Below are 144,179 nucleotides of genomic sequence, written 5' to 3' on the forward strand. Positions count from 1 at the left end.
CTCTCTCTCTCTCTCTTTCTCTCTCTCACACACACACACACACACACTGCTCTCAGTCTCATTATTTTTTTACGGCATTTCACCATTCTCTGAAATTTCACTTATTTCTTTACATGTTACACAGAATCACGACGAACATGAAAGTTACAAATCTAAACCAATCTTGGTATGTTGTCTTGCTCAATTGACTCAAATATCACAGGCACTGTTGCCACTTCAGATGTGGTTTTCTGAAATGGAAACCACTCTTGGTGAAGCTCCAAACAAAACAAACTACAAGGGTCTCTCCATTCCACACAGTTCATTCTAGGAAAATTAATGGCAACACCTTATACAAAGTATTTTGTGTTTCAATGCAAATGGGTTAGTTTAGCATGGAGTGTTTATAAACAAATCTCTCACCAACATGAATATCCAGTGCGATATTTGAATGTGGTATGGGATGCAGGACAACTTTTTATTGTGCAGGACTGTCCCAGAATGCACTGCAGGACACCCAGCATCACTGCCTCTGGACATTACATGTTGATAGGGCCCTGCATTCGTCATCACAGCAAAACCGCTCTGAAAACATTAACACTTCCTAGTGGATGGTGCACAGTACTGCACACTATGAGAATCACGTGTCTGTAGAAAGGGTGTAGGACTATATACCTGAGTCTCTGATCAAAAATGAAATAATCTAAAAGGCTCTGCATTGTGTCCAGCATATAACTGCTCAGTGAATGTGAATTTAATTCATCTCTCCTTCTGACCATAGGTTTTCAGTCTAACCAAGGGAACACCTGTTGTCACTCTGGCAACAGTAAGGAAGGTGAGCTGAGTATTTCAGGGAGTGAGGTGGGTAAATTAGGCAACACCAAACATACATCACCCCCGCTCCCAGAAAGGTTGGTAGAACAGCATGACAATTACACAAATAATTAAAACTCTTCAGATACTGTAAAGCAGTTTGACTTTAAGAGACCTGAATTTACTTTTTGCTATTAACTCTGTGCCCTCCTTGCTGTGGAATAAATTCTTAAGACTAAGAGAACCAGGGTCAGGCTAGGGAATTATTTCTGGATAAGGGTGGGCTACACAGAGGCAGGACCCTGCCGGTCCCCTCTGAATGCTGGGCCATGCCTGGCCTGGCTTCATGCCACAACAGAGAAGGAGGGGGCATTCCAAGGCGACCCTACACCCAGGATCTCCCACCAGACCCTTTCCAGGCTGGTGCTCCGCCCAGGACGTCTTCCCTCCCTCACTTCTTAGTCACCAGTTCAGGACCTGGGCATCTTTTCCTCATTTTTTAAAGTCCAGGATATATTACCTCCTCCAGAAAAGCTTCGTGGACACCCCAGCAGAACTGATTGTCATTCCCTCCAAGTACACGTGTCCATGTACTTCCTTTTACCAGAGTATTTGTGGTGGTGTGTGCTTGAACGACCCCCAAGCTGGTGCATCTTTATATACCTCTGTATACATTTACTTACATCTATATACAACTAGCTCACTACCTGCACACAGGTGTCCGACAGAAGTTTACTCCCTACTTACCTACCCCTTCCCTGGCTTTGTCTAGAACAGAGTCAGCGTCCCTAAGGTTCACAATTATACCACTACCCAGGCTACAGATGAACTTATTTTTAAAAAGAGGGTAGTCTGTGGTCCAAAGGACGTTTATTTAAAACAAAGGTGACAAGGTGTAGGAAGCAGGAAGAAGGGAGAACAACAATTTTAACATAAAAGCACATAGGAAGCATCTAAAAAAAAAAATGCAGTGGAGGAAGCTATATTTCATACATATACAAACTGCTGACCTCTATGGATTATTTACACCAAAACTTTATAAAATAGCATTTCAAGTCAGCACTTAAGCCAGTGTTACTAATTTTTGTTACAAAAAGTTAAAGCTACAAACTTCACATTTTTAAGTTGTACATTTACAACAGCATTTAAGCTTATTTTTTTCTAAGTTGGTCCAAGTGCAAGCTGGTGGGAGAGATTTTTTTTCCAGACACAAAAAAGAACATGGATTCCAAATATAATGACCATTCCTGATGAAGACATAAACACAGTGCTTAAGAAAGGATGGAATGGGAGGGTGTGGACAGGGGAGGAACAATTTTCCAGTATGTAAGGAGCTTCAGTCTTTAGAGGCAACATGGTATGCTAGAAAGGGCACTGGAATAAGAATCAGAAGACCTGGATTTGAATCCTAGCTCTGCCATATTCTAGCTACACAATCTTAAGCAACAAACTTTACCTCTCTGAGCCTCAGTTTCCTTATCTGTAAAATGAAGACAATAATACCTGTATCTCCCAGAGTGATTGAGTTTTAATAGATAGAGGGCTATGTGGAGTATCTATTTCTTTTTGCGTGAGCTTTGGTAGTTTGTATCTTTCAGGGAATTCGTCCATTTTACTTAAGTTGTTGAATTTATTTGCAAAAAGTTGTTCACAATATTGTAACTAGCCTTTTAACATCTGTAGGATCTATAATGATGTCACTTCCCTCATTCCTGATATTGGTAAAAACTATGGAATTTTAAATCCACAGCAGATGGTGTGGGGGAATGCATGCTCTACGTTTTGGTCTTTAATAAAGTTTCTGACATCTGGTAGGTGCAAATAAGTGTTTCCTACATGAAAATCTACAGTTTCAAGGAGTCAAGGCTATTTTTAAGTTGTTAAAGAGTTCTGTCTGTCTATCCATCCATCTATTCATCTAGCAAGCCAAACATTCATTCATCCATTCATCCAATTGGTAGTTGGGAGAAGGAACAAAGGAAAAAGAAATATTGAAATTTGCTTCCAAATTGCTGATGAGAAAGCATTTAAGATATTCCTAGAGAATTTGAGATTTTTTAAAAGATTTTAAAATTATGTGTGGATCATTGTTTCTCAGTTGGAAAAAACAAGTGAGAGCCTCAGAGTTCCCTGGAAGCTTGAGTCAAAAATCCTCAAGCAACGACTGAACCTCAGGGCTTAATGAAAGCAAGCTGATCTTTCTTGAACTTATTAGTATTCAGTGAAAAAAATGACCAGGACTTGCTTATCTACCTACCTTTCTGGAACTGGAAAACAAATCCAACAAATGCAGGAAATTTATCTGATTCAAAAGAAACTGACTTCTGGTCAAAGGGCTCTGACTAGCTAGACTGGTGAGCGATGTACTTTGTTGGCCCAGCATGGAGGGTGCACACATGCTTAAAACAAAATAAACTCCAGATCAAGATTCATGACCCAAGAATATTTATGGGGAAAAACGGAACCTTCCTTTACTTGGATCTAGTTTAGGAAGGGAGAAAATGGGCATTCCCCCTCTGTCTGGCCAAGTGCAACATCCCTTTTAAAAAAGAAAGAGATGGAGGCAGGTCTGTGAATTAGCAGAGCAGATGGTGTGGGGGAATGCATGCTCTATGTTTTGGTCTTTAAAACTCGCTTGACTGTTAGACTTAACTACTAATTCAGTTGGTTCCCAACCTAAAAATACCAGTTAGAATTATTTAGTCTATACAAGAAAAGGTGGTAACTTCATTTTAAGACTTGTGACTTTGCTTTTTCCTGTAAATACTGGTCCCATATGGTGATGCTAAGAATCCTGATTCTACCACTTACTGTTGTATTGCCTTGGGAAAGAACTTTTCTCTTTGAACCTGTTCCTTCATCTATGAATTGGAGAAAAGTACTTAACTCATGGAGTTATTGTGGACTTTGGAGCTGACATATATAAAGAGCCCACCTAGCTCAATGCCTGGCTATAGTAAATGGTCAACAAATGCTAGCTGCCATTTATTATTCTAGCAGGATTCTCAAACTGTCCTCCATTCTCTGTGTCTGCCACATAGCTGCACAACTGGCCAAGCCAAACTGCCTCTTGCATTTAAAAAAAAACTTGCTTTAATTGCAAAGGACAGAACTTGGCCACGGAAGGGGATTATTCCCTGCCTTTCCACTGATTCCCAGGTTTGGGAAGAAAAGGCAATTATGGAGTCAAATTACAGTATCCTTAGGTGCCCCCTAAGTCATAGCTCCCCTGTCTAAGGGGAAGAAATATTAGAAAATAAAAAGATATTTGCATTTCCCAACTGCCTACTCTTTGCTGTGTAGGCAATGACATGTGGCCTTGGGCCAGCCCTGAAGACAAATGGCTCGGTGCTGTGTTGTGGAAAGCCTCTAATATGCTTGTGGCCCTAAATCTGTGGGCATGATGCTTGTCAGCTATCTGGCGGACAATGCAGAACTCCTGGCATGGCTGATATGGAATGATCTGGCTCCCTTTGGGAATCCCTTCGTAGGCAGTCACCCAATGAAGAGACAAAGCAAGAGCAGGCTTCCATCAGCAGGGTTCCCTGGAACAACTTAACAAAAACAGACACAAGTTTCTTCCCTTGATGAAGCGGCTGCCTGATTCAGTGGCCTGGGAGTAAGGAGCCCTGAGGTCTAGCTCCAGCTCTGAATAACTTGCTCCGTGATTTTGGCCATGTCACTTCCCCTTCTAAGCCTCAGTCAGACCAGATGATGCTGATGGTCCCTTCTACCTCTGACGGTCTGTGTGTCTGGGCTGAGCCTCCTGGAGAACAAACCTTAGTCTGATATTCACATATCCTTTCCAGACCCCTTCACAGTAAAATAAAAACAAAACAGTTACATATTTGAATGTGGATCACAAAAGAAATGCCCTCTTCCCCCTCTCTGTAAGGAAAGGGGAGCAAAATGCCGCAGGTGTGATCTTCACATGAACAAGGAGAACTTGGAAAACCCTTTCCCTTTTGTGCACCACATACAGCCCCATGTTTGCTGAGAGTTCTTGGTGGGCCCGCCCCTCACTGGATCACGTCTCCTCTTAAGGCACTAGGCAGTATCTGTGCTGGGACTGTAGGCGGTTGGGAGAGTGGACAAGGATGGAAGGCATTGAAACCACAAAGGCCAATTTGCAGAGAGGGTGCCAGGCTTCTCCTGGGACTCAAAAAGTAAACACAAGCTCTCACCACTTTCCCTTGGATATCACAGTAGCTCTAGAAGCCGGGAATGACCCACTCAAAGCTGAAACCATGGTCAAAGAACTGGCCCACCCCTCATCTTCGAATGCAGCCCTGTGAAAGGGTGAGGCTGGCTCCTGGGAGTACAGGGCCACCAACAGTGTCACCGTGGCTCCTGCCCTCGTGTTCCACAGTACCGTAATCTTACAGAAAAGAGGCAAACCGTTTAAAACTGTACCTGTACAGAGATGCCACCACACTGAGTGGCGTATCTCATTATAATTTATATATATATGTGCATATTTATATATTTTTAAAAAGTCTCTCAGAAAGAACAATTGAAAGCTATTGGGAGAAGGAAAACAAAAGACATTATATAAAACTTTCCAAGCTGTCACTCAAGGAGGAGTCTCTGTTCCTGGGGTTTAAAACTCTGGGTTTAACAGAGCCAATATAAATCTTTTGAAATAATATACCTGGCCAATTTAAATACATCAAGATGGCACACTGACTGTCAAGGCAGCCCTTCCCGCTGGTGCGTGTTCCTGAGTTCACAAAGGTGCTGTGGAGAAAAGAGGGGCAGGAGCGGTGGCTGCCGAACTTGAGTGGCAAGCAATCTGCAGTCCACCGGAGGCCTGGTGCGGAGGCAGGGCCCCCCACAGCCTTGCTCAGAAGTTCTGCTGACGCCGCTTCTTGGCCTCAATGGCGTCCAGGATGGGCTGCCGCTTCGACTGGTACTTCTGCCGGATCTCTTCAATCTCCTGCTCCATCATGGGGTCGAGGGCCAAGAGCCTCTTCTGAAGGTCTTCCACTGTCCAGCTCTTCAGCTAGAACAGAAGTGGAAAGTCCAGTCACGACAAAGCCCAGATCAGCAAGATTCGCAGCAAAGCGGCGGCAAAGCCCCGCCTCTCCAGACACCCGCAGAGAGGGAGAAGCCGAGGGCACTGTGCTCAGACCATGTTTGGTTGGAAAGTGACGTTCATTCAAATGAATGACATACCACACCAAGCTTTTCTGAGAAAATTTATCCTTGGAAGAGTTCTAAGTACTAATCTTTTTTATTTACTGTGCCTCAATCAGGTACTTAATAAATGATACTTCCATCTCCCTTATCTTTTAAAATAATTACACATGGATTCACTGTTAGGGCATTAAAAGAACAGTAATTTGGTCTATGCAAAATAATGGTTGCCTCCTAGTTCCTGTCCTGCCCATCAGACGGGCACTTAGATGGTGACCATGTCCCCTTCTAGAAACCACACTGGGGAAGATGGGTGCTGACTGAGTATCAGATGCTGCCCCAACCCTGCCTTCCAACCCCCAATGTCTTGGCAACGTCACACTAATCATGACTAACACTGGGGGATAAGCATATGCCATGCACCACTCTAAGTACTTTATATGGAGTATCTACATAAATATCTTGGGAATATAGATACAACCCTTGGGTGGGGCGGGGGAGAGTTGGAGAAACCTTGAAAATTAGGAGATTAAGTTTCATCATCTAGAGAAAAAAACAGAACTTCGTATAAAAATTAATAATAATGGCTAGCACTTACATAGTGCTTTCGATGCACAGACACTAAGTGCTTTATTCCTCGAAACGACTCTATTATTTGAGTATGTTATCCCCATGTTACAGATGAACAGGCCAAGGAAGAGGGTGGCTAAGTAATTTGCCCACTGCCTCCCAGCCAGTAAGGGCTGTCAAGATTCAAACCTGGGCAGTGTGGCTCCAGTCCGTGCTCTTAACCACTGTCACAAAGAGCAGACCAGAGAAGCACAGGTTTTACAACCAACTCATCCTGTGTTTAAAACATGGCTCTGCCTCTTGCAAATGCTTTGAGACTCAGGCGAGTTGCCATCTCTGGGCCTTCCTCACTACAGAAGTGGGACAGCAATTCCTCATCATGATCATTTTAAGAATTAAATGAGATCATGGCGTTGTTTATCATCGTGCCAGGTGCACCGTGTGCTTGAAGATGGCAGTGCGAGTTACAACCCTCTCTCTACCAGAGCCCAGCAGTGTGCTGGTGTCCAACCTGTGCCTGCAGCTGTCAGGCAAGTGGCCTTGTTGCTGTATGTATGGAGTGTTCGCTCAGTCAAACCCAGGCCATCCTAGCTAGCAGGAGTGGGAATGACTGCTGACATTACCCACAGCAGGTGGTGATCAATTCTGTGAGCTCACAACTAGTTTAATAGGTACAGTGTTTCAGGAACTCAAGGGCTCTCTCAAGTTTCAGGAGAGATTTATAGAATCATCATCTCTCCCTCAGCCCCTTCCTGAGGCCCCAACAGGGAAGTGGTACAGGAAGGGGGCTGCAGGAGCCTCTTTCTGTCCACCCTTCCTTTAAGGAATGGGGTGTGAGTGCAAAGTGCTACAGTGCCTCCCCAGAAATGGTTTAGTGGCCTGTCACCACAGGAATTTTCCTTGGCCAGCTTCAGGGTAGTGGTCTGAGAAGTGAGAAAAGCCTCACCCAGCAGCTCAAGATGAAGGGTTCTTTGTTAAGTGAGAATCGAAAGACTGGAGGCTGTGTGTGATGCTGTAAAGCTGGGCTGAAAAAAATGCATCGTTTCCCTGTCTGTGGTTTTATACTAGGCAGGAGGTTGGTGTTCTTGGCCTAGGACACCCCAAACAGTGATGCTCGTCTCATCTTTCACTTTTTCTATTTCTTCTCCAAAGACAGAACACCCCAAACCTAATACTGAATTGTTACTGATAGTTAAGAATTTGATCTTTAGAATCTTTAGGATCCTAAATCTTTACTGTTTATGCAACTCTGGACAAACAGCTTACCTCTTTAAGTCTCGTTTCCTCCTCTGGAAAACAGACAATACTAGTTCCTTCATTCTTGGGATGGGATGAGAATTTGAGGAATTAATGGGTGTGACATTCTTAGCTCGGAACATCATGTAGTAGGTATGTGGCAGATAGTCAGCATTCCAGAAGTGGTAGTTATCACAGTTGTTATTAATAACTTACTGTTTTTCATATTACCATTATTAGTATTATTGGGAATTCTCTAATTAATTAATCTCCATAAATAAGCTGTTCCTATAACCTCCAATTCAAGCCAGAGTCAAACAAGTGAAAAAGAAAATATTCTACTCTATTTCAGGTTAACAATGCCTAAGGGCTGGCACTTCCTGAAAATGCCTATTAACTCATGTATAGTTTAACAAAATATTTCTCATTCATCTATCCATCCATCCATTTATCAAATAGTCACTGAACACCTACTGCAGGCCAGATACTGTCCAAGACACATAGGATATATCAGTGAAAAAACCCCAAAAAAACCAAAACCAAAAATCATTGCCCTTGTGAAGCTTACATTTTAGTGAGGCAAGACAGACAACTGACAATTAACACAGTAATTTAGTAAATTATTCTTACATTAGATGATGATATGAAAAGAAAAGAAACACCACCGAGAAGGAAGGGGAGTCGGGAATTGGGAGGGGAGACTCACTTTCCCACATCCAGTAGGATTAAGAGTCAACTGCAAAATGAAGGAAGGAAAGTCAGTGGACCTGCACTGGCTTTCCAACTTGTTCTACAACTTCGGGCAAGCCCTGTCTCCACCCTGAGCCTGTTTCCCTATTTTTGGGAAAGGGCTGCCTAGATGATCTCAGAGGTTGATTTTTAAAATCAGTGTTTCTCAAATGACAAGGGTCACCTGCATCAGAATCACATATTAAAAATAGAGTATTGGGCTCCAACTTAGAGCTACTAGATCAGATCCCCAGGAGGCAAGGCACAGGACTGTGCATGCTACAGAAGCCACTCAGGTGTTTCTTAAAAGTCCTCAAGTTTGATCATTCTTCACCTTCCTTCTTGTTTTCCTGGCAGCAAAATTCTCACCATAATTGCTGATCTCTGGTCAAAGCTTCTTCTAGGTTTCCAATTTCTGTGTGGCTTTTTTGCCCTTGACTCCAATCTGGGGGCAGGAACAAGCACCCTTGCTTTACCTCTGCCACCTTCAGACTAACCAAGGGCTCTGGGGCTAAGTTACACCTGACCTATGAGAACACAGCCTGCCGCTCACTGCTAATGACTGCTCACACCGTCCAGATATGGATTTTCTGAAAACAAGCTCAGAGAATGGTTTTATGGCGCCAAGCATAGCATTTCACCTTCCTGGCCCTTGGCGGCATGAATAAATTTCAGATGGAGATCTTGCAGTAAAATAACTGCACTTCTACAGTTGTGCTCCAACCAGCATTCTGAAGGAGCAAAGCAGGGTAATCACCGTTTAGTATCACCTCTACTTTCTATACTGTGACTCCCACACTTCCATTTCCAGAGCAGAATTCTCCTCTGAACCCCAGACTCACACATCCACACCACATCCAACAGGGTATCTTGAAGAAATATGCGACATAACACATCCCAAACAGGACCCTTGTGGCCCACCCCTCCCTCATCCCCAAACCTCTTCTCCTTACTTCCCATCTTCCCATCTCCGGAATGGCACCACCATCCTCCCTGGTGTCCCAAATCATCCCCGATGCTTCTCCTTCCCTCACCACCCCCTGCCCACATGGCATCCTTCCATCTAGTCTCTGGAATACTGATGTAACTGAAATCCAAGCACTTTTTTCTATCTCCGCCTCCAACCCCTCAGTTCAGACCACCATCACCTCACAGTGACAAATATAATTAAAAATACAGAAATGAATTGACCTTCTACTATCTACAACACCCAGAATACAGTCCAACAACTCACCCGGGCTATAGAGGCCCTACACCTCTGGCCCCACTGTCCCCTCCAACTTCATTACTTACTGCTTTCCTCTCTCTCAGGACCCTCTAGCCATGATTTCCTCAAACAGGTCACGCTTATTCTGGTCTCAAGTGTGTGATTTCTGATCCTTCTGCCTGGATGGCTTGTCCCCAGTTCAGGCCTTAGTGCAGCGGTCACCTCCTCAGAGAATTTGAGCAAGCCTTCTCTATCTTACCTAGAATGGTCACCTCCTCTCCATTATTCTCTATCTCAGCACCTAGTTTATTTCCCTCAAAATCCAATCCCCTGTCACAGTTACCCTGTAACCCATCCTTACTAGGATGGAAGTTCTAGTGGGGCAGGGACTTTGTCTTGTTCACTATGCCAAGCATAATACTGGCTGATGGAACGAATAAACTGCCCTTCATTTCCAGTCAAACAATAATGGAGGCCACTGAAATCCAGGGGGATGGGGCGGCAAGCTTCCCCTGAGCACCACTGCATGTAAAGGGCTCTGGGTGATGTGCTGGAATGACTCAGTGTGGAGTAAAGAGTGAGTCCTGCCCTCAGTTCTAAGGGAGCTTATTTTCCTCTCTACAGTCTTTTGAAATTGAAGGTTGGCTCTGCTCACTTGATTAAAGTTTCTATGTCTTATATTGACGGATAAACAGCAGGTCTCCAGTTCTGGCTTAGTCATCTCTAAAGGGCATGTCCATTTTCATTTTTTTATTCAGACAAAGAAGACCTTCCACTACAAGAAATACACTTTGGGAAGAATGAGATAGTCAAAAGAACACGACATGATCCTTCCGAACAAGACACAATGAATGCTAAGGCCAGAGGGTGGGTTATGCTGAAGAGAACAGCCTGAGCAGGGATTTTTGGCTGTCTTCCTGGGAGAGGTCACAGCAGGAAAGGAAAAGGAAAATGAGCCTCTTGATTATGGTTGTTCAGAATTCCCTGACCACTTGGATGCTAATCAACACGTCAGTCTTGGGTAAATGGAAAAGGACAGGCTCCTTCAGAGTCTGACAGACGGTACCGATGCTGTGCAGCTGCACTCACTCGCTAGTGTCTAATGAGCACCCGGACTTCATTCTCCACTGCCTTTAACCCACTCGGATGGTGGACGCCTGTCAAAGGATGTCTGAGCAAGTAGAGGCAACCATGTACATACAGATGAGAGTTCTCTTAAAAGATGTGGTCTCTGGGAATGTGTTGTACCCTAAAGTAGGCAATTTTTGTGCAAAATTCAGCCTCACCCTGTTTCTGTAGAATACAATGCTGTCTTATTTACTGCTGGATTCCATACACAGACACAGAAAAGATATGTTAAATATTTGAGCACATGCCATATGTTCAGCACTGAGTTAAGCATTTTGTCTGCACTTTTTCACTTAATCCATGTAAAGTAGGTATTATTATTGTCCTCCTTTTATAAATGTGGTCAACAGGGATATGAGTGGGCAAGTAATTTGCCCAAAGTGATACAGCAAGGAATTGGAGGAGATTGTAACCACTACCTGAAGGGTTTCTGGAAATAGGCCTGTGTTTGTGAAAAATGCGGTAAGACTGGAAGAAATGTGAATTTAGTTGATACTAAATATGTCAGATGGTCCTCACATTCAAAAATCCCACTGCCAGTGGTGATGGGCTTAGGCGGGTTACTTGCCCTCTCTGGGATTTGGTCTCCTCGCCTGTGAAATGGGGATGCTGCAGCTTACCTCGCTGCCTGCCCTCCTGTACAGACACCAGTGCCTACTCTGCCCATGCTGCTGCTGAGGGGCAGTGGTGCAATTCAAGGTTGCAGAACATGATTCAGACAGAATCAGCCAACTTGATGGCAGCTCTACTAGGCCAGGAACACTCACGGGCAACAGGAATATAAAAGGTAGTATCTGCTGAGGAAGCAGCCAGGCTTAGGGGCAGGGGCACCAGCTTTGAGTTGGATGCACCTGAATTTTGTGGGAGCTCTGCTCTTGGGAGCTGGATGCCCCTGGGCAAGTCCTCTCATCTGCACCTCACTTTCTGCATTTTCCAATGGGGGACAACAGTATTTACCCTACAAGGGAAGTTGTGGGGTTGACAAAGTATATAACACAGTATCTGGTGGACACAAAGTATAGTAGGTGAGAGCTACCACCTTAAATCCTTTTTTTGGAAAATGGAGGAAATCCGTGAGTAGTATAAATAGTAGCTGCTGTTGCTATAAGAACTGAGCTTGAGGAGCTCACAATATGGTGCAGAAAACACACACACACACACACACACACACACATCCTCGTGAACTCTGTGAGAAACCCCAAATCTGGCATGTTTCCTCTGGGCAAGACCATAGCAAAATCCTAAGGTTCCCAGCGTTAATATGAATACAGAAGGCTGACGGGAATTGATTTATTCTCCAATAGCCCAGCAACTCTGATATTCTCAATTACACCATGTCAGTGTCAGTTGCACAACTGGCCTGAAGAACAATTGAGGACATCCGGCTGATGTTTCACCCCAAGTGACAAGCAGTCTATCTTGAATCAGCAGAGTCAAACAAAACTAAACACACTGCAACGTATAGCAGAGCTTCATCCTGCCTTGGCAACAAGGCCCTCAGTGGACAGTGAATACCCAAGGTACAGGTTTAGATACAGGTTGTATTTCCAAGTTCTGCTCCTCTGCTCCTAGAAACTCTTACCTCTGCAGTCTATTGTGCAGATAGCGTCATGATATGTCCTTAAAAAAACATCAAAGGGAGACTTGCCAAAGCTCTTAAGGACAGGCTCCATTCTGTGCATACTGTACTTGGGCACTCACAATTCTACATCATCCCTTCTTCTGGACAGCTGAGTCAAGCTGATGCCCTGTCATATGCGATGTTTTATTGTGGCCAAGAATGAGGAAAGAACACACCTTTGGAATTTAGCAAGATGAAAAGGGAGCTTGATCAAAGCTTCAAAGTCTAATGAAGCCACCAGTATGCCATTCCATGCCTTCAACAGCAGCCGCTAGAAGGTTAGCTGATGTGCAACAGAGAAAAGATACAGAAGTCAGTCAAAAGACTTCTAGGGACCTAAGTGTCCATCAGTAGATGAATGGATAAAGAAGATGTGGTACATATACACAATGGAATATTATTCAGCCATAAGAAGAAAACAAATCCTACTATTTGCAACAACATGGATGGAGCTAGAGGGTATTATGCTTAGTGAAATAAGCTGGGTGGAGAAGGACAAGTATCAAATGATTTCACTCATCTGTGGAGTATAAGAACAAAGGAAAAACTGAAGGAACCAAACAGCAGCAGACTCACAGAACCCAAGAATGGACTAACAGTTACCAAAGGGAAAGGGACTGGGAAGGATAGGTAGGAAGGCAGGGAGAAGGGGAAAAAGGGGCATTACGAATAGCACACATAATGTAGGGGGGTGGGCACGGGGAAGGCAGTATAGCCCAGAGAAGACAAGTAGTGATTCTATGGCATCTTATTACACTGATGGACAGTGACTAATGGGGTATGTGGTGGGGACTTGATAATGGTGGGAATGTAGTAACCACAATGTTGCTCATATAACTAATGATATCAAAAAATAAAATAAAATAAAATAAAATGGAAAAAACAAAAAAGACATCTAGGATATTGACTTAGGTGCACCAAAGATTCTTCCTCTTTCTCGATGTGAACTTGTCTGAATCAAGGAGTGGATTCTAGACTAAGGCGAGGTGACTCTGGAAGGTAAGATTCTCAGGTGATGCGGTACTAGCTCAGCAGGTAAGTGAGAAGACAGGCAGAGAAGCAAGGAAGCTGACAATCAAATTGTTACTTGTGTGGATTCGGTAAGCACGGGGCCACTCAATTCAAAAAGATCTTGTTCCTTAAGTGGATCTTGTAAGAATTTTAATGAGAGATTTCTTCCGACTCAAATTATGGTCATTCCAATTTTGCTTCCATCATTTCTTTAAAAAAATCTTCCTAAAGCTTCTCCAGTAGGGAAGAAAAGCTGCAAAACTGTTAGCAATTAACAATTACTTGAATCCCATTTTGAGCTTATTACTTCAAATCAATACATGGAACTTTATCAGAATTTCAACCAAAGAAAACATGAATGCATATATATAAAATATTTACTGAGCAGACTGGAATGAATGCAGATCTTAAGCCTGGGTAAGACAAAGAAATCTGGCTTCAAGCAGGCATGGTGATGTAATGACGAGAGCTCTGAAGATTGGCCTCAAACCACCCCAAGACTGCATCCAGAGAGCCTGCCACCCAGAAAGGGGGCTCAGCACATAGTGTGTGTGTGCATGTGTGCATATGAAGGAGATGATTTGATGAATGTTATAAACAAAAAGACAAAAATAAGGTTCTTTTTCTTTAAATAATGGGGATTTATTAATATAAAGTATATGACTTGTAGATTGTTAGTTTTTTGTGATTTATTGAAAATCACCCTTAAATTTGCATGACAAAATTAATTTGCTAAGTAATACTTCTGCATGCTTAGAATTTACTCCAGGTCTGCTAAGCAGGAACTTTTGCAACTTAACTGAAAATCACAATGCACCTGCTTTTTGTTGTTGTTTTGTTTTAATTCTGTGAGCTTTATAATAGTTTTTGGCCAAAGGTAATAAGATTCTGACCAAACCCAGATTTTTTTCCTACCACCATTGACTCTGGCTTTCCACAGCAAGAACCCAAAGGAACTTCCATACTCCAAACACAAAAAAATAATGGATCTCAAGGCAGCCTGCATTGCTCCTATTTGGCACTGTATGTTTATTTTAATTATAAAGATGTAGTGAGTACTGTGCTGTGTGTCAGACACTTGTGCTAGGCTTGGACTGGGCAGGAATAGGGATGATGGGGGTGCGTGAATAAGTAAGGGTGTGTATGGGACAGGAAGCACAGGGTAGGACCCCTTCACACTGTAAGTGGAGGTAAATGAGGTTAGATAAGTCCGAAAACAAGCTACATCCGAGGCATTGCTAAGTGCCTAATGACTGCTAACAGTAATGACAGCAACTTTAAACTGAGTGCCATGTGCTAGGCATTGTGCTCAGCACTTCACATGTATTACCTTGTGTAATCCTCAGAACAGTCCATGAAATAAGTAGTAGTATCCTATTTTACAGAGGTGGGAACTGAGGCTTAAAGAGTTTCAGGAATTTATACATGGCCCCACAGTCATTAAGTATATAAGAGGATATAAACCCTAGCCTGTCTGATCGCAAAGCCCGAGACAAGCCAATTCCACATTAAGGCATCATGTGCTACAAGAGTCAAGAGACGGAAGAAACCCTGTGGTCACAGACTCTGAGAGAAAGACCTTATCTTTTCATACATTCATAGTACAAACAAGGGGAGTTCACTCTTATTCAGGGAAAAATCTGAATTGCTGAATTTTAAAAAACGAAATGCAAACTTTGCTATTTTGACTATCACACTTGAGATGTAGAGAATTAATAAAATTAGGTTAAATAAATGAAAGGACCTAGGAGTTCACCTGTCAATATTACTAAGAGCTACTCAAAGTTCCTGCTGAATATAATCCTGTCTTCAGTTTAGGCAATGCCCATTCAACCTTCTAGCCCAGCTCCGGCTGCTACTCATCTCTCTCCCCAGCTACCTTTTCTTTTCACCAAAGTGGGAGTTATTTACGAGGAGGAATTAAATCTGTTTTCAGGAGTCAAGCCAGCAGAAAAGAGTTTTCAATAAATATTTAATAAAGAAATATATCCTTAATATTTAAGCCTTTATTTGAAAATGATACTTTGTATTGGGTTCCCTCCATTACTAGTAAGACACTGGGCTTTTCAGAAGCTTTGAAAAAAATGTAATCAATAAATAAGCCTAAAACATCTATTTGTTATATAAAGTTATGTCAGTTACTCCAGCTTGACTCATGCATACCAAAATCAAAATGGACAGCTAATCCAGTGTCATGATTGCAGTAAAGTTACAAGGGAAAATGGACATAAAAATTCATTCTAGTCTTCGTTGCTTAGGATTGCTCTTTAAGAAAACTTCCATTTTAAGTGTAGCTCTAAATTGGTTTATAAATTTCACATTTAAGGAAGCCAAACAATGAGAGGAAAACTTTTGGGAAGTTAGCAAATACAAAATCTCCTAGAACAATTCAACCTCCTAGAGAATTGTAGATGTTTAACAAAGGTAGAATACAAGAATAGAGCAGAATATGATGCTCCTGATATCTGAAGCACTAAAGGGGGACCTCAAAAGTATCCTCATTCTCAAGGGGATATTAATCTTTCAGAGGATATGAAAACCTAAAACACCAGCTGCATCAAGCTACTGTTTTAATGTAGTTTAATAATTCAGGGAAAGAGCTAGCTAACCACATAAGAATCCCGGCAAGCTTTCCCTCTGTATAATTTCTTGGGTTGGAAATTTCCAAGATGACAAAAAGGTCAGTCTTTCCCTCTGTCATCTTGCCAAAAGGAAGCCCAAAGAATCCCAAGCAAAATCTGACAGTAAAATACAAGTTGATGTCACTTTCCTTGATATGTGACTACCTCTATCAAATATGTTATATCTTCAGATTAAATAGGATCCAGTTTTATCACACTAAAGAACAAAATGTTTACAAGCTACTTTGCAGGCCTACTTTTTACAATTTGGGCTTTCAAGTGGGAAAACTTGTAAGTGAATAGACTCAATTTCTGGTAAGTATATGAAACCCCTTAAGTCCTATTGTTGGACACTCCATGTCATGAACAGTCAGAGATTTGCAACCTAAATTTCCAAAAAGAATGTTGCAACAAAAGCAGACAATTCTCTCTGCAAGGCATGTCAGAATCTTTCTGTAATGGCCATCAAGTCTTAGAACCTGAACCCTCCACAGTATCAAAAACATAGTTAGGTCTAAGAGGGGTATGTGTGTGTCCACATAAGACTTTTGATTCTGCCAAAACCATACAACTGCTAAATGGGAATTTTTATCTTTTTATTTTTTGTCTGATTTAAGCCTTTCTAAAAAAGATGATTTAATTCCTTATTCTATAAAAGCATTAATATGTAAGTCCTAGGTACTTTGATACAGTCCTTTATTCTTTTCAACAAGTGTTAATGGATAATCAAATGTGATTTAATTAATTAATTTATTTATTTATTTGAGAGGACATCTCTCATATTTATTGATCAGATGGTTGTTAACAACAATAAAATTCTGTACAGGGGACTCAATGCACAATCATTAATCCACCCCAAGCCTAATTCTCAACAGTCTCCAATCTTCTAAAGCATAACAAACAAGTTCTTACATGGTGAATAGTGCAAGGGCAGTCATAAAATGTGATTTAATTTATGTATGCCATGGTAATAATTTTCAAATGTGTATAAATTCACAAACCAGAAAAAATTCTTTGTAAAGACCAGGTGCCCTGGTTTTTTGGTTTGGAGTGGATGATCATCATATTCCTAGTGGCATGCTCATCCAAGTTCAGAGTGAAAAACACTGAGCTTCTCTGGTATGAAACTGTTCTTTAAAATTTGCATCCTAAATGTTTTCTATACTGAGCAAGCATCATCAAGAAAGAAACTGCCTCCAACCTGGAGTCTTGAAAAGAACAGGGAGAGTATATCAGTTACCAAGTCATTGTCTCTCAGCTTTGAATGCACCCTTCTCTGTGATAAATGCTCTGTGCTAAACACAGGCACTTCTCCTTTAAATTGTGTGTGACCTTGAGCATCCTCAGCAGAGTTTGGAGGGACAGTGCAGGGAGGAGGAAGCTGTCCTGAGTGTCTGGCACAAGGGCCAGAAGTGTGGATGTGAGGACAGTGGGTGAAACGTAGCCCAGCCACATCCCAGAACCTGGTTTCTCTGCAGGCCTTGGCCACGCCATAATCTCTCAGCAGTCCTGTTGATTCGGACACTAGATCCTCCACATGGCTCGCAGGCTCTGAAGGTTGGCATCCAGACCCGCAGTGTACATCCATGTCACTGACTGCTGGTCACCTGCTCCTCCTCTGCACTCCAGAGGGTAGTCCATGGTTTGCCCAGAGCCTCTGGACTAGCTCCGGTCTAGCCAGATCAGCGAACTCCTCTGCTACGCCATGGGATGAATCCTACCTTCTCTCCTGAGGTCTGAAACCCCTGGTGGTTTGTCCCTCACTGGGTATGCTCTGCTCCTTCAGCCCTAGGGAAGCACATAAGCTTTTCCTAGATCTTATCATTACTCTCTTATCACAGATCATAACTCCTAGGATTAAACTCCCTGTGTTTGACCTACTGTGTGGTTTCCATCTCCTGAATGGATCCAGACTGCTACAGTGAGGAAAGGTGACCTGAGTACCCATGAGCTTGATGGAAAAACGTCCAAGATGCCAAACCCCAAATAAAAATTAAATTAAAAAAATGCCCAGTTTCAAATCCAGAATAGTCTAGTATTTTTATTTGCAGCCCAAGTGCACAATAAAAATACTCTCGTTTACTCCCACTGAAAATTATATCAGTGATGAAGAGATAAGTTGTGGCTTATTTGTACAGCTGAAACTACTCAGCTATCAAAAGGAATGATTCCATACACATTCAACAACCTGGATGAATCTCAAAACAACGTGCCGCAGTAAAGTCTATATGCTGTTAAGAGTCCATTCAGAGGATCACAGAAAAGACAAAACTATTGGGACAAAAAAGGGCATGAGGGCACTTTTGGGGGTGATGGAAATGTTTTGTTTTGATTATGGTGGTGTTTACATGACTACACATTTGTCAAAACTCATCAAACTACACTTACAAGGAGCAAATTTTATGGTATATAAGTTAAACCTTACTAAATCTGATTTTACAAAACAAAATACTACACATCAAAAATTGTGGAAGGTAGGTAAAAGTAATACAGGGAATTTATGGCCTTACATGCATATATTAGAAAAGAGAGATGACTGAAAATAAGCTCAATTGTCCACCTGAAGGAAAAACAAATACTCAGAATAAACCCATAGAAAGTAGATAAAGGTAGGGAACATAAATTCATGAATTCAGTGCTAATGGTCAATGGTAAAAGGATCAATAAAGTCAAAAGCTGTTTTTTTTCAAATAACTAAAAAACTGGAAAATCTCTGGTAAAGTTTGATTTTAAAAAAAGGAAAGAAAAGAGAAAAAAGAAACAAATACTAGGAATAAAAAGCAAACTAGAACTACAGATACTGAAAAAATTTTAAACCTAAAACTTAATGCCAAAAAAATTTTAAGCTTATGTGAAATCAAGATGTTTTAGGAGAAAAAGACAAGATTTATCTGGAATAAGACCAAAAAGACCATGTACTAAGCAATCTGGACCACCAGGATAAAGTAGGATGAGCTGAGTTGTTAAAAATGTATACTTCAATGATAGCGCCACAGAGGATGAGCCAATCTTGTAAAAATAAGATATACTCATGACATTACTGAGCAAAGGGGCTCCCCCTATAAACAGGAAAAAAAAGTTAAAAACTCCCAATTCCCAGTTCTGGCAACAAGGCAGACTACTGAGATAACTCCCAAAACATCTTTCTATGAAAGAAGAGGAACTCTCCAGGGGCCAGAAATAGTGTTGGTACACCCACCCACCTTCTTATCATGCTAACATTGCTATTCCCACTAAATCAAGGAAACATAGAAAGGCAGGACACCGGGTATGCAGAAGCCCAGCCTGTGCTGCCTTGGTGAAAGAACAGGATTTAAGGACCTCATTGCATAATAATTATTGCGGTAAGAACAATAATATTAGCCAGCATTTCTTCAACATTCATTAACCATTATTAGCTGGTCACTACATTAAGCCCTTTTCCTGTATTATTCCACTTGACTGTCATTAAATCTTACAGCTTTAATTATTAACCCGAGTCTACAGATAGGGAATTTGAGGTTTGTAGAATTACATAATTTGTCTGAGGTTACACAGCCAGACACCAAAACGGAACCTGGTTCTGTCTGACCCTGGTCTGTACTTTAAATGAAACATCACCCAACATCTACTATTGGCCAGGTGCCTTCATATTCATAAACTTCATTATGGAGAGGATAAAGTGTAAAGACACCATGAAGCACATGGCACAGAGAATACCTCAGTAGCAATGAGTTAGCATAAGGCTGCCAAGGTTTGCTCAAGTCAAGTCACCATAATACTAAGTTAAAGGCAAAAGAGACTGGCTTTCTTCATCTGTAAAATGGAAAAGCCAGACAATCCCAGTCATCTTCTGTCAAATCTGTGGGAGAAATAATCAGATTAAGCCTATACATATTAGTTCCCCTGAGGACAAATTCTGACTGAAATCAAAATATACAGTATCTTCAGGTCGAGCTTTTAAGCAATGGTACAGATGTCTTCCCCATTGCAGAATCCCCACTTCTTCTCTGAAATTACCAGAACTGGTCAAGAAAACATTGATGACGTCTCTCTGGAGATATAGGAGCTGAACACATGCCCTCTGAGGTCCTTTCTGTTTGTAAAACCCAACGTGCTCTGATGCACACAATGTAGGAATCGTGTATTGAGAAATGGCTTCTAGGAATTCAAGATATATGCCACTGGTCACCTGTACTTCCAATGAAGCCTCATGGCAGTGACTTCAGACAGCCCTGCCTAGGGCCGAAAATGCTAAGACACTATTTGCCATGTCTTAGGATCCAGGTAAATCTCTGTTCTACACCAACTAGCTCTAAATTACTTGTCACTATTCATCCTGCCACTACGAAAACTCACAAAACCCGTAATCTCGACTCTGGCTAATCATGTGGTTGAAATAAAAATAATCCTCCTATATTTTAAGAGCGGAGAGATAACTAGCTGTGCAGAATGAACATTAAAGAAGAAAGCTGCCAGGCAGCCATGGATCAGCAGTCTCAGAATTCAATTAGGAAAGGAAAGCCAGTGTCAGGCTCACATAGACTGATACTGTTTTCAGTGACCTCCCGAGGGGCAATCCACCAGCACATAGGTCTTCCTCTCAGAGCCATTTCAATGACTGAGTTAAAAACTAAGCTCAGATCACCAAGCATGATTCCCTAGCACAGCAGGCTGCTGTGGCTGAGACAAAGACGACATTCATTTGCCACGTGGTTTCTCAGAAAGCACAGCTAAACAGGAAGTTTCCCTTGCAATTTTGGATACGTATTTCTTTTTCAGACTGCTGCTCTTGGCTGGCTTTCTGAAAGTAAAAAATACAGGAGCTCTTTATATTCCCAAGTACAAATGAATTCAGCCTTAATTAACATACTTTAAACCTGGCTCTATGGAAGAATAAGAAGTCTGAAACAAAAATGGGGTACCCTTTTCGAGAACAGTTTAGGATAATCTGCTCACCAGGAACTGCTCCATATGCTTACCCCAGTAAAGATCAATTCATATGCAACTGGTGTTTGTCCTGGCCAGCTCCTGGCGTGCACATGGCTCTGTAGGGCCGGAAACAAACACACTAACCATGGCCTCCATTCATCTTTCTTCCAGCACAGGATTATGGAAAGAAATCCATCAAGAAAAGGTTAAAAAGCAAACAAGCGTGGAGACAATCCAGAAGAGAAAGGTAAGAGACTTGAGAGCACAGGGTCTGATGTTTAAAATCCTGGCATGGTTCACACTCAGCAGACAGAACAACAAAAGCAAACACGAAGCCTCAACTCCCAAACCTGCCACTGACAAGAAGAAAGCCTGGCTCACTAAGAAGCATCTACAAGCCACTTCGCTCCAGACAAAAAAGTTCCAAATACTACAGGCCAAATAAAAGGAGAATGACTAAGCCTATCAAACTAATAATACAATGTGATGGACTATTACTATGTAAACATCAAAAGGGATGACCTTAAAGATTTTCAGTGATATGAGAACATGTTTAAGATGTTAAGTGAAAACAAACCAAGATACCATATTCCATGTACAGAGTGACCTCAGCTGTGTATAACATTATGGAAGTATGAAAAAACTGAAGGCAAATATGTTAAAATGTAAACTGTGAGTATTGCTGGGGATAGTGGAACTATAGGAGAACTTTTCTTCTCTAAACTTTTCTTCAATTTCTAAATTTCTCCAACTGGTCAGGTATTCTTTTTTAAAAGGGAAAAAAATAGCATTGCAGTATCCTGGAAGAGCAAACCAACACTAAAGAAGAAAAATAACGATTAAATGCTGACTGTAGACAGGCACTGTCCTGTGTGTTTTACATGCATTATGACATGCACAAGAGCCCTATGGGTCAGGTGTGACATACCTGTATTTGGCAGGTAAAGAAGTTGACAGTTAGCTAGGTGACATAAGAGGTGTAGAAGATGGGATGGAAGCCCAACAAAATGGTTCTGGTGGTTTTAACCACGTCAGATACTGTCTATCAACCACAATGAGAGAATCTGCCTCCCTGCCTGCAAGCTTGACCTAAAAGCAAGCATCAATGGTCGGATCTACTTTAAAAGACATTATAATTATTTAGATAACTGTGACTACAAAAGAGGACTCTGCCAAGATACTAAGATATGCAAGCCGACTTTCCAACTAGAAGAAATAAAAGCACCTCTAATTAGAGCTACAAAGAGAATTTATTCGATAGACTGACACATCATTGCAGGTGAAAATACACCAGCACAACAAATTCACTACAGCTAAATTCTACAGTCCGAGAGAAAGCCAGGAGGCACTGTCAAAGAGAGACTTCTGATATCTAGTCATCAAACTGCCAAGATAAAATAAAGGCATTTTAAAGATACAATTATTATGACTTGGACAATTTGTGCCCCCTCCAAAAGTCCCCAGCAACAAGAGGCACTGACCACTGGAGGCTAGAGAATAGAAAGAGATTTATGAGAAAAATAAAAGGCCTTGTACTTGATGCCAAATTATATAATATGCTACCTGCTAGGACCCCCTGGCTCTTTTTTCATTCCAGCACTGAAAGCCTTTGGGTTTGAAGTAATTTGTCTTGGCAAAGAGGTATCAAGACATAGAAGTACTTTGGATCAAATTCTGTAGAATCAGCCTGTTTGAGATGCATTAAAGTTAATGCCAAAACCAATATGCGGTTCTGTTCACAGCTCCTTTCGAGACATTTAAAAGCAGAAAAATAATGAAACTCAGAGTTTTATGTGGAAAATTTCTATCTATAGGAACAAGCCACATTTAGATACTAGAAGCCATCAAGATTTGGTAATTCCCAATCCATCATGTATATTTAAAATGTTAGTTATTAGGAAAATTGGCTCACTGTGTAGAAAAATATAAAGCTGGACTGCCAATCTTTACACCAAGACAAATTCCAGATGGAATAAATATTGAAAAAGAAAAAAAAAACACACATTCCAAACAAAGGGTTAATATTTTCATAATTTTGAGATGTGGAAAACTTCTAAACGTGGCATAAAATTCTAGAAACCACAAAGGAAAAGCTGCTAAATCAAAATACATAAAAATCAAAATTATCTGGAGAGCTAGACAGTAGATATAGTTTTTAAAAACTGGGAAAATATCTTTAGCATACATATTAAATGTTCGTAACTTCACTTGATCTATGAAGAACTCTTTGAAATCAGTAAGGAAAATGAGAATTCCATTAATAATTAGATAAAAAACACAAACTGGCAATTCAGACACAAAAAAACAATAGGGAAATATGACAATATATATCACAATTTCAAATTTATAAACAGTTTGACCCACGCATTCTATTTGCAGGAATTAATTCTAAGGACATACACATCATGTAAAGACTTTCATTAAAACAATGTTTATTATTAAAAATCTGGAGGTGGCCTAAATTTTCCTGATTTGGAGACAAGTTAAATGAGAGGTCACAAATGCAAATGTTTTCAGGAGTTGGCACAGGCAGTAAAAATAAGCTTAACAGGAGGTGGTACGGAGAGCCCACACCCATGGCAGTAACTCAAACTGTAAAAACGGTATGTTTTTACATACCTTGGTACTTTGGCCAAACTGGCTCTCCTCCCTGGCCTCCGCATCCCCCTGGGGTGGGCTGTGTAACCCACAGCCGTGGGATAAGCCACGCTGCCCTGTCTCTCTGAGACCAGCCCGGGAGGAGTCCCTTACTGAGACAGCTGAGGGCTCATCTTTCTATCATTGGAGGAGCTCCACAAGAGCTCACTGACCAGCACCACACATTGTCGGCCTTGGACAGAGCCTTCCGAGGCATCTAACACTGGGCAGTCCTCGAGGCCACAGCCATCCAGCCCTGCTTAACAGGCCAGGTACAGACCACAGGGTGAGGGGAAGGGAATGCGGAGTCATCGGCTGGAAGGCCAGTAGTCAGGGAATAAGGACTAGGCTTTCCTGGGGGAATCTTCATTTCCATAAGAACAAAACAGTTAGGAGGACAGATGGAGAGAATGAACAAAGGCAAAGCATGAACTTTCTGTGCAACTGTACGTGAAACTCCACCTAGAGATCAAATGCTAGGACTCAAGCACTGTATTTTAAGATGCTCACGCCGACTGCTGAATTCACAGTGCCACTGTTAAACCTTCCTTTGATGATAAACTTCTGGGCAGGCATCCGTCACTAACCAAGGTGGCACAGAGGAGAGTTGCCGCAGATAATGTGGCAGATAGAATATGGTATTTTATCACAAGACCTTAATTCATCCCAGTAACTGGTTTAAATTAACCCTAGAACGTTTGTTGGAGTTTATAATTACAGCCTCACTAGCACTTCTACACTGGAAGACACCCACCCAAATCTGAAATGGTATGTTTCTTCCCAATGTCTGAAACAACTTTATGCTTGGTCTGATGGGAATAAGAGCACTTGGGAGAGGACAGCAAATTTCCTGACTTTACTTCATTTAAACACCACTCTCTCGAAAATTTTTAAACTCCAAAACAGGATAGATCAAATGAAGAGATTAGTGGTTGCCTAGAGCTGGGAAATGGGGTGGGAGGTGTGCCCATAAAAGCCAAGCAAGAGGAAGGGTCTTTGTGGGATAGAAAGGTTCTTTCTCTGATGTATGAATGCCAGCATCCTGGTTGTGATGCTTTACTACCATTTGCCAAGATGCTGCCATTGGGTAAATCAGGTAAGGAGCGCACCGGATCTGTAAGTATTATTTCTGACAACTGCATGTGAATCGACAGTGATCTCTAAAAACCTAGTTTAAAAAAAAGGAATATAAGATATATCCATATCTAAAGGCTACAAAATCCTAGAACAGTATTTAATATGATTTTGCTAAATGAAGAGCATATGGAAGCGACTGGTGGGCCTATAAAGTGGCTGAGTTTGCCCTTCCGCCAGGCTACCACCTTCTGACCCAATGTTGTGCGCAGTGCGAACTCAGCTACACCAACAGCAGCACTCGGCTCCCAGAGGTGGCTCTGTTGGTCTGTGTGTGTCTCTCTCAAACACACACGAGCTATTTTATATTAACAACATCATTATCAAGATTAAAATTGTTTTGAAAAAGAACATCAGTGTGGGAACTTTCCAGGTCTTAAAGCTTCCAAGCAGGCACAGAAGAGAAGCAATCTGATCAAAGAAAACACAAAAGTTCTGTATGAATCAGTATGATGGACAGTTAAACCCCAGGCTAAGACACACATAATGTGGGGGGCAGCATGGGGAAAGCAGTATAGCATAGCGAAGACAAGTAGTGACTTTATAGCATCTTACTATGTTGATGGACAGTGACTGTAATGGGGTATGTGGAGGGGACTTCATAATAGGGGGGGATGTAGTAACCACAATGTTGCTCATGTGATTGTGTATCAATGATACCTTAATAATAAATAAGTAAACAAACAAACAAACACACATACATTTGTATGTAAAAAAAACCCAAAAACACCCCAGGATAAGAAAGTCACAACAGAATCAAGTTCATCTTTGCTTTTAAATAAATAACTTCAAAGCAAACAATATTTAACTAAGAAGTGAGAGCTGCTGCAGCAGGGCCCTCCACAAAACTGTGAAACTAGATGCCTCCCATCTAGTTTTGGGAGCCCACCTCACTATCTTTACCTCTTTTCCTCTGGTAGCTCATCTCTGCCACCTATGTATTATACATGCAGATAAAACTTACTGAATGCCTACTATGTGTCAGGTACTCTGCTAAGCACTTTAAAAGCATTTTCTAGTTCAATCTTCTCAGTAACCCTAACATAAATGTTAGTATTTCATTCTAGGTTATACAACCTGCCTAGAATTACAGACCTCATAAACTGTGAAACCAGGACTGAATCCAGGTCCCTTTGTCTCTTGGTCAGTATGCTGTCTTCCTCCTGTGCTCACTTTGGTCTCTAGAGTGTCCAAAGCACCTCCCTTTATATTAAAAATACAGGGGAAAAACCCTTACATACATTGAGCATTTTTTATATGCTTCACACAAGCTATCTCTTTCAGGCTCAAATAACTCCCATAGTAAGTATGCATTATCTCCATTTTAAAGATTAGCAAAGAAAGATTGGGAGAGTTTGAGGGCTCTTGAGGACTTTTGAATCTCACCTTCATTTAGCAGATGAAGAAATAAGAGCCCTAGAAAGATCAGGTGGCTTGCTTAAGAACACAAAGCTAGTTACTGTCAGAGCTGAGATCTAATCTCAATCCACTACTCTCTTTAACTAGATCTAAGCTGTCACTTGGAAAGGAACCAACATATGAATAATAGAGTAGGAATGCCAGGCACTTTGCTAAATGCTTTATGTGCTGTTTCCAACTTTGATCTAGGGGATTCCCAACATTGCAGTTCCAATCAGAGTTTGCCTACTGACATTTCATGGTAGAAGGCACAAAAAATGTAAACTTCACATCAATCAGATTAATAAGCTAATGAACAAGCTCCTATGCACACAGATGAACGGCTATTACAAAAAAAAAAAAGCATTGGAAAGTTTTTCAAAGAATGCACAATGGTTTCAAACAACGTAATAAAATACGCTTTCTGAGTACCTGTGTAACTGACTAATTGCCAAAGGCTGCACACCTGAACTCGATGGATGCTCACCTGCAGTGCATTTACAGCACTTCTCACACGACAAGTGTGTGTGATGTTGAAAAAAGAATGGTCCTGACATCAGAAAATCTGGATTTGAAGCCTAACTTCATGACTTACTCATCATGTGCCATGAAAGGAACACAGAACCTAGAGTCTTTGGGCCTATCTGTCAAACAAGTGGGAATACAATTTATTGTGCAAGGATATTGCGGGAGGTAAATGGACGAAAACATTTACAGGGACCTAACGCACAAATATACTCAGTAGGTGCTCCTTTCGTCATTTTCTTCTCAAACTCTACAGCCTTGAGAGAACAAGTATTCCTGCCAGTGAAATTTACAATAAGACAAGATGAAGAGGAAACAGGGAGGTATTTGATGAAAGGGCACAAAGTTCCAGGTATACAGATGGGTAAGTCCTAGAGATCTACTCTATGCCTGGTTCCTATTGCTAACGACCCTGTATTGGATGCTTAAAGGTTTGCCAGGAGGGTAGACCTTAAGTTAAGCATTCTTATCACACATGATCTCCTCTATGAAGGAGGCAAGGTGAGGTTTCTTATCCCTTTCAGAGTTTGAGGATCTGAAGTCCAGAGACATTAATAGGCAGCCTTCCTACTTAAGTATCACCAAATTAAAGAGGAAAATATGAATGCACCTTTAACCATATTAAGTGTCATCTCAATTTAATGTGATAATAATATTACCATCACCAGCAAACAGAAGCGTACCAGAAGTCTGGGCTAAACTGCTTCTTTGGCCTTCTGGCTCGGAATCATTGTTCAAAGGTTCAAATTTTTTTACAAAGGTAAAAATTAAAAGCGAAATAATAAGTAATGATATTTAATACACAATGAACCCAAAACAAACATAAACAGTCTTACAATTCTCTGCTAGTAGAATTCTACCATAGTTCTAAAATTAAACTTGATTCAGATAATCCCAATCTACATTTCAATTTGATCCTTCCCCTAACTCAGGGGAAAAACAGGACAGGCAGTATGACACTTAATTTTTACAAACCACAAATCTGAAACTCAAATTGGAGAGTGACTCATCCAGGTTCTAACCAAAGCCAGGGCCATTCACCTCTCTGCTGACATAACTAATATTCACTCTACTGGTTGATGGTACAAGGTACCCATTTTCAAGGAAACTTGCAATGTCTAACTTCCAGGCTGATGAAGTAATTTTATCATTTACTTTACATAGCTGGTGTGAAAATTAATGAAGGGAAACCTCATTAAAATAGAGTCAGGAGGCTAGAAGGGGAAGTCATATCACTTAACATCAATAATGGGAAAAATTTCAATTACAGGCTCCAACAGGGACAAGATGTAAACTGCATCTCCTCTAAGACATCGACTACCCCTGCAACGCAGCCAATGAGAAACTGCCATCGCCTGAACTCTCGCTTTGGAAGCACTTTCCTTCAAAACAACCCCTCCCAACTTTCTCCTCCATAAAATTACATCCCTGTTCTGCTCTGTTTGTCGGACTTCTCTACGGTTTTGCTGTAGCTTGCATGTTCTGAGTTGCAATTCTCTATTATTCCCAAATAAACCCATTTTTGCTGGTAAAATAACTAATAGTTTTACTTTTAAGGTCAACACCGGCAACTTCTCTGTTACCATAAGGAAATTCCACACAGTAAATTGCACACACATGTAGCGAGAGGGTGCCATCTCTTGGCAAAAGGTGCGTACTGCAACAGAAGCAGTGAAGAGTTTCAGGATTTGAAAACTATGAAATGGCAGGGGAATAGAAAGAAAAACTACATGGAATAGAGATAGAAAGAGAACAAAACAACATCGGGAAATTCTAAAAATTACACCCATGACCATTTTGGGAGATCAGTTTTCAGCTGGTAATAGTTTTAATTCCTTTCTGTAGAGCAGTTTTAAATCAGTCTCTTTGGAAGCAAGTTTTCTTTGGGAATGTATCTCTGGTTTTATCGTAGAAATCAATGCAAGTCCCTAAGGAAAGGGGTTTAGGTCACCAAAATATACTCCATGAAATGTTGAAGGCAATTTATATGTATTACCACATTTAATTCTCATACACAAAATCTACCCTACAGGTACCAGTATTACCTCCATTTTAGAGATTAGGAAACTGAGGCACAGAGAGAAGAAATTGGCCCCAAACTGCTCAGTAGATGGTAAAGTCATGTTTGGAGCCCTAAAAGTCTGACTATAGTGATCTTTAGTGCCTCAACTAAAATAGCATTAACCTAGGCACATACAGGCATAACACGTTTCTTTACAACATAATACATTTCCTGCAATTTTATAAAACCTTCTAAATAAATGCTAAATACAACACACTTTCTGTTTAAAAACTTGGATGTATTGAACTAATAATACACACAATGAACTGTCTTATTCTCATAACACTACAGTAAATTACCGTCTCTCTGAATCTTCTGAATCACCTCTTCTTCCTCACACTGTCAGCTCAAAATCTCGGTAACATCAGCATCAAATTCCAATACTGAGAGGAACAAAGGAAGAGAGGCAGGCCTTCCATTCAGAATTATTGGGACTTAGAGTAAACATGTTGTCAAAGACAAAACACGCTCAATCAATTCTGTTGTACCTCACTTGAGCGGTGGAGCCTCAGGACTTGTAAGTAAATGTGGTCATGCTGGGAGAGGAAAATGATATAAGGGATACATCTCAAGTAAGGAGAACAGTCCCACATCTTGCCTTTTCTTTCAAAGGCACTTGGCTACAAAAGCCAATCTACTTCAGAATTCCAGAGATTCTTTCTTCAGACTGGGGTGAGAAAATTGACATAAATCTCTTCCCTGTCTTCTCAATGTTTCATGTCCCAGGAATATAGATTACTGAACTGTCAGAAGTCCATGTAAAGGACAAAAAAAAGGAGGTGAAGCTGAGAAGAAAGGCTGGATTAGTGTCTGACAGCGCAAAGGAAGAAGAGTGGGAAAAGGTACGTCTAAGTGAATAAGATCACAATTCAAAGTTATGGCTGTGGATTCAGCAATAAGAAAAACAATTTACATTCACCTTAGTTGAAAATTTAAAACTCTGCTTTCTAGATTAGTAACTGATTTACATTCTAAAATACGGTTTAGTTTTTGTAACCTTACAATTGATGAAGAGTAAATAATACTAAACTTCGAGTTTTCTTTTTCTCTCTGATTTCAGACTCTGATTTCAAAATTAAGTTAACTGAACCAAATCATGGCTTTGGTTGTAATGAGATTCAGATTCACAAAATTTCAGGTTCTAATTACAGCAGAAATTCCAGGCCTCCAGGGACTCCTTCACTTTCTAATACCAACCAGACAACATTCTGATACCCGGGGCATGTAACAATGTTTGCCAGGAGATGGATTACTCACTCTCCTGTGACACAGGTATTATGATTATATTAGCCAGTTTATATGGCTATTATTAGTCAGTTTATATAAATAGCACCACACTGCTGCAGAGAGATAACTGAATAAATTACTCACTGCTAAGAAAACAAAAAAACCACATTAACTACAAAAAAGAAATACAAGCTTACAGGCTTAAAGGATTTAAACTTGCTTCTTAAAACTGAAAGCATGAGCCTTAAAATACAAAGGCTATAAAAAGTTGCATTCTCTATTTATGAATGGGTTTATGAAGTGATCAACTTTTAAACCATTACAAACAACTTAAATGTCTATCAAGAGAGGACTGGCTGAATAAACTACAGTACACCCTCACAACAGAATATTAGTAAGAATCAGGAAAAATGGATCTCGTACACTGCTATTTATTACTGTAGCTATATACTGCTCTCTATGCTGCTATGGAGTGATTTCTAGGTTATACAGTTAAATGAAAACAAAGTTGGATTAAAGTGTATATAGTACACTAATGTTTACCTAAGAATGGTAGTACAAACATACATGTATTTGTACATATATATAACCAAAACATAACAGTAATGGAGGGAAGAAACCGAATAGAGGACATAGGGATAGAAACTAAATTTGAATAATTTTGTTTTGTAGATTTGCCTTTGTAACCATATAGTTTAATTATAATGTGAATCAATAAAAAGCAATAAATAAAACAGAAAGAACTGAAAGAAAAAAATCTGCATATTGAGTTTCTGGCATAACCACATAGGCAGAAATTATTCCAAGTGACTTTAACATACAGAATATGTACATCTAAACTAGAATATTGCCTAATTGGACAAAGAGAACTACAATACAAATCTTAAATTGTTTTCAGTAATTATTGTAGATGGAAGTGTTGTATTGTGATTCCGAGGATGATATATTTACTGTGGGACATAAAGCAAATGAATTATTTCATTGGTGCTGCTGGGAAGTGAGACATTGGCATGAAAGAAGGAGTCACAGATGCAGGATCAATGTGGTTAAGTATAAACTCGTGGTATTCAATCAGTCCTGGAGATAGCATAAGAACTCATAAGTTTGTGATAAACATACCTCCTGGTTTTGCCCATTGAAAAGACCTAGAAAAAATTATCCAATCACAGTGAGCACACCTTGTACCCAGACTATAGTATCTAAATACCATTGCCCACTAAAAGTAAGCAGAGATCCTTCAAAAAAAAAAAGGCTGTTTTTCACAAACTCAAAAAAAAAAAGAGTAGAATGGCCATGGCCAGAAGCTTGGGTGTGGGGAGGGAAAATGGGAAGATGTTGGTCAAAGGGCACAAACTTCCAGTCATAGATAAAAAAAGTTCTGGGGATCTAATGTACAACAGGGTGACTATAATTAACAACACTGTATTATATACTTTAAAGGTGTTACGAGAGTAGGTTTTAAAAGTTATCACCACACACATAAAGGTAGTTATGTGAGGGGAGGGAGGTGTTACCTAACCTTGTTGTGGTGATCATTTTGCAATATATACATGTAAGAAATCATCATGTTGTATGCCTAAAACTTACATATGTCATGAGTCAAGAATTCTCAATAAAGCTAAAGAAAAAAAGGCTCTTTTCAGGTTAATTGACAAACTGTGGTAATTCAGACTTGGGCACTTGACAGACATCCTCTGCCAACCGAACAAAGTGAGGCTTGTCAATTCAAGGAAACAACTGAAGATGTTTGCTGCCAATGATAAAATTCAAACTTTCAAACAAAAATCAGAATTTTGGAAAACTTGATTCCACCACTGTGAGCTTGATAGTGTCACTATACTTATACAATTTTCTGAGGAGACTGGTGGTAATTTCAAGAAATGTGATTTTTCTTAGTATTGTACAGTGAAATATGCTAACATTTGGAAGATCTGTGTAACTCAGTGAACCAGTGTTTTCCAAATAACCAATATAATGGTGTTATAAAATCATATGTGAGTAAAAGTTCCATTCAAAAGGCAAGAATGACCAATGAATCTGAATATTCAGAGTAGGCAAAATTCACTGATAGTTTCAGATTCCACATTGCAATTAACCTTTAGGAAAACACCAGCTACTGAGTGTCAGCGTAGTGTAAAAGAACATCCATAATTATCTGAAAAGGCTATTAAAATACTTCTCCTTTTCTAACTACATTATCTTAGGCAAGACTTCCTTCATATACTTCAACCGAAACAATATTATGATAGACTGGATGCAAAGCAGATATGAAATCTAACTGTCTTCTATTAAGCCATACAGATTTGAAAAAATTAAGCAATGCCATTCTTTCCACTCATTTCGTTTGGGGAAATACGGTTATTTTCCATTTAAAAAAAGTTATTTTATATTAATGTGTAACAGGCTTATTGTTATTTTTAAATGAACTAAGAAATTTTGAAAAATTTCTCAATTTTTATTTCTAATTCAGTAAATATCAACAGATACAACCCACGTAAATAAAAGCTCTTTGTGGTCCTCAATAATGTTTAAAAGTATGAAGGGCCTGAGATCAAACTACCAGTTTACAGGAAATTCAAGGAACATATAAACAGCACCATTTAGATGTAATCAGCAATATCCAGAATTTAGGCAACAACTGGTTTCTTCAGTAATATCAACAAGTTGGTGAGTGTGTAGGGCAGGTAAAGGGGGTACCTATATAAATTAAAAGTGATTTAAGAGACATATCAGCCAACTGTAATGTATGACTCTCATTTGGACCCTAATTCAAAAAAACTGTGAAAAAAAAGCATGAGATGACTGGGGAAAACTGCAAATGGATAACATTATTTTATAGCATTAAAGAGTTATTATTCTTAATTTTTAAACACATGATAAAGGTATTGTAGTTATGTTTTTAAGGGGATCTTTTAATCTTTTATAGATAGATGTGGAAATATTTAGAAATGAAATATGCCTAGAATTTATTTCAGAATAATCAACGGGGATGGGGAATAGTGGAAGTAGAGGATTAAATAAAACAAGTATAGTCATGAGTTGTTGATGGTTATGACTCAGTGAAGGGAGCTTCATTAGATTCTATCTTACCAATGGAGGAGGCTGGGATATTTAAGGATATGCACTGATCTTTAACAAATTTTGAAACAAATGGACAATAAATTTAAAGACAGAATGTTTTAGGAGTGTGTTTTTTTTTGTTTATATAAAATGGCAGATAAAGTTTCAAGTTGTAGTCTACCTGGGTGCCAGAAAACATCAAGATGCATCCTTGAGAGCATTAATTTAACCAAGAGTAAATAAAGCATCTTTGCTACTGTATCTATTAGATTATAAATAAGGTAGTAATAATTATCACTTCCTACCAAATTTCTCATTTCTAAAGTATATAGCCAAAAGCAGAAAGTGCAACCTAATAAAAAATGAGTAATTGACTATCTCCCAACAAATTCAGTAAAGCTTCTTTTCTAAAACCCAAAGAAATCTCTACTTAACAATCATACTTGGAGCCCTGATCTAGGAAGGAATGGTTAGGATAAAGTTTTATGAACTCAGAGGTGAAACTGTCCTCCTCCTGGGGCAAACTCATGGCTAATGTTTATCCTTCTTACCACAGAAAGCCCTCTGAGTGGCTTATAACTCCCCAGGGAATCCAAACAATCAATCTCGTTCAGGTTCTGTTACTTTTATCAAATTAATTCTGAATGAACAGTTCAATGGTTTCATATCCTGGTGGACCCATTATCACACAACTTCAGAGGGATATTAGCTTAGCTCTTTGTGCTGCATTAGGAATCTATTTTTATTTCCTCTGATACACCAAGGAAAAATCTAAAAGAGCAGTAAATATTTCCAGAAAAAGTAAGGGCATGCTGGGCATTAATTTACTTCTCCTGAAGGGCTCACCTCAGTCCCACTAATCCCTTCTGCACACCCCCACACCTTCTATGCTCCAAATACGATTCTTCAGTACTTCCTGGCCACGCCACAGCCCTCAGTGCCTCCAGACGCACCTCCCTCTGTCTGCCTAGAATGCCCTCTCCCTCCTCTAGCTGGGCAGTTCTTATTCATCTTGTAAAATACACTTCAAATGACACTTCTTAAAGCCTTCCCTAGGGTTCCTGCTGAGAGTCTTGCTCCCTCTTTGAGGCTTCTATGGCACTTTTTATATGCACTTTATGAACAGAATTTACCAGAATAGATCAGAGAGAGGCCATACAGTGTAGGTGGTTAAGAGGATGCACTCTACACCCAAACTGCTTTGATTCAAATCCCTGCTGTGCCACCTTCCTTAACTTATTATTTAGAATTACTACACAATCATACACACACAGTCTCTCTCTCTCTCTACTTCTTCCCCTCCCCTGCCAATCTGCCTTCCCTGCTTTATATTTTCTACAACACTACCACTATTTGACACACTAAATATTTTACTTCCTTATTTCCCCCCTTCTAGAATGAAACATCCATAAGGTTTATAGCAAGTAAATACAGGACTTCGCATTAATCTGTTCATTGTACCATATCCCCAGAAAAGTATCAAACACATACTGGCACTCAAACACTGAATAAGTAAATGAGTGAACGGAGAGATGACAAAACACATGAAGCTGGTTTCTAACATAGGTCCAGTGACTAATCAGTTCAATAACCTCAGGTGAGTCACTCTGGTCCTCCAAAGATCTCCATCATTAGCTGTATAATTATAACATTCCTGCTGCTCCACAACAGTAGAAATTATGTTATGGAAGAATGACATCATTTCTTCTAGGCCAGGACTGGAAAGGTCTCTCAGAATCCCAACTCAAGACTCAAGCTAAGTTCTTTTATAGACAACAACAGAATTATGACTGAATAAGAATGTAAAAATTATAAATTATAAATTTAGGAATAAAAAAATCTTCTCTAAAATTATTTGGAAAGGGAATACAGTCTGCTTGCTTTTTTCCCCAAATTTTTATTGTCTCTACTCATCAAATCTCTGTGAACATTAAAAGTATCTGTGGTTGAGGGAGAACATTCCACAAAGAGAAAGGAAAAACACACCCAGTTTTTCATACAAAACTTTTGAACAATTCAATATTTATTATCCTTGGGAAAAATTCAGAATAATCCCCTCAAAAAATTTGGGGATTTTTTTGAGAGCCTAAAATTAGGATGATGATTAGCAAAAGAACAAAGACACTATAAAATAGCATTAAATGCCCTCCAGTCTTAAATATAAAGTCACAATCCCAAATAAACTACTAATGACAGTGCATCTTCATTTGATGACTGAATATTTCTTTTTGCCATTAATAATTTCAACCTTGACAAAATTAAAAATAGCAAGTAAAGAAAGGATTTTTAAGTGAGAGAAAAATCACTATCAGGAGGAGCCCCAGAAATGCTCAAACATCAGTTAAAATGTCTTCTCAAATGCACGAGGCCCTCAGCCCAGGGGCTGCGCTCAGAGGCAAACTGGACCTGCACAAGAAATTGCTCAGGCCCTTTCAGCGAAACAACACAATTGGATGTGTGGTATTTTGAATAACTTTTCCCACAAGACATAACCAGCTACTTCTAATACTACTTACAAACTCATAGTCTCCATCCTGTGGTACTTTCCAATCAGAAGAGCTCTTCAGTGGGCCAGGTACACTCTGGCCAAAGCTGTTGATCTGATTTTCCTTTTCTTTTTGTTCAAAGTATTCAAGGAAAGATGGTCTTGCAGGTTGCATGGTTTCATCCCTTCCTGAAAACCAATTAAAAATACAGGTGAAAACTAATAACTTAGATTTCAGCTAAGTTTAATAAATAGACCTATGTCCAGATGGGCTACAGCCTCTCGGTCAGTGTCTTTCTGCTGGATAAGGACTCCTTTGAAAACTCTAATGAAAACTAGAGTAAAATTCACAAATGCTCACTCAAAATACTTCTCATAGGACTTCAGAGGATTCAGGTCCCCCAAAATACATGTGAATGTTTCCCCAGGGACCCTTAATCTAGGAGGAAAGACTTAGGTGATATAATGACTGAGTAAGCTGGAATATTTTTTGGGTTTCTTATAGCAAAGAGTTCCTATAATATCTAAACTGAAAACAGAGAAGCAAGCAAAAATATTTATCTATATATACAATATTTCCTATAGGCAATAGAGTCGAGAAGGGGGGTAATACAGTAGGGTGACTAATGAGAAAATAAGTATGAAAAAGAAAATACAAATAAATTACAATCTACCCACTCCATAAAATATTATATAAATTTAAAAATACTATTGACAAATGGTCTACAATAAAGTTGAAGGGAAAAAATAGGATATAATACTATAGATACAGTATGATCTTGACTCAAAAACCATATACTTGGGAGAAAAAAACAACTGGAAGAAAATATACCAAAATGTTAACAGAATTTGTCTCTTATACTAGGGTTATAAAAGAGATTTTATTTACTTTTTTAAAACACTTTTTTTTTAGAAAGATAGTAAAGGACAAATATTAAATAGAGCTGATTTTATAGGAATTACATGTACCCAGAAGATGGAGAGATCCTGCATGCTGGGGCACTCAGGTAAGACTGGTAGAAGGGAGCTTAGGTTGGGTCTCAATCCCTGAGAAAACAATCAGTAGCTGTGCAGGACAGCAGTCACAGAGCAAAAAAGAATCAGCAGTTATTAGCAGCAGTTACCATATCAGAGCAGATACAGCAGTTACTAGTCACAAACAGTAACAAAGACAAAAAATTTTACCTGGCATGACTTAAAAACCTAGCTAGCTGAATGCACCTATTTCACATGCTCAAGTAGCTTTGTGTATGTGATGAGCATTCTAATCTAATTCTAGGAAATACAGGTTTTTTTGCAGGTTCCCATGAAGATGGGTTTCCACAGTTACCAGGAAAAAACACCAGAAGGTTCAGAGCCTTAAGAAGTGGACGGGGAGTGGCCTTTCTCTCTAGACACCCTTGTTCCATGTAATCTTATCTCCTGACACTTGCCTCGTCCAGTTTCAAGGCAGCATCCTGCCTGCCTCTCAGACATTTATCATCTTACTTTCACAATTGCCAAGTTCAACAGCAGCCAATCCCGTATTTGCCACTTCCAGATGCTGCCAATAGCTTACTTCACTGTTGCCTCCTCATTTATTAGGGATTAAACATAATTATTTACTAAGAACAGTCAATGATCACATGGTGAATGTGTTTTGTTTGTTCTAGATACAATGTTAAATGCTTTTCATGCTTATTTTGTTTTTTAAGTTAAATTTAAGGCATTACTTGATAATATAGGTCTGAAGGAACTACAACAAAATAAAACTTGTAAAAATGGAAGTGTTTTGGATTTGCTAAAAATTCAGGAAGCTAAGTCCTTTTGATCAGTTCCATCCCCTGGGGACCCCCAGAAAAGAGAATGGCTCACAATCAACTCTGTGCAAGTTTATGCACAATCCTAAGCATACAAAAGGAGTGTTTAAGAGAGCCTCCTTGAGCCAAGCACCCGTACAGTGTTACCGAATGCTGACATACACAGTGTACTTCTACACAAAATATCCTGACTGGATACACTGACCAGTGGAACAGAATAGAAAGTCTAGGAACAAAGCAGAAAGCCCAACTGGCTCTCCAAGCAACTGGATAGCTATTTGGAAAAAGATTTAAATTGGATTTAATTTAATCCATACCTTAAACACCTCATATCTTAAACCAGCAAAACTCCCAGTGGATAAGAGCCCTAATTGTAGAAGTAGAAGAAAACATGTGTGAATGTATTTAAAATCTGGGTGTGGAAAAAGGCTTTCTGACTATTACAAAAACCCAGATGCAATAGAAAATGGATCCATAAAAAACCTTTTCTGTGAAGAATTCATCACAAATTTTAAACATTAATAAGTACACATATACCATAAGCCAAAGACAAATGAACTGAAAGAAAATATTGGTAACAAATACCATAAATTTTTTTAAAGACTTGAAAAGACAGTATATGCACAAAGATATACATTTACTCCTTAAGCATGAAAAAAGAAAAGCTGAGCTTTATTCATAACAGGAGAAATTCAAGTCACAACTACTTAGAGATGCAATTTCTTACATTTCAGATTGGCAAAAATTCAAAAACTTGACAACATCCTACCTATTAGTAGGGCTGTGGGGACACAGGCACTCTCATATGTTGCTGAATGGGAATTCAAAATAGTTCAAGCCCTACAAAAGGAATCAGGCAATATCTAAATGTCAAACTATGAAAAAGGGGAAGATACAGAAGAATCCCAGTATGTTATAATATTTGAATTGGAAGTATTAACATAAGCCCAGATTAAAGAAAAATGCCAAGCCTTTTTCATTAAAAGGTCTTGAAGCAGTGATATCCTGTTATAAATGAGCATACCTGGTACTCAGATCTTGGTTTCCAAATACCATTCCCCATTCAAAGGAACTAAGACTTCTTAAGAAAAATAGCTGATTCCAGGTCTGGGGCAGGAAAAGTACAAAGTGGGCCTGGGACATGTTTTTGTGCCTCCCCAAAATAAGCAAGTCCTTAAAAACTGACAGGGACATATCAACAGCGTACAGGAGCCACCCTGTGGTAAATTTTGGAACACTCTGAGCATCAAAAAGAATATACTGTATAAAAAAAATCCATGAATTAAGAATAATAATCTAAAAGTGCAGCGGGTTCAGGAGAAAAGGGAAAAGCTCTTTCAAAAAATCACCACTTGACAACTATATTGTGGTAACAAAATAGAATGTCTTCTTAGAAAACAGACACTCAGTGTTTGGAAGTAAGATGCATATATCATGCACCACCTCACTTCATTACTTCTGTCATTTCATGTCTGTTTATACATCCACCTTTACATCTGCAGAGAAGATGACTGAAATGAGTTCAATGAAAATGGCAACTTCTGGATGGAAATAACAGGTAATTTTAAATATATTTGCTATGGAATTGTTACAAAGACCATAAAGACATTATTATTTTTTAATACCATCATATCCAGTAATAAAACTTGTGTAATTGGCACTATATATTTCTATGATGCTTCATTAGTCCCTTTCAATTGCAAAACAGGTGAATTTTAGAAATTCAAGTCTTGTTAAAACAGGGCTGAAACACTAAATATAACACTTCTGTGGTCTACTTCTAAACCATGTCATAAAAATCAAAGGAATGTTTGTTAAACTAAAATATAATCATTTGCCTATTTTCTATCACTGTTTAGATGAGAAAATGAGAACACTTTTTTTTTCTTCATATTTGAGTTCTTCTTATTTGATGACAATAGCCCTTTCTAATTCAAAGAGTTCTAGTATTTTTGGAGTTAAATCACCAACTGTTCTTTGTCTCTTTCAACAAGGAAGGGTCACAAGCAAGAAACTATCTAAGATGTCTTTGCTCTCATCTTTTGATATCAATACCAGGGACTTGATTATACCTCATTTTTATTAGGAATCAAAGTTCCCAAGACTGCTGTGAATTTTATAAAAAGAGAGGTTTTGATCTAATCACATATTCACACATAAACTGGGAGTAAAATTCACACATTTTTATATGAAATTTAACTGTAGTGAAATGACTAGTTTAAATGGTTACATGTATCAGATTACAAAAATGCTGAGGCTGATTTTGGAGACAATACACTAAAAAAATCCCTATCCTGGGATTCAAAGATCTAGATTCTGTCCTGACTATATGATTTTGGAAAAACCATAGGTTCCAATCTATTAAAAAGGCCACTGAACCATTACTGTAATGTCCCTTTACAGCTTTGAAAATTCCATGATCCTATGATTTGGCAGGAGCTTATAGAAACATTTATGCTTAGTTACTGATAACCACTGGAAAGAAGTTCTTACCGTCAGAGGGATTATGACACTGGATAGCCTCTGATACCAAACTGAAAAATAGTTATTAGGACTCAACAAATACTTATGACAAGACTATCTCTGACTGAGTTTCTTTTTGTTGCTGTTAATGGTGTTTTGGGGTTTTTTTTTGGCTTTTTTTAAACAAGACAGAAGTGAACAAATTTTCCTTAGCCCAAATTATAATAAAGATGTCAACTAGAGATGCTAGTAATAAAAATGTCTATATAACTAATGCTGAAGAAATGACTAAATCAACTGGTAGGGGAAGCCACCTTAACTGGCAAGAAACAGCACGTACTAAATAGTTGTATTTTTGATCCCTCTATTTAGTGATTCAGGAAATTAGCTGCCTACAGCACAATGAATGATTCCTTCTTTGTACGTCAGAGAGCTTCACTGATGGATTTCATTTATACGGAGCAGAAAGCACTCCTGTGGTGACCAATATTTCCTTAGTATCACTGTAATTAAATTACAGCACCTGTTCTCAGTCTGATTTTGGAGACTGATGATAACTCTCAATAAACAAAGCTGCATTACTATTATAATTAGTATCTCAGATAGGATGTTTGAAAAATTGCTACACTAACTTCCTCCCAGAGTCCTTGGTATCCTCACCGTTTAGGACTAAGACAATGTACTAAGAGCAGATGTACCGCAAGCTAGGACTTAAAAAGTGCTTGTGTGTCCTAATACCATATAAATAAACCTGAGGGAGCCTGCAAGAATCACGTGGACAGAAGCCCTACTCAACAGATTATCTTAGCCGAGGACTCCTAAACTGCCCAGTCCCAGCCGCTATCGTACCAGCTGACCACTAAGTTTTGAGGTAGTCTGCTCTGCAGCTAAAACTAACCGATACATTGTCTGCCTGTCTGTCTATCCCTCATACACACACAACCCTGCATCTACAAAGAGTTTCATTCTTTGGGAACTCAGTTCAAATTCAACTAACATTTATTGAATCCCTTCTAAATTGCAGGCTTTTTACTAGGTGCTTTCTCATGACGTTCCCACCAAAAGTTCATGAGCACCGTGTAAATAAAGTTGGTGGAAAGGGGACCTGTACTTACGAGGTACCACATACCAAGTGCTAGACAATGTACTGCTTTACTTAATCCTCAAAATCTTTTGTGATATGTATTAATATTTCCATTTCATCAGCAAGAATTTGAATAGGATTACATTAACTAGTTACCGAGAAGGATAGGATTTGAACCCTCATCACCAGGTTCTAAGTGTGGTGAGCTGCATTTCATGAGGCAAATTCTCTAAAATCAAAATGGAAGTTCTTGACATGTCAGAACTGCCTCATGTTGAGTTTGAAAAGAGGGGGGATGGAATTTTCCCAGTAACCTTACCTTGGAACTTTTTTCAGCACTCTTGAGCTAGATGATCAAGCGTGCTGGACAACAGCTTGTCAGGACTAAGAAGTGTTAAGAAAATCATTCCAAGCTGATTAAAGGCAATGCTGTTCCCAAGGCTTCAGTTGGCTGGTGGGCTTCTTGTTGATGAACTAGGGTGTTTTTTTCAGATGAATCCCCAGAAATGAGGACTTGAGTTAAATAATACCAGAAACCTGAAGTCATAGGGAGAATGGACTGAGCAGAAAAGTCAAATTTTGAAAATAGCCACATCTTGCTCTCATTCTTCTATCTCATGCAGGAAATGCATGAATTCCTCTACTATGACTGGCCTATTTGTCTTTGTAAGCAGCATCTGGAGAGCTTAATGGATAATCTAAGTCCACAAAGAGGGGAATTCATAAGCAACTGTATTCTGTATTTAATTTCCTTTGAAAAATCCTGTGTAAAAGCAGAAGGACCTAACAACTCAAATGTCCACCAACTGATGAATGGATAAATAAAATGTGGTAGATCCACTAACAGGTATCAAAGGGAAAGGGACTGGGGAGGATGGGTGGGTAGGGAGGGGAGGGATAAGGTGGGGAAGAAGAAAGGGGGTATTAAGATTAGCATGCATAGGTGGTGGGGGGAGAAAGGGGAGGGCTGTACAACACAGAGAAGACAAGTAGTGATTCTACAACATTTTGCTATGCTGATGGACAGTGACTGTAAAGTGGTTTATGGGGGGGACCTGGTATAGGGGAGAGCCTAGTAAACATAATATTCTTCATGTAAGTGTAGATTAAAGATTAAAAAAAAAAAAAGAAAGAAAAGGGGGATTACTCCTTGATAGGATAAAACTAATGGTAAATCAACAATTAACGCATGTTTTAAATATCCTTAATTTTGATCACTTAAAGGGTGTCAGATGATCGGCTGTGGAGGTACACTTTTCTGATAATATTCCTTTCTCTTAAAAAAAAAAAAGCAGTTCCTGTGTGGTGACCTCCAATGAGTTCTACACAATGGTATAAAGGGCATATAAAGTGTGGGCAAAGGGTCTGTTTGTGCTTATACAGAGGATCAAAGCCTAATTTGGCTACCCAGAAAATGAACTAAGATATGATATGAAGAAGAACTTCCAACATCAGCACTCTCTGGAAGACTCATACCAGAAGATGATCATCAAAAAACCTCAACAAAGATCCAGGCGATGCTGCAGTTGTAGCTGCATCCATCCCACCGGTTCCTGGACTTGCCATTGGAATGAAGGAGTATCTAAGCTGGCCTGTGCATACAGTAAAACAACAAATTTGACTGGATCTGTACTGTGGGAACTCAACCAAGAATTAGGAGAAGTGCAAGTTGTAGCACTCCAAAATCTTATGACTACAGACTATCTACAGTTAAAAGAACATATGGGATGTGAACAGTTCCCAGGAATGGGTTGTTTTAATTTGTCTGATTTCTCTCAGACTGTTCAAGTACAGTTGGACAATATCCATCATATCATAGACAAATTTTTACAAATGCCTAGGGTGCCTAACTGGTTTTCTTGGCTTCACTGGAGATGGCTTGTAATTATAGATCTGCTTTGGTTATGTAACTATTCCTATTATGTTAATGTGTGTGCGCAATTTAGTTAGTAGTTTTAAACCTATACATGCTTAAGTTACTCTACAAGAAGATATGTCAAAGAAATAATCAATCTTCCCATGTTTTCTTCCATCTGCTACCTCTATAGCTTTTCTTCTTCCTTCCTAATTACAACCCTTAAATAGAATTCATGCCTCATATCGAATTTACCGAGTATCATAATTCCTCCAAGTGGTAAAGATACCTCAAGACAGATGCTGGGCATAGAAGCCACAGGGCATAAATCTGCAAAGAAGTAAAAAGCTAACCTTTTCAAACAATATGGCTTCTCTCTCACTTACCAACTTTACATCTCCCTGTATGGCCCCGGAAGATGACTGGTTAGCCAGAGACGGGTAAGATTCCTCAAGGGAGGAACAACCTAAGACAGGCACAGTCGCAGGGGGACCATCAGGCGAGAAATTGGGGATCAACAGTGGTGAGGCTTAGAACCTCACCCCCACTGTTTTGAGAGAAATCTTCTGCATCCGTGGACGTGTTAATGTCCTTGTCTAGCTTGGATTAACACATAGTCTACAGGCACACACCTGATCATCTAAAATTGCTCTCTTATAACACTAAACTATGTTTTCTACCTTTATCTTGCATCTACCTACCACTTCAGCATTTTATTAAAAATAAAAATAATAATAATAATAAAGGGAGAAATGTGGGATCCACATATAAATCAAGTATAAAAATCAAACGAATATTCATATTTGACCTGATTGTTTATAGTTCATAATGCGTGATCAAAACCGAAAGTTTCTGTGATGACTGCCCTTGTACTGTTCACCATGTAAGAACTTATTCACTATGTAAGAATTTGTTCACCATGTAAGAACTTGTTCGTTATGCTTCAGAAGATTGGAGACTGACAAGAATTAGGCTTGAGATGGATTAATGATTGTGCATTGAGCATTGACTCCCCGATACAGAATTTTACTGTTGTTAACAACCATTTGATCAATAAATATGAGAGATGCCCTCTCAAAAAAAAAAATGTGGTAGATTCATACAGTGCAATATTATTTGGCAATAAAAAGGAATGAAATACTGATACATGATACAACATGGATGAACCCTGAAAACATTATGTGGACTGAAAGGAGCCAATCATGAAAGACCATCTAGTCTATGAGTCTGTTTATATGAAATGTTCAGAACAGGAACATCTGTAGAGATGGAGAGTAGATTAATGGTTGCCTAGCCTAGGGCTGTGGAGTGAGATAGTGAGTAATTACTAATAGAAATTAAGTTTCTTTGGGGGATGTTTAAAATGTTCTAAGATTAGATTGTAAGCAAAATAGGGTATATCCATACAATGGAATATTATTCAGCCATAAAAAGGAATCAAGTACTGACAGGGGGTGGATCTTGAAAACATTAAACTAAGTGAAAGAAGACAGACACAAAGGCCATATTGTGTATGATTCCATTTATATAAAAGATCCAGAATAGGCAAATCTATATAGACAGAAAGCAGATTAATGGTTTTCTGGGAATAGGGGGTGGTAGGTAATGAGAGGTGACTGCTAACAGGACTGTGGTTTCTTTTGAGGGTGATGGAAATGTCTGGAATTCAACAGTAGTTATGGTTGCATAACATTGTTAATATACTAAAAAATCAGAATTGTAACTTTAAAATAGTGAATTTTATGATATGTGAATTATGTCTCAACTTAAAATAATAAATTTTTAAAAATTGGATTGTGGTGATGGTTGCACAACTCTGTAAATATCTGAAAGACCTTTGTATTATACTTTAGATAGATGAATTATATAGTATGTGAATTATATATCAGTAATTCAATTAAAAAAAAAAACAGAAGGACCCCCCTTTCTCTATTATTTTGCTTTTATTTCTGGATTCGTATAAGCTGTAACACAATGCAAATGGAGTCATAACTGGGAGGGAGCTTGATCCAAAACCGAAGCCCATCTTTTCCTTTGGAATGACCATCTACTAAACATTAAACTTTATGCCATTCCATTTTCAATGTTCGTTTTTAAGACTATCATTAAGTATATATACCCAATGGTCAGCCTACTCTTCCCTTACTTTCTACAACAATAACTCTTTTCTACCTTAATACTAATTAGTTCTGTTTAAACTAAAGAACTGGAGAGAGCTTGCATTTTCTTCTCTGTTTCATGCATGAATATTTGCAAGAAAAAAACTCAGAGTAATCCCTCAAATGTTTTCTTCCGGCTTGGAATAATATGCCTTATCACAGGGTTGGTATCTGACATTTATTATGTGTGTAGTTTTGTTTTTGTTTTTGTTACCAGGCACCTAAGTGCTTTACATGCATTAACTCACTTCAGTACACAAGTTATTACCCAAGTTCATATGTGTGGGCATTAATTTTCCTTTGAATGTTCTTTGAAACCATTAAGAATTTCTGTAATCTTAAGTTATAAGGTTCCTTGGAGCACAGAAGATTCCTTAAGTCCACCTGGAATAACTCTTCCAGTTAACCAGTTAGAGCAACTGCCTCTGTGTTAACTGACTCAACTTCTGGGCAGTGGTGCTCTAGTTCTTTAAGTCTGATGAGTTGCCATATATCTATTCAAAGAGATCAGCTTTCAAAGGGTTACTAACTAGAGTAATAGAGGCAGCATATCTAAAAAAGATGCAAAAGGTTCACAGGTAAGAATGGTTCATAGCTTGGTCAATGCAGTAATTTCCCAGTTGGTCTCATCTTTTCCAGTCTTTTCAAGCTCCATGTCATCCAACTGACTTTTCTAGGAAATCACTTTGTTATATCACTTTTCTGATCAAATGTCTTTATACTACCCCATTAACAAGAGAATGAAGTTCAAACTTCTTGCTCTGGCATTTAAGTTCCTCTAATATCTGGTCAACACCCACTTCAGCCAATACATATTACCTTTCTGACTTTGTACCTTTCTGCATATCTGAGTCCTTGCTTTCCTTCTCACAAAACCTTTAACACTCTTTTGTATCTCTTAGCCAGAATCTGGCCCAGTATTATATCACCTTCATATACAGAGGCCCTATCTCCTCAACTAAGTTATGTCAAATCCAATACCACTATGTGAAGCATCCAGGGTAATGCATAAATAATAAGGAATTAGCAAGAACAGTAATAGTACAGTAGGCACTCCAAAAATATTAGATAATGACAAATGTCACTTCCCTTTTTTAATCTGTAAATTCCTGGTTAGCAGTAAATGTCTCATTTGGTTTTTATACACTAGACAAAATGACATGTAGTAACTACCTAACAAATACTTCTTCACTGGCATTAAATCAAATGATTTGGAGTTGATACTTTTTAGAACATAAACCCTTAGAAGAATCATCTACTTTTTCTTTATAGACCCATTTATAGGAATCAAAATGCATTTCCATTTCTTGCTGAACAAGAATAAGCAGGTCAGAACAGCTTAGAGCACCAGAGAAATATATTCCTCGAACTGATCAAACTTGATTTATCTGTCTTATAGGCATAAGAGTCAAAGTATATATTTTGAGACCCATCTTCCTTTGTTTTTCATTACTATCATGCTACTTCTCTCTCTTGGAAAATGTATTTCCCCCATGGCTATTCTTGGCTTTCCTTTCACCAATTTAACTATAATGGAACACTTTATCTTCCCCAAAATATAGGCCTTGAGCCCTTCACCCAAGTTAGACTGAGATCTGGCACTTTCATATCCTAATATGTGGTCTGGCAGGGTGTTTTGAATGAATTTTCAGGCACTACGTGTCTGTGCTGTTTGGCTCAAGTCAAGAGAACTAAGAATGCTAATGGTTTCCAAAGATAAAAGTGAGCCCGACATCTGGACACAATTAGAAAACTGCACAAACAATTAGGATTTGGTCTCCACTCTGGCAGGATAACCTTGAATTGTTTGTGCAATTATAAGAAAAATCTAAGGACCAAGATGTCTTCTCTTCTATTGTAAATCCCACCCATCAGGGATCTTCTGATAAATGCACAGTGAACCACAGTGATTATCTTTCAGGAATAGAAAAAAATCCACAGGGTTAAGATAACATTTTGAAACTTTACAAAGGAAGGCTCATGTGGATCGAAAATCTAGCCTCCTTTAAAATCTACATCGTGTATTTTGAGCTACCTAACATATTCTCAAAAACATCCATCATCTTACAGCCAAGGAATTTGGAACAGAGGCGGTATACACTCCCTTCCTCTCTCAATCTCACTCTTCTTCTCCTCCGCACATTTTTAAAACATTGCTCAAGCTGACAAGTGACTTTAGAGCAACCATTTTCATGCCAGAGTTCAGACAGAGGTAACATGTACAAAACACCATCAATAACAAGAGTAAAAACTAAACACATTAATATAACTAGCAAGAGAAAAGGAATTAGGAGGCAAAAAGTAGCCCCGGCTGAAGGAATTTTTAGGTTCAATGAAAAAGCCACTTGCATACCTTAAAAGACTCAGATACTTCTTATAGCGCTTACATTTTCAAGTATTTATATGCCAAGCATAGATTATCTTGTATCATCTTAACCCTACCAAGTAGGAACTTTTATGCCCCATTTCTTCAGACTAGGAAACCAAAGCTCAAAAAAGGAAATAACTCCCCAAAGCTGACAAAGTTTATAAGATTCTGAGCCAAGTTTCAAACCAAAGACTGATTTCAAATATTAATGTTCTTTCCACTGTTCCTTCTTCTTCCCCTTACTCTTACAGAGATACGCTTCTAAGAAAACTAAACCTTTCAAGTTTTAGCTTTGATATGCATAGCTACACTAATGCTATCTGAAACTCTCACATCATGCTCACTGATAGTGCCACGGACACAGGGACACTTTGGTCTCCGATGATAGTTTTAACCATTCTTAGGAGATCAGAAATTGGACAGCAAAGCTAGTGCGGTAAAAAGAAGCATTAAAATACCCATGGTACTTTATATCATATTTACTGTCCTTGCAAATGCGATACTCTGAGTCAGAAAAAATGAGATAGAGAACACACAAGGGAGGCAGTGTTGTAACAATCCTCTTCAAACAACTGCAGGTGGAAAGAAAACAGGCCATGAGTCAAGAATTTCCATCTCATGCAGCTCTGAAATTAGTATCTGATGGATGGTGTTGAAATAAAATTATTTCAACAAGAGCCTGGACTTTGGTTTTAACATGAGCAACAATAGGTGCCTTCATGAGGCTTGGGACTTTCTGGGAAACTATAAATGCATAATGGTTTTACCACATAATACTATTACAGTAATTTACCCCAAACAAGCTTCAGAGTTGCCTTGACTTAATTATGTCACTATGCTTTAAAATTTTGTTTCAAAGAGATTAATGAGCCTGTTACTCTAGAATAAAAATTAGTAATATATGAATGAACTGCAAGTTTTAAACAGAAATCATACACTCCCTCCCCTCTAGTTTTTGGAGTCTATTTTGAAAGGCCTGAGTCAGTAGAAATAATCTTTTAAGTCAGTAGTCCAGATTCTGCCTCCCTTTGGCCTAATAAACCTGGCCATGGGGAGGGGAGAAACACACTGCTATGCATTTCCTGGGAATACAATAAGGAAAAAAAACCATGACATCATAGCTGATGAGTCAGGAGAGAGAACTTACATAGGTAATATTGTTAGTAGGTAGGGTACATATTATTCTAAGTGGCTATCATTTCCTTATTTGAGGCAAAAGCATTTAACTGCTAAACTACATTAGAAGAATTTTCTTTAAGGTGAGGAATAAGACAAAATTGCCCACTACCACCTCTATTATCCAATTGTATTGGAGGTCTTAGTAAGGCAGAAAAACACGTAAGTATCAAAAGGAAGAACTAAGACTATAATTTACAGACAATAAGGTTGTCTTCATTAAAAAAAAAATCTCTAGAAAACCTATTAGAACAAATAAAACAATCCATAAAAATCAATTTAACAGATGGACGGTGACTGTAATGGGGTATGTGAGGGAGATATTAGGGGTGTCTAGTGACCATAATATTGTTCAAGTAATTGTACATTAATGATACCCCTCCCCCGCAAAAAAAAAAATTCAATTTAACAAAAAGATCTAAAATATCTTTGTGGATAAATTATAAAGTCATGTAAGGACAAAGAAATAAACCAAACAGATGGAAAGATAAACTATGTTCATGAATGGGAAGAATTAAAACCATAAAGATGGCAATTCTGCCTAGTTAATCTATATATTCAAAGGCAATTCAGTCAAAATCCCAGTGGTATTTTACAAAATTTTATACATGGATGCTAAAATTTATATAGAAGAATAATGATATAAATTTCAAATAGTAATCTGTGTTGAAAGAAAAATAAGAAGGGGAAGGGTAATTTATTTAGATAAATGGGTCAAGGAAGCCCTGAGAATTTAACAGGACCAAAGACCTAAACGAAGGGAGAAAGCAAGTCTTTCAGGTGGGAAAAATAAAATTAAGGGACTGCAGCTCACATTATAAACAAAAAGAAATTCCTGATATATTATAGGAAGTCCTAAATGTGAAAAGTAAAACTTTACAACTTTCAGGAAAAAAATATAGGTGACTTTTTAAGATATCTGGGTAGCAAAGAATTTCTTAAAGAAGATACAAAGAGCATACTGTATAAGAAAATTCAGACAAATATGACTTTATAAAAATGAAAGTTGTTTTCTAAGAAATGGTCATGCAAAATTGAAGGCACAAACCACATGGTAAAATATTACAAATATTTTCAATGCACATAATTGACAAAAAATTAGCATCCAAAATATGAAGTACTGCAAATCAGTAACAAAAGCCAAAGGGGAGAGGGAAAAAAAAAGGAAAAAGGGAAAAAGCTGTTCCCAAAGAACACATTACATTTTTGTGTGTGTAGTCAACATGGAAATAAATTAGATGAAAACTAAAGAAGTTAAACAACAAAGCTATAAATTGTCAGTATTAATACTTATTTTAACACATAAAATAACTTTCCCCAAGTCAGTTCTAAACAAGAACTTCACATTTTATTTTTCAAATGTACTAAATTACTTGGTTAGGGCCATTTTAGCTGATGATAGCTTCAAAACTACATGCATGGTACCATGCTGCATAAAGAGAACATCAATTCTGGTTAAGGGCTACTGAGAAGTCTGGGAAGAGAAAGAAGTTTAAACTATTTTGAGACATTCTGGCTGACTTCAGTCTTATTTGAACTTTTCCAAGTATGAGGTATCCAATCCCCTACCTAAATAAAATAAAGACATTGCTCCAGTGTTGCTGTGGTTTCTTAAAATAGATCTAAAAATAAATAATGGTCTTGATCTAGAATAAAGCCTACCATAGAAAGGGGATTTCTGAACACAAATCTGGGCAGTTTTAACTCGTAACCTATTCCAGAGCTCCCTCTGCTGGCCCAGAGAACGTACAGTGCTCCCCACACTGAGAACCTCTCAGGTCATTTCAGGAATGCGCCCTTCAGTTCCTGGGGCAAAGTTCTTCTACAGCTCCTTTCAAAAACCAAACCAAACCAAACCGCACAAAACAAAACAAAAATATCCACTTATATAGACAAATAGAAGTCTTCCAAAATCCTCAAACTGACACTTTATCATGATAAGGGTTTTCAAAGTGGTGTGGGCCGTGGTTTACCTGCATGTGCTTACAGGTGACCTTGAGGTCTCTTAGAAAGTAACCGAATCTCACCCCACTCCAATCTCCGCCCTCCAAATACAATTTGATTCTTTACTGTAGATTCAGATATATATATATAATCAAAACATACTCCCTTAGATATAACAACACTATTAACTTATCATCAGAAGCAGGCCAGCCCCCTTTGAAAACCATCTTCCCTGCACTTCTGGAAATCTGAGGAAACATGTAGAATAGCTGGTTATTTAAACAACCAGTAAGAAAAGTTGTATCACTGCAGGCCGAGGCTTACCAACACCCGTATGCTACATGAGCTTTAGTCCTGTCCCTTAACAACCTCATAAGGGGCCTTTTCCAAGGAGAAGAATAATGTAATGGCTGAGAGCATGAGCACTGAAATCAAATTTATCCTGGTTTCAACTCTTGGCTCTTCTATTACTCATCATGTAATCACTAGAAGTTACTTAATCTCTTTGCAATTCAGTTTCTCCTGCTATAAAATGGGGAGTGGCTGTATTTACTACACAGTATGGTTGTAATGATTAAGATACAATAAATGCTTATGAAGGATTAAACACTTAATCCTTAATCATTAATGAATATATTAACAGTTACAATGTCCATACTATTGAGTATAATAAATAAATAATTTATATGTATTAAATAATTGTTTATCAAAAATAAAAGGTTATCCTTGGAATCTCCTCAGAGGCCAGCACCAGTCTTAACATGAATTTTGATGAGTTTCATATTGTGGATTTAATGCTCATCAACATAAAGGTAGGTTTCCAAAACAAATCAGAAGTTTAGTAGAAAGGAAAGAGCATAGACTCTAAGAATTCTTTCACTTTCCAGCTTCAGCACTTACTAGGCCATGTGACCACGAGCTAGTAACAACCTCTCTGAACCTGTTTCCCTTACAGATAAAATGCAGATACATCATTGCTGTAGACAAGTCGAGATAACTAAATGAGCTGAAGCACTAGAGATTTCCCACCCACTGCTTTGAACACACAGAAATTCAAGACTTATAAAATAAAACAAAGTGAAACAAAAACACTGTAGTTCTCAAAACCAGGGCAGGGAAGTCTGCAGATGGCAAAAGCAGAAAAGGAACCCAAACAATAGAGACTAGTTTTAAGGCTTATGTGGGAACAGGATCAGGAATCAGGATAAAGACAGGGGCCAAGACACATCTATAAAGAGGGAGCTAGAACTCAATTCCCAGAGCAACATAGAAGCCAAGACAAACTCTACCCACAAGCTCAAGGAAATGGCTTAAGAGTGGCGTCTGCCTTTGTAAGGGATGGAGCCACTTTGTAGAAATATAATTCCCTTGGGTGTACCACAAGCACACTACAGAAATGAGAAGTAATCTAAAGGCTGTACTGGAGAGAAATACCCTTTAGGGCCCACAAGGATACCTACGCAACCTAAGGAAAGCAAGAGACCTCCCATAAAAGATAAGCTCACAAACAAAAATTACAAAGCATAAGAAGAAATCATCATGAGGGATAGCAGGTACAATAAACAGCAGAAATTAGACCAAAGGAATTCAAGATAATGCATTGATCTAAAAGATACTGTAAAATACATTGTTAAAACTTCAGTTCTATATTAGTTATGAGTTATATGATTTTTATAAATATGTGGACCATTAGAATTTTAAGGGACAAGGAAAATAAATACGTTTAAGAATTCTTTAATTTCACTGATCAGGGTACTGAGGTCCATACAAGGAAAGTGAATTAGCCAACACAATAGATAGTATCTGAGCTAGGTTTGGTCAGTCTCTCTCAGTTGTTTAAAAATCAATTATGAAGAAATGATATTATGTCTGAGATTTGCTTTAAATTAATTCAGTTTGTCATTTTCTTTTGTGGGGCCTGAAATATAGTAGGCAGTGAGTTAATCATATTTAAAACTGGGTGATAGGTCCCTTGGGGTCATTATATTATTCTGTGAAACTCTGTATATGTTTTAAGTTTCTATAATGAAAAGTTTAAATAACTCCTAAAAAACAATAAGGGATAAAGATCTCAAAATAAGTGGAAAATCTGTCAAACTTGTGGCCCAAAAACTGAATTATAAGACTTGCAGCAGATGGTGAACTGGGTTTACTTAATGTCACTCAGCTGTGACTGTTGTGGTTTTTAAATGTTTTTTCCATCATGACTGTAATAAAAGATGCATGTTTCTCATTAGACATGCTAAAACTATCCAAGCTTAGAAACTGAACAAACAACCCATTGAATTAATTAGCGCTTTAAATATGAAAATTATATTTGGAATAAAATTAATAATTTAAAGAAAAAAATAACAGCTTTCCCATAACATGTGTATGCACAACACATAATATTGGGTCAGCCTAGTTATATTACACAGTGATTATAATCATCTGCATAATTAAAGTCCTTAAAACAAGTAGAAGATATTAACACTCAGAGTCAATGAAATGAACTACAGGTCAGCGGCTCATTACTGCAAAACAAATCACATTGCGCTACTTAAAAAAGAAACAAAGAAAACTTAATTTAGTACATAGCATTCACTGGATAACACTGGATTTATGTAACACCAAATACAATATATCTAGGGTGTTTCCATCTTGAGTTCAGGGGATGAAACACCCTAAGAACACTGAATAAGATAAGAATTTAAGAAGACTAGCAGGAAGTGACAATGTTTCTATAAACTCTTTGTAAATATACACTTTTAAGACCATAAAAAACAGTTAAGTGGCAAAAGGGAGGGGAAAAAGGGTTTGTAAGGTAATTCAGAGTTCAGAGGTCTAATTTGCAGGACACCTAGGACATCAGCAATATTTTTGGTGGGATTTTTTTTCTTGATAATAACTCCAGAAAATAATTTGGAAAATAAAGTTTTAAATACCTATAATCCCATTACCAATAACTACTTTTAATATTTATTTCCTTTCAGCCTTTTAATTGTTGTTTTTCAGTCTTTTATCTATGCATATATTAACATGTTAGTTTATCTCTTTAATTTTGTAAAACTGGGGTCATGCTATAATTCTGATTCCTGCTTTTTTAAAACCAGGACTTTGAATATTTTTGTACAGTATTCCATCCTATGAATGTATCAAAATTTATTTGACCAATTTATCTGCTACTAAACATTTAAATTAGTCCAGATTTTTTTTTTCTACAATTGTAAGCAACACGTTTAGAAAAACTCTGAATATAATTTGTCTGTATCTTCAATTACTTTCTTGGACCAGATTCCTTGAAGTGGAATTTAGGTTTCAACTTTTTAAACTCTTGATGCGTACTGCATTCCAGAGAAGTTATGCTGATTCACACATCTATCAACAGTATTACTAGTCTTTCACCATCTGTGTAATTCTGACCAGAAGCCAAACACAGATAATGAGACTTGGTTCCAAAACAGAAAAAAGAGAAAAAGAAAACCTTTCCTTTAAAAAACAAAGGGTTGATTATAAATACACAGATCTGAAAGGGAACAATTAAAGGGAACTGCCTGAGAGCCAGAGCCCCAGAACTGTTGGTTCTGCTCACAAGACTGGGAGGCAGTTCCCCGGGACTCATCTACCTCCTCCTGCCCCTAGGACTTGGCGCACACTGCTCCCCCTGCTGGACATCTTCGCCTACCCTGCTCACTGCCAACCTTCCTGCCTTTTCCCTCCAGGAAGTCTTAAGTAATCCCCAGCCTAGATTAAGTCCTCTCCCACTCTGCTTTGACAACACCCTAGATTACCTCTATTTTAGAACTCATTTCATACACTGAATTATAATTAATGATCTGTCCCCCACGCTAGACAATGAGTTCTTTCATGGCAAGGACTGTTTCTTCATTCCTTGCTGCATCCTCGGCACCTAGCAAAGTACCTGAGATGAATTCATCAGTAACAAAGCAGAGGGTCTAGAGCAGGGGTTAGGGAACCTTTTGTGTCTGTAAAGGACCAGGAAGCAAACTTTTCAGGCTTTGGGGGCCATATGGTCTCTGTCACAACTGCTCAACCATGCCTCTGCAGCACAAGAACAGTGCTAGACGGTATGTAAATGAATGTACGTGGCTGTGTTCCAAGAGAACTTTACTGCCAAAAACAGGTGGTGGCTGGATTTGGTCTGGGGGCCATAGTTTGCCAACCCTTGGTTTAAAGGGAGGATCTTTTAATTTTAAAAAAGAAGAGAAAAAAAAAGATGATGAAAAGGTCGTATGTATTTAGGTGCTTTAAAACCTATGCAAAGTTTAGGCTAAATTGTACATGTACAACTCAATTATTCCCATTTTGTATCCCCAAATTTCTTTCCTCTGTGAGTCTGTCTGTTAACACACAGAGAAAGGGCAAGGGAGAAAACTGAAGAGGAGAGGAGAGGATGGCACTCTGCCACAGGAGCTGATCACAGGCGTTAGGCCTTGTCACAGGCAAAAAGGATAAGAAAAGCAGCAGAGATGGGTTTAAACTAGAAGGGATTTGAAAGGACTTTTAAATCTGCACAGTCATCCTTAACAGATTGACTGTATATTGGTAAACTTGGGTTAGACACACAGTGTAGCATGAAAACAGATGGAAGGTAGGTACAATAAACAGCTCGGAAGTTCATTACACTTTGAATCAGTCATCAAAACAACGTTAAGTGCTTGTCCCTACAGGTGAGGGAGGAACTGAGAGAACTGAGAGAGAACAGCTGCTGGGGTTCAAAAGTAAGTCCCTCTCATTGTTGATGCTTTCTGGCTTCTACCTCCACTTGCCAGCATTCCTTCTCCCCAAAACCCCCACCCCGTCACCACCCTCTAATGTTTTTACTCCTCTGGTTGTGGACCATGAGAACATGTTTTCTCTGGAATGTGTATGGTTTGTCTGAGAAGTTACTGTATTTAATCAGTCTTACTTTTCATCGTCCCCTCCTCTCCCTCGTCCTCTGCATTAATCACCATGGTGCCCAGCTGTGACGGCAATGTGTCATCGTGCTCAATCATGGTATTGGCTCCGTCACTCATGGTGCTGGCTACTCGGACAGTGCCCATCTCATCACCTGCTGCTCGAACCATTGTGCCGGAGTCCATTTCATCCTCTTCCTGTAAATGGACAAAATCTCAAATTAGGGCTAATATGATCCAAAAATTTTTGAGTTTTCTGAATTACTCATCTTGGTGCTAATATTTCTGGGTCTGACATGTATTCAGGTCCTGAACCTACCTTACAGAACTGAGAGTACTCTAATTTAACTAAAGATCATAAATGTGCCCACACTGAGAGTAGTACATAGAATCCTACAGGGCCCTCTACCTCTCCCTCCCCTTCTTCTCTCCTTAATAATTTTGCAACACAGATCTAAGGAGCTGAGATGTGCAATCGTGGAATGTTAGGTTTCTGAGGGAATCTGGTAAGTATGAAATCTACTTAAAGGCATGGAAAACCCAAGTCTCAGACCTGAGCATTCTCTTTCCTGAATAAGAAGTTAAGCTGAATAAATACTATTGGGGCAAAAGAGTAAAACTTGGAAGTGTCTTAGGAAGCACTGTGAAAAGAACAAGCATGGATTCAGCAAGGCTTTAGCCAGGACATAATCGAGCAAGAGACTTCTGCTCCAGGCTGATCCAGTGTCTCCTACTCATCTGACCCAGCATGGCCATCGTGAAATGACAAGCATTAGTGCCCAAAGGCCACAGCAATGCTGCCACTCACCGAGTTCTCGTCATCATCCTGGTCCACCTCCCGTTGCTGGGCTTCCTGGCGTTTCAGTTTCACATCCATGGCTTCGTTAATTAAGTCCCTCAGTATCGACACTCCTTTGGCACTCTTGACAAATGGGTGCTGAAACAAGAAAAGTAGGAGACACTGGAGACAGTTTATATGGCACCCCTGCCAAAATAGTGCCAGGCACACAGTGGGTACCTGGTAACATTTGCTGAATCAATCAATGAATCTAATCTTCCTCTTTATGCTTTGGACAATAGTTAAACCACACTCACTTTATAACTGAGCAGAAGCACATTCAGGCTCTGTCTGTCTTTTCAGCCTGGCTGAATGTCTCCTCCATTTCTCTCTGCCAAATGTAGGAATTCTCAGCAGGGTGGTACCACCCCCTAGAGGAAGTTTTGTGAATGTGTTGGGAGCTTGTAGTTGTCACAACATTTGGAGAACACAGTTGACACAGGACAGAAGGCAGGACCACCAGCAATGCTGCAAAGAGTGGAACCACCCCGCACAGCAATGAGCTGTGGCCCATTCTGCCTATCTTTCAATGTTTCAGAGTGTATATACATATATACATACATGTTTTATTAAATAATACTGAAAAACATACTCAAGGGATAAGGAAAATGTTCAGTGATTTTTAGAGAGGGGGCTTAAAGGGAATAAAGATATTGTTTAGAAATCACCAAATAATTTACTCATCCTGCTTATTCTTTCTATCCAATATATATGCACACATACATATACATATGATGATACATATACATCAACTATGTACATACTTCCTAAATACGTATTAATAAGTAAGAAGGATTTTAGTTCAAAGGTATAACTGATGTAGGCCCCAAATACTATTCGATCAGCAAAGACATTTGAAGTACAGGGATATTATGGAATTTCACCTAAAAATTGCCTTGACATTTTTAATATTTATACCATCTTTCATCTTCATTGTGTGTAGCACAATGATAAGAAACCTATGCTGTGAAAGTTACATATGGAAATTCTTTTGGGGGGATTGCCTGCTGTTTCCTTCCTTATTCTTATATTATCCCCAGTGTTTATCTTTGCAGGCTACTTTTCTTCACCACCCATCAAAGGACATTGTTTTTAAGGTCTTTGTAAGTACTCAAGAGATTGAAAGTATGCCTTAACATCTGGTGGACTATAATATAGGAGACAACTTTTCCATAAAACTTCACCAGTACCAACATAAACAGGAGTAATTTTTTCCTGGACACATCTCCTCAGGTAAGGAAAACAAAATAAAAAATGAACAAGTGGGACTACATCAAACTAAAAACCTCTGTAAAGCAAAAGACACCATCAACAGAATAAAAAAGGCACCCCTCCAGTACAGGAGAATATATTCATAAACGATTTATCCATTAAGGGGTTAACCTCCAAAATATATAAAGAACTCATACAACTCAACACCCCAAAAAAAATAACCCAATTAAAAAATGGGTGGAGGACCTGAACAGATATTTCTCCAAAGAAGAAATACAGATGGTCAACAGTCACATGTAAGGATGCTCCACATCACTAACCACCATTAGGGAAATGCAAATCAAAACCACAATGAGATATCACCTCACACCAGTTAGGATGGCCACTATCCAAAAGGCAAGAAATAACAAGTGTTGGTGAGAATGCAGAGAAATGGAAACGCTTCTACACTGTTGGTGGGAATGTGAATTGGTATAGGCACTGTGGAAAGCAGTATGAAGGTTCCTCAAGAAACTACAAATAGAAATACCATAAAACCCAGTAATACCACTTCTAGTAATTTGAAAAATTCCTGATTCAAAAAGATATATACACCCCTATGTTTACTGCTGCATTATTTACAATAGCCAAGATATGGAAGCAACCTAAGTGTCCATCAATAGATGAATGCATAAAGAAGATGTGGTATATATACACAACGGAATGTTACTCAGCCATAAAAAAAAATCCTGCCATTTGCAACATGGATAGATCTAAAGGGTATTATGCTAAGTGAAGTAAGCCAGATGGAGAAAGACAAATGCCATATGGTTTCACTTATTTGTGAAATCTAAGAACAAAACAAAACAGAATGAGCAAAACAGAATGAACAAAACAGTGTAAGACTCATAGACCCTGAGAAGTGACATGGGGGAAGGGTTCAGGGTGGGGAGTGGGGAGAGGGAGGGGTATAAAGGGGCACAACAATTCTCAATGATAATATAAATTTATCATGGGGATGGTAGTACAGCAAGGAGAATATAGCCAATGGTTCTATAACATCTTCCTATGTTGACAGATAGAATATGCACTAGTAGGGGTGAGGATTTAATACTATGGGTAACTGTTGAACCACAGTGCTGTATATTTGAAACAAATAAAGGATTGTATATCAATGATACTTCAATTAAAGGAGGACAAAAAGCCTTCACCAATACCACATCCAGACAGGAAAAGATGTCTGCTACCACACTTAGAAATAAGACCCAGCTCATTTGCAAGAATATCATATTTCCTGTTCTCTCCACTTGGAAAGCCTGTGAGATCATTTCTCTCCTCTTATCATATATAAATAAGTCTGGTCTATTACTTAACATCAGTTTCATGCTAGTGTCCGCCCATTCACTTCCTTGAATGGAATGGTTTCTGTTCTTTCTGCTCTTAAATCTAAACTCCTCATGATGCCCAGTACAGTGTTTAACTACTTCATTACAGCTGCAAGCTGAGTCAAGCAGGCACATTCTTACACTGACACGTGTTTTATTATAAATTATCATCTTTATTATATCACACACATTATATATTCTTTTAAAACTATGTCTAAACTACTGTTCATTCTACAACAGTTATGAGAGTATTAAAAATATTTATGTTGGTTATAAAAAGGGGGCATTGGCTCTGACATGGTTGAGAACCACTGGCCTAGCCCAATAGCAGCAGATATTTGTCAAATCCATTTCATACCACCTTTAATATATAACAATACATTATTCAAAGTTACACATACTATTTCACTTATTCTTCATAACATATGCAGGTACTTTTCTCCATTTCATAGCTAAGAAAACAAAAGTAACAGAGAGGTTATGGTATTTGGCCAAGGCCAGAGCAGCAGGGAGCCAGGATTCAAACCTGGGCAGTCTGACTCCAGAATCTAAGTCCTAACCACTAAGCACTGCCTGTCAAACCCCACCAACCCATCCTTCAAGGTCCAGGCACAGAGGTTACCTCCTCCAGGAAAGCATTCCTTGTATCCAGTCCAAAGGGGCTTCCTCCCATCATGAGCTACACCACCGCCTACCACTAATCTCAGTTCCTTGTCAAAACTGGGTAGCCTCCATGGTACAGCTCCTTTGGAATAAAAAAAAACCCACCTAGGTTCTAATCTCAGCTCTGCTGCTTACCAGCTGAGTGACTCTAAATGAGCTCACCTAAGCCTCTAACCTCTCATTTGTAAAACTGAAATAATACTCATCTTGCACAGGCCTTATGCAATGATGAGATGGCATCACGTGCAAAGCACCCAGCACACAGTAGGCGCTCACTAAATGTCAATTCCTGTTCTCTTAGAGCCCTGTATTTTGTTACACTGTCATCTCGTTCAATGATGTAATGTTCTTTTCTATGTCTTTTCTACTCAATTGGACTCAAACCTCCCTAGAGGCCAGGAATGTCTTATGCTTCTTTACCATTTCCAAATGGGTTAACAGCATCCTTTGGGCAGCATGTGAATGAAACGGAGACAGGCCGCCTCTCAGGGCGATTCCTACCTGTAGGAGCTGAGTGGCTGTGGCTCTCTGCTCAGGGCTCTTTACAAGACACTGCTTCACAAAGTCCATGAAGTTATCTGACCACAGTTCTGGCCTTCGGAATGTAGGAGGAGGGTTGGTAGGAATCATGAAGATTGCCTAGTTAAAAAAAAGAAGTGATGCTCCAATAAAATATGACTAGGAATAAATTTGATATTTGATAAAATGTTTTTTTCCTTATCTGCCAATAAGCCCATTTAAATTGCAACAGAAATCCATTGTCCAAGAATCTCAAAGTAGGAAGCATGTCAAGTAAAGAACCTGATACAGCTCTCTCTCTTTTCCACCCCCTTTTCTTTCCCTCTCCCTCCTTCAAGTGTACTCTTGTCCCCTAAAATTCACAATATCCACCAAACTCTTTTTGTATTTTGCCAACTATAGTACATTGCCTTTCAAAGTGAAAAGGCAAGACCGAAGATCATCAACATCCTGAAGACAGCCCACAGTTGTCAAATATCCCTCCTCCCTGAAAGTTCCTACCATCACCGGATGTAAGCAGTGACTACAAGGAGATCATAAACCCAGGAATCCCCAAAATCAAAGGGTTCATTAATCTCCAAGCCAAGCCAATTCAACACACCTGAGAAAAAACTGGCTCACTACACTGCAGTTAAATTATACTGTTTTAAAATATATATATTATTTACTATGTTCCCAATGAAAGACGAGCATTAAAAAAAAAACCTCTGCAATTAGCACATTAAATTACATTTTTTAAATCTAAAAATATAACCAGTAAATCCTCCAACCCTTCCCTACTTCTGCCCCTCAAAAAAGAGAGGAGCTTATCTTTGGGCACATGAGTATTTTTTAAAAACTGTTAAGTTGTTTAATAGAAGAACTAATTAATCAGAGTAGAGGAAGGGCTAGGCTGGGAGGTTTGGAGGGGACCACGGAGCTCCTGAGGAAGGCAGGGTTGAGGTCTTCTAACAGTGCTGTGACACTTGAAGGAGACCAATTCTGTGGGCCCTTCATACTCTAGAAGTGGATGGAGACTGGAGACTACAGAGAGCCTCCAGATGAACAGAGGCTGGGCATCTACAAACCAGAACTTAGAAATGTAAATACCTATAAGTGCCAGGCAAGAGAAAAAGACAACAAATGAATCAGGCAGGATGTTAGTGACATGGGAACAAAAAAATTGTTTGCTTTCCTCTATAAGAAAAACTGAAAGAAAAATATTAGAGAAAACACCACAATATGTGCTACTTGTGAATAAGGAATCATGCAGACTGATAAAAGTAGAAATCTCAGGCTCTGTAAATGGACAGGACCACTAATCAGCTCCAGTTCATGCTGCTATGCTAAAATGAGAGCATCTAAACTATTAAAAAACATACACTGCACAAGTCAAACCACACCCATGGCCCATTCCTGCCAGAGGGCTGTCAGTACACAACCTCTGGAATGGAGAGGGTGGATCACACTTCAACTAATTAGTATTACGTGTATCATCTGGAGTCTAAACTGACACTTACCAATTATATACAATTAATTCATTTATTGTTTGGTACCTAACCAAGAAAGTCATTTAACAAACTCATGAATGATGACCAGTAACTAAATACCCAACTGATTTTTGTCCATTTCCTTACCCTCATTGGATGGATATCGGCATATGGCGGCTTTCCTTCGGCCATTTCTATGGCAGTTATTCCCAGAGACCAGATGTCTGCCACACAGTTGTATCCAATTTCTTGAATCACTTCTGGAGCCATCCAAAATGGTGTTCCTATCACTGTATTTCGCTTGGCCATGGTATCCTAAAATAGCAACATTTTAGTCTGGGTTATAAAGAATAATATATGGATATATAGCACACATGGGCAAATAACTACTTGTATACTTTCCCAGAATGGCATGGCTCCAATGAAAGAGAACCTTCCTAGAGTTCCTGCATTTTAGGAACAGAAGGATTTTAAACAGAACTAAATATGCAACAGGACTTCCCCTCATAACCCATGTTCCTTCTGAAATGCCTGTGGCTTAAGCTGGGTTCTGCCAGTCAGAAGCAAATGACAGGTAGTATTTTTAAATCAACCTTACTTTGTCAGACCTATGTAAAAAATTAACACAGGAACTAACTTACTGCTTACTCATTTCCTATGCTTTGAAACTTTAAATTTGCTGGGGTGTTTTCAAATGGTAGTGTCCGAGTTGTTTTCAAGGATTATTTCAATTAGAAATAGATGTTTGGATAGCTAGATATTTTTTGAAAATTAAGAATAATGAATGTATACTAACCCAGCTAGATCTGTATTACTAAGTTATATTAGCACAGTAGCATAGCAATAGAAAATATTAAGTCCAGACACTATGAGATATATATATATATACACACACACACACACATAATATGAAGATACAGTTAAATGTCTTTCAAATGAGCAAGCAAAGGACAGATTATATGAAAAGAAAAAGCACTGGGCATCAGCTGTTCATTTGTAAAACTGTACAGTTAAATTTCTACCTTATATTTTTACCAAAATAAGTTCAAATAGGTTGAAAATTTAGATACAAATACACAAAATTCAAAAATTACTAAAAAAACATATAGATGTGTTGATGTACAGTGACTGTGAACGGGGATGTGGGGGGGACTTGGTGAAGGGGGGAGCCTAGTAAACATAATGTCCTTCATTGAAGTGGAATTCAGGTTTCAACTTTTTAAACTCTTGATGCGTACTGTAATTGTAGATTAACGATACCAAAAAAAAAACACATACAGATGAACAGTTACATAATGCTGCAGCAGAAAAGCACTTTAAAGCCATGAGATCAAAGGCAGAGACCATAACATTAAAAAGGCAGATGTATTTCCCTATATAAAATTTGGAAACTTCTTTATTAAAAAAAATTATTAGTAAATTAGGAAAAGATGCTTCAACATACATGTAACAAATGATCAATAATTTTAACGTATTTTTTTACTTTTGGTTTATCTTTTCTAACAAGTAGATTTTTTTAAAAGGTACAACATGACTAGAAAAATTGACAAATAAGATGAGCAGTTAATTTACAAAAGAATTAAAAATGGCCAATAATGAAATGTAAAAATTTACTTGTCATTAAAATGGTAAGACACACTTATTGCTCATTCAGTACTGGCAAATATGAGGGAAAATGGACACATTTATAACTGCAGTTGGAAGCATAAATTATTTCCTTCTAGAAACATTTCAATAATATGCATCAAAAGGCTTAAAATTTCATATTTTTCTGAGCCAGATTCCAATGTTAAGGAATTATCCTAAGGATATATATACTCAAGGAAATGCTGCAAAGGTTAGCTGCAAGGATGTTTATCACAGAGTGTATGTTTATGATGGTGGGAAAACTATAAGCAACCTACATGGGCCCCCAACATCCAACTGGAGGGGATGAACTGAATAAATCATGGTACAGTCATTCAATGAAATACCCATGTAATAATCAGAAATAATATTGTAGATTTCTGGGTAAAGATGACAGATTGAACAAATACAGTTTACCTTGCTCCCTTCCAAAATCTGCTAAGATGACAGCAGAAGGATTTTTTTTTTAAGGAATAAATCCACAAGAACAAAAAATAAAGGGGAAAAAACCCACAGCTATAAACTTTTGTAAGCTAGAAAGTAGATGGATTAGTGGTAACTGACTGAACAGACCGTCAAAATGGAATCCTGAGTCAGCTGGCTGGGGAAGCCAAGAAAAGAGCTGATTTTAACACCTCTCCAAAAGGCTCAGAAACTGCTGGCATCAGCTATCTAGAAGAGGGATGAAACTGGAACTAAAAATGCAAGATTCGGTTGAAAGCCCTTTAAGAAACACTTAGAAGCTTAGACCCATCTCTCTCTTCAAGCAACTTCTGGGCTTCCCTTGCCCTGCCCTGATATTAGAATGCAGATATATTCTCTGAAGAATGAAACCCATGATCTCTAGACAGCAGTGCGTGGTAGGATTGTGAATCAGGACCATGAAGTGAGCATGTATATGGTAAATGCTAAAACAATGCCCACCATGACCACCTTTTCCCTGAAGACTGACAAGGACTATAGCCTCTCGGCAAAAGACCAGAGAGGAAATCCAAATTTAGAAGCACCAAAGGAATCTAAACCTCGTAGCACTGGAGGTTTTCCCCAAAGAACAAACCAGCCAGATATCTTATATGATAGTTTCACTTTATTCTAGTGAAGAAGAAAAACCCTCATTTCTTTCTCTAGCAAAACAACACATGTTCATTGTTTAAAAAAAAAAGAACTAATAAGCAAATTGGTTCAGCAAAGTTTCAGGATACAATATACAAAAATCAAGTATAATCCTATACACTAGCAATGAGCAATCTGAAAATACAGGAAGCCATTTCCTTTAAAATAGCATCAAAAAGAACAAACTATTTAGGAATAATTTTAACCAAGTAAGTGCAAGACTTGTAAGCTAGAAATTATAAACAATTGCTGAGAAATTAAGAAGGTCTAAATCAATGTTAAGATATTATGTTTTCATGTACTGGAATACTTACTATCATTCAGATGGCAATATTTCCCAAACTGATTTATGATTCACCATAATTCCAACTAAAATCATAACATAGTCCCACTTGTTTGTTTTTGCTTTTGTTGCTTGTGCTTTTAGTGTCTTATCCAAAAAAATCATTGCCAAAGACCAATGTCATAGAGCTTTATCCCTACTTTGTCCTAGGAATTTTTCAGTCTCAAGTCTTACATTCTGGTGTTTAATCCACTTTGAGTTAATCATTGTGAGTGGTATAAATAGGGGTCCAATTTCTTTTCCATAGGAATTTCTAGTTTTCCCAAGATCATTTATTGGAGAGACCATCCTTTCCCTACTGAGTATTTTTGGCTCCCTCATCAAATACTAGTTGACCATATAAGCATGGGTGTATTTCTGGGCTCTCATTTCTGTTTCATTGGTCTATGTGTCTGTTTTTATGCCAGTACCACACTGTTTTGATTACTTCAGAGCTTTGTAATATAATTTGAAATTAGGAAGTGTTATGCCTCCAGCTTTATTCTTTCTCAGGATTGCTTTGGCTATTCAAGGTCTTTGTGGTTCCATATAAATTTTAGGATCTTTGTTTCCTGTGGGAAACATTAATTAATAAAATTATTACTAAATGCAACTGATATTCTTAACTGCAATATTATATCTTACATATACAACCACAGGCAAGGATCTAAAATAATTTTTTCCAACTTGGTTTCCTTATTAAGATTGTAATTTATATTGCTGCATTATTTACAATAGCCAAGATACGGAAGCAACCAAAGTGTCCACCAATAGATGAATGGATAAAGAAGATGTGGTACATATATATGATGGAATATTACTTGGCCTTGAAAAAGAAAGAAATCCGGCCTTTTTCAACGATATGGATGGATAGAGGGTATTATGCTAAGTAAAATAAGCCAGGTGGAGAAAGACAAATACCATATGACTTCACTTATTGGTGTAATCTAAAAACAAAACAAACAAAACGAACAAAACAGCAGTAGACTCACAAACACTAAGAAGTGACTGGTAGTTACTGTGGGTGAGGGGGATAAAGAAGCACAAAAATCTCAATCATAATATAAGTCTATCATGGTAGTACAGTATGGAGAACATAGTCAATGATTCTGTAACATCTTCCTATGCTGACAGATAGTAATTGCACTAGTGGAGCTGATGATTTAATACTATGATAACTGCTGAACCACTGTGTTGTATATTTAAAACCAACATAATATTGTATATCAACTACATGTCAACAAAAAAAGATTTTAATTTAGATAACATTTTGGTTATTTATATGTTAACAACAAAATCTTTTGAAGGGCCCAAAAAATCACAATATGGAATAAGTTTGATTTTTTTTAACATCAAAGCCATTTTTGTACTATTGTAATACCTACGATACTCCTTAACATGTTCCAGGCAGATTTAAAATACAAACTGTACAAACTACCAGTTCTAAACTACATGTTTTATTCTACCACCCAAGAAAACTGTTTGATCTATAATGCTGTAGCAAATTTTAGAATATACCTGTCTAGAACCATTTCCATTTTCCTACATATATATACTTATGCATTTTACAAAATCAGGTACTTTCAGACTTTGTTTAAAAACATGGGTTTTTCATTGCCATGCACCAGTGAGGTAGAAGGAGAATCAAGAGACTGCATTCTGGAACCAGGAGAGAAGAGTGTTTTCAATAGACTAACTGCCACCTACCTGGAGGTTGAATAAGATGACATTTTGTCTTATTCAAGGAAAGCAATTTGGATTGAATTTTTCCTTTTATAAATATGAAGCCCAGTAGAATTTGAACTTCTGCTCTATCACTTCTTGTTTGTGTTTTTATTTTTATTAAAGTTAAGCAAAGCCAAACTATGGGACCTGTACCCTAGGCAAGGATCTAAAATAACTTAGTATTTCTTTTGTAACCTGTTGATACTTCTGTAATCTTTCTACTAATAACAGTTAAATCAAGTATTATTTTTTAAAAATAAATAAATAAAAGGAATTCCTTCTCAGGACAAGGCTGGAAGTTCACTGATAGATGTAACGTTTTTACTTACTGTAAGCTGACCTGCTACCCCAAAATCTGCAAGTTTTGCATGTCCTTCTGTGTTTAGCAAAATATTTCCTGCCTTGATATCTCGGTGTATTTTTCTCATAAAATGAAGGTATTCTAGTCCCTTAAGTGTTGATTGCAATATTGTAGCTATTTCATCTTCTGTTAACTGAAAAAAGAATGAGAAGTTAAAATTCAATCAGTTTACATCAACACATTTGAAAAAGAAAAAAAAATTAGATCAAGCTCCTTGGCTAGAATACAAATATGAGATATCAACCTGTGAATAGCATTTAACAGCTTAAAATACAATTGCTATGATGACCACTCCCAAAGTTTTATCTCCAGCCCAGATCTCTCCCCAAATATTAGATTCATATATATCTGCCTACACAACATCTCCAACTGAACACCTAACAAGCATCATAAGCCTAACATGTCAAAATCAAATTCTTTATTTCTACTGCCATCCTACCCCTCTCCTTACCACCCGCCCACCTACTCCACTCTTCCCAGTAAAAGGGAACTTCATTCTTCCAGTTGCTCTAGCCAAAAACCTTGAGGTCACCTGTGGCTCTTCTGTATCTTTAATATACCCAAATATATCTGTAATCACCCCAGTCCAAGCTGCCAGTATATCCTGCCTTTGACCCTCTAAATGTATTTCCACACAGCTGCCATAATGAACCTTTTAAAATGTAAGCCAGATCTGTTCAAAGCCCTCCAATGGCTCCCTAAGTCACTCAAAATTAAAGCTAATCCTCACTAAGGTCTTACATGATCTGGCTCCAAGCTACCTTCATCTTCTACCACTTTCCACCTTGTTCATTCTATTTCTGCCACGTGGGCTTCTTTGCAGTTCCTTGGACACTAAACATATTGCCACATCTGGACCTTTCAATCTGATGTTTTCTCTGCAATGCTCTTCATCCAGATTTCTGTACAACTTGGGTCCCTTACTTCACTGCCTGCCTAAATGTCACCTCATCAGAAAATCAGAGAGGCCTTCCCTAGCATTTCCATCCCTAAATCATTCTCTATCTCTTAATCTTACCTTATTGGTCAAGCGGCATTATCACTACCTGACATATTATACATTATTTATATATCTATTTATGTGATGTCTTCCATACTAGAAACATAAACTCCATTTAAAAATGTCTTTGATTTGTTTACTATTGCGTCCCTGGCACCAAGAAAGCCATTTGGCACATAATAGGTCCTGAAAAAATATCTGTTGAATAATCATGAATAAATGAAAGCAAGAATGCTGGAGCTTGACATCAAGTATCTGATCAGTCCAGTGTTGACTTTGTGCAGATCCAAGCCCACTCCTGAACAAACTCAATCAATCAACAAACTCTCCATTAGTCCCCTTGTGACAAACAACTCACATTTAGAAGGAAATGTGCTATGGTGCAAAAAATATGGATTTGAGATTAGAAAGACCTAGTTTTACACTTGGGTCTACTTTCTAACTATGTGACTTAAGCAAGTTATCAAACTTCTCCTAGTTTCAGTTTCTCAATCTATAAAATAGGAATATCATCTTTCTTCAAGAATGTCATGAAAATCAAATGACATAAAGCATGTAAGAATACACATGGTTTAATAACTACTACACTATCAATCAATCAACAAATATGTAATAAGCATCCATTATGAGCCAGGCACTATGCTAACCATATTAAACATGACTAACAATTATTAAGTAATTAATCTATGCTGGGCACGATTTTTGTAATCTTATTTAATCTTCATAAAAATCAAATGAGACAGATACTATTATTACCATCACCATTTTACAGATAAGGAAGCGGAAGCACAGACAAGTCATTTGTGCCAAAGGTCACAAAGCTAATAAATGAATAGAGCTTCCTCTAAAGTTTAAGTAAACACTATTGGCAAGGTTCCAAGTTAGAGTGTGGGGCACTTTCTATGGCCAAAGAGAACAAAGCTCCCGACTTGCTTACTGACTCCTCACTCTAATCAGCTGAGCTAATTATTAGTTAAGGTAGCACACCCCGAGACAAATAAAATGTGAGCTACAAATATAACATTTAATTTTCTAGTAGTCACATTTAAAAAGAAAAAAGAAACAAGGAAAATTAATTTTTGATGATATATTTTATTTAACCTTATTTATCCAAAATATCATCATTCCAACATGTGATCAATATGCAAAAAAACTGAAGATTTTTTATGTCCCTTTTTTGGTAATAATTCTCCACAGTCTGGTATTTTATAACAAGCACATGTCAATTCAGACTACCCAAATTCCAAGTCTTCACTAACCACGTGTGGCTAGTGACTAAACATGCTGGACAGTTCTTTGTAAAATAATGTGTAATAATTAAAGATTAGCACAGAATAGTTTAAAATGACATAAATATAAAAAACTAATATTAAAACAGAAAAAACATCAAAAGCACCACCAAAATTAATTTTTGATTGTTTTAAAATACCTGAAATAAAATAACTTAATGCTGCATATAAGTAGCCCTGGAACCCAATTTTTAATTCAATAAATTTTTCGAGTTTTGGGACTTCTTTAAATATATATTACGTTAGGACATTATTCCTAGCTACAGAACTTGCTGTATGACTAGACAAACACACGAACTCTAAACAATGTGAAATAAGAAAAGGATATATTAGTATATATGGATAAAAAGAGTAATAACTAAGTTTTAAAATAGTCCCACCTTACAATCTGTAAAGCACCTCACTATCTACAAAGCACCTTCACATATTTAAATTAATTTTCACGATCATGAAAATACTTAATATAGGTATTACTATTCCTATTTTTCTTATTAAAACAAAACCACAAAAAAAACCTACATGCTAAGATCTCCCCTGCTTCTACACACCCACTCACAGTCCATGCAGAAACCATAGTTATGTTTTTAAAACATAAGTCAGATTGTTCACTCACTTGCTTAGAACCAGCAATGGTTTCCTACTGTACTTGGAATAAATTCAACTTTACTATCAGGCCTATGATACCAAACACAACCTAGCCCTGCCCACCTATCTCACCTCATCTCCTACCCTTACCGAGTCCCCTCCAGTCACAGTGGTCTTCTTTGTAGCACTCAAACATGCCAAACTCATTCTAGCCTCAGGGTCTTTGCACTGGCCATTTCCCTACCTAGAATGTTCTTTCACAAGTCCTAAAGTCTCATCATTCAACTTTCAAATATCACCTCCCAGTGACCTTTCTCCGCCATCTATCCCCAGGTAGCCCACCCAGCACTCTCTACACTGATCCTCACTCATTTCCTTCATAGTAATTAATCACTATCTGAGGTTTCTTCTCTAGTTGCCACTAATTTGCTTTTTGTTGCCCTGCTAGGAAATGTCCTACCATGAGAGCATTGTAGCTGCTTTATTTACCACTGGATCCCTAGGGCCTAGAACAGTGTTGTAGAGATATTTGCTGAATAAGTAAGCAGAGTCTAAGCAACTGAATCTGAATTAGAACCCATGACTCCAAGCTTTTATCGCAGCAATCACAGGAAGAGCAAAGAATCTCTCAGAGATTATTCGCTGACTGATAGGATGTAAAGGAGCATAGTCTATGAACATGGTGGGTAGAAGAAAAAAATCCAAATTTAAACATTTAAAATTCATTGCTTAACCAAGTTTTGGCAGTCATTTTTTTTCCCAGTAAGAAATAAGCAAAGCATGCCAGATTTCACTGGATTAGGTTGGTGTCATTTTTAGGAGACATCAAAAAGCAGAGAGGGGAATGAACAATGGAAAAGGGGAAATCTGAAAGTCATATCTCTAGATATTTAGTAAAGTGCACAATGAAAAAAGGCCAGAGAAAAGAAGAAGACACAATAACTAGCTAGCTGCATTGTTCTAGAAGGTAAACTTACCGTTTTATTTCGTAACCGGATGATATCAGACACAGAACCAGCCCCACAGTACTCCATAACGATCCACAAGTCTGTGTTCTTAAAATAACTGCCATAATATTTGACTACATGAGGGCTAGAGTGAGAGACAATACAAATTAGTTGAACAGCCTTCAAACATCTCTATTAATTCATGCTGTTAAACACATGAAAATTAATTTCACAGCTCAAAAGATCAATTATGCATATTCAAGGTTAAAATGAACACCCTCCTGATAAGAAAGTAAAATAATGTAACTTTTTTGGAGGGCAGTACATAACAAAAGCACAAAAGATGTGTGGGTTTTTAACCTAGCATTTCTCGGTCTACAGTTCAACCTAAAAGAAGAACTACAAATATTCAAAAGGAAGTAGTAGTTACCCTCATTGTGTTATTTATAACAGTGAAAATTTAGATACCATCTAAATGTCCAACAGTAGGGAGTTTAGAAATAATGATTTATCTATATCCTGGAATAACCACGATTCCATGGAAAATGTTACGGAAGAATATTTGACAACATGAGAAGATATGTTGTTTATCTCCCCAAGAAAAGAAAGAAAAAAAAAAGCACAGGTTACACAATACTAAGTGTAGTAAAACTCCAAAAAGAGATATGGAACAATATATGTACCAGGCAGTTTTTAACAATGATTACTTCTCCAAAGGGAAAGTGATTTTATTTTCTTTTTATTTCTATTTTCCCAAGAAGTCACATGTACTTTGTAATAAGAAGAGAAGAAAAATCACACTATAACCTATAGTGAAGAAAATAAATTCAAGATCAGACCTGGAATTACCAAATGAGAAATTTCAGAGAAAAATCAAACATCCCATTACAATGAAATAATTTGCCCTCTGAGAGCTACCAGCTTTAAATGGCTAGATGGTCATCAGTGCTAAATAATGTCACACAATAACTAAAGATGGTAAAACAAACTTAGCCTTATTAACTCTCAGAATTTCAAATTCCCCTTCATCCTTGGGAAACATGCTTATGACAAGGAGAGCAGGAAAACACACACACACACTACCAATAAAGAAATGTATGAATAAGTCTCTTAAGATACAGATTATCACATCTGCTCGCCCTTCCCTAAATTCCTATAGTATTTACTGTCTCTCTGAGGGAATTACTGTCAGGTACTTACCGTTGGAATGCATTCTATTTTATCTTATACTGTCAGCTAGATTTCCCTGTCCATGTATCTGCTTGGCTTGTCCAGTCAGTCTATAAACGCCCAGAGGACAAGAACTCTGATCTCCATTTCTTTGTATTCCTTACAGTGCTTAGCACAGAGTGGGCTCTTCAAAATAACTCTCCTTTTAATCAGAGACACACTAATTTGCACACCCTGGAACACAGCTTTTGTATAGTCTATTAAAATGGCAAGGTCCCAATCTGTCAACTGGAAAGAGCTTCCATAATGTATCTTATAAAGGAGAAAAAGGAAAACTACTACCTTATTCTGGTCAATCCATTCGAGAAATATGGGGGGTTTTGCCTAGTAGAAAGTAACCACAAAAGTATAAATAATATCAGAAAGGGAGGGAGGGAGAAGAGAAATGGCTGCACTGACAAGCCCCTGAGACTTCAGGGCTCCTGGGAATATTTCTGAGTAGGCAGCCCCACCTGCCTTAATGTTGAAGCTTTATGAAGAGGAGCTGCTAAATGGATCTGCTAACCAAGACCTTCAGAGGAATGGATGCAGCCTCAAGTGCAAGGCTTTTTCATTCTCCTTCCAGCTCTCTAGGGCTGTGTTTCTCTCAAATCTGAGTGGTACTGAGGATGCCTGCTTCATCACAGGGACCCACCCCGTTGTCATGGAATTTCAGAGCTAACCACGTGCTTTTCTGTGGTTGCCTGTTGGCCTAACTTCCTGCTTACAGTACTTGACAAATCTTAGTTCCTCAAAAATAAAATTCTTAACTATACTTAGTGAATAATACTTTTTAAATGTGAAAGAACAGTAGAATATAAATAAATATCTTCTTTACAGATCTGATATTCTAAGGCTTCTAGAGCTAAAAGTATTTGAGTGATTTCTTCATAGTTGTCTCTGCAGAAATGTCTTATCAGTAGCAAGTAAGAGAGATCATTATCAGCGAAAAAAAAAAGCTAGCATTACCTTCTGCCTTTCTGCCTCTTCTTCCTAGTTTTGAAAAAGTCTTAGTGAAAAAAAAAAAACCCTATGCAGACATAGAAATCATAAAAGTTCAGTTACTAAAACACAAACATTTTCATCATATTTTCTTTTCTGAAAAGGACATTTCAGTAAACTCTCCCTTCTTCAAAATATCCAAGTAAACTTAGATCTCCAGGTATCAAACTAAATAGTAAGAGCAAATCCAAAACCATGTTCTTGAAAACACACCACATGCCTTTACCTGTCACATTGCTGCATGATAGAGATTTCTTTGATTATCTCCTGCAGGTCTGATTCCACAGGAACTTGTTTAATAGCAACAATCTGACCAGTCTCTTTATGAATAGCTTTGTATACGCTGCCATAGGACCTGTAATTGGGGGAAGGAGAACATCTATAAAGTCAAAGCAAACCAAGAGATAAAAAGTGGCAAAACACAAACAACTCACAGTTTTAATTTATATCCCAAAGTGCTTAATACATATATACTAGCCACAATGGCAAGCCTGAGAGAGCTAAGGTACTTTGGAAAAGAGACTGGTCATTAAGAGAACTACCACAAAATGGCATCTTAAAAATTTCACATTAAAACTTTACTGAATGCATTAGCATTAAATAATAATTATTAGAGTAGCTACCATGCATTGCATGCCTGATGTCTGCTAGAAACTGTGTCATCTCAGTTCATCTTACTAAAAAACAATGAAGACAAGGTCATCATCCCTGTTTTACAGGTAAATGTGAAAAGGATCAGAGAGGTTACACAACTTGCCCAAGGTCACGTAAGTGATAAATAAGTGGTCACTCTAGGATCTGAATCCAGGCATGTCTGAATACAAAGCCTATGGTCTCTCCACATCTACGCTGGGGCATACTGTGGAAGGAGAGGTCTTTGTTTTCCTGTGTTCACTCTAGTAACATGAGTTATTTCTGTCCTTGTTCCTCTTACTGCAATACTTAAAAAATTATGGAAACTAAAAATCTAAGAATCTTCAAATACTAATGTCACATGAACAGAGCACATACAAATCCTTCTTGCCTTTTCCTGCAGCTTTCCTTAAGAACGTATTATCAAATAAATAAGAAGCTTATGATCCATTCAATTTGGGAGCTAAGAGCATTAGATTTAGACCTGGGATTTGAGTCCTGCCATCAGTACGTATTAGCTGTCTTTTATAGACATATTGTTAACCTTGTGCCTCAATTTTCTCATCTAAAATGACAATATGTAATATTGTAAATGACAATATGAATAAAATGACAATCTATAAAATGTACAATTGTTTACAAGACAATAGTGATGGTCAAATGAGATATCATCATCTTACATTTTCACTGGAAACCTGGATATCTGTCAGTGAAATAATAATGAGTAAACTGCCTTTCATCTTTCCCAAACACACCTGTTTCTTCATATTTTCTTGAAGAGAGATCAAAATAACAGTGCCACCTAATATATCAAAGTAGCTCAGTGTTCTAGCTGCCAAAATGATGCTCAAAAATTGTTTCAATTTAAAGGCAAATAGTGAATCTGTGGCATCTTACTACGCTGATGGACAGTGACTTTAATGGGGTATGGGTGGGGACTTGATAATATGGGTAAATGTAGTAACCACATTGTTTTTTCATGTGAAACCTTCATAAGAGTATATCAGTAATACCTTAATAAAAAAAATTGTCTCAATGTGAAAGTAACATAAAAAATTTTTAAGTCTATACAAAGCACATAAAAAACTCCATTCCTTATATTAGCAAAACTAGTATGATGATCCTTAAATGTTATACAACTTTTTTCTTTGCCAGAGAAAGACAACTGCTGACCACATGGGAGACCCAACCACTGTCCTTCTTCCTTGCTAAGATAATCCCAACTTGTTAGGTGACAAATGCTTAGTCCCAGGGAATAAATCATGGTGGCTCACACTAGTCACTGTATTCCTATTCCCTTTGTCAGTGACTTAACTAGTAGCAAACATATGATCTAGTTCTGGCCAATTATGTTTGAGGGGAATTCTGCTGAAGGGTTCCTGGGACTTTCTTCCCTGATAAGAGAAGCACACAAGAAGGCCCATTTTCACCTGCACTTCCTTTCCTGCTTTGGTTACTGTCATGTAAGGCATCACGCTTGAAACTAATGCAGCCATCTTGTGACTATGAGAATCACATAAATGCTAAACCATTATCAAGCCAATTAACCACTCTGGAATCTTTCACCTCCAGATTTATTATCATTTAGTTATTAATCAACCTTATTGGTTAGCAAATGTTAGCTAGGTATTCTGCTACTTTCATCCAAAATTATTCCTGATACACTAGGTCCCATATGTGGACAATGTCTTTATTTCACCTTTACTTTGGAGTGGGTTTTGTGGGATATAGAATTCTTTGACCATAGCTTTCCCTCAGCACTTCTACTGTTTTCCAGTTAGTATTGTTGCTGAGAAGACAGCTATCATCAGATTATAATTTTTCATAAGTACTTTCTCCTTTTGTAGCTTTAAAGATTTCCTCTTTATCCTTAACACTCTACAATTTTACTGCAAGTAGCAGTCACTCTACTTGGCACTTCATAAGCTTCTTCAATCTGAAGGCACAAGTGTGGAAAATACTCAGCATTCTCTTTACTGCCCCTCTATTTCTTTTAATATCTCCTAGAATTCCTATTGGACCTCCTCAATCCGTGTTGTCTTCTTGGTTTCTAACACTTTTTCTGTCCTGCATTTTGCGATCGGTCTCATTTCTATCTTTCAGTTCACAAATTGTTTTCAGCTTGCATAGTTTACTCTTTATCCAATTTACTGGGCTTTTAAAATTAATTTCCACTGTCAAGATTCTCGACTTTTTTTTTCATGGGGCTAACTGTTCATGTTAATAAGCTTGTCGTCTTATTTTCAAGATGTTATTCTCTCCTTTTATCTTTTTGAAAATCATAGACAAACATGTTAAGTCTCTTTTTGGATTGCTCCATTACTCTATTTCCTTGGATGTGAATTCGCCCATTTGTTAGGTCTGCTGATAACTACATGCCGGTGGATTCTTTTATGTGTTTCCTTTTATAATAAATGATTTTCCTCTATACAATGCTCAACTTAATAAGCATTTTGTGATGTCATGATGGTTTCATGGTTCCCTCAGCCCAATGATCTAAGCTATACAATTTAATCAGTTCTTGGATTAGGAGTTTGGGGTTTTTGCCCCTCAAGATACCATACACAGATGTAGTCCAGGCCAAGTTTTTATTGTCATAATAGTACCTCTGGCTTTTTCCCCAGGCCACAGGCAAATGATACTTCCTAGTAGAGATTGGGCAAATTTACTTCAGTCTTAGTTCACAAATGGGGAGTCTCGTCCAGCTTACAACTTCATGTTGGAAGCCACCTGTGATCTCCCAACAAGGACAGTGCCTGCTTTACCCTCCTCTATTACAGATACCTTTTCTATGCCTGGTTGATAGCTGGCTATGTGTCCTTATATTTAAAATATTAATTTTCATTCATTATTCTTATATACTTGCATGGAAAGGAAAGGTCTCTGTATGTACTCACTCAGAAATCTTGACAATCTTGACCAGAGCACTCTCTGTTTCCCTATGCTATCGTGGTAGTAAAGAAAACTCCATTAACTCATATGAACAATTAAGATTCATGATTCCACATATGGCACTTACAGTACTCTGAAGAGGATTTAGAAGGTTTTAGCAATTATGTGCAAGCCCCTTAAGACCTGATACCCTACAATGAATACTGCTGTGACTCGAATTTTAACTGACAGAGAACAAAGAAAGTGGAAAGTAGTTGTTTCATCCAAGGCATACAAGGCAAGGATCAATGCAGAAAAATAGAAGTAAGACAGTATCTGGAGCCATATTTACCAGGTACAAGTCTTAATGATACTAGTCACTAGCTATGAAACCATGGACAAGATGTTTTGTCATTATGCGCTGATAAAAAACTTAAATGAGTCAATGTGTGAGACTTTATAAAGTATAACAGAAGGAAAAAAGGTGCCAGGCTCTAATTCAAAACACTTTCCAAGTGTGGGCCACTCATCCTGCTCTAGAGCTCTGGTTCTACTCTGCCACAGATCCAAAAAATTTGTGCAAAACACAGAATGACTGCAACTTCCAGAATTCAATACAGTCTCTCAGCAAGAGCTCATGTCACAAGGCATAAGTCAGTGAAAGTTCACAATCCATTCATTTTCCAAAATAATTTAAAGATGGCATGGCAGCTTGTATTTATAAAGTAAGTGCAGTGAGGTTTTCCTTCAGGATGTTGCTTTTAAATGAAGCTCAGTTCATTCAGACATGATAGAAATCCAAAAATCTGTGGTATCATTTAAAAGAACAATATGGTGATAATGAGAAAGATCTGAAGCTTTGTTTTCTCCCTGGTGACATCTTTATAGGGAAATTTCCAAGTTCCTTGATGGAGACATCAGTAGATCTAAAACACAATTTAAAATAATCATAATTAGCTTAGTTTTTCCTTACATTATACTCCTGATATATTCTCTGTCTAGTTTTATGACATTCCCCAAACCCAGCCAACCCAAACAGAGCTCCTTTCAAGAAAACCTACTTGAAGACTTAAGATTTAACATTGATTTGACATGATAAGGTCTGAAAAATGCTTCAGCTGATACACTTAAAAATATAATAATAGTTGACATTTACTGGGCACCTACTATATGACAAGCACTAAGTACTTTTCTCCCATTATCTCATGTGATACTTGATATAATCCTATGCAGGGGACAGTAATATGCCCACTTTATAGCTGAGGCTTGTGAAGCTTCAAAATATTAAGCAATTTGCTCAAGCTTGCTTGCTTATTATCATTAATGAACAGTAGAGGAAGGATTTCAATGCATGTCTGTCTGACTTCAGAGTCAGTTCTTACTACTGTAACACACTTTTACTAAAAATGAAATAAACCAGTTAGTTACATAGCCAACTATGCCTACCACTCTTTATCTTATTCAAAGCTAACTTGTGAGCACTGTTAGATTAAAGGTCGTAAGCACAGTTCCTTGAGGAAAATAGCAAGAATAACAAGCCTAAGCTGAAAATGGCAGACAAGAGATGGAGAGGGACTGTTATTTTCCATACCTTTGATGATGCCAAGCCAACTTGCAGCCTTGGATTCATCTCACACTTGTCCTTTAGCAGCACAGCTGGTGTCATCTTTTACTTCCCTTCTCTGCTTGATTTCTTGCTTGATTCCAAACTGTACTTTTCCAACTTACAAAAAGATGATGACTAATGTTTTTTACAAGGGAGGTGATCCACGAAAATCTATTCCATGTAATCCAGTATTGGGTTTAACATTATGGTTGATCTACATTAGACACAAATAACACTAAACCCCACAGCAATCCAATAACACAGAAGCCTGATTTTAAAGAGCATACAGTAATTAGACAATAGACATTTTTAAAAGTTAGTGTTTCAGGTTTTCTCTTGAACTAGTACTACGAAGAGACTACACACACACACACACACACAATTTATTTGCTGGCATATGCATAAGCCAACTCTGAAGGATACACAAAAAACTGCTATACTGGTTGCTTCTGAGTAGCTGAGAGACAGAGGTAAGGGGAAGATTTCTTTCACTATGGACATTTTAATGCTTTTTGAACTCTGTCATACATATTGGTTACCTATTCAAAAACTAACAACAAAAACTTAAGAAAGGGTGTCCCTAATATTTTAATGCCCTGGTCATTACAGAAAAAGAAATAAACACAAAGGATTTAAATTAAAAGGATATGGAAAAGTACAAAAAGTTATGCTGCAGCCTTTACTGTATCATGAAAGTCAATGACAGCCACTCTCCATTGTTAAATACCATTTCACCAGTGTTTTATAAACTTATTCACAACTCCTGTGTCTCAAGAACTCCCCTGGTTCCCAGACCAGGATTCTGGATCTCTTAGGAAACTGTGGAAGTAGTGACAGTCCTTGGTTCACTTCCTATATTAGACAAAGCTGCACTAACTAAAATGTTGAATTGTATTGTTTTTTTATTGAAGCAACAGTTATTGCCTATTGATCAGAAACTATGACCAGTGCATAAAAATGGCTGATTAATAAAAATGTTTAATGAAGTATAAACCAATTAGTGCTATCTGTTAAATAAATAAAATTATATAATCCATGGATTCTACAAGAGAGAAAACAACAAATGTCCTTGGTGTTACAAAGACCAGGAATCACCAAATCTGTTTCTAATGGTTATTAGGGGGAAAAGGGAAAGGGCATATCAAGCTATAAATTTACCTCCCATCCCACCCAGAATAGTACCAACATGCAACATTTGCCATTCTCCTTAGTTCTGTGAATTACTGCCAGGACAAAGGTTCATATCCTTCTGGTTTGTGGGAAAGAAAAGACTGCATCCTACTGGTCTACCTCTATATTCTGTACACTCACCCTTCTCCAAGTTTCTCTAAGACATCAAACACTTCTTCTGGTTGCTTAGTTAAACTATCTTCATCCAACTTTTTCAGCTGCCTGTGAATGAAGAAATAAAACCATGACATACTGTTTACTTGGTAGCAACTAGACCACAAAATACACTATTTATTTAGCACCTTAGAAATTTCTCTACAAAGTCTTTACTAGTAAACAACACCAATGGCAAGCTAAGAGACTTTTATGGGATGCTGTAGGACTGTTCTATGGAAGTATTATAGGGGTCCTAGGTCAGCTTAATGAGCAAAATCAGGACCACAGGGTAAACTGCTACCAAGACAGACTTCAGTTCAACAGGTATAAGAATTTTCTAACACAAGTTATTCTAAAATGGTTTAGAGTGCCTTAAGAAGTCCCTAGCTCCCCATCATCGGAGAATTTAAACAATCATCATGTGGCTGAAATGCTATAAAGTGGACTCAAGAATTAGATTAGATATAGCCTTTAAAATCCATTTAAATCTGGAGATACCAAGAATTAAAATGGCATAAAAATCTCCTCAGAAAAGATGTTTACTGTAAGGTTAACTATGAATTGGAAGACAGTCTTAAGACAGGAGGCCAAGGAAGACATAGAAGACATTTTGCTCCCCAAAAGCAAGATTTGGGTAATTTTGTGAAAACACATGGATTCTATAGGTAACACAGAAACAGAAAGTATAAAGTATACACTTAGACATGATTGAAAGTGAAAAATAACTAGGCAGCTGGGAATTTCGGTCTCACAAAGCCTCTCCCACGAGCAGTCATGTACCTCTGACCAGTCCTAAAATCAGATATATGGCTGCTTACAAATTCCAGATAATTCAGATTTTTCTGACTATGCTCAACAACCATAACAAACATGGGAGGTTATAAATAACAATATTTTTTTAAAACATTGAGACCTCTGAAAATCCATGGGCTTAAGGAAGGAGCTTGCAAAGAAATATGTGTGTACATATCTTCCACACGTGGCTTCCTGAAACTACAAAAGGACAACAAAGAAAAGAGAGCTCAGGAAATGGTGAAATACGGTAGTCACACTGGAGATTTCTTTGTAAAGAAAAAGGTTTAAACTGAAAAGAAGGCCAATTTTTACAATAAAAAACTTGAACTTACACAGACACATGCACAAATTTGTACCTTTCTAGACGAAATAGCAAAACCACAAGACAAAAAAACAAACAAACCCTCGAACATATCAAGTGTATCCACCAATAAACACTGACCTCAAAAGGACAATCATATAGAATTTTATCAGTACTGCACTAGAGAAATGTACCAAATTACGTACTAGACAAATGGAGAACTGCTCCATGTCAATGCTTGCCATGACTTGAAAACTAATGAAATGACCACACTGACCTTTTAAAATGAAAAGGTCCTAAAAATTAAATTCCAGTGACATCATAAACACTCCCAGTTTCAAAACAAAAAGGGCTGAAGTGAAACCCCCCTTAAACTTCAGAAGTGAAATTTCTATGAACTCACAAGTTAGAAGCACTGAATTCCTAACTATAAACAATGGACAATACCTCACTTCTCAAGTGTAATTAAAGTTCTATAAAAAGCTTATATAAAGGAAGATCAAATGTGTGTTGACTTTGTGGTCTACAAACGGCAAAACACTTTTCCAATTACTACAAAGACCCCAGCATAACAAAGGAAACTGCCATTGCCATGTCAGAGACAGCTGCAGGCCTCTGATAATAGACAAACTTTGTATGAATGCTCAGATGCTTCTTTAAAAGAATCCAAGTGATTTTTTAGTTTTGGTCTGGTATTAAGGGACCTTTGTTATCTCTGGTGCCTGATAATCCAGAGGTGATCAATAAATATTTGCTAATGGATTAATGAATGTAATGATGGGAATCATAAACCTTTACCAGCGATCTCCGCAAGTTTTCAAAATAAAACATAATTTCACCCTAAAAAGTATTACCTGATTATCAACAAATAAGATTTCTAGTAGAAAAGCTTTTGATGAATGACTTAATAACATTTTATACCATGAGTCTTCTTGGAAGCAGCACTATAACCGAAACAGCTGACTCTGACAATTTAGCTCTCTCAGAGGGGACGTCCCCAGGTCCTAGGTAGTTTCATTGCTTGTTCATAAATGAATAAGCCTGGCCTATTCCGTGGGGTGGATGGTCCCCTCTTAAGTCAGATGGCCACGTGGATGGCCAGCATTCCAGAAATGTACTCTACATCTTCCACCACACTACTGCTTAACGGCAACTCATTTTTTAAATCATGAATTCCTACTTAAGCCACTGGCTTTAATCTATCATCCTTCACTTAGTCACACACAAATGTCAAACTCATGAACACAGGGATCATTTCCTTCATTGGGATTGCTATTCCTTGCTGTAAACACATGCCATCTGAATCTCTGAAGAAACACTTGGATCTTTCCAAATGCAAAAAAGTGTTTATGACATATTTACTCACAGGTTTGGCTAATTCTCAAACCTCTTTCTCCCATCTTTGAATTCTTATAAGGTTCATTTTATTTATGCATGCCTATCCCTCTTTCCACAAAGAATTTGACATGGGTTACAACAAATACATAAGTTGATTAAGTTTTTTAAATGATAATAAAGTTAATGTGTCCCCCAGCCCCTGCCCAGCTAAAATTCCTATGTTGCAGTTCTAATCCCCAGTACCTCCAAATGTGACTGTATTTGGAGACAGGGCCTCTAAAGAGGTAAAGTAAAGTGAAGTCCTACATGCGGCCCTAATCCAATATGACTGGTGTTCTTGTAAGATGAGATGGGACACAGACAGGTACAGAGAGAAGACCATGTGAAGACAGGAAGGAGACAGCAATCTACACACCGGGAGAGAGGCCTCTGAAGAAATAGCGCCGCTGACACCTTGATCTCAGACTTTCAGCATCCAGAACCATGAGAAAATAAATTTTTGTTGTTTCAGTGACCCAGTCTTTGAAACTGACATGGCAGTCCTAACAAACTAATACAAAGGACAATAAACTTAATCTGCAGCAAATCAGGCAGTCCCTAGTTAGGATGAGCAGAAAAGCACCAGCCATTAAATATTTCACCTCTGCAATGCTCCTCTCCTGCATATTTAATACATTTTTTAAAATCTGAAAGGTACAGGAATAAGTATGCCAAAGAGCAAAAAAAGCTTACTCTTCTGCCCAAGATTATACAACACAAGGCAAAGGAATAAACAAAACTCAGATTACTAATCCTTTTCAATTAAACCAAAGCCCCAGAGAAAAAACGAACATATTTCATATATAAATATAACCAACCAATGTACATTTATAACTGGATCACTATGGTGCTATAGTAAAATCTTCTAACATACACAAGGCCCTGTGAAACGGGTACTTCCAGAGAGGCATCAGAGGGAGGCAGTTAAGAACTGTTGGACCTCCAGCAAATCACTAACCTCTCTATGCCTTTACTTTATCACCTGTAAAACAGAGAGACAGAGAGAGAGATAACCACCTCACAGAATTGCTGTTTGGATCAAATGAGTCAATATTCATTTGAGTCATTCAAAATTATCATTTTATAGGTCAAAAATGGTCAAATATCAGCACTTTCATATAGCTCAACAGGGGACATGAAAAGCACCGAGAATAGTGTCTGGCACCCAGGAAGTGCTGTACAAGTGTAATAATCATTATTTCAGTCTTAGCACACTAAAGTAGGATGAATTATGAGCCCACCCTAACCAGATATTTGCCTTTAAAGTGTCTGTGCACTTCAAACAAACTCCAAGTGTGCAACCCAGGCTATCCATCCCTTCCCTTCCCCTCTCCATTACCCTGCACTCCCACACACTGAACACTTCCTACTTTAGAGCTCATTCTGCTGCAGGAAGTCAGAGGTCTGGGTGAAACAGAAGCTAACTACATTGCACCTCAGAGAAGCATTACTCTCTTCACTGTCTGTTTTTCTCCAGATGTGGCAGAGTGACATAGGACCCCTAGAGTAAAGCAGTGATACAACTGCAACCAGCCCAGCAGTTCCACACCTACGATCAGCAGCCTCCTTGATCTAGACTTAAAAAAAAAACATTCCAGGTAGCAGCAGGATCTGCAGCTGATGCTCAACAAAACAATAAAAGCTGGGTCCAGTGACCCAGACCTAGAGCAAAGAAGGAAACACACAAGACCGTATCTCAACTTCTGGGTCTGTTTGCCCATCTTGAAAATATCTTCATTTCTTATCTACCTTCCAATGTCAGCTTTCAAGAGCAGAGAAGGACGTGAGGAAAATTAGGGAGGCACTCCACATCAGGAATGAAAGACGCCAGCATCATCCTTGAGTGGGGACACTACCAAGAACATGCCATCCTCCACGAAGCCCTCCCCTGCTGAACCTTCAACCTTTCCTGGCACAACTTCAGCCTTGGGGCAAAGCTCTTCCCCTCAATAGATCCTCCCCACTGCACCCCTCAGGTGAGAAACCCTTCCCTCAAGTCCACCAGCCTTCCTCTCTGCTTGTTCCCCACCCACCCCTTGGGCAGACTCCTCGCAGGGACTCATCGGTTGCAGGGTTCCGCCTACCTCAGAGTCCCTTTGAGAGCCTTCCCCCGGAGGCCCCCCGGTCTCAGCAGGTGCTCTTCTAACTTGTCCCCACGTTTCTTAGCGGCTGCTCCGTTCATCGGTTCCCCCCTTCCGCCAGGATGTCCCCCCACGGCACGGGCTCTCCCTAACCAGCCCCACGTTTATCCCCAAGGCCCATGGTCCCCTCTGCCGGACCCCCACCCGCCAGGCGCGGGGGCACTCGCAGGTGCATCAGCCTGGTCGCCTCGTCCCGGTGGTCCATTCCCTCCGGGGGCTCGCACACGGCTGTCTTCCCTCCTCCCGTTCCCGCCTTTCCCGCCCAACCCCCTTCCCCTCGGCCGGTGGCCCCTCACCGGCGCGGCGGGTTCCTCAGCTGCACCGTCTCCATGTCGCTGCGGGCAGCCGCCCAGACCCGCTCACTGCCCCATCTCCCCCGGGACCTCCCCGAGCCCGCCCCGAAGACCCTCCCACACTTCCGCTTTCCGCCCCTGCCGGAAGCGGCGCGGGTCGCTGGAAGGGGGCGGGGCCGCGAGCACTGTGCCTGGGTCACGTGGGACGAGGCTTGCGTCACGTGGTGAGCCAAGGCACTCGGAACCACGGAGCTGAGGAGGTTCCTCCAGGCGGTTTCCTCAGCCGGGCTCCGGGCTGCCCCGGCCGCTGTCTCGTTGCGACTCTGTAAGCCCAGGACACTGGGACTCCAGGCAGGGAACCCATCCCTCAGGCTCATCGGAGATACTGAGGTTTCTTGCCAAGCGCCGGCTTGATAAGAAATGTCAATTGTTAAACAGTTAAGTTCTGCTCCAGAGACTCCTGGAACTATCTGTGGTTTTCTGCTGTTCTTACCTGGTTGAATTATTGTTTCAGACGGAGGCTGGGCAGTGCATCCCCTTTCCTTGGATGTCACAGAGCATCAGCCTGCAAACCACCCCACCCTCTCTCTTAACGGCCTCACCTTTGAGACAATTTGTAGACTTAACAATAGCTAATATTTATTACGCCCTTGTCATGCATTTGTTTTCATATATCCTTATTTAACCGTCTTATCAAGCTGTAACGTTATCCCCAATTTTAAGTATTTATTATTTGACACAGTGCTGACCTGTTTCAGTACTTTGTTAATATTAGCTCATTTATACTCCTCTAACAACCCTGTGAGGTAAGTACTATTATTACTCTGCCTTTATAAGGCCAGTGAGGTGAAGATCACATAGCTACAAAAGTATATACGCTTGGGGTTTTAAATCCAGGGCAATCTGATTCCAGAGCCTGCACCACATTGGACAACCACGGGTGTGTACCCTCTGGTGGCATCAGAGAGCTCCCTATCCGCTAAGAGCTCCAGTTCCAGCAATGGCAATTCTGATAGCCTCAGTTGTCACCATCATCAGTGGGCATTAAGAAAATGACACATTCCACCCAATTTACGCGTGGAGAAAGTTACATAAGAAAACTTACGCAAAGCAACCTCTCACTGTTTTTAATTGTCCTGCTTTTCCCAAAGGTATGACATCTATGAAATTTAACTGAGCAACCACTTTTCAAGGCCCCCTACGTATGGCACCCTTATGCTCAAAACTGGGTAATGGAGCCATTTCACTGACAAAAGAGGAAAATATTTACTGAGAATCTACTATGTGCAAGCACAATACTAGACTTAATCCTCAAAACAACCCCAGGAAGTAAGAATTAGTACCCCCCATTTACAGATGAGGAAGCTGAGACTCCACTATATATACACAACTAGTGAGAGCAAAGATTTTAACCTAGGACTATCTTGACACCACAAAATTCATGTTGTATTTGCCACTTTGCTCTATTACAAATCTATACAAATGGCAGTGAGAGCCCTGAGGAAGTAAAACTAAAAAAAAAGTTTCTACAGAGTTAGGAAACCATGACGAATCTCTCCTGTAACAGTTAATCCTCTGTCTTCTGAAATCCTTTTAGCTCTTTTTCTGTACTCCCAAAGCACACTCTGCTTTTTACCCTATGTTCAGCAGTAGATACTTAATAAATGTTTTTTAAAATAAATGTCAATTTGCCAATACACAATTGTCAAACATTCTTCCTTTATATCCCTCCTAGGACTTTTCCAGAAGATAGACTGACATGAGGATTGCCCTCTTTTTCAACAGAATCTCCAGTCCAGCACTGTTCCATAGAAATTTCTGCAATGGCAGAAATGATCTGTTTATGTGCCATGAAAAACAGTTGTGGCTATTGAGCACTTTAAATATGGCTAGTGTGACTGAAAAACTGAATTTTGAATTAGCAAATCTCAGCCAACCAAAATATGATAATAACTTAAGACAAGGAACCAATTATCAGGGTTACACATGATTCATTCATTCAGAGCTTACAGAGCTCCATGTGTCCAGCACTGCTAGGCTCTGGGTACATAACAATATTCAAGATACATATGAATCCTACCTTTTTTGCAGTTTACAGTGTAGAAGGGATAGTTATTAGGTAATTAGTGATACATGAAGATAGAAAACTATAATATGAGAACCTAACCAAGTCTAGTAGGATCAGGAAAGCTCTTAGAAAGCTGAGACAATCATTCATTCACTCAGTAAACATGTATTGAATATCTGCTGTAGGCCAAGCTCAGTTCTAGGTGCCAGGAAGTGAGCAAAACATAAAGTTTCTACCCACCTGGATCTTACATTCAAGTGGGGAAGTAATAACAAGTAGACACAAAAACTAGATGTGACTGAAATAAAGTCACACTAGTATTTAAAGAAAAAACAAAGCAGGAGGGACAGCAAGGGCAAAGTCTGTGTTAGAAGAGCTGCTGCAAAGTTGGCATGTTTGGGGCAGACTGAATAAGGAAAGTAGGAGATGAGTGGCTAGAGCTAGGTTGAGTGTGAGCTATGCAAAGATACAAAAAATTACTAGAAGTTAGTTGAGTGTTTCGGTTAGCTATCACTGTGTAACAAACCACCCCAGAGCCCAGTGGTTTAAAACAGTAGCCATTTTCCTGTTTTTGTTTATTAAAAATACAAATGTTAGGATCATCTGTGTACAAGTCTTGGTATGGACATACATACATATATTTCATTTCTCTTGGGTAAATACATGGGTGAGAAAATAGCTGGGTCATATAGAAGATACATGTTTACTGTATTAAGAAGCTGTTTCCAAGGTAATTGTACCATTTTACATTTCCACCAAAGTGTATGAGACTTCCAATTGCTCTACATCCTCATCTACACTTGGTATGATCAGTCTTAATACTTTTAGTCGATATGATAGGTATGTATGGTATCTCATTGTGGTTGTAATTTGCAATTCCCTAATAACTAATGAGGCTGAGCATCTTTTCGAGTGCTTGTTATCTGTGTATTTTCTTTTTTGAAGTATCTGTTCAAGTCTTGTGGCTTTAAAATTGGGTGGGTTGTTTTCTTATTACTGAGTTTTTAGAGTTTTCTAATACTCTGGATGTATGTTCTTTATCGGATATGAGATTTACAAACATTTTCTGGGATTTGTCTTCACTCTCTTAACAGTGTCATTCGAAGAGCAGAAGTTTCTAACTTTTATTAAGTCCAATTTATCATTTTTTTTCTTTTGTGGATCATTCTTTGATGTTGTACCTAAAAAATCCTGGGAGACTGACCCTGCAGGCTCACCTCCCAGGTTCCCATGTCAGCTGACCTTGGTTGGTACGGCCATCCCTAATGGGAGACGGGGTGGGAGTAAGAGCAAAGCCAACGTTTCTTTCCAGCTTTGCCTCTGGTGAATATCCAACAGTGACTTTGTCTTCAGCTCCTTCTACACAGGCCTGACTTGGTTCCAGCTTCCACTCTACTTCAGCCTCTGAACTTTGTCACTATCACTATTTCCTTTTTATATTCAAGTCCTGGCCATAGTAGTCACTTCCTGCTATTGTTATCCTTTGGGCTGCTTCACTTTCCCTTATTGATGTCTTGGCTCCTCTACCACCTGTGAAAACAATTCCCTGAATTAAATTCTTGTTTCAAATCCCTTTCCTTGGGGTAACACTGTAGGATGGGATATCCAGGTAGTATGGGATATCCCATGGCTGACTAGTTGGTGCTGGCTGTTGGATGGGAAGTCACTTCGTGTGGGGGGTAGGAGGCTTCTCTGATTTTGAGCCTCCTCAGAATAAAGGCTGGATTCTAAATTATATTTCTGAAGGAGAGCCAGGAAGAGGTTGTAGTGCCTTCCAACTGCTTGGCTTTAGAAGACAAATGTCATTTCCACTGTTGAGGTGAACCAACCCTGCCCAGTTTCAAGGAAAGCCAACACAGACTCCATCTCTTGATGAGGTAGTGGCAGGGTTCTGAAAGAGTATGGAGAACTGGAAATATTGTTTTGGCCATTTCTGGAAAATACAACTTGACACAAATGAGCTTGTCTGGCATACCATTTAGGATATATTCAACAGTTAGCACTTAATGGCTTAAGGCACCATTGCGTTTGTTGCTTATGAATAAGAAGTCTAGCAACCAGCAGTTCTGGGCTTGATTCAGTGGCTCAACATTGTCAATTTCATCTTCCCCACTCTCCTCCCTCTCAGCATGTTGGCTTTTCATACTTAAGCTTATTGCCTCACAGTTGCAAAATGACTACCATACCTCCACGTACCATATCTTCAACCCAACAGTACCCAAAGCAGAAAGAGAGGAAAAAAGGTTATTTCAAAGTCCTGTACCTCTCATCTCGGAGGAAAAACTTTTCCAGAAGCACCTAGCAGGCATCCTATAACCTTATTGGTCAGATCGGAGTCATGCCCACTCCTTGACCAATCACGGGCAAACAAGAATAAAGACTACTGTGATTGGTTTAGAGAAATTCTGATTCATTTTTCTGGGCCAGAAGCATCTCAGGCAAAATTTAGACTTGTGGGGAAAAAAATGGAGGTTAAGTAGATGACTACAGTATGGTGCCTCATCTGACCTCCCCACTGCTCTAGGTTTCCATTCTTTCCTCTTGTGTGGGGCCTGTGTGGGGCCTCACTGAAGGGATTCAGATGAAGCAGCCACGCAGAAAGTTTACAGTCACGTTGGTTGGTTAAGAGTGTACACAAATAATTATAACTAAATTCCTGAGGGCAGAGACCAGGTTTTTGTCAACAAATATTTATCAGTGCATATTGGGTGCCAGATCCTATCGGTCTTGAGGAGACAAAGATAAGACCCACTTTCTGCTTTTAAAGACCTCATAGTCTGAGGAAAACAACTGCAGAGTGCTAAGTTGTAAGTTAAGGATAAGAGAGCAACAGGAGTACAGGAGTTATGGTAGAGGATAAGTCAAGACTTTCAGAGGAGATGTTTTGAGTCGATTACAGGCTGCCCCAGGATTAGGCAAGAGAAAGTGTTTGGAAAAGAATTCCAGTAGGGGAAAGCATAAGCAAAAGGTTAGGAAGCAAGAGGAACAGCTTAATGTGTACAGGCAGTGTACGGGAAGAAAACACTTTCCTCTACCCTTCTAGGTTCTTTTGGCTGGTCAAATTGATGTAAGACTAATTAATAGGAGGAAAAAAAATTTAATTACATATGAACGAGAGGCCCTTAAAAAACATGAAACCCAAGGACAAGTCAGACAATTGAGGCTTATTTGCCGTCCTGAGCTAAGGAATGGGATGGAGCCTGGTGCTTCAAAGGGGAGGAGGCTAATTCACAGGACAGTAAGAAGAGCAGATGTTTAATAACTAGATGTTTGCCCTGTCACACAGATAGGCCTTTCATATAAAAAGTTTATCTCTGTGAATAGCTCTTTCCAGGCCATACTTCCCTATCTAAATTCTTTTAGGTAGTTAAGGAGTGGGCAAAGTTTTTCTTGAGTCGGGGTCTTCAGAGCCTTCAGTCCAAAATAATCCACGTGTCAAAGTGGCATATTTTGGAGGTCACATTATTTTGCTCCCTCTCAGAAGCAACAAGCAGTTTTTTAAAAAACAGGAGTATTACCTGGAACACAGAGTGAGTCTGATGAGGCTGAAGGTATGTTGAAGTTGCCCTCAGTGAAGGATCTTCATCAATCTATCACTGTATTCACTTACTTAATCAGTATCTAAAGAGCACTAAGTGCCTTTTGCCACCCTCAGTGCCTTTGCATTTGTTATCCCGCTGTCTGGTACAGTATTCCCTAAACCTTAGGTCTCAGCTCAATGATCAGTCAGTCCTCTTACCTAAAATACAACGTGGTCACTTTCCATTGCATTCCTGGTTTGTTATCCTTACACACTAATCACATTACGAGTTTATCATCGTCATTTGCTCATGAGTTAACTGACTGCCGGGCCTCACTATAACGTAAGCTCCAAATGCGAGCACGGACATAGCCTCCAACACCATGCCCCCCGGCATCCTAGCACCGTGAGACGCCCAGCACATCGCCAGGGCCCACAGCGCGCGGAGGAATCTAAGTCCCGAACTGAGCGTGCGCAGAAGGCGGGGCTGCAGGTCACGGTGCGCGCAGGCCCCGCCCCGCCCCTCTGTCCATCCGGCTCCGGGCCAGCGTTGCCGCCCGACGCCAGCGCGAGGTTACCGGTGTTTCAGCCTAGACGCTGTACCCGCACCTCTCGGCTGAAGAAACGGAGGCGCCCCCTTTGCCGGCCTGGCCGGGATGGCCCCCAAACCCTTAGACTCGGTGAAGGGGCTACGCTCCGCCGGCAACCAGAGCTTCCGTAACGGCCAGTTCGCCGAAGCCGCCGCGCTCTACAGCCGCGCGCTGCAGGTGCTGCAGGCGCAAGGTACGCCCCTGACCCCAGTTCTCTGCCGGGCCTGCTGATGCACCCCAGCGCCCCGCCCCTGGCTCTATCCTGTCTCCGGGGGATTCCTTCCCTTGGCCGACTGCCCCACCAGGCCCTTCCCTTCACGCCCATTCCCCTCCTGTGCGTACTACGAGAAATTTGCCCCCATTCTTTACACTTTTTTTTAATGCTAATATGGTTTTATTACTGGTTCTTTTTCACTTAATGAATATCAGAAAAAATTTGCATATTACTAGATGTTTTATCACTTTTAGAGGTAAAAAAAACAACCATTTTTAAATGTTGAGTAGTGTTAAGTATATTCACATTGTTGTGCAACAGCTCTGAAACTTTTTCATCTTGAAACTCTGAAACTATTCACTAAGTACTAATCCCGCCCCCCTCCAGCCCTTGATACCTTTCTACTCCTGTAGCTATGATGTGACCAATTTAGATGCTTCAGATGAGCGAGGTCACGCATTGTTTGTTGTGTTCAGCATATTTGCTTGGCCATAATATCCTTGAAGCCGTATAATTCATATTGTAGCATATGACAGTATTTCCTTTTTTAAGGTTGAGTAATATTCCACCAAATGGATCTACTTCCTGTTTTTTTGTTTAATTTCCAAATATGGCCACATTCTGGAGTTCTGGGGGTTAGGACTTCAACATATGGGTTATTTTCTTTATCCATTCATCCACTGAACATTGGGATTGTTTCCAGCTCTTGGCTATTGTGAATAATGCCATGATGAACATGGGTGTGCAGATGTCTCCAAGATACTGCTTTGAATTCCTTTGGATACATATCCAGAAGTGGGATTGTTGGGTCATATAGTAGTTATATTTTTAATTTTGGGAGGACCCTCCATACTGTTTTCCATAATGGTTGCTCTATTTCACCCTACCAACAGTTCCCAATGGTTCCAACTTCTCAGCATCTTCACCACCACCTGGTATTTTCTTTCCTTTTGAGAGTGGTCATCCTGATAGGTATATACAAGCTGCCTGCTTTTTAACTGACCCCCATCCTAAGTTATTCAGGCTTCATCCTATTCACTGAGGATGTAGCTCAACATTCCTTCTCCACAGCTGTTCCATCTTCAATTAAATTAATATTTACTGAGCACCTGTATGTACTGAGTATATGTAACAAAACAGAGAAGGTCCTTTCAAGGATCATACATTCTTGTTTTTTTGTGGGGTGGGTGTGGATGTAAACTAGTGAATAAGTGAGTAACACTTGCCAGATAATGATTAGGGCTATGAAGAAGACCAGTACTGTGATGTGACAGAGAGTTGCCTGGGGGACTTCTTTGGAGTGGGAGGTCAAGGAACTTTTTTGAAGAATTGGCAGTGGAGGTGATATCCAGATGATGGGATGAAGCCAAGTGCATAAAGTTCTGGGTCCTGACCATTCCAGTGGAGGGAACTGAAATTACAAAGGCCAGCAGGCATGGCATGTCCTAGGGGCCAAAGCATAGTGAGCCAGTTGGAGGAAGGAGTAAACCTGAGGTGTAATAGGCAGAACCTATTGTGTAAACGTTGTCCACAGTAAACTGTGGTGAGGAGTTTGGGTTTTTTTTTTTTAATTAAGGTGTCATTGATAAACAATCTTATGAAGGTTTCACGTGAGCAAAATTGTGGTTTCAACATTCACTCATATTATCAAGTCCCCCCCACTCCATTTCAATCACTGTCCATCAGCGTAAGTAACATGCTATAGAGTCATAACTTGTCTTCTCTGTGCTATCCTACCTCCCCCGTGACCGGCCTATATTGTGTGTGCTAATTATAATGCCCCTTAGTCCCTTCCTCCCCAACACCGTCCCTTTGGTAACTGCTAGTCCCTTCTTGGAGTCTGTGAGTCTGCTGCTGTTTAAAAGTTTAAATTTTGCTTTGTTGTTATAAGTTTAGGTTTTATTCCTTGTTAGGAAGCTGCTGGAGAGTTTTAACAGGAATAACATAGTCTTTTAACAGTTCGCCCAGCCTCCCACTCATTTCAGCCAACCACAGCCCTTTGCCCAAACCCCTCTTCTCCAAAGTTTCTCACCCATAGTCCTCATTGGAACCCATTTTACCTAATTCCCTTTGCCTTCCTTCTCTTTCTTATTTTCTTTGGCTAGCATATGTTTTATCTGTATACTTAGCTTATGGGTAAGACATTTATGGCATGAAGATACGTCAGAGGCAGGATTTTGAATATGGCTTTGCCTGACTCCCAAGTGCAAGTTTTTAATTATTTTGCCAGATTTCTTCCCAAATCCTCCTCAAATCCCAGTCCTTTTTTGTTTGAACTTTAGCAGTTTCAAGCCACTCTTTTGTCCCCTTCTTTATTTCCTAGAACACTTCTCTTGAGGCTGACCTCTCAGCCTTACTTGATGAAATTGCTGAGGAATCTGAAGTATCAATATTTCTGCCTTTTTCTCTTATCCTACCCCAGCTGGCTTGGAAAATCATGTGCTTCTGTATGGATTTATTCTGGGTTCCTAGAATTGCTGAACAGATGTCACATTTAGTAGGGGACCAGAGTTTAGTGCTGATCCCGCTACTGATTTTCTAGGCAATTTATGGGCAAGTCCCTTTGTAGCAGAGTAGCTGCATCCGGGGAATTTTCTCCCTGCACACCAGGTGAAGCACTAGGAGAAACCTCAACCTCTGAATAGGGGAGGGTTCTTGACTCTGGACAAGAAAGAATTCTCTTAACAGGTGTGAGGAGTATAAGGAAAGAATTCATTAAAGTGAGAGTAGTAGGGAATGGTAGCTGCCCTTGAGGCGGCTGAGAACAGGGTGAGATCCCGGACGAGCCCCCAGAAGATGATACCACGGTTCTTGTTCACAGAGTCGAAGAATGAACTCCGCAAACACTCATGGTAGGCAAGCAAGAAAGAAGCTTTTTGTTAATAGAGGATGCAGAACTCCCAGGCATATACTGAGAGGGCAAGGCTGCCTCTTATGGGCTTAGGTCTAGGGGTTTTATGCCTGTTGCATCCAAGAGGGAGAGAAGCTGTATGTTTTCTATAGGTTCCCATCAGAATGCCAACTATATTTTAGCCAGTCATACTAAAGGTCATTTCTATTTTTAACTAGTATGCCTTGGTTAATCTATAAGAGCTACTGTGACTTAAAAGAACCATTTTTACTATTATCAGGGAGGCTCAGTGAGGAAATTCTTATACATTGTTGCATTGTTCCAGCTGCAAGTCTGTTCTTCACATTTCCAAGGTCCTTAGTAAACATCCCGTTTGCCCTTCCCAGGGCCCTTATCTTGCTCTAACTGGACAGGGGCTGCCCCCTGTTCTTTCCCTGTCTCAGGCGGATTTCTCTGATCAGTTTTCATGATCTTGAAAGGAGAGCAGGGAGCAGCCTAACACAGCGAACCTTTCCAGAAAGTCTGTGAAGTGATATGTTCATGTGATAGGGGAGCACACGTGATCGGAGGGATTGAGTGACTTGCGCAGGGTCACGGGCTGGGTTGCAGGTTCTGCGGGCCTTTCCAGCCCACCACTGGAGTTTCTGAGCAGCCGTGTCCTGGAGACGGGATGGAGTACAAGCTTTGAGCACTTGGACTTGCTCCTTAAGGGCAAGGATATAGTTTACTTACCTCTATACTTCGTTGTCTCACTCAGGGCCTAGCAAAATAAGGGGGAAAAAGTTACTATTTTATTATGTTTGTTGTTGATAATGAGTGAAAGATACCAGGCATCTACATGGTAACATGATACTTAGTGGAAAAAGCAAGGTGCAGGATAGGTAATACGGTGCCACGTAGGAAAACCTTTAAAAAATATTCAATGATACATTATCTTACCTTGAATACACATGTAATAAAGACAGACAAACCAACCTCAGGACTGCTGATCCCTGGGGGTCTGGGGAGGAAGCAAAGGAAAGAAGGTGGGATGAGTGGAGCTCTAGCCCTATCAAAAATACATAAGGTTGGAAACAAATAGAGTGTATTCTAAGGCTAGTGATAGATATTGAATATCTGTTATACTGTTTTCTGTACATTTCACAGCTTTCAAAAGAGCTTGTTTTCAATTGTTGTGGGTATATACCTTGGAGTAGAATCATTGGGTCAACACTTGATAGTTTCCATGTTTGTTGTATGTTGTTTTCGTCACGTTCCATTGTAGCAGGTATGAAGTGGTTGAAAAGTTATTTTTAAAAATGAAGATCAAATGGGGGAGTTTAGTAAACATAATGTTCCTCATATAATTGTAGATCAATGATACCAAAGTAATAAAAAATAAGTAAATGAAGATCATGTGGCCACAGTAAAAGACTTGAGCTTCTGAGATTCCCGAGGGTAAGGACTGCCTTTAGAGAAAGATTTGGTAGTTGTCCCCCGCCCCACGTGGTAGTGTGGGTCTTTCTCCTAAGTTCTCCATAGTCGCCAGCCCAGAGGACTTTCCCTGGCAGAGACCTCTCTGATTTGCCAGCTAGAATCAGTGTCCTTTACGTCCCTCGCACTTGTGTAGCCCATTTAGCATGGCATTCATTGTATTTTTCTTTTCCTTTTCTTTCTTTATTGGGTTTACATGCTTTTTGTGATAAAATGAACATACAGCACCCCTCTCCGAAGCAGAGGTGGATTTCTTTGAGGCAGAAACTAGCTATTTCATGTTTAGCTTTTCTTCGTACTAAGCTCAGTGCTGGAGTGAGTGAATGAGAAACTGCCTGGCTCCCTGTGAAGTTTGGTATTCTCACTCCCATGTAAGAATGACAGACTTGCTAGCAAGTCTGATTGGGTTAGAATCATCTCTGCTGCCTTCACTAAAGCCCGGAGAGCCCAGGGTGTGAAATGCACCCCAGTGTCCCTAGGCATCCCTTTGCCAACCTATTAGTCTCTGTTTTCTGCTTCCACCCGGGCAGGTTCTTTGGACCCTGAAGAAGAAAGTGTTCTCTACTCCAACCGAGCAGCATGCCACCTGAAGGATGGAAACTGTACAGACTGCATCAAAGACAGCACTTCGTAGGTGGTCAGGGGTAACTTTGGTGGGGCCTGAGGTCTCTCAGGAGGAGACTGGCTTTGTCTGGCCTGGTCCTCCTGTGGACTGATCCCACCAGTTACATCTATGACCGATACTAGCAAGCGTCTCTAGGTTACTGAGAATAGGTGACTCTTCGTGGTCCTTGGGGCCTCTGACTTGTGCCTTTGGAGTCTCCGCTCTGCTGCCAAAAGAGAAGTAGGGTGGGCAGTCTGAGAGAGGCCTTAAAGCCTTTGTCAGATTTGCGACCCAAGGATGAAGCCCAGTTGCAGACGAATGACTGGCTTGCACTGGCTTTTTCTGGGGTGGATGTGTGTCAGAGAGGAAAGAAGGGATGGAAGGCGGGAGGAAGGGGGACAGGCTAGCAGCTTTGAAGGGAGAAAGAGGAAAATGGTACTGATTGGTGCCCAGGTGCAGAGGATATTAAAGAAATTTTCATACTTCTTTCATCTCCAAGCCAGTCTGATACCACCTTCTTTCCTCATCTTTAAGCTAGCACACAGACCTTACTGTGTTCTCAGATCTGATACCCTGTGACATGGCCTTACTTTGGTGCGCTGGTGGTAGATGGGAGAGGAGGAGAGAGGTGAGCATACTCGTGGAGCCTGTGCTAACTTGATTTGTGCCAGGCCCTGTGCTAGCTTTCCTTCATGGAGTGCTCAGGACCACTCCAGGCAGTGTTTACCGTCCTTCCCAGGCTGAAACTACCTTGCAGAGGATTGAGGCGGCAGTAAAGTGATGTGCCTGGGGTCACATGGTTAGTGGCAGAGGTGGAATGCAAACACCACTGCTTCTGACTCCAAAGCATTTTTGTTGTTCCCAGCAGGCTGCAGCTCTGTAGAAATACCAAGAAGCATGAAAGCTACAAGACACTTGTCCTTGATTTTGGGGGAACTACAACTGTGATAATTGATGCATGCACACACAAATTTCACTATGTTAGTGGTTCTCTGCCCTCGTTCCCTTCTCCACTTTAGCCTGAGTTAAAAAGGCCCTCTTCTAAGGTTTGAATTTTTAGCCACATCTCTCCGCCAGAAATGGCCTTCTGGGTAGTGAATGCTCCTACCTGCTCAGAAGGAACTTCGGGGGGAGCCCTGGTGACTCAGCAGCCAGGTGACATTTCTGCTTCCCGCTGCAGCGCACTGGCCCTGACTCCCTTCGCCATGAAGCCCCTGCTGCGGCGAGCATCCGCATACGAGGCCCTGGAGAAGTACTCCTTGGCCTATGTCGACTACAAGACAGTGCAGCAGATTGATAACAGTGTGACATCAGCCTTGGAAGGCATCAGCAGGTGAGCCTGAGCCCTGCAGGTAGTCTCTCTGGGCCTCCCTGTCCTCTTCGACTGACTCAGGACCATCGCTTTGGGCTACCCCTTGAAACGCCTAATGAGCGTGTAGGGAAAGCGTGGAAGGAGAATCTGCTGTTGTGTTTAGCAGGTTTTTAAGGTGTCAGAATTCCTGAGGGTTTTATTTTTTGTTTTGTTTTGGTTTGTGTTTTCCCATATAGATTCTGAGATTCATTCACACAGTAATAATTTGTTGAGCTCTGTGTAAGGTATTGTACCAGGTTCAGTGGGAAATGCCAAAATAAAAGCGATACAGACCCATTCGCTTGGAAGAGCTAACCAGAGGGGAAAGCAGGCCACAGGCAAGGCAGCTGCAGCCCGAGGCTGTGCGGCGGTGTTCGTGGATGTGGGTCACTATGTTGTGCTGCGGCCCCCTCAAGAGGTTCCTCCAGAGAAATTTCTTTCTGGACTTCTGAGCAGTTGTTTCCATCTTGTGGATGCCCTCCTGTGCAGCTGATCATTTCCCCTCTTTGCATGGGCTGTTAGAAAGCCAAATGCCACACTAAGAGTGAACCCTTAACAGAACTTCATGGTATGTATTTAGTGTGTCATTTCTGCCCTAACTTACTTTCTCTCTGCCTCCTTTATTTTCTGTCTTTCAACAAAATCTGCCATTTATGTGTCTGACTTTGCACTAGGGCCTGGGCTGATGTCTGAGACACTCCTTCCTGTCCTAATAGCACTCCTGGTCTCATGGAGAACACCAGTCAGTAACAGGCAAGCACACTACAGTGCAACAAGAGCTGTGGCAGGAGGCAGCGCAGGGCACTGTCGGGGCAGAAAGGAGGGCCTAACCTGCTGGGGGAGGAGGCGGATGCCAGAGATGGCTGTCAGAGGAGGTGAGCTGAGACCAGGAGACGAATAGAGATTGGGGTGGGCGGGCAGCAAGGAGGAGGGGCAGCAGTGCGGGGTGAGGAGTATGATGTATTTCAGCGGTGGGGGTCCGCTTCCATGTTACGTGGTGCTGCAGGCGAGGGTCTCAGCTCAGGACAGTGGTTGAGTGCGATCACTTCAGGCCTAGGGCCGTGGATTTAATGGGAGCACAGTGAGGCACAGTGAAGGGTCTTTAGCAGGTGAGCAGTATCTCACTGTCTGAAGTGGAGAAGGAAGAGATAAAGAACAGAATAGGAAGGGGGGCATGCGGTAATCAGGAAGAGAGGTGGAGATAGTGGAAAGAGGACAGTGGGACCCATTTGGGGGACATTCAGGTAGAATTTCAACAGGTTTTGGTGAGAAGGGAAGAAGAGGCATCGAGGTGGCTGCCATGTTGAGCTGGAGGTGACTGTGGGACATGAGACTGGAGATCTAAGGGAGGCATAGGTACATGGGTTTGCAACAAAGGAGAAAAATACAGGCCCGACAGATTGGAAGGTCATCAGCACAGAAGTGGATTGAAGTTGTGGGAGAGAAAAAGAGTGCCTCAGCAAGTGTGTAGGGGAAGAGAGGGAGCAGCTTTGGGAAATGCCAGCATCGGCAGGACTTAGGAACAGTGGCCCAAACAGCCGGTGGAAGCTTGGAGCATTTGGTGTCACTAGGGAAGGGATGTTTCCAGAAGGTTGAAGCCATCCTTTGTGTCAGGTCTTCCAGTTCCTTATGTAGACCAAGGGTTCAGGAATGAAGTCACTGGTGATTCTAATGGAAGCAGTTCAGTGGGGTCACAACCCAGCTGGCAGTGGGTTCAAGAAGTCAATCTGCAAAGAGGCAGAGAAGTGTAGCAGATGGCAGAGGGGTGTCCAGGAGGGCTGTTAGGTTACATGAGGAGTTAAGTGCTGAAGATTGAAGTAACAGAACAGGAAAAAGGAAGACATAGGAGAGGGAGATGGTGGCCGAGTGGGATCCCTGAGCGAGGCAGGAGGGCTGGGCCCAGAGCTTAGGCCGAGGGAGTGGCCTTGTCATCTCTCCTATGGTTTTGGAGGAAAGAGGAAGCACTGGTGCCCATGCATGTAGGTTTGCATTTGGGGTATGGGTAAGTTTGCTCTGAAAGAGGAGGAGGGCTAGGGAGGGAGCAGGGTTGAGGGGGTGGAAGTTTGAAATATCTGGGCTGATCAGAAGGACAGCTTTGGGAGCTTAGTTGGAGACCATGAATTTGTAGTTGTACCAGTCTGCGAGGTTTTCATTGTAGTAATGTAGGAACATGGTTGTAAGAGCAGAAAAAGCATACAATTGGCTTTATTCACCCATTCAGTACGTACTTATTGAGCCCTGGTGGGTTCCAGGTGACATTCTAGGTGCTGCAAAGCACTTAGCAAAATGGACACGGTCACTGAGCAGCATTTTAAGCAAGTCAGCTCAGCCTAGAGGTGGGATTGGGAAAATGGAAGTGGCTAAGATTGATCCAGGTAGAAGAAAAAGCACGTACAAAGGCTTGAATACAACGATCAAGAGGGAACATGGCACAAGATAAAAATGGGAGGGGACCAGACCTCAGGCCCTTTTAGGCTAGAGAAATGAAGGACTTAAAAATTTGAGAATGACATGGTAAGATTTGCATTCAAAAAAGAAAATCTCTGAGCATTAATCAAATAGGTACCTGTGTGGCCTTGAAATAGATCCATTAAGAAAGTATGAAACCTATGATCCTTTCTTTGGGAATGTGTGTCCCTTGGGGGTAAAGTGTAAGTACCACTAACAAGCAACAGACCATCACTTTGCACTTAATGTAGTGCAGCCAAGCGAGGGTCAGGCATGGTGACTGATTGGAGAAGATGTTTGCAGATGGCAAACTCCTGTTCCTTTCGTGCTGGGTGTCAGAAGGATATAAAGAGTTGTTGGCTCCCATACACCACCTTTGATTTTACGAGAGGAGGAAAGTCTTCTTGACCCAGCCAGAAATCTCCCTGTATGTTACCTTCCTTTCCAGAATGACCAGAGCTCTCATGGACTCCTATGGGCCCGAGTGGCGCCTGAAGTTGCCCTCTGTCCCCTTGGTGCCTCTCTCAGCTCAGAAGAGGTGGGATTCCTTGCCTTTGGAAAACCACAGAGAGGCAACTAAAAGCAAATCCAGAGACACCACAACTGCGAAGAACAGAGGTAAGCTGTGATTTCTCAGACTGTGGCAGGCAGTCTTCCCATAACCACTTTGTTTAGAGTAATCCTGTAAAAATTGGCCTCCTTTAAGCTGAGTTATAAAAATAATATTATAAACAAAGTAAAAAATGTCTTAACTTCTTAGAGACTGTCTCCTTACCTCTACAGTGAGGGTGGGGAAAAACCTACCCCACAGTGGTACAGATTAAATGATGTAAGGTGTGTTGAACCCCAGCCTGGCACATGGGTTTACAGTGTCAGTTCCCTTCTCTTTCCTCCAGCAGCATTTGGGATGTATCATGTTGGATGTTTTTAGTTGCAAGAACAGAAAACTCAACATCGTAAAAATAGTAGAGAATTTTGGGGCTCATATAACTGGAGAGTCCAAAAGTCAGGTTCAGGTGAGATTTACTCCAGCAGCTCAGACTGACTCCATTCCCTGTACTTATCCCCACTCTCTTCTCTAGTGTATCAGCTTTGTCTTCAGACAAGCTTCTCTCCTTGTAGTAAGAAAGCTATTGCACTTCCTGCTTTCACATCCAGTACCATGCCTCGTGTCCCAGAGGAACAGAAAAAGGGTTTTATTCTGAGCACTCCCTAAGAAAGGGTTTCTTTTGCCCAAATCTCCAGCTCATATATTTTCTCAGATTTTTCTGGCCTATTTGGTCAGAGGCTGTTCCCTGAACTAGTCTCTGTGACCAGAAACTGAGATTGTGTGATTCGCTCAGCCCTAAGCCATCTGCCCCACCTCCAGAGCTAGCGGGTGGTGCTGCTGCCCCAGGAACATGTGCACTGCGAGTCCTTGGAAGAGGATGAATGAGGGAAGGAAGATCAGACCCAGGTAGCTCCAAATAAGAGCCAGTCCCCCTCATTTGTGTAAGATGAAGAGACCATTCTTCAGGAAGGGGCTTGCTAGAAGCTCTTATAATGATGCTCCAGAGGAATTATCCCAGCCCAGCAAGCTAGGTATTGGGGATCGAGGTACAGAAGGGAGCAGGACTGGAGCCAGAGCCATGCTGTGGGTGTTAGGGGAGGGCAGGAGTTACTCCCCTTTGCAGGAGGAATGCTATCCAGCCAAGGATAGCATACACTCTGGTTTGTGGGAACCTGGTGTTCCCCACTTTTCCCTAGAATGAAAATGTGGGGGCAAATGAACTAGATGGTTCCATGCACCTGCCATCTATTTCATTCTTTCAGAGTATGTGTTCCGGGTCCTGTGCTAGCAGCATACGGCAGACAAAGCAGGCAGCTTGGCCCTCAGGAAGCTCTAGGTCTGATGAGAAACTGAGGCATATAAACAGCGTTTTCAAATACAGGAGGAAGAACAAGGTGCTTTGGAGTCTTCAGTGCTTAGGGCCTTCACGGGGGGACTGGCGGAGGCGTGCTTCAGGAGTCAGGGAAAGGCTCGTGGAGGAGGTGGCAGCGAGGTGACAGGTTGAGCTGGATCTTGAATAGGGATTTCTTCGGGTGGCAAGGGAGAAGGAAGGGGCTTCTCAGCAGAGACACTGGAGAGGGCTAGAGGATGAAGCACAGGGGGTATTGCTGGTGAGCAGTGGGCGTGAGCGTGACTGCAGTGTGAGGTGTGTTGCAGGGCCCAGGTGAAGCTGAAGATGTGTGTACAGTGGACCCCACTGGCTGTACTTGCAGCGAGCTCATGCACATGTGATAAGGAGATGTGTGCAACAACAGTGTTCATAGCAACAGACAAAATGAGATAATCCAAATCTCCAAAAAAATAGGAAAATGGGTAAATCAGTAGTATTTCAGTGAAATGAATGAACTCTAAGTACATGCATCAACAGAGATGAATCTCAGGAATATAGTTTTGAGGGGAAAAAGGAAAACCAGGTCCCAGAAAAATACACAGAATTATTTATTTCTCTATCTAAAGCTCAAAAACAGAGTCAACAACAAGTGGTTAATGGATACTATTGTATATAGTTAAACTAGCCAAAAAAGTGGAGGGGAAGCACAGAATTGGGGATGTTTTCCTTCAGGGGCAGATTGATTTGGGGAGAGGCTCACAGGCCTTTAAATGTTCTGTTTAAGGTGAGGGATGAGTTCAGGGGTGTTAGTTTTATTCCTAAAACTTTACCTTTGTCATAAATATTCAGTATTAAGATAGTTTTTAAAAATAAAAAAAGCAGGTGATATGGGAGCTGGAGCTGGAACAGGGAATTGGGGACACACAGTGAAGGGCCTGAAGGCCAGGGGGGCAGCTTGGATTTCACCTGCTCTTCTTCACTCCCCCTGAAGGCTGAAGCAGAGCTGCTTGGTAGGTGGGGGAGGATACCCTCTTTGCAAGCCTGGGAGCTGCACCGTTTCTTTACCAGATGCTTGTTTACCTAAATACTTACTCTCCTGCTGTAAGTTCATAGAGTTCTACACTTTTTTGGTATTCTCAGATTTCATCTTGACAGTCACCCTGTGTAGAGTAGGTATTGCCCCCATTGTAATGGTGAGAAAACTGAGGTCCAAAAGAGTTAGGTAGTTAGGTAAGATCTCCAGCTACCAAGTGGCAGCGCCAAGGCTGGAGCCCAGGTTGCTTCTCATCATGTATGTGTTGTTATGTGCATGTGTAAGTATGTTTGCCAGGAGTCCCCAACTTCTGAATGAAAAGCTGTTTAATTTCCCAGAAGCCATTAATCGGGAATTCATTAATCATTAAAGGATGCTTTACAACTGTATAGGGATTCTCTGGGGAGAGAAGGTTGTAGACAACTTGGAAGAGATGATGCCAAAGAGATTTCTTTGGTCTCAGTTGGGCACCTGCTCCATGGTTCTTTCCTCTTATGTATTTATATCTAGTGCCTTCTACTGACGATGTGGAGAGAGCCAGAGTTCTGAAGGAAGAAGGCAATGAGCTCGTAAAGAAGGGAAACCATAAGGAAGCTGTTGACAAGTACAGTGAAAGCCTCTCGCTTAGTGACCTGGAATCGGCCACGTACAGCAACAGGTACCTTCCCCACAGCTGCTGGCCTAGGGGATGTCCGATGCTGTTCCCTAGTCTTCTTTTCGACCATGGTGAGCTCTTCATCCCTGCTGTGTAGTCAGTATGTTACAGCTCAAAACATGCATTCACCCTTGTTTTGATCACAATGAGGCAGGCAATGCCAGTAAGATTCATTCTCTTTAAAGGGATGGAAACTAAGGGATGCCAAAGGGGAGCTTGGGTTTTGCTAGCCCTTCTCCCCAGATTTTTCATTAACCCCCCCAATTAGCACATGATCTAAGTAAAAGAAAGGTGCTTGCTATGCAGACACGACCTCAACACAAGTCTCATGGCCTCGCCATCTTCCCTTGCTTCACATGATGGCTGCTCCAAAGGCCATCCTGTTAGAAATCTTGGCACTGACTCTTGAGAACAGAACTCTAGTTTGGAGTAACTATTGCCTGGCCTGGGAGCGAGAGGTGGGTCCAGGCTAGCCTGAGGGGTTAGACTTGTGGCACTGCGGAAGGCCCTGCACCACCAGCTGTCAGTGGTCAGTGAGTCTTTGTACGAACAGTGCAGCCTGGGAGTGAGGGTGTAGACTCCTTTACGGTGTAGGAGTCACTGCTGCAGCGTGGGTCTTCCCAGTTTAAAGTCTAGAAAAACAAGGCACAGAAGCAGGAAGGGCTTTTTGCCTCAGCTCACCCAGCCAGTAAATAAATGGTGGAGACAGAATTGGAACCTGGCTCCAAAGAGATCTTTCTGCTATGCTAGTTTTACTATCAGAAGCTTGAAACATTCAGCAGAGAATCGTATCTTATCCAAACATTTCTTACAAAATAATTAGTATAGAATCTTAAATCTGTTTCTCCTTCCCTACCAACATACACACATTACTCTTTAGTTCATAAATCTTGGATCTACTATAGACTCACCATTCCTTTTCCAAAATTCTTGAGATGAAATGTATTTTTAGATTTTGATAAGGTGATGTGGTCCAGATACGAATCACATAACCGTCCGGCAGGGTCTGGGCCACCCTGCTGATGTCAGCTGTTAACACTTGGCAGTGAAACATGGTGGTGTAAAGAAAGCAGCCTCGTGTCGTTTGAGGCCATGTTTTCATGCTCAATGAGTTGAGAATTTTTAGTTTTAAAGGTTGGGTTTTGGAATTTTGGACCTGTGGTTATACTGGCTGGTTAGACCTGGGACGTGTGCCAAGCTAACTTGGAAGAACGGGCTGTAGCCCGTGTGTTCCATGGTAGTGTGGCATTGTCTTCCGACTCCTCTTTCTCTGCGTGCTCTGGACTTGTTTACCGCATGCTGCTGGAGACCTCTGTTAACCCATTTTCCTGGATGTTTATCCCATTCAGGACTGCGCTTTGTTTGTGATAGAAATACTGTTTTTCAAGCAAATGTGTGTGTGCCACACTGTTCTAATTACTGTTGCTTTATAATATCTCATAGGGCTGGTCCTTTCCTTATTCTTCTCAATCAGAGCATCCCTGGCTCTGATTTTCCCAGGTTGGTTCTTCTAGCTAAACCTTAGAGTCATTTTGACAAATTCCCAAAAAGTGCCTTGTGGGCCTTTGGTTGTGGTTACACTGAATTCATAAATTCATTTTAGAGGACGATAACTTTACACAAAGCTGAACTTTCCCCCTATGTAGCTGAAATGACAGCACATCCTGGAGGCCGTGCTGATGCTCCACCGCGTGCGTATGTGTCTGTGTGGACCAGTGCACAGCCTTCGGCTGGCTTCACACTCCTGTGCAGTTGGGTGCCTGAGTGGACAGCACCATGCAGGTACCTGGCACGTGCAGCTTGCCAGGCCCTGGACAGACTTCAGGAGAGTCTCATGTAGCACACACAGCAGTTCTTCAGGTTGGGTCAAAGTCATCCCATTTTATCTATGAGAAAACAACGGTGGGAAAGATGACTCAATGAACACAAAGTTAACTAAACAATACCTGGGAGAACTGGGATTTAAGCCAGGATTTTTTACTCCAAAGCTTGGGTACTTTTTTACTCAGTCACATCTCCCAGACTCCTTTGTAATGAAAACGTTTCTGACTGGATACAAAATCATTCTGCTTATCAAAAGCCAAGGCTGTTCAATTTAAAGGCCAATGTTATGCATTTTTAACATCTTAAATATTGTAGTAATTATGTTTATATTCTGGAGTAACTACGTAGTACACAGTACTTATACTGTGGTTCCCTTACTTCCCAGAAACTTGGCCAATTCTTTAAATTGTCAGAACCCATTGAGAGAAAACTTTAGTTTCTTTAGAATTCCTCTGTGTTCAAATTTAAATCAAGAACTACTATTCTAAAGCTTGGCGATAGATAGCAGCCATTTTGCTTTGCTTGTGTTTTGTGAGCAAGGGATTTGTGAAGGACAGTTCTTACTTGGGGTGTCACATTCAGGGCCAACAGGTTGGCAGCTGAGGCTGAAGTCACCTGAAGTCTTGCATGTCCGGCACCAAGACTGGGATGAGTGAGATGGCTGGAGGTGGGATTGCTGGAGCAAGCTGGCACCTCCTTTCTTCTCTCCTTATAGCCTTTTCCCACGTGCTAGCTTGAGCTTCTTCATAGCATGGTGGCCTCAGGGTAGCTGGCTTCTCACATGGCATCTCAAGGCTCCAGGAACAAGTGTTCCCAGAGACCAGGGAAGAAACTACAAAGCTTCTATGACCTTGCCTTGGAACGCACATTATACCCTTTCTTCTGTGCCCTACTGGTCACAGCAATTACAGAACCTGCCTAAATTCACAGGGAAAGAACGTAGGACGAATACCAAAGAATTTGTACTTGCTTTTAAAGTGATACAAGGAAAAGCTTTTCCTAAGTTAATTTACAAATTCCATGCAATCTTAATGAAAATACTAGTTTTTAAATTTGCAATGATTCCAAAGTTTGTCAGGGAAAAAATGGACATAGCAGCATAAGAATTTAGTGTATAATCAAACATAGGCAAAGGAGGTGTTATCCCATGAATGGTGGCAGGTTGACTGGATCAGAACTAAACGTAAACCTGAATCCCTACCTCACTCCTTATGCTAAAATAAATTCTAAGTGGCTCACAGTTTCAGTTGTAAAAAGTGAAACCATTAAGTTCTAGAAGAATGTGGGTTTAATTATCTTGTGACAGAAAAGTTATTCTCATATATGGTAGCTGAGCAGGGGGACCCACATAAAGTTGGATTTATCCAGCATTAAAAGTTGGATAAATTTGATTTCGTGGGATGAAAAGGCCTTGTGTAAAGATACTCAGTTTTACCCATATTTAAAGCAACTACATTAAAACAGTGAGACACTGTTTTATTCCATTATTGGCGGAAGTTAAAGGTTGAGACCTGGGTTGGTTCAATTGCTGGTAAATAGGCTCTCCTAATAACTTCTCTGCAGAGTGCATCTTTTCTGGAGAGCATTTTGGCAATAACCATCAAATTTTAAATACACGTGTCTTTTGACCCAGCTGTCCCTCCTGAAAGGCATCTAAGATTTATGTACAAGGATGTTGATGACAGCATCCTTTATTTATAAAGTGGAAGCAATGAAAATATTTACCAACAGGAAATTGATAAATTATGGTATATCCAACTAAGTGAATGCTCCGTGTGCATTGAAAATGGGCAGAATGGATGGACTTACATAATGAGCTCCAAGACCTCTGACTGTTTATAGTGACTGTCTTTGGAGAACAGGACTAGAATTAATGAAGAAAATATATGCACATACTTTGTCCCTATAGATGCAGAAGACTTTATTGTATGGATATACACGATTTACTGTTTATTTCCTGTTCTATTATAAAAATTTTCAAAATGTAAGTTGAAAGAATTGTACATTGATTACCCACTTGCCTACCATGTAACTTCACACCATTGTTATACTGGTTTATCCCATTTAGCCAGCCATCAGTCTGTTTTATTTCTAACACATTTCAGAACTGTAGACATCCTTTACAACTCACCCCTAATGTCAGCATGTATTTATGGGGTTTTTTTTGAGGAGTAGATAACTTTTTAATCTGTCAATGGGGAGCTTTCTGGAAGCCTTTGATTGGTTTGAAAGAGCACATTAGGGAACGTGAGGTAGGCAGAATAATAAACTAAATGAGGTCATGCGAGCCCGGGTGGAATCCAGGTCTGCCCCTCCCTCAGGAGCAGTGATGCCTTGAGCAACAGGTCCCCTTCACCCCTGGTAGCCAGCATTTTCCACCTATAAGAAGGGGGACTAGGGTTGCTGTGAGGATGGAAGGAGATACACAGTAACCAGCTGAGATAACTCCTCAGGCTGCCTCGTGGCCAGTCGGTGGCCCAGAGAAGCCACTGAATCCTCTGAACCCTCTTTCCTCATCAGGGCGCTCTGCTATTTGGTCCTGAAGCAGTACAAGGAAGCAGTGAAGGACTGCACAGAAGCCCTCAGGCTGGACGGGAAGAACGTGAAGGCATTTTACAGACGGGCTCAAGCCTACAAGGCACTCAAGGTAAGAAGAGCCTGACCAAAAGCACTAAACCACAGACATGTGGGCCTGTGGCAGTCCTTCCAGAGCACGGTCAAAGCCAGGTAGCATCTGCCCCGTCTGTCCCCAGGTGACTCAGGGCAGCCTACAGGCTGGGGTTTGAGAACCCTGTGCTGTCTCAGCGGCTGTCCCCACCCCTGCTTGATCTCACCTCAGTCAGGATGCCATCCCCATCCCCTCCTCTCTTCCATCAGGACTATAAATCCAGCTTGGCAGACATCAGCAGTCTCCTGCACATTGAGCCCAGGAACGGCCCTGCACAGAAGTTACAGCGGGAAGTTAACCAGAGCTTAAACTAAAAACCTAAAAGGGCAGCAGAATACCTCTGCCTGACCTCCTCTGTGCCTGCCCCCGGGACCCAGCATGCCCCAGAGTGAGCTTGGAAGCCCCTCAGAGAGGCAATGGCCTCCACCCCTTAAGAGGCTTTGCTTGTTCAAGTTAAGCTCAGTGTAGTCAAAAACCAGACATTTTGCTGGAATGGTCCCTGCTAGAGTTGAACCCCTGTCACCCATTCCCCCTGCCACAGACAGCTGGTATGTCACACAAACAGGTCCTCAGCAGCAGAGCGCTTGGTTCTGTCCCTGCCCCAAGCATGCTGCAGGCCCAGTGCTGCCCCTTCCCGCCTCACCAGACCCATCTCACTGTGGTCCATCTGAGCAAGCTGGAGAAGCTAGAGAACCCTGGCCCACCTACCCCCCAAAGCAGCCTGTTGAGCTGTTCTCCAGGGCTGTCCTCGGTATAGTAGCCTGGGTTCTGAGCCCCAGTGCCTTTTGGCCAGACCCTCCTTTGCTGGGGTGGTGGAACCCAGACCTTTGTCTGTGGCTCTGTGTTGCTGCCTCCTGCATGGAGGTCCTAAGAGGTTGAAGAGCCCAGAGTTGTGGCTGTTCCTGAAGGGGGGATGGAAGAAAGGCCCCCTTGAAGTCAGTGCCCTTCCAGTCTGGGCAGGGACTTACCTTTTGACCTCACCAGTGGCCCCCTCCAGGCTTCTTTGTAATACTATGTTTGTTTGAACTGAGTACTAGTATGTAATATTAAGGTTGTAGAATTGTGTTTAAGCTATTGCATTAAATATCTTTCTTCTACCTAATGTCTGTTCTTTTTTAATTTATGCTTTTTCAGCTTTCTGCTCAGGACTTTGTAATAATAAAAGTTACTACTTATTGAGCATTGCATCCATTCATTGAACAGGTTTCCTGTAATATCTACATGGGCCAGGCTTTGTGGAAAGTGCTGGGGAAACAACAGTGAATAAATAGACACAGTCCCTATTCTCAGAGAGCTGACAGTCGTGGGAGGACAAGTAGCCAATCAGATAATCCCAGGGGCAAGTGTAAAACTGCAGCTAGTGTAAGCGTTAAAAGAGTAGTCACTCAATGCTTCCCCTGCCTACCTGGGCAGACTTGACCCCATGAGGGATAGAGGTCTCTGAGGAAGTGAAGCTTAAATTGAGTTCTGATGTGGGAGTTTAATGAGCAAGAGGGGAAGAGAAAGCAGTCCAAGCGTACAGAACAGGGTTTGTAAAAAGGCCCATCTGGGAGGATAGCGTGGAACAAGGACCAGTAAGTACCACTCAAGTCCACAAAACGTGGATGAGGCTACAGAGTGCTCTGGAATCCAGCTAGAACTAAGGCTCGCCTCCCCTCTTTGGGCTGCGTGTCCTACTTAAATGACTCTCCCCTTAATGGAGCAGAAGTTTGATGACTTCATAAAACAGCAGAGTGTTTTCACTGTCCCTCCGTCTGTATCACGTACAGTGCTGAGCAGCATCCCACAGTGCACATGCTGCTTCTGATCTCTGGAGGAGTCTGTGCTGTCTGAGCAGTCAGACCTGCAAGCTGAAGTGGATTCTGGAGTCCAGAAACTCCATGGGGGTGGCCAGGGGACCATTTCAAAGTGGGGAACTATACCCCTTTTCTTGCCACCTCTTAAGCAGGCATGACTCTTACCTGATTTGAGGCCAGTTTAGTGGTGACATTGTCACAATCTCTTCCCAAGGTTTGGGAGGCAAGTATCTTGATTTACTAATGAGAACACTGAAGGTAAACATGACTTGGGAAGGTATCCTAAGGATTCTTCCTCATTAGGTTCCACAAGCCCTCAGTCCCTCGGGCCAGAGCATGGAAGTCATTGCGGCTTCAGAGACGTTTACCTGCACATAGAGTGCTCAAGCCAGGCATTCAGAAACTGCTACGTGCAACAGATGTGGGCGCTTGTGGCTTTAGTTCATCCTCTCAGGGCTGTGTGGTGACAATCATTTCGTCACCACTGCACCTCTGATGGGTGGGTGGCTGCTCTTTTGGGGCTATTACCCATGGTCCCACTCAGCTCCTCACAGGTCTTTTCTGGTGTACACTCTCTGTGTACTGGAGCAACACTTTGGGGTTCTGTCCCTTCAGCAAAGCCCCAACCCAGGCGAGCTCTGCCTCACCCCCCTCAGACGCAAGAAGGCCTCCTAGGAGACAGGAAAGTTTGCAGCCCTTTTTAATGCACAAAGCAAAGGTGACAGTCTGGCTGGGTGGTCAGCCTTCTACCCACACAGAGCTCAAGCACAGATACAGCACGACTGAGCAATAAGTCATGGTTCACAGGGCCTTAGAGTCCAGAGCAGGAAACGCTGTTCTCTTGTCAGGGGAGGGAGGATTCCATTTTCTGGGGGATGAAAGGTTAAAAATAAATGTTTCTGATGTATGACAACCACCCATTCTTCAACTAAGGATGCAGAGTAGGCCAAGCTAGGCAGCACCCAGGGAAAGCCCAGCCTGCTCGGAGCGAGGCCAGGCCGGGCAGCTGCCAAGGGGGCACCTCCTTCACTTGGTACGAGAGTCAGCACCCATCTAGTCACACAGCTTGTCTTCTCCTTTGACCCTCACAGCCTCCCCTAAACTCCTTGGTGCCTCTGAGAAAGCTGGAAGAAAGGGTTCTTCCCAGCTTCTCCTGGGCTCAGCTTTTGCCGCCATTCCACTCACCTGGTTTCAGTGCACATTCACTGTCTGCTCAGTGGCCTGGTGTGCCTGCAACACTGCCAGGGCCTCTTCTACCTATGGGATGGAATGGGAGGAATTTAGGGCAGTGCCCCAGTAGGGTTGCAGGAGAGCCTTGACCTCCCACACCTCAGCATGCTACAAAAATTCCTTTCCCTCCACAGTATTTCTATTGCTGCTTGCAAGCTCCCACGACAGAAACACAGGGCCACTTTCTCAGACATACATGCCCTGCTGGACGAGAAGAACCTTAACCCTTGTATTGAGTCAGACCGTAGCTCCTTCTACCAAAACCTTGTACATGGAGCTGCAGAGAATGAATCTGGAGGGACTGAAGGAGCAAACCCCATGCTAAGATTTGGCAAGTGTTGGCTGGTATTAACAAGAAGATAAACATCATCTGTTCAGGCAGTGTCCTCCCAGCTCATCTAGGAGAGGCCTTTGCTGTTGTTCTTCCTGCCTTCCCTGCTCCCAGCCCCCAGGCTCTAGCCCACCTTGGCCTTGAGGGACTCTGGAGACTCCAGCATGAGCAGCAGCTCTGAGTTGTCAATCTCCAGCAGCATGCCCGTGATCTTGCCAGCCAGCTGGGTGTGCACATCGTAGATAAGAGGGTAAAGATGTTCACCTGTAAGGAACAGCCTCTAATGGCACACAGCTGGCTGATGCCCCCCCCTGCACCCCCAGGTGGTATTGTGGAATGAAACAGAGGCATGGGGTGGGGGGGCTTGTTCCAGAACTGCCCCTACCAGGCTGTGTTACTTAGCCTCACTGGGTGCCTCTCCCAACCATAGCATAAGCATAGCAAACCCCACTTCAGAGGCTAATTTGAAGAATCAGTTTGATATTATACATGAAAGAATCTGCATAGGGTTTGGCAAAAAGTTGGTTGCTATTTAAAGACTACTCTTGTTCATTTTGCAAGAAATAGTTCTAAGTCTCCATGTTGAAATTCTAGGAAGGATATAATGCTGAACTTGACTTTTTCAGGGGTAGGGAACCAAATACACAGATAAACTCGCCTTCCACCATCAGGTACTTCTAGTGACAGGGCCTAGTGCTGGTGGCCAGCCCATCTCAGCCATGTGTGGAAGACTGAGCCAGGGCAGGTGCTGGGTGCCTTATAAGGGGTGGGGGAGCAGCCCAGGAGGAAAGCGATGTTTACAGGGAACTGCTAACAGAGCCTTCTGTCTCTTAAGCCCACCTCTTTGAGGGGTGGGTTGTAAAATGGCAAAACCGCAAGTGAGCTGAGGAGACAACAGGGTGCAGCAATGGGGGCCTTTAGAAAAGGGCCTGGAGATCTTGGTAGCCATGACGAAGAGTGCCTGCCAGTCAGCAGTAAGCTTGTTCATTAAATCAGCAGTTAGTGGCACCCTTTCACAGGGCTTGTCAGACCGCGGGGATGAGATGAATTGCACGCGGCATTCAGAGTCCAGTAGGAACACATTTATTTGCTCCAAGCATGCTGATTTCCCACCTCCCTGCAGTGGGCACGGGGAAACATGAAATGTGGTGGCACCATCTTCCCATGCAGGAGAGGTGTGAGGAGCTGCAACACCCACCTGAGGGGCCATTTCTTACCACAAACCCAAGACCATTTACTTACTCCTCCTGGCCCCTGATCTCTCTGCCCCTGGGATCTTTCCACAGCCTAAGTCAGAGTCACAGAACAGCAGAGCAGATGAAAGCTCAGGACCATCTGGTCTGACAATGTCTTAAGAGAACAGAGCCTGTAGGGCAGAGGTGACTCAGGCAAGGTCATCCAGCAGGCTGGGCAGCAGCAAAGCTGGACCTTGTCCTTATGTTTGACTTCCACTCGCGGTTTCCCACCAGGCGAGCGAGCTCTCATCCCCCCGTCCCTGCTCCAGAGTAGGGGAGCCAGCCACTCACCAATCATCTGCTTTTGCTCGTGCAGTGGTGCTGCGGCCAGCCTGGAGGCGGTCAGTGGCTCCTGTCCGGGGATGCACACAGCGGGCTCCTGGGCCTGTACATGGTGCCAGGGACACATCCCTTAACTACATGGTGCCAGGGACACATCCCTTAACCACCATAGAAGGACAAGGCCTCCAAACACCCTGTCAGGGGAGCACAGGCCTCCAGGAAGGCTCTGGAAGAGGGGCGCAAGGGGGCAAGGTTCGGGCAGTCGGGTGGGACAGAATCCCTACCAAGGGCACAGTGACCTAGACAAAGTTACTCTGAGATGTTTTCTTTGGTGCCAGGAACTTATAAAGGCCCCCAATGAATGTTGCCAAATGAAAGCTACACATTACTAATCACTTCGTGCCAAATAAAGTACTTTTTATCAAGTAGCTTTAGTTGGCCACATCCCCAGCATGCTTCTGAGCCTTTCACATCTTGGTAACTTTAAAGGCATTTTGCTGTTTAAATATTATTATTGTTCATTTTGCAAGAAATAGCTCAAAGTATACACATCAAAATTCTAAATAGGATATGGTAAATGCTGAGTTTAAGACCTTACCAGGGGCAGGGAGATAATGCACAGTCTTTTAATTTAATTACAGATGTTTTCAGTGTTTTTTCAGATTAATCACACCCTTTCAAGATTCAGCATATTTCTACAATACCTTTCCTTGCTGCTCAACATAAATACTAAGGAAATCCAAGTTAATTTTGGCAATAACCCAAAGCAAATTGTAATAACCAACTGTGATCCTGGCCCTTTCCCCCCTTCTGTTAGTAAGGGTGATCTCTTCTTGATTGTACACGTTAATAAATAAAACTTTATAATTCAATAACTAAACAATACACAAAGGCCCAGAGAGGGCCAGCACCTTAGCCAAGGTTCTGAGCCAGGACCCCTGGAGGTGGACTAGGTGGGGAGTTGGAACAGCCTTACCCCACGAGTGTTGTGTGTGGCTGAGGAGTATCTGTGTGTCAGGAGAGGCCCGCCCGGTGTAGAGCCTCCTGCTCCACCGGGTCCTGTGGTCTGGGTACCAATGTTGGCTGTAAGAAGTAAGCAGGGGTGTTAGGACGTGGCCCAGTGTAAAGCCATAAAGCTTAAAGAGACGGGCATTCACATAGACTCCCCAGTGCTGAGTGGGGGACCCGCACAGAGACGCACAAACACCAGCCAAATGAAGGAGCGGGTGTTCTTGTCCAAAGTTCACACCTTGTTCACAGCTGCTCCAGTCCTCACTAAGGTTCAGATCTGGTGCTGAGCCCTCACACATATGGTCTTACTCATCTTCACAACAAAACCGGACTACTGTTTCCACCCCTGTTTTAAAGATGAGGTGACCAGATAGTGATAGCCCCAGAGGTAGCCCCAGTCACTGGGTCTGTGGGACTTGGGCCCAACCTAATGGCCATGCTCCTCAGCCTCCGAAGTCAGTCCTGCTCTCCAGGAGGGTGAATGGCAAGGTCACCATGGACGCGAGGTCTAACTCCCCGCCTGGGCGAACCCAGCACCGAGCCCCCAGCCCACCCCCTTGCACACCCACTCCCCTTGGCCCTGCCCTCACTCACCTACTCTTTGGGTGTGGGGTACCAGGCGTGGCACCTGAGTGGACGCCTGCCGGACGCTGCTGACCTGGGCCGGGGGGTGCCGGGACACAGCTGGCAGCTGGCCCAACGAGGCAGCTGGAGAGTAGGCGGCTTGTGGTACAGAGAACATGGACAGAAAAGGGGGGAGGGAGGAAATCAGAGTGTCACACTGTGCCCTGATGGGTCCAGGTGAGGAAGGAAATAGAAAGCGGCACTAGGACATTCACAGCAAAAAGACAAGTGAATTCAGGGACCCAGAACGCAGGGGAGGGGTGTGAAATCTGCAGTCACCAAGTCAACGTCTGCCCCAAGAGGCACAGGCGTCCTGACTACACACCTCAGTCCCCGAGACAGGTTCAAGTCAGGGTGAACTGCACTCTGAGTGTTCATCAATAATACAGCCCAAGGAGTTGCATTCTCCCAGCTTTGCAGGCATTTTTACAGTCAAAGCAGACCATCTTTGGAGCTACTAAGGTAATGGCTACAACTGCGCATCTTGTACAGGCTCGGAGCTGTGCTTGGCACTTTCCACACTTCTCATTTAGAAGAGGAAACTGAGGCTCAGAGGAGAGGTTACCCACCCAAATGAACGGCCTGAGAAGTAGCAGAGCCAGGCATGGCCAAAGCCAGGGTTCTTAACGGCTGTGTTATACATGGGCCAGGCTAAGGGTGGAAGGGGCCGGTCACTCACACGAGGGTCTGGATGGTTGGGCGGTCCACCTGGGAGCAGGCTGGATGGGTAGGCCAGAGCCATAGTACGTGGCCTGGGCCGGAGGCTGTGTGGGAGAAGACCACCTAGAGTGAGGGTGGCTACAGCAGAGGAGGGGAGAACCACATCCCCTCGGGGACACCACTGGAGGAAGTCCACTGTCCCTTCCAGGGGAATGGTTAGGAAAGACCCACAAAGCTGGGATGAAGGCTCCTGCTTCCCATCTCAGGATGTCCTGGCCCTGAACCCAAGATATCAGGTTCAATCCTTGCCCTTCTTTTCAGAGTTACTAGGCCCATGATCTGCACCCAGTGTGACACATCCTGCTCTAACTTGTGCCAGCTTAAGCTGCTGCTAAAAGAAGCAGGGATGCCCTGGTCCTAGGAGCCACTGATGGCTGGCATCTTTCCACTTCCTTAAGGTCACATGAACTCCTTCCCAAAGCATGTTCCTTAGGACATTAACATCCATGAGAGATATTAGCAGACATCCCACAAAAAATGACCATCTACATGTAAGTTGAAATGCCACATACCCGCTGTTGGCTCTGGAAAGTCATAATGTATACTGGCACAGTAGGGTAGAATAGCATCTATTGTAAAGAAATCTAGGTTTCTTTTGTTGAATGGAGTATTTCTCAAACTTAATTTGACCATGAGGATCTTTTTCAGCATAACATCCACAAACCTGTCCGAATGGTAAGTGCTTTTGGAGAGCAACACTACCACCCCCATTACAGAAGGAGTTAAAATGGCCTGCCAGCCGCAAGCTGGAAACCCACATCTGCCCATGAGGCTCTGTCTTCCTGCTCAACCTGTGCCCACAGGAAGGGTGTGGCTGGGCTGGTTGTGGGCAGGCCATCACCTGGGGCACAGCAGGCAGGAAGTAGCTGGCCGGCTGCTGGAAGGAGCCCAGGAGGGGGCCGCCCAGGGCTCTCACAGTGGAGAGGCGCTGCATGTACTGGTTGGTCAAGATGGCCTTCCGCTCCTCTTTGCGTTGGGCCAGCGCCACATACAGTGGCTTGGTACTGATGATGCGCCCATTCATCTCTGTCACGGCCTTTGTCGCCTCTTCTGGAGAGGAAAAACATACAAAGCCAAACCCCTTGCTGTGGCCACCCTCTGTCATCACCTAAAAGCAAGACAAGACAAGGGTTGCTGGGGGAAGGGAAGGGCTCCTGGGGCCATGCTCCCCCCACCCTGCTCCGGCCCGGGGCCTGGCCCGGCACTGAGCAGGCCCAGGAGAAACTGCAGTCTAGTTGTGCACTGTCACCCACACATTTACTGAGGCCCACCGCATACCAGATTCTCGGCATGCCTTCTAGCGGCATGCGCACAGCCACACGACCAGTGAGGCACTGCCACGCCCACTTCACAGGGGACAGAGGGAGGCTCGAGGGTGACGTGCAGAGACCAGTCCACTTGCTAACAGAGGGCTGCTCGCTGCCTAACAGACCATTCCCCAGAGTCAGAACACCTCCATTTCAGGATTTGTTTTTATCTCTAAGTTTTCCTTCTGAACAGATGTGCCTAAGCTGTGATGGAAAGCTGGCTTAAACTGTTACTGTATCTACTTTCATCAGAGGGACTATAATGAAGTGAGATGGCAGCTGAGGATTGGTTAAAATCTAATAGGTCACAGGGTTCTTCCACCAGGGCCACGATCCTAAACATGTTGGTTGAGGTTCACTATGTGAACCTGCATTTCAATTACTCCTTGGGTTTTATTAAACGACCTATACAATTCTTTAGTGCATTTGTAAATTATGAACATAAAAACTTAAGAGCTATATTGTCTAGAGATTTCAATATAGAGATTTGTAAGGAATATGAATATAAACTTAATTTGTATTTTAGGGGCTTTATTCTGGTAATTTTCTTTAAAATAAAAGTTCTTATTACCATAAAAATAAAAAGGGAGTGACTTGTCCAGGGCTCACCCAGCCACGGGGTCATACATTAGCCAGAACTTGAACCCAGTGCCCCATTCTGGTAAATCATCATTGCTGTTGCCAGACACTAAGCCAACTCTCTAGGAATCTGGGGAAGAGGTTCTTAGCCTGTTTATTAAAAGAACCTTTTTATTTTGGAATAACCTTAGATTTATGAGGAAAGTTGCAAAAATAGAACAGAGTTGCTACACATCTTTCACCTAGCTTGCCCCAGTGTTAACCCAGTATATTTGCCAAGACTACAATATTTACATTGGGACAGTTAATTATTAGCTACAATATTAACTACAATGCTATTAACATTCAGATTTCACTAGTTTTTCTAATATTTTTTTCTTCCAGAATCCAACCCATGGTGCATTTACAGTTCTCGATCTTTTTTAGGATCAAGACACTGGCCTAGTTTACACACCCCAAAGAAGACTTGAGCTAATTATTAAATCTTCTTTATTAGAGCCAATGCTCCACATCAGTGATTTTCAAACTGCATTTTCTACCCATTAGTATAGGGGTCTGAACCTGAGAATTCACAGATCGCCTCAGGGAGGTCAACGGATAGACTTCAGGGAGACTGAACTTGGATTGGGAGAAAGCGGCATCTGTATTGTCACATTCTCATTTCCTTCTATTTTGAATACAAGCAACAGAAAAATACCATAGTAGTATTAGTTGTGCTTATAATATTAATTATCACATATCACATAATTGCTGATCTCAAAATATCATTTACACTAATTGCTACTTCACTAGATCTTAGTTTGATGCATTAATTAAAGCATGTACTGCTGTCACCTTAGAATTTTGATTATTATTTTAATATAATTATTTTTGCAATCTTATGAATATTTTTATGCATTTAAAAATATTGTCAGAAGGAGTCCACAGGCATCATCCGACAGCAGAATTTTCTTGGCACAAAAATATTGTCTTAACATGTTAATAAGAACTTCTATTTGTAAAAAATAAAATTGGTACCTACCAGTAGGCAGAGCTAATTATGAATCTGAGAGTGTTGTAAGCACTATATACATTAATTCACTGAATTTTCATAATCACTGTATTTTATATAAAATATAAAATATATTAAGTTATATAAAAAATATATAAACTTCTATAAAATTCCCATTTTATAACCTGGTTGGTCAGTTAATAAAATAGCCACCCCAGGTGTGCCTCAACTCCAAAAACTCCATATTTTTTTTTACAATGCCTTTCCTTCAAGGAGTCCTCAAGAAGGGGGAATCTCCTGAAGTTCTACGCAACATGTGTGAAGAATTAGATCATTATTTCACTGCTTGTCCTGTGCAAGCGCTCTACGTGCAGGCTCTTCAGTGCTGAGGACACCTCTAGGAGGTAGGTAATGTTGCCCCCGTTTTACAGGCGGGTAAACAAGGTCCACAAAGCGAAGTCACTTGCTTCCAGTTCCACAGCTAGCTCATGGTAGGACTGGGATCTTGCCCTAACTCTAACTTTAAAATCCCAGCTTTCAACCACAATACTACACCAGATAACATTTGCTGGGAAAGGGGGCCCACAGCTTTTTATAACATTTAAGCAAATTCGCTGATGATTAATTTACATCTCCCACAGCTTTCTGCCACTTTTTTCCCCCCAAAAGATCCTTAAGCCAGAAATTGTTAGAATTTCTTTCCCAAATACTAGGCTCCCTGGAAGACATTTCAGATTGGATGCAGCAGGCAAATGACCCTCTAGACCACCTCCTAAGAACCCAGCCATCACATCACATGAGCAGCCCCATCACACCCCAGGTGGCTGATCTCTCTGGAAAGTTCCTTTTTCACCTGCAGCTCCCTATCTTCTCATAGCCAAGTCAAACCCTGCTGTCAGTGCCACTTCGTACAGGAAGCCCTCCTTCTTGTTCCACTGAGCTACTGCAGCTCCACCTCCAGTACCCCCACTCCTCATCCTGACACATCCCTTGCAGATTTGAGTTAGTGATGCATCTGACTTCTCTACTAGACTAAGCTACTTATGGGCAAGGACCACATCTGCCCTATTCCTGTATGCTCCCCAGGGGGCCTGGTAAAACAGCGGGTGCTTAAGTATAGAATGAATGACCATTGGGTCATCTTAAAATCATCTGGGGCTTTTAATAAAATGCTAAAGCCCTACTCTATGAGACCAACATTCAATTTGACTGACTCAGGTATATTTAGGAGCTCTTCAGGGGATTTCAGTGACAAGCTATGGTTGAGAACTATCAGTGAGCCCAACACCCTCATCTTATAGATGGGATTCAGACATTTCCTCAAGGTCACAGAGGTACTGAGAACAGCCAATTGCCACATCTCAGGTGCTAAGGGGGCTGGGCACATGGCAGGTGCTCAATAAATGGGGAAGAATTAATGAAGAATGGTACACTCTCATTTTCCAGATTGGAAAACTGAGGCCCAGAAGGGGTCATGTTACTGGCCAAGGCCAGACAACAAAAGTCAATGGAGACTCTGAGACATGAGTTTCTGGAATCTGGCATACAGTAGGCACTCAATAAATGCTTGTGGCATGAACCAAGATTACAATGGGCCCCAATAAGTCCACAATGTGACTGGGACTCTATTTCTACCCTCTTTCCCTCCATTCCAGACCAGGCTGCGGATGGACAAGCTCCAGTGGGGTCAGACAAAACCCCCAAAACTCCAAAAGGAGGAAGTTGCTCAACACCAACTCCCTGGAAGCCACCCCTGTAGGCTCCCCTGGCCCTCACCTTGGCACTGGTAATCGCTCCATAGGGAGAGAACTCTTTCCTCAGTTTCTCATCATCGATGGAGTCATCCAGGTTCTTCACATACAGGTTCACGCCCTGGAAGGAAGGGAGCCACAAAATGCACCTCTCCCTCCAAGCCCCAGATGGCTATGGGTAGAGGGGATGGCACTGGAAGCCCTACCCACCAAGGCCCCTGTCCCTGGTCTTGTACAGCATCCATGCCCCCCAGCAGTCACTCAGCATGCCTGTCACCTGGAAGTTGCAGTGCCCCCAAAGCCAAGTTCCCAGGAGTGGGATTGCAAGAGGCAGGAGTCACGGGCACTTTTGCACAGAAGAGGTCCACCCCGCACCTGGTAACGGTTCAGCCGGTCCTGCTTCATCTGCTCAAACCTGCGCTTCAGTTCATTCTGACGCTCTACCCGCTTCTGGGCCCGGCCCACGTAAAGCAGCTGTCCGCTCACCTCCTTCCCATTCATGTCCATCACAGCCTGTGCAGAAACAGGGAGGGAGCACTTGGTAACCACCAGATGAGGCTTGGCCTTCAGTCCCATCTTCTGGACCTACAGGGGCCACCTCCAAGCCAGTCAGCATGGTTAACTGAGAGCAATCAGTACCAGGATAAAGGCCATGTGTGGTGAATCCACTTTTAAGAAACATGGGACAAAATTTAAGAATAAACTGTAGATTAAAACAATTTGATTTGGGCTCTCCCTTAAAAAGGAAAACCTGGGAAACTGCAAGTTTCAATGTAATGTTTAGGTTCTAACTGTACCTACACACTGAGTATTTGAACAAAACAGCAAGCATAATTCTTTCAAAATGGCATGAGAGCAGAATCCTATCCTTCACTTCATGTTGGGTTTCACAGCACAAAGAATCCTTTGTGCAAACTATGAGGGCTTTAGGGTTGTTTTTTTTGACATCTGTCTTAACCCTTGCTGATTTTACTTTTCTTCATTTAACTGGCCTAAGCCTGCCAGATCCTAAATTGTCAGGGACTTTGCATGAAATCCTACATCTTCTGCAAGATATGAAACTTCTCTTTGCAATCCATTTATACTGAACTGGATTTGCATGGACTTATCCACCAACATCAGCAAAAAGCAGACCCATGTGGGTACTGACTCAGTGGTTAGGATTAGACACTGGCGTTAGTGAGGAGAATTTGAAAGCAAACTGACTTTTTAAGTGGTCAGTTCATTAGTAGATATTTTCACATGATGACTTTTGCTTCCCTCTCTAAATGTGCAAACATATGTACACATACCTTAGGGACCCAGGAACTGCTTGCTCTGCAGCAGTCTTCAAGGTCATTACTGAAGCCTCTAAGACACTGGAGGCTACGGACCCTTGCAGTTTCACCCATCTACTCCAACTGGTCATTTTACAGTTGGGGAAACCAAAGCCTAGAGAGAGGGTGGGACTTTCCAAGGACACACAGGAAGTTACCTTTCAAAGGAGCCATTTATTTACAAACAAAACTTTGGAGTCAGAAAGAACCGGTTCTCATCCTAGGGGTCTCTCTTCCTAGCTGTGACTTTGTGGAACCTAATAGCAACAGGAGAGCCCACACTGGTGGAAGTAGAGGTGAGGATATATGCAAAGCCCTTACCACGTGCCTGGCCTCATGGTAAGTGCCCAGTGAGAAGTGGCTGCTATCAAGATGGCACCAGGTCCAGGTCCCTTTCCAGAATCCACCTCCAGCTGAGATCTTTCATGTTCAATGATCTCAGTGGGGCAGTGGCCAGGAAAGAAGCTTTAGGGTGGCAGGCCAAATAGGACATGATTGTTCCAGCTTTGTCACTTACTGTGTGACCCTGTACCATTCACTTGTTCAGGAAATGTGTATCTGATACCTATTGGCAGGTGCAATACTAGCGACTTCATGGTGAAGTGAGACCCAGCCCCTAGTCCCTGTTCTGTGCACCGAGACCGGCGCTAATGCTGGAGACAGACGGGTACCTCATCAGAAGCATGACAGTACAGAAGAGGAGACTTCCTGGAGGAAGGAAAGTACAGCTGAGACCCAAAGAATAGACACTAACTAGTCTAGAACTACACTGTCCAGACTACTGAGTACCTAGAATATGGCTAGTCTGAGTAAACATGCACTATAGCACCAGACTTCAAAGAACTAGTACAAAAAAGGGGATGTAAAACATTTCAATTTTTATACTGAATACACACTGAAGTGATGACCTGAATATGTTAAGTTGAATAACATATAATTAATCATTTTATTTTACCCTTTTTAATGTGGCTACTGGAAAAGTTCAAATCACACATGTGCTATTGTTCTATTTCTATTAAACAGCACTGGTCTAAAGCATCAGAGAAAGAAAGTGTTTAGAGAAAACAACATTTACAAAGAAATAATACACTGGAAGCAAGGAATAATACAGCACTTCTCCCTGGCCTCAATCCCACCAGCAATTCAAGAAGATGGTGGCTGTCTCAAAGGCCCTTTCTATCTCCCATGAGGCAAGAAATCTATGAAAAGAAGCCAGCCTTAGGGTTTGGAACTAAGCAAAAGAGACTGGAACCTTCTGCCTTCACCACAAGCAGGCAGGGCCCCTGCTCATGTGGGCCCAAGCTGGGGAGGGGCTTTCTTTTTCCTCCAGGGGCAGCAGGAGCCCCCGGGTCCTGATTCCCTTCTTCCCAGTACTGGCTCAGTATGTCTTCCATGAACAGGGCCATAGGAGGCTCCTACCTTCTGGGCTTCCTCATGCTTCTCAAAGTTGACAAAGCCAAAGCCCCGGGAGTGGCCGCTGTCATCTCTCATCACCTTCACACTCAGCATCTTCCCTGAGAAGGGCCAACCTGGCTCAAAGGGGAGTCAGGGACACCCCAAGGTATTCCCCTCCCTTGCCACAAGTCCTCAGGGAGCCTCGGGAAAGCCCCGCCTCCCAACCCCACCTGGCAGTAGAAGAGAAAGTGATCCCCAGTTCCCCTGGGGAACATGCACACCAAACTGGGAGAAGAGGTCCCGCAGGCCCTGCTCATCCACATCCCCACGGAAGTTCTTCACATAGACGTTGGTGAACTCCATTGCTCGAGCTCCCAGCTCTGCGGCCCGCTCCCGTCGAGACTTGAAGTGGTCAACAAAGCTGTGGACACACCGACAGGGTAGGCAACTGCCAGCCTTCAGCCACCCCATCCCGACCACAGCCTACCCAGCAAACCCAGGTCACTTGGGTCAATTGCTGCCGGCCTCTAGTCCCCTGTATCCCTCATTGGGAGAGGACAAGGCAATAGTTCTTAAGTGGAATACTCCCAAGACCCGACCACTTCCAACAGCCAAGAGTCTATGTTCCAGCATAGGCTGGAGGCACGCAGGGAACTCCTACCAGGCAGCTGAGGGCACAGGAGATAAGAGCATGAACTTGGGAGTGATACAGATGAGGGTGTGCATCCTTGTTCTGCAGCAGCCTAGTTGTGACCTTGGCAAAGTTACTTAACCTCTTTGAGCCTCCATATTCATTTCTATAAAACTAGGGATCAAACTCACATCACAGGGATTCGCTAATTCATTTAACAAGGACTGGGCACACTGGGGAAGCGGTGGTGAGAGAACCATGCCCCACGCCAGTGCTGCTATGGGGGAAGGGACTGAAATCACTTAAATACAATATTAATTTTAAAAATTGTAATTTCCAGGTCCATGTAAACACAGCTAGGAAAGCATCTTTGATTAAGGGGAAAAAAATGAAGCATAAGAAAACGTGACGGTATCTGTAACACATTTAGCATAAGTGAGTTGTAGCTGGCACTAAAAATTGAAGAAAACCAAGTGGCAAAGTTAAACTTGGGCAAATTGCAGCTAACAAACAGAACAGCCTTCTGGGAACTGGGAAAAGTGCACCAAGGTTCAGTCTTGTTAACAGGAGCCTTCCCTGAGAAACCCAGGACAAAGGGACTCTCTGTACATCTCCCAGCTCAAAGCCTCTCTCACTCCACAGCGGGAAGCATGGGGTTGGGCCACCAGATGGGCAGGATAAAACAGGGAGATGGGGATGGCCAAAGCAGATTCCTTCCAGCATCTGCATCTGTTTTCCCATCTGTGAAGTGGTGATGACGCCAAACTTAAATGTATGACAACGGCAGGCTAAGCACATGCCTACTTTACTTCCTGTCCAAAACTCCCATGAAAAAACACAAAATGTTTAAGAAAAAAAATCACAGCCATGGTGGAAGGCTGGAAAACAGAGTCCCAGAGTCTGTTGATGATTTAATGGTCATTAACTGTTCCTGCTAGAATTTCAACATCATTCCGTCATTTACTACTTAGAACAATCCTCTAACACGTATCAGCAGCCCCACTATTATTAGGGGAAAGGGGGTCGCTCCCAGGTCACACTGCCAGGAAGAATACCAGTTGCTGTTCAGTGCCCGGGGCCATTAGACGGTGGCGGGCCATTAGACACCCCCAGCTGGCGGTGTCATGATGCTGGCCCTTTGGCCTGGGTCCCGCCCCCTCGTCCCACCACTCACACTTTGCGGTCGTTCAACAGCATCCCGTTCATGGTGCTGATGGCCTGCTGTGCGGCCTCGTGGGTCTCAAAATGGACAAATCCAAAGCCTTTGGAGCCGTGATCATCACAAACCACCTGGGCCACAGGGAAAAAGGACAGGGACAGCATCCAACAGGCCTCTCAGGTAGGAAAGAATGATAACGACTAATATCTGAGTGCTTGCTCTGTGCCTGTGAAAGAGAATCCTGTATCACACACCAGCTCCATTCTTAGAGATGGGGAACTAAAGCTCAGAGAGGTCAATCCACTTGCTTAAGATCACACAGCAGTAAGGAGGGAGTGTCCATAAACTAAACAGAGGTCTCATCTATGCTATAAACCAGCTTTTAATTACCTTCCTAAGGCAGTGGGTAAAAGGATTAGATTCAAACCCCCACTCCTGCACCCCTGTTTGTAATAGCAAATAAGAAACAACCTGAATATCCATCATGCGGAGACTGGCTAAGTTACAGTACATTCATACTGGTCTGCTGTGCTTGCACAGTTGAAGAGAACATGGTAGATTATATGGCTAACATAGTTTTATCTGTAAGGTATATTGTTAAGTGGGGGGAAAAAAAACAAGCCCATCTGGGTTAAAGTAGGCATCTACATGTGGGAAAATTTTAAGTAGACACACATAAAACACTTAACGATTGTTTCTGGGGACAAGGGTTGAAAGGGACACAGCCTTCTTTTTTGTTTTACTTCCTTCCACATTGTTTAAACTTTACCAATTCATGTATGGTTTCAACAAATTTAATTCAGTTTTTTAAAAGACCCACAAATATCCTGTACACATCTGTACAGGGGGCACACATCTGTAAGCCCCCTGACTTAAGGCAAGATTTTCAGGTCATGTAGTTACCATTCCTCTGGCTGAACCTACACTGGGACCCCAAACGTCCCTTTCAAGGGGTCCTTGGCTCTGCCATCCCTGCAGTCACTGCCGCAGCTTAGCTAAGTGACATTTTCTGCCACCCCAGCCCCCCAACCCAGCTTCCGTGCTGACCAGGGGATGCTTTTTCCAAAATGTAATTGTGACCATGTCCCTTAGGGACATAACCTCCAGGAGCACCTACTCTCTACAGAACTGTGTCAAGTTGGCATCTGAGGCTATCTGGCTGGCCCTGCTCAATAGGCTCTGCTCCTGAATCCTGGGCCAAGACACACGCCTCTGCCTCTCCAGCCCCCAACAAGGGCTCCACTTTCAACTCAAGCCCCAGCTCTTCTATTAGATTTAGTAATGTTGGCTGGGTCCCCATTCTGGGGCCAAGCACCTGGGAAGGACACCACATGGTTAACTTTTTAAATTTGCCCTAAGCACCCTTTTAGGCAGTTTTTAACCTCTGGGCCCTCAGCTGTCTGATTGGAGAAAGTAGGAATAAGTGACTTGTCTAAGGTCACCAGCCAGCAGAAGTAACTTTGTGATTATTACAGCTACCATTTTGATGCTTAATACGTGCCAGGTACCCTCTCAAGAGCTATACATGTTATGAAGATTACCCAAGTTAATATACATTCGCAACAACCCTTTAGGTATGGTCCCCCTCTACTGCAACCTTTTAGAGAGAACTTGAGGGTGGGAGAGGTTAAACAATGGTCAAGGTCACATGGCCCAGTACCAGAAGAAGTAGAATTTGAACCCAGGATGTTTGGCCCTCTAGTCCAAGGTCTAATGGACCATGTTATGCTGCCTCTCTGCTCAGTGGCTGGATGGAGCTTTGTACTTGGGTGGCCTGACTCCAGGTCTAATGCTCTTTCCACTGTGCTACAGAAACCTGTCCTGAGCACCCACGTGCCACTCTCCCTCCTGGGCCTTGACTACATGGGTCATTAGGGCTTTGCCCTCAGAGTCCAGTTTCCAGCAATTCCTATGTCTCACCATCTGCAAGCAGCTAAGAACCCCTGGGGTAGGAATCACATTGTGCTCCTTGTACCTAACTAGGCCCACAAAGGAGCCTCATTAGGCCTGCAAAGACTTGTCTGAGTCACACAGAGCTTTCTGTCCAATCCACAGGGACCCAGAGGCAGCCTCAAGACCTGGATAATGGGGACAGACATGCTGTTCCCTATTAAGTTAGCCTCAACTCAGCCAGCAAACCTATTGGTCAAATCCTGGCTCTGCCACTTACCTCCTACCCCCACCTACCTCCTATCCCCATGTAACAATATTTAACCATGGACAACTGACCCCTGCTCTGAGTCTCTCTGCCGTCAAATAACACAGGGTTCCTCTTGTTTATATCTTAAGGGGATGCTATGGGAAATATAATGGGGCTATGGATACAGAAAACCTAGTACATAAAAAGCACTTGATAAGTTTATTATTCTTGTTAAAACTGACCCCACAGATCTTTTCCACTGATCCTTAAAAGCAGAAAATAGCCCTTTCTGTCTATCATGAAAGCACTTAGCAGTTACTGCACCTTCGTGAGTGTGCCTGCTCCTCTGGGTCATGAGAATATACCCTCATTCATAGGGAGGTGGTGAGGCCTGAGAACTTTCCGATTGTGCGTGGCACCCAGTAGCACTCAAGGAAGGGTCCTAACAGAGGGTGCTATCACTCCCCCACCTCCTCAGGAGGGTGGACATGCCAAAGTCTGCAGGCTAACTGCCGTCTTCATAAGATCTAGAGGCAAAATACCCAGATTTAAGCCGTCAGGATCAATTGACCTGCCCTAGGATCTCTGATCCTCAAGATCTTCATCTACAAGGTCAGAGAAATGACCAGAGCCCTTCTAAAATGATAATACAGCTATTTGCTCAACAAATAGTTATTGAGCACCCACCATGTGTCACATCTTATTCAAGGAACTGGGATACAATGGTGAATAAGAATAAGATTGCTACTTTAACGGAACTTTCATTCTATTGTATCAGAAACCTTAAAAACAATCTGTGGCCACTGATTGCCAGGATGGCCTCAATTAATGGTCTCCCTGTAACCATGCCCTTTGTCCTCTAATTTCTACTGTCCTTTTACCTGAATGTGGCTGATCTTGTGACTTGCTTTAGCCAATAGGATGCACGGGAAGTAAGTGTACCAGTTCTGGGCTTAGATCTCAAGAAGCCTGGTGGGCTACCACTCTGTCTCCTGGAACGCTGCCACTGCCATCAGAATAGCCTGGACTAGCCTGCTGGGGGGCGAAAGACCATACAGAGGAAAGCTGGGATGTGACAGCCAACCACTTCCTAGAAGCAGAGGCAACCAGCTCTCCATGGGCACACGAAGGAGCCCAGGCAAGACCAGAACTGTCCAGCTGAACTCAGCCCACTGCAGAATTAGGGGCTAAATGAATGGTTTTTGCTGACAGCCACTAAATTTTGGCATTGGCTATAGCTGACACAGAGGTGACCCCTGATCATTCTGTGAAGATAACACTGAAAGAATGACTACCTTTCAAATGCTTGCTGCACCTGGAGCTTTTCTGAAGAGACCTCGTAACTGTAAAGTGAGGTGTTGCTTGGCATCCCTCTACCACCCAGGTATTTGATACAGACCCCACCTGCCGCACCAAAGAGGCACTCCCACCTTGCAAGAGAGGATGTTCCCAAAGGCAGAGAAGGTGTCATATAAAGCCTTGTTGTCAATGGAGTCCTCCAGATTCTTGATGAAGATGTTGCCCACACCTGACTTGCGAAGTCCTGGGTCTCTCTGGGACCACATGATGCGGATGGGCTGGCCTTTGATCACCTCAAAGTTCATTGTATCCAGTGCTCGCTCCGCTGGACAGGAGGGGGAGAGGAAGGAACAAGTTAGGGGGATTTTCCTTCCTCAAGCCCACTGAATTGGGAGAAAATTAAAAGAGGAAAAAGAAAAAGAAAAAAAACACCACTAGGTCTCACTGGAGATAAGAGCCTGGAGGCTCAGGAGGGACACAGAAGGAACTCATGTACATGGCAGCCCTCCCACCCTCCAGTTAGGATCTCATTCAACTCCTCACCATAGCCATGCGAGCAACAATTCCTATCCCCATTTTACAGAAGGGAAAACTGAGGCTTGGAAAGGGGAAAGGTCAGTCGCAGAGCAAGGTCTACTGTGGTTTCTAAAGAACACTTGAGTAGATAAACAGGCAAGGAGGATCCATATGACAAAGGGTAGCAACAGTTTGAGGAAATTAAAGCTCAGAGGTGCTGAGCCGCAGAGTTGAAATTTGATCTAGACTTTGAGGAAGGTGGATGTCACCTTTCTGAGCCTGTTTGCCTCAGAGAGAAGATGTAAGTAAAGTAAGGATGATGATAGTATTTTCCACCTTTCCACATCTAACAAGAGGTGATACAACACTTACATCCAGGTCATTGGTCAGGCTGAAATGAAATAAGATATACAAAGTACCTCATACTTCATGCTTGGTGCAAAATAGGTGCCTGGTAATTGGTAGTGTGTCTCAAAACAGCAGCCTACGTCTGGCCTCCTGCCAGTGCTACAGTTTATCCCTCTTCCAGGTAATATGCTGTCCCCGGCTCCATGAACTCTAGTTTCAGAGGCATGGAGGGGAACCATGGAGAACTCAGGGAGCAAGTTTCAAGAGGTCTGAGTTTTCCATTCAGTCCTTTTATAAACACCTGGGGCAAAATCCCTCCTCTCTGCTGGAACTCAGTTTATCCCATCCATGGAGGCTGACCCAGCAGGGCAGTCATGCAGGGCTTGGAGGGACATGAGGAGGCAGTGGGTGGGGAAAGCAGAGCAGAGGTGAAGGCTCCCTGGAATCCAGCTTCGTTACAGGCAGAACAATCCCAGCAAACCTCCCAGCTCAGGGAACCTCCCCATCCACCCAGGACACCCAGAGTAAGGGCATCCTCTTTTGGACTTGGCCGGGGCAGGTCTTTTTTTGGAGTCTTATGCCTGAACATTATAGTAACCATTATTTTTCTTATGTTACCACTTTTGACTACTGGGGAATAAGCCTTAGCTGCATTTCGCAGACGAGCTGGTGCTCCAGCTCACACCCTACTGGCAGAGCTCAAGCAAAACCCTGTACTCTTAACCTTTATCCTCTCCTCTCCCAAGGAGGGTGGACATACCCATGTGGCAGGCTCTCATCAATGCTGTCAGCTCTGAGAAACAGGACATGGAGGCTGGGGCGGAGGAGGTGTCGGCTACAGACCTGGGGAGAGGCCCAGCCAGAGGCCAGCTCTCCTGCCTTCCCTGCTCCACACCTGTGTTCCCTTAGGCATCATCCTCCCAGGAGCTTCAAATTTCTCAGCCTCCCAAACACTCTCTAAGGCAGGTAGGATCCCATTTCAAAGACGGACAACTGAAGCTCAGAATGATCGAGTTAATTTGCAGAACATACACAGCTGCAGGCTTTCTGATTCCAGGTGGGCTTGACCCCAAGGCCCTTAGCTGTTTTCCCTCAGCCCTAATACCTGTCAAACGGAGCACCAGTAAAACACACAGTAGTCGCACACTCAGTGCTGGTTTCTGTCTCAGGGGCCGGGCCCTTCCCACGCCCTACAACTGGGCCTGTTTCCACGGCTACAAGATGGGAGCTGCAGGAGCAGCCAGAGATGAAGGCGCGGATGGCCGAGGCGCTGCCGCCCGCCGGTCCGTGCCCTGGGCACCGTGCTCTCCCCCGGGGCTCACCGTCAGCTGGCTGCTGGAAGTTGACGTAGGCGTAGCCCAGCGAGCGGCGGGTGGCCACGTCGCGGCACACGCGGATGGACAGGATGGGCCCCGCGGGAGAGAACTTGTCGAAGAGCATGGCCTCGGTCACGTCCGGGTGTAGGTCGCCCACGTAGAGAGAGGCGAGCGGGTAGCCCGGGCCGCTAGCATTCATGGCTGGCCGCGGGCCGGATTTGCGGGGGAAACGAGGGGCCGAGCCGCGCTCCCCGCGCCCGCTCACCCGACGGGCGCCTTGGCAGCAGGACTTGCCGGCGTGCAGGGCTCTCCGAGCTGCCGGCCGCCCGCCCTTTACCGCCCCGCGACTCCGCCCCTTCCCGCCCCGCACCTGGGAGCCCTTCGCGTTCTCGGCGACGCAGGTGGGGGACGTCTCCGAGCCCGCCCCGGGGGTCAAGAACCCCCAGCCTGGCCCGGGACGGGGCTGCAGGGCCTCTCCAGCAGGTCAGAGGGCGGGGACTGGGACTCGCTCTGATCCCCACGATGTCACCGCCTTTCTGGGCCCGTTTCCCTTCCCTTAAAACAGGGCTTCCTCTTCGCAAGGATTAAAAGAGACCGCATCCTGCGCCTGCTTCACATACAAATACCGTTTCAAAGCTCGTGTACCCTGCCTCCTCAAAGCAGTCTTTTCCCCAAGGCAGGCCAGATGCAGTCCCGCCTTTCGCGGAACCGGCTTTGGGATGTGGACTCAAGGCTCCATGAAAGACATTGGGACCACTGAGGTTTACCTTGACACTGGCTCTTACATGGCCTAATTCTTTTTGTAGGGCTTTCCAGCCCACCTTTCAACTAAGCCACCCCACTTGTTTCCTGTCAGGAAGGCTCACCGAGTTACTCTAGGGACCTAACACAAGGTTGTTGTGGTGGCTGCAAACTGAGCACGACCTGTCAGTTTGTTTGCAGCCTCAATCTGCGTTATACAGCCATTGTTTTAAAAGTCCAATCCACTGTCGACCAATACTTCACCCTGCCTCTCACAGGCTCTTCTGGTTCCCAGTGACCTTTGGTTGGGCAGGACTTGGGCAGGTGTAGTAGTTCGGGAACCAGGGACAGAAGCTGGTCTAGCCGTCCAGCCCATAGTACCAAGAAAGCACCAACCAGTTCTAATGCTGGGCTAAAATCCATTCCTCTACCCAGAATGGTTTCCTCTCCTTGTGAGAATGCACACATTTTTAGAAAGGGGCCAAATGCAATGTGGAGACAGTGGCAGACTACGACAGTGTGGGGGCAGAAGAGAGACTGGTATAACCCTGGAGGTGACCAAGCCTTATGTAACCACCTCACTGGTTCTCTTAACCTCAGGGTTAAGAAAGGTGGGGGCAATCTCCAATGGGATGCAAAGTAACCAACTGTCCATACCAAACCTCAGAAGCCACAAAGGAGGACCTAATCTCTGGATGGTTTGTTACGGAAGGTGGAGAGGCATCAGGTAATAGGTGGAAAAAGGCTCTGTGTTAATTAATCTTAGTTTCTTTTCCCTTTATGACACCCTGATTTTTTGTTCTGAAGGATGAAACAAAGCTTTGAAGGAAGAGCAGAAGGCCAAATATAAGTGATCAGAAGAACAATTCGCAGGCACTGATAAAATTTTTTATTTCACTTTTGAATTTTTACACTTCTCCTGATTATTCTGTGTAAGGTGGAAACTAGAAATGTTTAAAAGACATACACAAATTCAGTACATTAATAACCAGGGATTTTTCTATTTTTTCTATACTATTTTCACAACCACGGGTGTGCTTGCTATGCAATATAACCATCACAGAAGCAAACGTGAGGCAGAATACCAGTAAGGAGAAACAAAGCAAGAGCTACCAGATATACAGACAGGCTCGTTCCACATTCACTACTGCGTTTTCAAGCGCCAAGGATTAACTGCACATTTTTTTTTTCAGCTAGAAAGGAGAGGGTTTTTTTTTTTCTTTCATTTTTTGGTTTGTTTTAAATCAGTGCATGAACGTCTCTTTTCTCATTTCAGCAGATGGACACTACCGCTACGTGTAATGGTAAAGGTTGAGAGGGCTACTGTGAGACTGGTAGGCTGGGCTGTTCTTGACTCTCCCCTTGTAACTTCCCTGTATTATAGTCTCGTTTAAATGTATCTGTTAACTTGGCTGGATGAGTACATGTGGGAGATTCAGTGACAGGAACTAACAAGCACTATCAGGGCTGCAGTACAGGAGAAATCATAGACATTCAAAAATACCTTTTTGATCCAGATCTTGGCATGACTGAAGAGCAACCGTGTTGAGAACTGGAAGTAGACCGAGCTATGGTGCTGAAGCTCTTTGCAACTGTTTGAAGCAAGGCCTGCTCACCAGTGTTCACTAGTTCTCTCACCCCTCCAGGCCCCCTACCCCTGCCCATGCAGTATTAAAAACAAAAGACAAAGATAAAATTCAAAAGGAAAAAAATGTAAGGAAGCAGGACAGAAATTTAAAGAAGGAAGAGAAAACCAAAGTCAATGTCAAAAAGGACAGTGGGAAAGAATGTTTAGATTTCAAAATTTAAAAGCCCCGAGCTAGGGAGAACTCAAAGACTAAGCACTCCTCAAATGAAAGGCAATCTCTGCAGATCACTATTTTTAAAGGTATTATCCAGGTAACAGGTAAGGCCGTTATAACATACATGGCTTTTTACTTTTTAGCCTGTTGTGATGAGAACAGATCCCACTCCTGAAGCACATGTTATCAGTAACACATTGCTGTAATTAAGGGGGTTTAGTCACGGGGTTATACAAGCACTGGGCCTTTTCGTGGTGTTATGACCCAGTTATCTGCCACAAAGAACTTCAATCTCAGGCTTGGAGTTTCCTCAGAGGACGACACTATGGACATTTTGCAGTCACGGACTTTTGAGTGGCAACAGCCCAAACTGGCAAGTGTCCATAAACCCTGAACACAGGCAGAATTACTATCAACTACCATGAACTCGAATGCCAACCAAGGGGTGCCCCACTCCAAGTCCCAGCGTCACAATATAATTTCTATAACTTTCTGTACAACTTTACAATGGAACTGTTTCAGTGATTATTCTTATATCAGATTAAACTTTCCAAAAAGTTACACATAATTCGGGTCTACTTTTTCTACCAGTTAAGAGTTCTGTTAAGTTACAAAACCCCATAATCACAGTGTTCAGTTAAAAAAAAAATTAAACACACAGTAATCCTGTTAATCAAAATCAAAACTTCAGAATGCCGTGGCATTTATGTGACCAATCTTGAGTTTTAGATACAAATACCAGCTTTATCCCATGGACCATTTTTGCTAGGCTGAGGCTGTGAAAAATCGAAAGTCGACATACGACTTTTTTTTTTTTTTATCGCACAAAGGGATGGATGTGGAGGGTACAGAGTGACACTGAACAGATCATGAAGCACGATAGACATTAGTTCTCTCCCTCCCCAGCATCTCCTTCATCTCCCTGGTTTTCTGACGTCCACAGCTGCAAGAGAAAAACAGAGCTTTAATCAAAGTAGGGCTACTAAACTTTACTCAAGGGGGTGGCCCAGTCTGTCATTGTACCTCACTCAATTGTTTAAAATTCTTCCTGTATTACTGTAGACACTGATAACTACAAGGACCAAACACTTCATCAGTCATTTATAACCAGTTAAAAATTTAAAAATTTAACTATACTTCCAGGGTAAAACCCCCTCTTGAGTTTCACCTAATAATAGTGCATTATTAGGTGGGTGAATGGGACTGAGACAATAAACCTCCAGAAGCAGCCACTGAAATCAGTAGTACTTACAGTGAGATTGTCCCTAAGCAACTGCATGATCAGGGTGCTGTCTTTGTAAGACTCTTCATTCAGTGTATCCAATTCAGCAATTGCCTCATCAAATGCCTAAAAACAAAGAGCCTTTAGCAAAGAATTCACAGGTTCTTTGGAGTGAGTTTAAGCTCAATTTTTTTCTGCTAACAAGTGAATATGCTCTTTGTGGACAGCACCTTGGGAACTGAGGCTCTTACTACCTTGTTTGCTAGTTGTTTCAGCAAACATTTAATGCATGTTTATAAAGCACTAAACAAGGATGAAATTCCTAGATAAGAACTTTACTGTACCTAATAAGTCAGCAGATATTACTGTTAATCCAGCACAAATTTACAGAATCTTCTTATTACCAAAGACATTCCTAGTAGTCCTTCAAAAAAAAACACACACTAAAATTGAAAAGGTCTGGATAGAGGGGATAAAGGGAGAATAGAAGTTCACACCACTAAGTCTGATTCGATCAAGTGATGGAACTTTTAAGACTTCATTTCACACACTTCTCCCAAAATAAAAATGTAAATAACGGTGTGCGCATGTTGAAAGACTACAAAAATATGCAGAAAAGGCAGTTGGGGTATCAAAAGAAGATAGGTGGTAACCAGGCACATAAAGAAAACAGCCTGATTTCTTTCATTTACACAGCCATAAATTCAAATCTTAGTACAAGGAATATATGTAATGGGGGCTTAGAGCCCAAAGCTTGACGAGAAACAACAAATGACTTTCATCCTGAGTTGTCCACAACCCCACCCCACCCCCCAAAAAACAGTATCAAATAACAAAAACAAATCAGCAGGAGGTGCTGAGAAGAAATTACGAAGTAACATGTCTGTACTTACTTCAAGAAAGATACATTCCCACCCCCAGTAATTCTTTAAAGTCCAAAATAACAAGTTATGTTCAGGTAATAAAAAGTTATAAAAAAGCACAAGCACTGTTTCACTGTAATTAGAAGCCACAGAGGATGACCTTTCTCACCGTTTTTGCCAGGCTGCAAGCCTTTTCAGGGGAGTTTAGAATCTCATAGTAAAAGACTGAGAAATTAAGTGCCAGCCCAAGTCGAATTGGGTGTGTAGGCTGCATTTCTTTCTTACTAATTTCAAATGCTTCCTGGTAAGCCTGCTGGGAGTTTGACACAGTGGCTGTAAGAAATAAAAAGGTTGAGTTCTTTTGTAGCTTGCATCATACACTGGAGCACTATCAAATTATTGTACCAAACTGGGTTGGACTAATGGCTTATCAAATGAGGACTCAGTCTCTCCACCCTTTAACAATCATTTGTTAAATGTTTATTCTAAGCCAGTACTATATTAAATGTTTTGGAGGAAAGCAAAAAGAGTATGATAAAGTCAACTAAAGCAATTAAGAAATACAGAAATAACCTTAATAAGACAGAATGCGGTAACAATTTGCTCTGGTGGAAAGATCATGGACTTTCAAGTCAATAGACCCCAACCTGAAATCCCAACTTTTACTATAGATGTGTAGCTCGGAGTAAGTGAAACATACAGAGAAGCCTTAGTTTCCTTATTAGAAAAATGGACAGATTCCCACCCGAAATTATTATTATTATTATTATTATTATTTTTTACTTACAACAGATTCATATGTAGCAAAGGATGTATGTCAGGAGGCAAAGTAGATAGAGTCCTGAATTCCTACTGTACCTTCCCAATGAAATGCTTTAGGCCAGTCCCACCTGAAATTCTTAAGGTTGTGTGAGGAATAAATGAGATTCTAAAACACTTGGTACATAGTAGGCACTTTAAATCAAGAAAAGGCTATAATTATCACCACCACAATAATACATGTATGTGATAAAAGAAATGGTGGTTTCATGCTGTCAAACATTTTAAAGTGGCACCTCTAAAAAGAGCTACTCAATCATCTTGAAGGTGAAGATCTGTGTCAGTGCACTACTGACCCAGGCTTGCAAAGCCCTCTATATTCCCCCTTAAATCCTGAGAACTGTGTTAGTGTCTATGAAGAACAGACAAAAGCAAAAACTGTTAAATTATGACAGAAGACTGGCTCCACTACTGATGAAATTTCTTTAAGAAAAAAAGAAAAAAGAAAAGAAAAAGTGACTTACTTTGTTTACTGTCTCCAGATGCCACCTCAGAAAGATATCTAAAATAATCTCCTTTCATTTTCAAGTAGAACACCTTACTTTCTGGTTGTGTAGCATTGGGAATAAGGTATTTGTCCAACAGCTCCTAAAAAATTATCCACACTCTGTTAAGAATCTGGAATTATTATTTACAAGATGTTAAAACTACATTTGAGATTCAAGATACACACTACCACTTCTAAATAATTTTTTTGAAGATTTAAAAAAACATTTTCCATCCAAAGCTTTTAAATGGGTTTTAGCCCAGGTCATAACAGCAGATCCTGTATTCTTCTGTTAAAAATCACTCTGACCATCCATAAAGGGTTGATTAAAGTACAAGAGACAATGGGATGCCATGGAGGCCTTAAAAATGATGATGCACAACTACACTGATAATATGGAAAAGTTCTCAGAAGTCTGAGTGGGGAAAAAAAGCAGATTATAAATACCACATGAATTCTATTTTATCATTAAGATGTACATGTGTACACGCACACAAATATGTAAGGGAAAAGTCTAGAAGGATATTTAACAATATGTTAACAATGGTTCTCTAGATAATAGGATTAGAAGTGATTTCTACTTTCTTATTTATATTCTTTTGCCCTGTTCTTTTGTTTAAAAAACAACAAACCTTGTATTACTTTTGTAATTACAGGAAAAAAAAAACTTTCCATTTTGGGAGGAAAAAAGTGACAACAGAGCAAAACTGCTGAAAACTAAGTTTAGAATCAATCGGACCTGGGTAGAAATCCCTCCTCTGCCACTATCTGTATGACCCTGGACAAATGGCCTCATCAGCCTGACCCATCCTTAGCTACACAATGGGGGAGCGTAACAGCCACCTTCTAGGGTAGTTACGAGGATAAATGAGCTAATATAAATAAGGCACTGAACACGTGCCTGGCACGTAGTAAGCACTCAAAAAGTAGCTAATACTATTATTAATAATAAATTCCTTTAAACATTTATGCTTACAACAAAAGCAGTTCTGAAGGAGTCCAAGCTTCGTATACAGAGCAATATTTTCGAAGAGTTGTTTTAGAATGTGGCATCCTGAAAAACTGGTTAAGAGGCAGTAAGTACCATGCTTTTCTTCACATTCTTTCAGATGCTCTTAAAAGCTGGTCTACATTTCAGGAATTATGGAACTTTCTTGCCCTTGGAATGCATGCCATACTTCATCTGAATACCAGATGTACCTAACATTCAGGAATTAGCGCACCATTAACAAACCCCCAAATTACCAACAGGCAACAAATTTAGCCATGATACTCTTACACCACGAGTCTAACAAAAAAAGCAGCTCAATGCAAAAGCTTAGTTATAAGGGGATTTAAATCAATCAGAGTGATCAGATGCAAGGGGCAGTAGTCATTTTAATATTCTCTGCAGACAGACAGGGTGGAACTCCTTATGGGTTAGGGATGAGAAGTACTGCCTGATGGCTGACAAGCTTTGTACTGGTTTTCAAAAGAAAGGTGTCATGGGCAGTGACTCGGAGAGGCAGCCAGCAGGGGAGGAGGTAGATCCACAAGTGTGAATTCCTTTTCCCTTCAAAGCAGCCCTCACCGTTCATTTTTACCTGATTTCACCTGGAAGAAAAAGAAAGTTCCCAGTGGGCTCAGGATGTGAGGGAAAGGCAGTATGATCACGACTTGCTCTAGGATATGCACCCCTCCCATCCAACCCCAGGTTGTGGCCTGAGTGAAAGGAGTTAGAGACTAATCATCTAAGGCTTATACAAGGCACAGGACAATCCCCACATCACTTCTGATTTGGCTCTGGACTACAGGCCCCAACTGACCAACACGGCTAACTCGCAGACACAAACAGCACGTCACACTGCAGCTGACGGGAGAGGCTGCAAGGCAGCTCAACTTCTGCTCCAGTCTTCCCCACTGAAGAGAATCACCACGCACACTAACATACAGAAGAGCCTATCTGTGCTTGCATCTATCTAAAATCCTGCCTATCTGGCTTCAACTTCTAAAGAAAAGATGGAGGGATGTTCACTAAATGTTCCTGTTTTTCACAAGTCTTTTTGAAGGGAAAGGAAACACCCCATAACTGATGAGCAACTTCTATGATCAAGTAAGAAGTGAGAAGAATCGTATCATATGCTTAAAAAGCAGTTGCCAATGGCTTGCAGCTTTCCAGTATATTCAGGCACCTTTCTCTCAGGTGAAGAGTTTGCATTGAGAGTTTGCATTTGTACATTAAATCAATGCTATTTGGAAGTGACTGTTTCAGAGAGAAACACGGGCCCCTCACCAGAACATCACTGCAGATGTCCTGCAGCTCTGCCTCGATCTTCTCACGGTACTCTCTGCCCAGCTGCTGCTTCTTCTCATTCCTCTCTGTTTTTTGTTCAATGCTGGAGATGACTCGCCAGGAAGAACGGCGGGCCCCTACCACATTCTTGTAGGCCACGGAGAGCAGATTCCTCTCTTCGTTGGAGAGTTCGTGCCCCTGTTCTGTGACTGCCTTCATGGCCGCAGCCATGTCATCATAGCGCTCGGCCTGCTCGGCGAGCTTGGCTTTCTGAACCAGCTCACTTTTATCCATGGTCATTCCCTAAAACAAAAGCAAGAGCAAAAGAAAGAAAGAGCAAATGTCAGGCTTCAGGAAATGCACATGGTGAATCTTCTTCCAACCCATCTGGGAAGAAATATAACTGAATGTGAAACATCTATGCTCTCAACAGTATTGACTATGAGCACCTACAGGGAAGGTCTTTTTATTATTTTGGTCAGTTACTTTTCCCCAAAGTCCCACAAGGCAGATACGTTCACCCCTTTTTTGGGGTGAAGAAATGGAAGTTCAGGGAAGGCAAGTGATATGCCCAGTGCAACAATGCTAGGAGATGGTAGAGACAGAATTCCAGTTCAAGCTTCTGTCTCTCAAGGCTTTTGTTTTCTTCCACTACCCTAATTTGCCTCCTCAACACATGGAAACTGCTTAGTAATTATTTCTTTAGAAGCTTATGCTAAATACATGTCCTTTGCTTCCTCCAAGAATCGTCTGGGTTTGCCCAAATCTGTTTTTTCACATAATATGGGAAAAATACCTTAAGTGTGACATTTGCCTCAATCATCCTTAAACCAAAAGATAGTAACTTTAAATGTTATGCTTGGCAGGGTCCATTAAGCAGTTGGTACCTAAAAAAGAAGAGCCATTTTCATATCTTCAGCAGTTTGCTGACTTTGTTACACAGATACACTGGAGACAAAAGCATAAATTAAAGGCAGGTAGATTTGGCTCTTTCTAGTACTAGCTCTGCTGCTTACAAGTGGCACAACCTTGGTCAAATCACTTAACCTGAGAGCTTCAGTTTCCTTACAGGAGAATAGGAACACTACTAACTGTCCACAGGGCCACTGTGAGAAACATGAATTAATCTCTGTAGGAGCGCTTTGAAAAGTTCAAGCATTATATACAAATACCAGGCACTAACTTTGTGCATGGTATAGGTTGCAAGAGATACGACTGTATTCAACAAGATGCACAGCAAGAACTATGAACCATAATTAAGTTTATTTAAAACTTTTTCTGAAATAGACAAAAATCTTACTGACTTCTGTTTATCAAACCCTTTGTTTGTACACCAGTCAATGAATACTTACTTCTTCAATTATTTAACTCAGTCCATTCCCTACTATAATAATCATACTTTATAGAGTGCAGTAATTTTTTAATAACATGTAGCTAAAAAAATTATCTATTAATCAGTAATAGTTTTATGTACTGTTGGTTTAAATTTCAGTATGTTCATCTACAGCACAGTGTAAAAATACACTACATAGTAGGGTCTAAAAAGATGAAATACCACTTTAGACAGTAGTAAGAATATCAGTATGTCTAAAACATATACATGGCATCACAATTTAAGACTGAAAATGATCAGTAATTTTAAAATAGCAAAGGAAGTATAGCCCCCACTCACAAAAAGCCTTAGTAGTCATTTGTTTTCAAGGGAGAACTTCTACAAGAGAGGCCCCTACCACATAGAAAGGTTCTATTAGATGGAGCACAATGATAAGATATAACCCAAATCTAGACAATTCAGAAACAGTTGATTCTCTAGTTGAGAACTACAAATTTTCTTCCTACCACTTATAGTTTCAATCGTATTCAGAGCTGTGTCCTGTGTAAGGCTAATTCTAAGGCAACACTCAGTGAAGTAAGTCACACCTTGATCCATCTGACATCTTCACCCACACATCAGTAGAACAAGACTGTAACAAAGAAAATAATCCTCACAAAACAGTCCATTTGCTCTCCTACATTTCTCAGCAACCCCCTGTACTCAGGAAGGTCCATATGGTTAGTTCTGTTCAATGGAAAATATGAACAAATGATGCTACTTCCAGGTTGAAACTGCAAAAAGCTTATGTGTGGTTCAACAGGCATCTTCTCTTACTGCTGCCACCCAGGAGGCCATGTGTCCTAGATGGTGCTGTCACAAAACAGTTGTTGCTATAGCCCAAGTCCCAAAGGGACTGTGCAGCACAGACTCCCGCAGACCTGCACTGGACATGCGGGGTGAAAAAGAAAAGAACTTCTGCTGGGTTAAGCCATTAAGATGCTGGGGCTGTTACCACCACACAAGCTACTATACTCTAATAAAACAAGTACATCAAAAATACACTATTCATCATCTTAAAATTATATACTCTCTCAGTATGTCCAACTTTTGTGACCATCAAGTCTTTCAGATCAGGGCAATATCCCCATCATTAAATAAGCCTACTTCATTCCTAAAAGTGAGAAGCAGAGAGAAGCCAACTTTCGGCAAGCTATAGAAATTTCCTAGTCTACAGACTAGAAAACTAATTCAAAGTTAGCAGTCACTTAGGAGCCCCCTCCAAAGTTCATAAACAGCACCTGTGCAATTTTATCTAGGAAAGATTCCAATTAACCAAGTACTGGCCAAAAGCCAATTCAGAGGTGGGCCATCTCATGCAGTACTGTGAGTAAGAGAGAAATACAAAGGATCAACACTGCTAAAGGATACCACGAAACTCTGGCCCTACTAGACCTCCCAATTTAGCCCCCCAACCTTCTCCCCTTCCCAAACATTAAAAGTTAAATCACACCTCTCAAGAATCCCAACTACTCTTTGGGTCCTCCCAAATAGACAAGCCCTGTTTCAAAAAATAAAATGCAGCCTTTCCGGTTTGGGGCCAACTATTGCAAGCTTCTTTGGGATAACCACAAGAGCTCCTAGAGACTGAGAACCATCACAGCACAGTAAGACTGAAAACATGACTTAAAAAATACATTTATCTGTTTAGAATTTTTAAATTACGCCCACACACAAAACAACTTACAAACAAATCCATAGCTAATGTCCTGATGCCCACTGCTTACATAACTTCTGGCTTATATAACATGGACTTTCAAGCAGCTAGACCAATTTCAACAGGAAATGGGTTACACAACACCCAGCAGTTTGGAGGCAGGCAGCAGACAACACAGAAATGAAATTGTTCCTATTTCTGCATCTACAACAAACCTCTTGTCCACTCCTTCCCTAGTCTCAAGGCTTTCCCTAGTCTCAGTCTCTCACTATCTTTAGCCCCCTTCCTGTCACTGCTATCAAATCCATTCTTTAAGATGACTGATGATACTTTAAGGGACTCTCGTCAGTCACTTCCTGATGGAAATACTTTAAAGGTGCCTACTGCCAATAGTAGAATCAGATTTCCTCCCGTTAAGTGAAGACTTTCCTATCTATCTTCCCAAATACTTCAAAGCGCCTGTTCTTCACAAGCACATCAAATCCTCATTACATGTAGGCCTCATTCCTTGTACTTCTGCACGCTACATCAAAATCACTATTAGCCAGCCTCCACCCTTACACTCAATAACTGTAAATGACTCTCTTTGGGCTACTCCCTCAAATATAAACTCAACCCAGTTTCAAAGTACATAATTTGGCTCCTCTGTGCCTGTCAGGCTTTCTCACCATTTTCTAACATGTCCTTTCTCTCTGGCTGGACATCACTGAAGACCCATAAATGTCAGGCTCAAATATGTTAACTACTTTTGTAGTTCCCTTCATCTAGAATGCTCTCCTATTTACTTCCTGCCTATGCAAAGTCAATCCATCTGTCTAGGGTGAGAAAACATCTAACACTCAGCCCCCACAGATCAGCTGACCCATCCTGCCTATGAATCCAAATACACTTACAGCCTATTACACAGTCTGGAACTTCTTTATGCCTACATTTTACATGTTCTATGGAAGAAATGATGGGAAGTACACCATTTACAGTTTCATGTGCATTAGGTCCTCAAAGGAAAGGTTCACATTTTTCATTTAATGCCTAAAATTGCGCCAAGCACAAAATTAGTGCTCAAATAAGTTATCTGTAAGTTTTTTCAATATATTATTACTGGGAGAGTAAAAAAAAGAGAGGCTACCTATATGTGGTATGGCAACAAGGCAACAGTACTATGTGTAAGGGTGGGATGTGTTTTACAAAGCCACTTGGCTGATTCAATCTCAGTCTTCCAATCTATAAACTGAAGGTAAGAGCATCTACCTCAGGAGAGATGCTGTGAAGAGAAGGGGCAGGGAATTAAAGAACAGTAAATGTGGACATCTTTTTTAAAGAATGCATAGTACAAAACACACTGGAAGTACTTCTATTCAGTACCTACACATCACTGCTTTAGCCTACAATGTGAGCTTGGATTTTAAGTCTACAACCTATGAGAAGGAAAAGCAAATCTAGATTAATCTTGTACAGAAAGTGAATATTATAATGTTAACATTCCTAGATAAAACTCCACACCCTCAATGTCCTCAAAATGGACACACATGTTAACTTTGACACTTTCAGTCATCAGTTTCTAGTCGAATTTGCTAGAGATGCCAAGTAGTGATGGTTTATAATCAGGACCACTTTTCTTCTGAGACTTTGAACCAAGGCCTGTCAAGAAAAATAACAGCAAGAGAGACTTTGTCACCTCCTAAAAAGCCTTAAAAGATTGCAGTCTCATCATCAGGGCCAGGTTTAACAGCAGAGTCAAGATATCAGCACAGCCAAACTTAGTAGAGGCTGACAAGAGGACTGACCCTGCCGTGGGCCAAGAGATTCTGTGTTTAGGGTGTAGATCAGGACAGTATGGACGTGGCTCAGAACAGGACTTCTCAAGCACAGCCACACGATAATGATGGATATCTGTCTATTCTAAGCCATTAGATGCAGCACTTCAGAGGACTGGGCAGCATTTGCTGATTAAATCACCAACAGCTTAGTGAAAATTTGGAAACTATCTAAATATTCAACAGGGAAGTAGTTAAAAAGATAGTTGGTCAAGATTACAGGGCCATCAAAAGAAGGGATTTAATGTAGTAGAAAGATTAAAGAGATACATATAATGGGGGTCTGTATACCTATATCAGACAGTAACTGCTGAAGCAAAGAGAATCTGTGAAACCCCTTCTAACTCAATCCTTTGCCTAAGGGCTATTCTTCTGGCCAGGGTCAGAATACTGAGAGGTCATTTTCCCAGTGGCCAGAAGCAGACATCAAAGGATAAGGAGGGAAAAAATAAAAATAGCAATCCACTGCTAATCCATATTTTTTAAAAAAGCATTGCAAAGGAAGGATCAAAATGTGAAATGTGGCCTTTAGAAGTATTAATTTTCAGCTATGTTTTGTTTTCAAGGAAAAGAACACGCTCAATTATAAAATACAGACTTCAATTGAGTTTAATAACTTGCTAGAAATTTTAAATGAGGATTCCATGATCTATTTTGTGTCAGGATTATGGCAGCTCTAATACTAAACATATATGAAGGGGTGCTGTTTTTAGGCAAGCCCTATATACAACATATCCGGACTTCTAAAGAGAAATTAGGACGATTTTTAAAATAATTTATCTGAATCTCAGTTTCATCAAACATTAAGAGGAGACATTAATAGCTACCAATAAGATGATGTACACATAGTGCCTGGAGAATGCTAGCTGGAGCAAAAGGCTCAATAATGGACATATTCTTACTCTTCAGCTACTTCACAAAAATGTATACATATAATTGAATGTGTGTTGAAATAACTGCAATGATAAAGCAACTAGCACTCTATGAACTCTTCCAGGAGTTCAAAAGAAATGCAATTACAATAGGTGATCCTCCCTTCAGAGAGCTGAAACTTCCACAATAGGAACAGGAGGAGAAAGCACACATTTAAGGTTATAAAGCTTTTCCTAGAAGCAGCACCCAGCTAGAATTAGAGGGAAGAGGTTTAATTTAAAAGTGGCTGGGTCCTAATTGGTTTTTTGAATTAGAGGGGTTCTTTATCAGAGCAAAAAAGGGAACTCCAGGTAGGGAAAGGAAACATGGATGTATGAATAAAGTTCATATATGTTTTTCTAAATGAAATAGAAATCAAAGGCCAAAGTAGATAAAGAAATGAGAACAGTTACGAATCTGGAGAAAGGAAATTGACAGGAGAATCTTAAAAATCTAGCTCCAGTTTCCAGGGGGCAAGAACTGATAGCAAATTCTGAACAGTATCCACAGATGTACCATTCCAGAGAGAGCTCCCACAGCACCATAAAGTCAAAGTCAGAATTTTGGAGTCACTCGGCTCAAGGAAAGACAGACACTATGCTACTTCGTGAGGGACTGAGATAGTCAGAGGGATCAGGTGGTTAGGGGGTGTAACCCAGAAAGCGTTAACAACTCGGCTATTAAGGAAAACTACTCACTGAAAAACACCCACTCTACACACAAAATTCAGAGCCCTGTAGTAAACTTAATTCCATTCAAATATTCACTGGCTCTTTGCTAGAAAATGAAATACAGCATGTCTGAAATACAAAGTCACTGGCATTGATGTCCGGCAAACACTGAATTGTGGAAGGAAAGAAACTGCCCTTCTATCTCAAAATCCTTTCCCTCTTTCATTTCAGTTGTTGAGTTGTTAATTTTGTCCCATTAGCCAAAATTAAACCTCAAAAATGGAGGTGTTGAATGACATGCCCAAGGCCATACCATGTGACTCCAAGGCAGATATGACAAATTGATCTCTAGGCTCTAAGTGATCAATCCAAATAGACAATAGCTACCTCTGACCCATAAAGACAGCCCAACCGGTCAATCTTGTGAACAAGGTTCAAAAATTTTGTGCTCACCAACAAAATGGAGTGATCCAGTCCAATTTACCAGTACTACACACGAACTCCATAGGACACCCAGCCTCTTTAACCTCAGTTTTCTTGTGCCCAAGACAGGCAAATTTACTTAATA

At 41.3% G+C, this 144,179-nt stretch overlaps 4 protein-coding genes across 8 annotated transcripts in view; 1 reads left to right on the plus strand and 3 right to left on the minus strand.

Moving 5' to 3' along the window:
* Window positions 1–1,645: 1,645 nt before the first annotated feature.
* On the minus strand, window positions 1,646–83,977 carry STK4 (serine/threonine kinase 4). Its single transcript, XM_037012798.2, has 11 exons — window positions 83,827–83,977; window positions 78,902–78,982; window positions 72,707–72,835; window positions 70,300–70,414; window positions 66,417–66,581; window positions 61,449–61,616; window positions 59,815–59,952; window positions 56,045–56,173; window positions 55,248–55,434; window positions 35,522–35,679; window positions 1,646–5,794 (listed from the first exon to the last, which is right to left on the minus strand). The coding sequence occupies exons 1-11, from the start codon at window positions 83,859–83,861 to the stop codon at window positions 5,636–5,638; spliced, it is 1,464 nt and encodes a 487-aa protein (XP_036868693.1). The 5' UTR covers window positions 83,862–83,977; the 3' UTR covers window positions 1,646–5,635.
* A 5,944-nt stretch (window positions 83,978–89,921) lies between these two features.
* Window positions 89,922–108,099, plus strand: TOMM34 (translocase of outer mitochondrial membrane 34). The gene is made up of 7 exons (XM_017662170.3): window positions 89,922–90,194; window positions 95,070–95,169; window positions 96,324–96,476; window positions 99,391–99,560; window positions 102,366–102,513; window positions 106,855–106,981; window positions 107,212–108,099. The coding sequence occupies exons 1-7, from the start codon at window positions 90,068–90,070 to the stop codon at window positions 107,314–107,316; spliced, it is 930 nt and encodes a 309-aa protein (XP_017517659.2). The 5' UTR covers window positions 89,922–90,067; the 3' UTR covers window positions 107,317–108,099.
* A 199-nt stretch (window positions 108,100–108,298) lies between these two features.
* PABPC1L (poly(A) binding protein cytoplasmic 1 like) lies at window positions 108,299–130,465 on the minus strand. 5 transcript variants are annotated; one of them, XM_037012687.2, is made up of 15 exons: window positions 128,986–130,465; window positions 126,931–127,124; window positions 123,376–123,491; window positions 121,852–121,991; window positions 121,595–121,689; window positions 119,235–119,372; window positions 118,885–118,980; window positions 115,073–115,339; window positions 114,191–114,275; window positions 113,482–113,610; window positions 112,853–112,959; window positions 111,886–111,979; window positions 110,493–110,623; window positions 109,984–110,055; window positions 108,299–109,666 (listed from the first exon to the last, which is right to left on the minus strand). In XM_037012687.2, the coding sequence occupies exons 1-14, from the start codon at window positions 129,176–129,178 to the stop codon at window positions 109,990–109,992; spliced, it is 1,851 nt and encodes a 616-aa protein (XP_036868582.2). In that variant the 5' UTR covers window positions 129,179–130,465; the 3' UTR covers window positions 108,299–109,666; window positions 109,984–109,989. The 5 variants fall into 5 exon arrangements, with proteins under 5 accessions (XP_036868582.2, XP_017517622.2, XP_073092664.1 ...); XM_017662133.3 differs by having other exon boundaries at window positions 121,801–121,991; XM_073236563.1 differs by lacking the exon at window positions 128,986–130,465 and having other exon boundaries at window positions 121,801–121,991; window positions 123,376–123,586; window positions 126,931–127,067.
* Window positions 130,466–130,594: 129 nt separating this feature from the next.
* Window positions 130,595–144,179, minus strand: part of YWHAB (tyrosine 3-monooxygenase/tryptophan 5-monooxygenase activation protein beta) — an 18,003-nt gene continuing 4,418 nt past the window's right edge. Inside the window, exons 2-6 of the mRNA XM_017662112.3 lie at window positions 137,186–137,488; window positions 134,891–135,014; window positions 133,777–133,940; window positions 132,775–132,870; window positions 130,595–132,465 (exon numbers count right to left, since the gene is read on the minus strand). Of these exons, the coding sequence (XP_017517601.1) occupies window positions 132,409–132,465; window positions 132,775–132,870; window positions 133,777–133,940; window positions 134,891–135,014; window positions 137,186–137,485 (741 nt within the window). The 5' untranslated portion in view covers window positions 137,486–137,488 and the 3' untranslated portion in view covers window positions 130,595–132,408. The remainder of the gene's footprint in view (window positions 132,466–132,774; window positions 132,871–133,776; window positions 133,941–134,890; window positions 135,015–137,185; window positions 137,489–144,179) is intronic.

This window comes from Manis javanica, chromosome 5, assembly GCF_040802235.1.
Source record: "Manis javanica isolate MJ-LG chromosome 5, MJ_LKY, whole genome shotgun sequence".
Lineage (NCBI taxonomy): Eukaryota > Metazoa > Chordata > Mammalia > Pholidota > Manidae > Manis > Manis javanica.

Bases quoted from the DNA above. Each gene is read 5' to 3' on its own strand.
- STK4 (XM_037012798.2), bottom strand. From the start codon at position 83,861: ATGGAGACGGTGCAGCTGAGGAACCCGCCGCGCCG. The intron at 70,415-72,706 runs GTAAAGGCATGT...CTCTCACTCTAG, and splicing joins ATCATGCAGCAATGTGACAG to CCCTCATGTAGTCAAATATT. The intron at 5,795-35,521 runs GTAAGTAGTATT...CTTCTGTTCTAG, and splicing joins AGGATGGAGACTATGAGTTT to CTGAAGAGCTGGACAGTGGA.
- TOMM34 (XM_017662170.3), top strand. From the start codon at position 90,068: ATGGCCCCCAAACCCTTAGACTCGGTGAAGGGGCTACGCTCCGCCGGC. The intron at 96,477-99,390 runs GTGAGCCTGAGC...CTTCCTTTCCAG, and splicing joins GCCTTGGAAGGCATCAGCAG to AATGACCAGAGCTCTCATGG. The intron at 102,514-106,854 runs GTACCTTCCCCA...TTTCCTCATCAG, and splicing joins TCGGCCACGTACAGCAACAG to GGCGCTCTGCTATTTGGTCC.
- PABPC1L (XM_017662133.3), bottom strand. From the start codon at position 129,178: ATGAATGCTAGCGGCCCGGGCTACCCGCTCGCCTCTCTCTACGTGGGC. The intron at 112,960-113,481 runs GTGAGTGAGGGC...TACTTCTTACAG, and splicing joins ACCCCACACCCAAAGAGTAG to CCAACATTGGTACCCAGACC. The intron at 111,980-112,852 runs GTAAGGCTGTTC...CACCATGTACAG, and splicing joins CCACACACAACACTCGTGGG to GCCCAGGAGCCCGCTGTGTG.